Here is a 127,546-nt window from a genome sequence, read left to right as displayed (position 1 = left end):
CTGAGGTCTGAGATTATCTTCTCAGGTCCTGGCTAAGTTACTCTTCTGAGAACATGCACTGACCAAAATACCCCCTCCCTATTGTACAGGATGACATTCATCTTTAAAAAAATGAACGTTATAATTTTTTTCCTGAGACTGCTGTGCTTCTTTAAGGGAAGTCTCTTTTAACTGGAAATGGCTTTGTTGCATCATATGAAAGCTGTTAAAATTAATATTTTTTTTAAAAAAAGAGATACTCTCCAAACAGTTCTGGGCTTTTCCAGTGGTAACTGCCAAGTTCAAAGAAATGCTGTAAAAGAGTCTTTGGCTATGTCCAGTTAATCACTCGTGCAGGGGCAGACTGACTTGGGAGCTTTTTTTTACAGGAACTCAAAGTTGAAAAGCTGTTGCCCTACAATGGAAAAAATATCTCAACAGCTGCAAAACTAGTGCTATAATATAATTCTGCAATGTGATCCTTTAGCTGAGAACTGTGGTGTTTTCATGGTGCCATTTGGTATGTGCCAGACTGCTCAAATAATTGCCTTCTAAACAGAGCCAGGGCTTGTTTAGTGTTTAATTTACACTGTCCATGTTTGCCTCAATTCCACAGTCACTGTTTGCTAGGTTAAATCAATATCCAGTTTTCAGATATATCCAGATTTCTAGAAATCCAATTTTGTCTATAATTGAGAGTTCTGGTAACTGTCTAGTACCAGACCAGATTACCACCCAACACGGACTGGTATTTTCCTTAGGAAGTTTAGAATGTTGTCTGTCATCTCAAGCTTTACTTTCTCACTTGCTAAAATCTTCATGGCTGAAAACATTTTCTTTAAAAATATAAAATGTGGTATGGTGTTCATTATTTATTGCTCTTGTCAGTAAAATGCATTACCCTCCAGGGTTAATGGCTCTGCAAGTGTGTGCTATCAGAACAGCACCATTTCTGGACTGTGTAAAAGTTACATTTTGAAAAATTAAGCACAATCCTTTAAAGACCTGTGTGCACATATTGTAAAGCACCCGTGGAATTTCCCAGACATGTCTGTTCTAGGGAGGGAAATACTGTCCCCCTAAAACATTCTGAGGAAAAGCCAAACCACCCTGCAGCTTTTCCCTCTCTGCCTGCCTGTTTTCTCTCATTGTGAGATTTTTCTGCCTGTGTTATCTACCTCTAATGTTAATCAAAACTGCCTCCCATTCTTCCTACCAAAGGGCTGAATCTCCCTCCAGTGTTTAGGTTTCTTTATCCTGTTATTGGGCTGCAGTTTGTTCACACCCACAAAAACAGCATACATGGGTGTTGGATTTGGTTACCTGCTTTGCAAATCCAGTGTGTGCTGTTTCGTGAACATGAAGAAGGGGAAGAGTATTGTTGTTTCAGCTGGTTCCACTTGCTGTGTAGCCATGGAAGTAGATTAGCTGATATCAGTGTTAAGGACAGAGTAATTAAAACAATAACTTAATGAACATATCCTTTTTTATGAGAGTTTTTCCTTGCAAAAGCTACTGAATTCTGACTCATTTTTCTGACTCATACTGAATTGCTGGCTCCTGTTGTAGAATATCCCCTTAGGAAAGTCCCTGAGCATAGCACTGTGTCAAAGGGACACAGCTTTCTAAGTGCTGCGTACAAAACTGAGAAGGGGACCTGAAAAAGGCTGAAAATGACAGGGTGAAGTACAAAAATAGAAAATAAAGAATTGAGAGGAAAAGAGAGACTGAGTAACAATAGAGGGTAAGCAGTAAATCCGGTTTGCCTTTCTAGCTCAGGAAGGTGTCTTGGAATCTGTATTTCAGGGCACCCACTGGGTGGTCACCAGAGCTCTTTGAGTGTGTGAAATGAAATGGAAAACAATAGCTCAGCAGCAATTGCTTTTTTCCCTCTGATGAGGTGTTCCTTGAATTGCCAGCACGACTCCTGCTTGATTTAGCAGTGAATACAGCCAGGCATTTCCTGAAACGACAGCACTACATGGTGCTATTAGAAATGCTAAGTGAAAGGTTCTGCTGTGAATAACGAGGGAAAGGGAATAGGATACGGGAGTGTGTCCCACTAAACTGTCTGTGCAACAAAAGGGAGAATGAAATGTAGCACAGCTGCACAGGGGTCATCTACCCAGTCTGAAAACCCTCATCTCATTCCACAAATAGGTGATAGGAACCAACAAGACTCTTTGAAAGAGATACCTTTTTGGAATGGTTAGGAGCTAAAGCCAGCTTTGTTGTCTTACTAACTTGTCTTTTTATTTTAACTCATATTATCTAATAAACTCTCAACTATATCAATTCTCATGGGGAATTTTTGCCAGTAAATGTAGATATTGTTTGTGTTCTGGGCCAATATCCCATTCTGACAAGTCTCTGTGTATGTATATATCTGCTTACTCATCTGTTCCATTATCTGCAAATAACCAATTAATGATTCCTTTCAGAAATGCTATCTTCTCTGAGCCGTTCAAAGATACAAATACAGTGTATGGCTCCAAGAGTACTGCACTGACTTGGCAGAAACTATTCAAGAATCACTGCCTCCTCCTCTCTGATTGCAACCCTTAGGAAAGAAATGTGATGACCCCTCATTTTTTTGTTATTAAGCACATTTTTCTTTTGTCTTCTCTTTCATTAAACTTTGTATTTCTTCTTTTTCTTATCTTCTTTCATAATGATGGATGTTGGAGACCATCTCATGCAAATGGAGTTTATGCAAAAGGACATTACTGTGACAGATTAATTAGTTATTAGCTAAGCAGCATCTAGTCTCATCTCATGCCTTTATATTTAGTCACTTGTGCTGGTTTTTATCCAGTGTCCAATCACTCATATTAGTTCTCTCCTTTTGTTTTTAGAACAAATAAACTTGTACATTGCTGAGATCAGTTTTAAAACCTCCCACTGTCGAGGGCATTCACCACCTTACCTACACACATGCTATATGTACTATTTTCTAGTCTGTTAAAAAAAAACCTTTCCTATTGTACTTTCAGCTGGGGTACAATCTGAAACAAAGTTAATTGTAGTTCTACATTTACATTTTAAGTTAATTGAGCTCTTTAGTTTTTGCTCCTGCCCTGGATATGTTCATTTCCGTTTCCAGGCTCTCATTGCTGTTAACTGTTTCTCAGTGTTCAGTGTCTGTGCTTTCACTGTCACTTCAGATACTCAGTTTGGTGCCTACAGCAGTGTGGGGTCTTACCCCACTTTGCTTATTATAAAGCACTAACATTATGTCTTTCCTTCTTCTTCCTGAGTTATGACCCTTCTGTTTGATTCAAACTTCCTTGCAAGGTCACAAAGTGAAGTTTCACAGCAGTTTAAGAGCTCCTGCATCCTGCCTGCCTGTGTTATGAGGCCAGGACAAACCTAAGACATTCTGGTTCAGGAGAAGGATTGCAGTTTGACTTTTTCTTCACAATCTGAATTCCTGTGTAGCAACAAGTGCTAAAACTGAAATTCTCAATTTATTATTGTGATGTGATTCAGATTTCAGTACCTCTATTAAGGGGAAAAAAACTTGATCTTACAATTTAGCACCCCCTCCCACCCTGTCTTTGAAGTGGGCTTGTTTTCTACACACCAGTGGAGTTCAATACTTGCACTGCAATCTGCCAGAGGCCATTTCTGCAAGGCTGTGAATACATTTTGCAGACAGAAAGCAAAAAAAGATCTCCAGTGTTGTGAGAGAAGCAGGAGAAAAAGGGGTTGCTCTTCCTACCACCAGTGATCAGCCTTTAGGACAGATGTCAATAGTGGCTTCAGAGTGTGAAATGAGCACATATAGCTTCCAGGTATGAAGTCAGGATTGCTGCACTGAACTAAAAGTGCAGGTTCTAAAGAATGTAATCAGCTCTGCAGGAATCTGGGCAGGATGCCAGGGATAATAGCTTTCCTTTTAGGAGGGACACTATAATGATGATATGGATGTCTTAAATAGTTGTGGTCGTTAATAACCCCAGGTAGACGAGAAGTCTCTTTTAATATTATCCGAACAACAGCATTTTACCCCTAGAGTCTCAGTATGATATGGACTTCTGGGAATATCCACTATCTATAGCTGCAGAATAACTGTTTTAATGATGTCTTTGTTTAGTTTCTTCCTAATGGAATTCCCACCCAATGGAACTCTCTCCAAACTGCTGCCCAATCCACATTGTTACAGTAGACAAAAATTATATTAGTGGGGAAACTAGTTCCATGTGCCTGAAAAAGGATATTACTCTGTCTTACACCTTTCTGAAAAACTGAAGCTCCTCTTCCATGGCACAAGTTAAGATTTTACAAAATTGACAGGTATTTGGGTGCATAGATATTCTCAACTTGTCAAGATAAAATCAGGAGAAAACGGGACGACCTAAAAATAATTTAAGGGTTCAAGAACATAATGGAATTCAAGTCGATGTTAAATTTTTGAAACTTGCCTTGCATGTCAGCATTTGGAAATGTCAACAGTATAACAAAAATAAAGTAGATGTAAACAGTGAAATGTATTATGTTGCTTGGGTCTTGGCAGTCACTTCCAATGAAATAATAGCAGGAAATTATAGAGGAAAAAAATGGTGAAATCATTCTGTAGTCATTGGGTATTCATGTGAGTCTTCTGTGTCGAGATAACACTTGGGTTTATTTGTATTATAGAATGAAAGATTGCTGTTATAATTGGAAACTGTTAAAGGTTTTGTAGCTCAGGCTAAAGGTTATCCAGGCTGCTGCAGGAGATATCCTAATTCTAACAAAAGATATACAGTAAGGACAGAACATTATAACTGGAAGAGTAATCTAAAAATATACATAGTACAAGAATTCTGCCGTGCTAGGCACTTGTTAGAGCTGATAAGAATTGGTGATTGTTGCTTTTTGTCCCAATCCTTAAAATCTGTGAAGGTATATTGAAACTGAATCCTACCATTTTGAGATTTCACATATGTTCTTGTCAAACAGTGCCTATTTTTCTTTCCTGAGTGATCCTTTTGTGCCCAAGCCTAAATTTCCTTAAGGTTTAACCTTCTGTGGAAGTGTTCTGATAACAAACACAGTTAATGCTAATGAGTTATGTATGAGTGTAACAGGGGAATCAATTCAGCTCAGAATATGTTTGAGAGTGGGAACAGAGCCCAGAAGTACCCACATATGGTTAGATTAATTGTCAGAGTACCTGGCATGGGATCAAGAGGAATATCACTCAGAGCTCTGTCAGCTAACCTGCTTCATTGAAACTTTAGGAACATACACAGCTGAAACCCAACATGCATTTAACATTACAATTTTTGCTACCAGATTAAAATTATTGTTGTGGGATCTGGTTTCATGCATCTCCTAGCTTTTAGTGCATTTGTTCAAGTCATAAAAATCTTTTGCTTATCTTAAAAAACCCAAGTATGTTCCACAGCTGGCACAGCTGGTGCTAAACACCTAAAATGTGCATATGTGTAGCTTACCTCCTTGCAGGATGTAGCCAGCAATGAGAGATGCACAGGATGTTACAACTGGCACAGAGTTCACAGCTTGCTCACTGGATCAGAGTCATTTTGAGAGGGTTATCTGTTGTTTGCCTGGAAAAATCAGCTATTTTAAACATTTACTTTTGTTCTCCACTGTAAATAAACATGAACAGACTTCATCTCATGTGTTTTGTTTATGTACACCAGAGCACCTCCCTAGGCCATGCAAACTCTCTGCCTGGCTGGTGCAGGCTGGAGGATCCACCAGAAGGGAACATCCCTCGATTTGGAGCTGAGGTGCAGTAAGAAATGGATCCACTGCTATTGCTGTACATAATAGCACTGAAGCACTTCATCATGACTGAACTAAGGCTATTTTTTTCAAAAGAAGGAGTAATGTGTGGTTGAAATATCACCTGGGCTTCAGGAACACCTTGTGCCTGCTATGAATAAATACCAGCCCTGCTGCCAGGGCTTTAGTCAATATGTGTGGTTTTTGCCATTCAAGATGGTCTAAGGGGGATCAGAGTAAAAGATACAACTTATTTTATTTTCTGCCTGGTTTTTGAGATGGTCAAAGTTCTTCTGTACCAGGTATTGGAGGTGGTCTTGTAATTTACTCTCCATTATTTAATATAATGAGATTTGTGTGCCTTGTTGAAAAGGCTGTGGCTTGTGGAGTGAGGTGTGTTTCCCCATTTTTTTCCTTTTGTAGTTTGAAACCAAAACAGCTGGATAGTAGTCTCAAGGCTCATTATTCTTTTGCTTTAATCAGTGCTGTATGTACAGTACCCCATGCTCTATGATTCTATTGTTCTCAAATCAAAAAGCTAGAGCCAGTAGTTCAGTTAATGCACTAGTTAATTCTTGTCAGGATGGCTGACATCCAGTCTCATTCATATATTCATTTTCCTGTATCACTTTTAAAACAGTCTCTGATGCTGATGAGTATTTTCACATTTTATGTGGTAAAGTTTGTGTGATTTGATCCCCCTGAGTTTATTTGGGTATGGCTACCAGCAACCCAAACCATAGGTGCCAGTTTCAGAGAGGCTTCTTCCTCAGGGCAGCAGATGAGTGGCCAGGGTGCAGCTGGGCTCAAGCATGATGAGAAGACTGGCATGAGCCCTGGGCAGATGCCTTCAGCACAGTGCTTGTGTTTCCATGCTCAGTCCTACTACTCCTTACCTTTCTCTGTCCGATTTTGGGTTGAATCCACTGGTGAGTTTTGGAAGGAGGGGGAAGCTCAGTGTTGTAAAAAAAATCCCCAAATGCTACAAAGGACAGTGATACATTAATTCATGATGTCTCAGTCTGTGTTAAAGAAAAAGGTGAAGCAAGTCTTGTGTATCCATGAAAATGTAAAGCCTTCACTGTTGCTGTGGGATGTTTTATCAGTGATGCTGTGGTTGAAATTCTCTTTCTAACAGAGGGTTATAGTAGATAGAAGAAGGTTTCTAGACAGAGGGCTTATTGCTGCAGAGTCAGCAAGGAACAGTCTGGAGAAGTCACACAGACACAAATAAAGGTCTGATCAAAATAAAAATGATAGAAGTTAATCATGTCTGAAATATAAATATAAGAACCTCTTGAGGCTTTGCTTTTGGAATGATTTGTCTTATCACAATCAGGCTAAAAGTAAAACAAATGCAGTATTTGACCTGAAAAGAGAATTCACCTGCCCTCACCCAATTAATCTAACACAGCAGGAATATTTGTTATATCTTACCAAGCAGACTTATAAAAGCAAATCCTCAAACACGTGTATTTAATTAATGATTTTCTTCTTCAGTGCACACACAAAAAGAGATGCATTGTGGGTACCATCTGATGCTGAGTACTGCATTAATATATTGTTCAACATATGCATGAATATGCCACTTACATATGGCATATGGCTCCTGACAGGCAGGACTTTCTTTTAGCATTACAGATACATGGATGAGTTGGAGGAGACCTGCATTTGGGGTTTGAAAGTTGGTCAAGGAAAAAGAACAAATTCCTTGCATATTTCATCAGAGAATAGATTTTAAATAAAAATCTGAAGTTACACTGCTTTCTCACTTCAAGAATAAAATGTTTTGTATGTTTCAAAGAGCAGATGCCCAACAAACATCTTTGTACAGGAAAAGGAAATATTTCCTTAAACATCCTGCAGCAAACGTGACTGATTGAGCTTCCTTTTCCCTCTGCCTGGTGCACTTCCCTTCTTTGCACAGACAGGATCTAACCAGATTTGCAGGGTATGAACTGCAGGTTACTTTCAAATTCATAACTATGAAATGGTTCGTTTAGCAGGACAAAGGCCAAGCCGACAGACACCCTTTTTCCAGCTCAGCATGTGCATAGCAATGGGAGGGTGGCAAGGAGCTTTTGTTAATCTCAACCGAGCTGGCAAGTATGCTGCAAAATGAAGGCTTTGAAGATGTTTTTTCTTCATTTTTAAAGCAACAGTTTGTTAGAACAAAGCTTGAAAATCTTGCAAAAATAAAATCTGTGAAATATTGAATGTTCTCCCTGGCAGTCACATAACGGGCAAATTTCTCCACTAGCAATTAGTATGTATAATTTACCAGTCTTTATTGGTTTCAGAGGTTTTTTTTTTAGGTTCTGTTGTGCTGCATCTTTGAAAATGTTTTTCCCCAGCTTGAATGCACTTTTGAAAAAAAAAAAGAAATGGTTGGCAGAAAGAATTAGGGTATCAGGTCAGGTTGGGGCTGATCCAAGGAGCAGGATTTTTTTCCTTTTAGTTTAAACGTGTAGAAATTGAAAGCTTTAAAAGCTTCATGCTTAGAGCTGTTCCCAAAATAGCTGGGACTCACTCTCCACTTCCTAATGTGCTCACATCACAAGACCAACTGCTGCTACTTGCTCTCTTTTGTCTGAGGCTTCAGTGGAGAGCTGAGATGCTGCCTGCTCTGTTCTGCTCGGGAGCAGTTCTTCCTTTTTCCCAGAGGTGACCCAGCTGTGCTCCCCAAAAATAGCCCAGGTAATTTCCCTCTGGGCACCAATATCACACCCCACCTTCCTGAGCCCAAACAGTCCAGTGGCTTTCACAAAACACATTGACCCTGTTCAGTGATTGGTTTACATGTTTTTATTTTTATGCGAAATCATAAATACAAAATAAAAATAGTAAACAAGTGCTATAGATTTATCTTTTCATTGGGATGAAGTTCAGGCCTGATCCTGAGCACTTCCAAGGTTTTAAGTTCAGGACTAGATCTTTGTTCTTAGAAAACAAATCATAGCAAAAACCAGCTTAGACTTTAACCCTGAAGCCAGTGACATGAGTAAACGGCATTCTCTCAGGTTATCTTTTAAAGCAAAGCGACAACTAAGGATACTGAAGGATAGATTAAATATAAAATTATTTTTAAAAATGGGCCCCATTTCCTGCAAGTATTGTTTGGTGCTGCCCCACTGATCTCAACCACAAGTTATGGTTTTGGTAGGATGATGCTGTGTTTAGTAGCACATTCAGGTTAGCACAGGCTTCTTCCAAGAGGTCTTTCTGTGTAATTTTTTCAGATTTTGGTTATAAGAAGATCCAGCCCTGCCTTGATACAAGAAATTTGGCTTGTTAAAATTCCCTTCTAAGGCATGGATTTCCCTCCCTCTCCCAGATACACCAGTTTTGATTTGAAATGCTAGTGATGTATTGTCCGGAAAGATTTCATCTTTTGTTCAGACCCCAGATTCTGCAGCACTTCTGAGGGCTCTACTGTTCAGAGACATGCAGATGTTTTTGTCAGTGGGGTTTAGTTCTTTAACTTGAGACATAAGAGAGTAAGGTCCAGGATTTGGGCTAGTATCTGTGGACTCTTTGCTAGACACCAGAGAGCTGAGTGAGGGTGAGTGACAAATACAGCTGGATGTTACAATTTAAAATAGTCATGAAACAAATAAAGGCACCAAACCATATAACAAGACAACTTTGGTAGATTTCTTGCAAAATATATGCAAATACATTTACAGTTTACAAAGTTACACTGTTTTAAAAAAGTTGCAATGATGAAACACAGAATATTTCACTCTTGTACCAAAACTACATATCACATCATAAAAACAATATTACAGCTTTTATTTAAATGGAGACAGTATTAGAGCTGCACCTCTTTATAGAACAAAAGTAGTTGTAGACATATTGCTCTGCTTTTGTATTCTCTGATGAGCTCAGACCCTGCTATTTATGTGTTTAAAAAACAAAAGCAGTTATCTTCAAAAGGGCAAATCATGTGCTCGATATTAAACATCAAAATTTGCAGGGCCAAGGCTTTAGGCTCCTATTCCAGTTTATGAATTGCTGATACCTCCAGGGTTTAAAGTTTGCTAAGCAAGGCAAGAACAGAGTCAATATAAATGTCAGACCCACAGTTATGGTTTGTCCCTAAGTTTGGTGTTATCAGAAAGCTGTAAGGATTAATGCTCAGGTCAGGTGTGCGCTGTACTGCTATGTGATTGTGAGGACTTATGCAGTCATAGCGTTGTTGTCTGAGGAGTATAAACAGCACATTCCCTCCCTAACTCTTGGCAGAAATCTCTTTATGGCAATGCAGATGCTGCCCCACAGTCCGTAGCATAATCCTGTGTGGATTTACAAGTAATTAGATTGGAGGAGTATTACACCATCCCCTTAAGCCCCTCCCTTAACAAAGTTTGTCTCTGCAGTGTAAAATGAAAAAGTGTAAGCTACTATTTCAGGCTGTGGTGAAGTTCAGGAGGTGTTGACCTCAGGAAAATTAGAGTTATGTTGCCCAAACCATCTTCCTTCCACTCTGCAGTGTGTTACCAGAGCAATGCAGAGGAGCTGAGAGCTGTGGGAGTCATGACTTCACAACTGATCACCTGGCATAAAGTCTCCATCAAGATATTTTTGGTAAAATTCTTCTAGCAATTTTTTGCTTGATTTGGTAAATGAAGGAAAGCATGTGTTAACAAAACCATGGTGGAGAGCCAACCAAGCACATGTCCAACTGAACACACATTTCAAAACTGGCAGCAAGCAGAGCTTGGCAAGAAGGCCACAAAGACATTATTCCCCCCTCAACCATCAGTATCTGGGGCAATTTTTATGTTTCCAGTCTCCTTTAGTGCAGATGAGAGGAGAGGCCCCGCTGGAGCCAGGACATACTGTGATCTCCTAGATTTCTTAATCTAGTCCTCGAGTAATTCTGGCACTGAGTTCATATTCAAGTAAAAACAGAGCGTAAGCTGAAGAAGAGATGAAGAACCTCGACAACCTAGCGTTATCTGATTTGTACTCCACTAAAGGATAATAACTACCTGAAATCTCTTTCAAGGTTTCAAATACACACAGACCAATACACTTCACCGAGGGACTGGAACAACTGAAGTAACTTTTTCCAAACAGTTACTGCTTGTGGGATTAAGTTAACCAAGGTTAGTGTCATGCTTTGGACAGGATCCCTGTTTTAATTGCCCATATAGATCAACCCCCCCCTTATCAGTCCGAGCAGGAACCGCCAGATGCAGCCTTTTGGGAGAGATGGCGAAGATGGGAAGCTGCTCCTCGGCTACGGTGCGCACCGACGGCCGGTCCCAGCAGCCAGGAGATGCCCCGAAGCACCGGCGGCGACAGCGGGCGGTAAAGTACTCACAAGTGTCACGGTAACGCCGGGAAAGGGCCGGGGCCTGCGGCAGGAGCCGGGGGGGCAGGCGGCGGCGGCGAAGCTCGGACGGGGCGTCCCGGTAAACTCCACCGTGACTCGCCCGGGCTCCTCGGTTCCCCCGGCCGCCCCCGGCCGCGGAGACGCTGGTTCGCCTGTTCTGGACGGCCGCGGAGGGCTTTGCTCGGCCGGCAGCGCGGTCGGTCAGTACCGGGAGCCGGCGGCGCCGAGCGCGGCGCTGCCCGCAGCGGAGCGGCCGGACCCGCCGGGGAGCCGGGCTGGAGGGCAGCGGGGCGCTGCCCTGCCTAGGGCCGCCGCTTCACAGGGGTCCCCGTTAAGAAAAGCCTCCAGGCAGGGGAGCGCTGGAGCTCCCCGCAGACGCTCCCGGCCCGCAGCCGTCTGTCCGTGCCCCGCGGGGCGGAGCGGACCGGCTCCGCTCAGACGTAATTCTTCTTGTCGTACTCGCCGTTGGACGTGGGCCGCCGCGGCGCCGAGTACTTGACGGGGAAGGAGGTGTCGTCGCGCTGGGAGCAGGAGCAGCAGCAGATGAGGCAGCCCCCGAAGAGCAGCAGGGCCGTGGCCGCCCAGCCGATGTAGAGCGCGGCCCCCATCTCCCGCTTCTTGGACGACGGCACGGTGGGGTCGTAGAAGTCGCTGATGACGATGTTGGCGAACCAGCAGAGCGGGATGAGGACCAGGACCCCGCAGAGGATGTAGATGGCCCCGCCGGCGATCACGATGCGGGATTTCATCTTGCCGGGCCGGATGCAGTTGGTGCACTGCGCGCCCACCACGGTCACCATCAGCGCCACCAGCCCCAGCAGTGCCACGATGACTGTGAGCGCCCGGCCCGCCTGCACCTCGGGCGGCAGCGCCAGGATGGAGTCGTACACCTTGCACTGCATCTGCCCCGTGCTCTGCACCACGCAGTTCATCCACAGCCCTTCCCAGATGGTCTGCGCCACCACGATGTTCACGTCGATGAAGGCCGACACCTGCCACATGGGCAACCCGCAGGCCAGGATCACCCCCACCCAGCCCAGGATGCCCAGTCCCAGCCCCAGAATTTCCACCGCCGCAGAAGTCATGCTGCTGCCACCGCTATCCCACGGGCTCCGCAGGAAGGAAGGCGTGGCGGGTGCGCTCCGCTGCCCCGGGCGGCTGCCGAGCCGGCTCTGAGCGCCGCGGCCGCGGGCAGTGCTATATGAGGAGCCGCGGGGCGCCCGCCCTCCGCCCCCGTCCGGCCTGGCCCGGCCCTGCCGGGCAGCAGCACCGCCCGCCGCGGGCCGGGGCCCGGTGTCCGACCCTCCCTCCTGCTCGGGGGGTCCCTTCGCTCTGCTCTCCCCAGCTCCCTGCTCCGGGACGAGCTCGCAGGCAGGGACGCTGCCCTTTCCCAGTTAAGCGTGGGGCGGGAGGCATCTCGTCTCGGATTTCGGCTGCTCGAATTCCTTTTAGTGCTGTTATCTGTGTATTTCCTATTTACTGATAAAGTCTGCAGCCAGACCTTCGGAGAGATCTTGCCAATACGGGCACCCAGCAATGTGGAAGTCCTGGTTATCAGAGTCTAATTGATCATTTTTCAGGAGACTAAACACTGATGGACAGGCACAGCTCTCTCCTGTACACTGTGTCAGGCAAATGTTAAAAAACCAGCATCAAATGCTACGGAACCACCTAGAAAATAGAAGAGCCTTGGATATGGGATCTGCGTGTCACCTGTCAGTACCAGTAGACAGATTCTTAGATTGGTCCAGGAAGAATAACTGCCCTTAGCTTACACCAGGCATGAAACTCTGTTTGCTGTGATCCTGGAGCCAAGAGCAAGGCATACAATTTAAACACGCTTTCACAAAGATTCCAAACGTGACTTTACTGTTTTAATTGTTCAAGTACATTTTGAATCTTTATGGTATATTAAGAAGTTAAATCCCCATGTCAAAACCACCGTACTTACAATTACTGTAGCACCGTAATTGCTACAGTCTCTTCATTGACCATTGATGTCCTGGATTGTTCTTGCAAAGTAGCCTTGGTTCAGCCCCTGCAGCCAGCAGCAAGTCTCAGCCCCCCAATGCTGGCAGATGCAGGGAGTGTCTGTGGTGTGGATGCTGCAGTTACAGCAGCTGGAGAAAGAGAACAGACCTCAGCAGCTGCCTCACAGCACTCACAAGGAGCTGTGCCCCAGTGGCTTTGCACTGGGTGTCCTGAGAAAGGCCTGATTTGATTGCAATAGGTTTAATGTTTTAGACAAAACTGAAAGTTACATTCACAGTGACTTCTGAATTGGTTTGACTAGATTTAGTTTCAGGTTGCCCAAAGTGTCCTTCCAGTGTTGAGGAGATCGCAGAGTTGAAAAGAACATGTTTCCTGCCCCTATACAAGCGTTTTTCTCTGTTGTGCAATAAAACGCAGCACATATTGTGGCATGCAGAGGTTTGTGATCCAAATCTTAAGACTGATATGAATGCAGCATGAATGGAAAAGTGCACATGTGGAGCAGAAGCAGTAGAATAAAGAATAAGCAAAAGTTAAAGGAATTCCATGGATTGACAGCTGAGGATGTAACTGCTGAGGTAACAAGAAGCAATGCGCACATCCTGACAGGTGATTTCAGCAGAGGACCCCAGTGTAGTAATAGGAGGATGACAACAAGGTCACAGCACACTAAATATGGCCTTTCACTTCCTTTTTTTAACAACCAGAAGATGAATTTTAGCCACAAGACACCCAAAAAAAGAAATATGAGAACATCAGGAGCTTGTGGAACATCATGGAGTTGGACATGCTGACACATGATGACTGCAGCCTTTTGGTTATCTGTGCCTGAGGAGCTGTAAACAATTCTAGCATGGAAAATGTCTTCCTAACAAAGACTGCCTGGTAAACAGAGTTCAGAGGATTTATCTTCTCTTCCAGTTGTATATAAAATACACACAGTTTACTTCAATTATTCAAAACTGCAAATTCCAGCGTGCAAGTCCACAAGGAATGTGTGATTGGGGCTGTGCAGTTTGTCAAACTGGGGCTGCTTACAATCACTCAGAAGAGTCCCTGGTGTGAGGGAGAGGAGAATGTGCAAAAAAACCGTCCACAGAGACACAGATATCTCAGAGGTGAACAGGAAAAAACCCAGAATACAGGCTGAAACTGAATAACGTCTGTATTTATGATGATAATAATGATTATATAGAAAACAGCACAGAAGAACAATTAAGAAAGGGGGGAGAAATGCCAGTTATCTTAGCCCATAAGCACAGGAAAGCCCCACCCTTGCCACTTGCCCGGGAGCACGGAACTCCGAGTTTCCTCTGATACATGGCTTGTGTGTGCTCCTGTGCCGGCTGGGAGGCACTCATGGGGTCGGTACAGCTGCCTGGGTCTTTGGGCTGAGATGGGAAACCAGCCCATGGCTTGTTTTACCTCTGCAACCCTCACCCCACCTTCTCTTGGTACCTGTAACCCAGCAACAGATTCCTACAAATCACTTAATCCAAGGCAATTATTTCTCTTGGGAAATACATGCTTAATAATCACAGGGCAACTGAACCTTTCTGCTTAGAGGCGTTTCCATTCCTGGTATTTCACTTTTGTCTGGTTTTTTTTCACTACCCCAGATATTAGCTTTTATCCTGGTTACTGGCAACAACCTCCATTTTTAATTAAACTATTCCCTGATCTTAAAAGTTTGTTACACAGACTACTTTTAATGAGACCACTGGTGGAAGGTGCTCACAGGTTTTCTTACTTGATTTACTGCTACATTGACTGACTCAGATGGGGGGTCTGAGGATAACATCAGCTTCAGCACATTGTGGTTTCTAATGGTGTTAAAGTCAAAACACTGGAAATTAAACTCCCAGAAATGAAAAAGTTCTACTTTCTAAAAAAGGAAATTCAAATCAGCATGATGTTTTATTTGGGGTGTTAAGTAAAGAAAATCCGTCCTTGTAAGTTAAACCCTTGCTGGAAAAGTCTGGATTCCTTTAAACTCAAAGGCACAATGTTCTTAGAGCAAAGTAGCTCTGTAACAAATGACCATTCCTGTCATTACATCTATTTCTGCTTCAGCTATGAATTAATTAAATTATTCTAAGGGGATACATAGGGGGGCTTTGCAGCCTGTGAAAATGGGCGGAAGTGGTATTTAAGCTGAGAACAATTGCACAGGAGCCATACTATAGCAAGAGGGGCTCTGGGATTAGAGGTGATTGTGTTTTTGCTCCTTTCCTGACAATCAGGACAAACACCAGGCACAGCTACTGGGAGGCTGCTAATGGGGGGTCCAGGCTCTCACCAGCATTGCTTGTCCTGCTGTATGTACCCTGTTCCATGGCACAGACCTGCTGTGCCCAGCCCTCCAGCCTTGCCAGGACTTTGCTCAGCCCCAAGGCCTCCCACCAGCAATGTTTGGGTAGATTCACCTTTGGGGATGTGAAATGTAGTGTGCAGAGCACTTGGTTTATAATATGTGGAGAGTCCCTTACCTAAGTGCTTCTGATCTTTCTAATCCCTAAAATATTATGCATCTGGGAGACAGAGGGGAAAATTACATTTGGGATCAATCTTATGCACAAACCTCATATTGTTTGTGTGAATAAGATGGAGTATGAGTCAAAAGATTAATTAAAAGCCCAATGATCTTGAGACAGCTTACCATAACTTTTGGATCAGACATAAGCAAAGGTGAAGAATTAGGAATCCTATTAGAGATAGATTTTGTGCCATATTTTGTATTCTAATTAGTGCTGAAATAAAGGCAGGGAGATTTACAAACACAGAGGGGTTAGGCAAAGGCTGTTCTTTATTTAGAAAGCCTGAGGTTTCTCAGTGAAGATTACTTCTTTCTGAATTTTCCTTTAAAATGCAATTATTTTCCCAACAGAAAAGATTCCATACTAGGATTGGACTCTTGTGTCCTCAGTGTGACACATCAGAAGACTGGCACATAGGAAGTGAGTTCTTGTCAAATGAGCAGGTTACTACGAAATGAAATTACTCAATTTCACCATAGGATTTATTTCACCATCATTTATTTTGGAAACAAGCTGAAGTGGTTAACACTAAATTGTCACTTCTTCTCTTAGATCATCTTTTGAGCAAAAACCAGAACAGAATTTTGCAAGAACAAGTAGTGTTCTCAGTTACTGGTGCTAATGATATAGAATCCAACACTTTTTTTAGTACAAGTGTTTCTGCTGCCCCTCAGGATTGAGAAATGGATGTTCCCTCTTAGTGGTGATGTGACTAGACTTAGGTAAAAGAAGGGAAGGAAATGGATATATGTAGGTGGAAAAATACTGAAAGAAGATATAAATGTGCTTCCAGACTTTATATATTTGCTGCTGTAGGTCCCTTTCCAGACACAGTGGCCCAGCCCTGTATCAGTCTCTGCTCTTTATACACACCTTCTGCTTGGGTGCAGCCAGGACTACACAGGATGGTAATGCTGAGACAGTGTTACAGATGCGTTCCACACTGAATGAGGAAAACAATAGTGGTAAACCATCATCCCCCCTCTTGAATTTCTTTGCACACAAACTTCTGGAGCAGTACTTGAAACTTCCCAGTGTTGGAATGGATCTTCATGTCTCTATTAAAGCACACCCTGTTGAGAACATTTCCAGTCGCCACAGTCAGGACCTGATGGGCTGCACTGGTGAGCTGCTGTGCACCCAACCCTTCAGCACCTTGTTTCTGGATTTAGCTTTGCAGACAACACTGTGGTGTCACTGGACAGCCATAACCCCATGTTAATAGTGTTCCAAGGAAGTTAATATGGGCAATGAAGGCCCTTTCCCAAAATTTAGAATGTCATGTAGATGAGTTTGATCATCCCACTCATCAGAAGATCACACTGAATATATGCTTAAGCCATGCCAGTTCAAATACTCTTTAATGCTATGGATGTATCTGGAGAACATAACATATTAAAGCTTGGATAGGCAGGATGAGGGGGAAGCTATAGGAAATACACATTGTTTCATGCCTAATGGTCCATTCTACATCACATTTCCTTCAGGACAACTATAGTTTAATTGTCCTCTTCCAGAGTTAGCCTCCTTCCACAGATTGTGGTGTACCAGGATCCTGGTAGATATCTTTCCCATGTCATTCTTGGGAAATCATATGAGACGTCAGATTGTAAAGAGTAGCGTCAGCAAGGACAAATGCCATTGTTTCAAATAGATATTGCAGATGTTGAAAGTAATTAGTAAAGACATCACCATGAAGTTACTGAAAACTATTCAGGGTTAGTGATGGGAAATATACTACATTTATCTCATGTCTCAAGAAACGTGCATTACTGAGAAGATGTGGGAGGTTTGGGACATCTCTTCTCGGCAGTGCAGCCCCTACATGTCTCAGACAAGCTTTGCTTTTGGAAATAACATGTCTCTTTGGTCAATCCTGATTTCATTTGTAAGAGGTAACTTTGCTTCTAGTGAGAGGAAAGGAGGCTGTTATTGGTGAAAAGATGCAAAATGTCTCTTATACCAGAGAATGTTTGTAGGGTTTTCTTACTGGTTCTTCATTGTCATAAGTACATCTCGAAAAGGAGGGCTTGTATGCACTTGTAAATGCAAAAGAAACACTTCTGTTCCTCTGAGACTACTATAAATCAAATATAATCTTAATTTCCTGTAGTTTGTCACTGAAAATGAGGCTTGGGCGTTTTTTGCAGCAAGGGTAAATAATTATCTGCTGCAGATTTTCTTGTAAAGTAGCTTGTGTCAGTAAATCATGGTGCATACACAGATAGTGGCTTCCTGTTCATACCCTGCCCAGGCTCCAGCTCTGATCTGCAGGTCTCTCATCAGTGAGACCAGCTTTCCATGGACCTGACATCTCTGATTCCTGGTGCAGCATGTCTGAAAAAATGAGGAAATTTTGATGTTAGAACAGTTCTCCCCACTGGTGATTCCATAGATAAAGCCCTGCACAAAAGAGTATCAAATCAATGGGAACTTCACCATTAAATTTCTGTCTTTCACCACACCCACACAAGTCTTACAAATTTACCCAGGGAATTCTAAATTACTTCATCTGACATTCCCACTAGCTACATTCAAAGTAGTTTTTTCTCTGGTAATCTTTTAAAAGAGTATGTCACCCACAGTGTGCAGCAGATTTATTTCTAAAAGGTTTGGACCTGGAGCCATGTACTGTAACTTGGCAAAGCATACACAGCTTCATATATGTTCAAAACACTTTGAATCAAACACAAACTGAAATCTTAAGGAAATGAAAAGGATTTATGTATATGATTAAGTTGTTTAATCAGCCCTTGGGCAATTTTATCTCCAGAGAGGATTGGGAGAATTCAAGATGCTCAGTGTCTTACACAAGTGAGTCAATATCTCCATGAATTGCTCTTATAGTGCAGCCATTACAGCAACCACACAGAATTTTAGGCTCAAACCCAAACATTTATCTATGTGAGGAAAAGATTGCACTGAAAGAAAATTGAGTTAAAAGGGATCTCACAACTTAACAAAAAAAAAAAAGACAAAAAGACAAAAAAAGACAGTTTTAAGAAGCATATCTTAAGGAAAGCAATGCCAAGGAATGTGGAGTACGTTTATCTATTAAAACTCAATTTAGGTTTCAGTTTATGTTGTATTTATTTCTTTATAATCAGTATCACCATTTTCTCTGGTAAGAACTGGAACAAAAGACACATAATGTCTTTTGGTAAATGTATGAGGTATTTCTCACTTACTAAGATGTGCCTCTACACGAAGCTGAGATTTGAATTCAAGGAAGGACTTCTGTGCTTTTGATAACGTAAACCCTGATATATCAGGAACTTTAAGAAAAAGCATTGGAACTTCCAAAGGAAAAACAAAACAAACTTCTGTCAAAAATATTAATTCTGGGAATGAGTGATTCACAGTCAGATTGCTGTTCACAGCATGAACAATTCTAAAGTACTTCAGCAGTGTTCTTCAGCAGAAGCACTTCTTCTGTTTGCACCTCTGCTAATATTGGTGTGAGAAGTAACAAACATGCAGCATGTGTTGGCAGAGTGGCTGCATTTGCTGTCTGCAGTGCAGCATTTCTCAGTCACACACCCCAAACAGTTCCAGTTCTGCTGCCTGGCACTGCTGTGAACTGCAGTTTCATAACAAGTCTCATAACAGGTTTCAAAAGTACATTTTCATCAAGTGAGTTATGCACTGCAACACTCATTGTCACAGGATGCTCTTTAATGCCAGAAGTTGGGATGGGTTCAAAAAGCAAGAAGAAAAATTCATGGAAGAGAGAACTATCAAGATAAAACTTCTGGCTCAGGAAGCTGCTGAGCTCCAGCTTGCCGGAAGCTGGGAGGATACACAGGCACCGTGTTACTTTTATCTTTTCCTAAGCATCTGCTCCTGGGCACTGCGGAGGCAAGGCACGGACTAGGACTGACCTCTGCTCTTACCCCAAGTGCCCTTCCTTACATCACTTTCTAGCCTAATGGGACTTCTTTGGAAGGACTGGCTTCCCTGAACACTTTGTGTGACAATTGGTCAGCGATCTGATTCAGCCCTGACTTGGGAAAATTGCCTCAGTATGAGTATGCCTCAGTAGTGAAGGATTTGAAATTTCTGGAAACTCTTTCACCCTTTGCACTAAATCCTGCCAAAGGAAAGGAGTGGCAGTCATGGGAAAGCACTAACTTCCACCTATCTCTGTGTTGATGACAGTCTGTAGTTTGGCATTGTCTATGCCAATTTCTTATCATTTCTTCAAATACTAAGCAGTTCTTTGTAATAGCAGTTCATCTGTGCAAAATCTTGTGTCCATCACAGTGTTCTAATTTAGTAACAGAAAAACTGCCACAGTTGTTCCTCTGGTGACAGTACAGAACACCTATATGGAAATCCATGGGCTAATTTAAAATAAAACATTTTTTCTAAGGAAGACTGAAATGCCATCTTTTAACTCCTCCAGGAAGGAAGTGTGTATCAGAACTTTGAGTTATAATATTACATTTTGTCCTAGGAAATGGAACTTGCTTGTTCTTTCACTGGCTTTTATCTTGTTCTTATTCAGATCCCATCAATGCTCAGTTGATAATATGAACACAATGTGAATTGCAAATAATGCCAGTCTGCCTTCAGCAGCATTTGTTTCACTTCCACATTTTCCTGTTGTGAGCTGCAAACCTGCTTGCTTGATGGATGGGAATACAGACATAACAGAAATGTTTCTTGGTATTCAATATTTTAAGCCAAAAGATTTGCTGCTGACAATAGGTCACACATACAAGCTGCCCTTTCAAAATGTGTGGATGTAGGTCCAGGAACTCTCCTGAACACGGTTCTTGCAGCTGGAAGGTTGGAAAAAAGCCTTTCCGGTACTTGTGCTAATGTGTTTTAGTTTTGACAGTGTTGCATTTAGAGTTTGGGCTATATAACACTTTCCCTATGAGAAAGGGATCTGTTTCTGTAATCTAACTGTATTTACACTCCAGGTTTGCCTGCTGGAGTCCCTGATGCCTCAGAGAACTTGCAGGCGAGAACTTCGCCCTTCAGCGGTGACAGCAACCAAGGCTCTCACAGAACCAGAGGGAAAGCTGTGTGAGGAGGGAACAGCGTAGGTAAAACAAGTACCTTGGGGTTTTTGTACAATATTCGGGAGAGGAATTTGCTTCATGTGTGAATGAACATCTCCAAACCAACCAGGCTCGTGTTACATACTGCATTACAGCCAAACAGCACTAAGTTTAAGCTCGATTTTCACACTTATCACACCAGCCAAGTTTTTCACTGAGCAGTATGGCTAAAACTCGCTGTAAGTGGAGCAATCACAAAACTCAAGGATGTTTGGGTAGAAAACAGTAACTAAACCATTCCGTGAAGATGTGGCACTTCGGAACATGGTTTGGCAGCAGCCCTGCCCCGCGGGCCGCCATGGCCGCGCCCGGCGGGGCGGGGGGGGGGACGCTCTTGCCCTCCTCTCGCTGCTCCCGGAGCCGCCTCGCTGCTGGCTCCGGCAGGGCCCGGACCATAGAGTGGCGCGGGGTAGGCGGGCGCTCTGCCGCGGTGGCTGGTGGGATGCGGGAGGGCTTTGGGGCGGAGCGGCGGATCGCGGCCTGGCGGCGGGAGCGGCCGCGGCCTCAGGTGAGCGCCGGGAAGGGGCCGCGTTCCCCGCGGTGGCGGCGGCGCCTTCGCCCCCACAGCGCTCCAGAGGCTCTCCTGTGCAGGGCACGGCCTCGGCCCTGCCTCCCGCCGCCGGTTGCGGAGAGGTTTGCGCGGCCGGTGTGTGGGGACGGGAGAAGTGCACCTGGGGCAAGAACCCCGGGACGCCGCAGTCGGGCCGTTTCGCGCACACCTTGATTTGTTTCTAAAGCAAGGCAAGGATTAATTTGAGATGCGGACGAGGCCGCGGTGCTGGGGTAGTCGGAGATGCGAGGAGAGGATGGAGCAGGAAGTGCTGTCTCCACTAGGCATTCCTCGAATGCTTTTAGAATTGCAGCACCCACCGTGGGATTGCGGCTGCCGGGAGCCGGGGATGCGGCGGGAGGATGCACAGAGCGACCTGTACCTGCTTTGGCAACAGGCCGGAGCCGTGCTTTACTTTTTTTGGTCTTTAATTGTTCACGTGTAGGTCAGAGACGTCATGGTATCCTGAGTCTTAAGCATGACTCTAGAAGTTATTTAAATACAAACTTACCAGTTTGCTGTGCGTTGGCAGTACATACACTATTATACTTGAGCTCTGTGGGTGAGAGGCAGAGCTGCCTATTTCCTGATGAATGATCATGGCTTATGTGTTTATCCTTTTAATTAAAAAGAACCCACCTGTTTTTCACAATTATAGGTCAGTTTAACAGTGCTTTTTGACTCAGTAACTCGGCCAAAATACTGTCAAAAGCTGCTTGCAGAGAAACAACACCATCCCTAAAACTGATCTTCTACAAGAACAGTATCATTGCCTCCTTTGTGCGTTCCAAGTGACTGTATTAATTGGAAAAAAGAGTACAAAATGAAGTTGTTTAGTCATATGTTAGCGTTGAAATGGAACTTTAAATAAAACGTTTAGGATTAGAGCTTTAGGTTTGTGTGTTGCTTTTTCTTGACCTTTTAAGAATAGTGCTTATACAGGTTGTTGAACTCTTGTTTGTCTTTGTTCCTTTTACTGTGCATATGTGTGCTGTTGAGTCACAGGCATGTTCCAAATTTCGATGCATTCCCAGCAGTAATCACTGTAAATTTCCTTGGTTCAAATACAATACCAGAAATCTGTAGAATTTAGGAGCTCTGAACATCAGTTCCAAGCCAGACCACTGGCTCACACGTAGCGTGGTCTGTTTGTAAAAGTCACAGCTGGGTTCTTGCATTTTTTTTAAATTCCATGCTTGGTGGAAGTGATACAGTCATTTTCCTGAATAAAGCAGAATTGTTAGTGTGCAAAGGAGCATTCCTTCAATTGATAATATCTATTTCTAATGAAGAAAAATGAAATCACCTGGGCTTTTTGATCTAGAGGGAGTGAGGGGAGGGGGTTTCCCACAGTGGAAGTGATGACATGCCAGGAATAAAGCATTTCACACAGAACAGGCTGTGCTAGACACACTTGTTTGAGCTCAGTGAGTCACAGAATCATGCATTTTTTTCTTTTATTATTGATGTGACTCAGTATTAGACATTTCTTCCTTGGTTTTTGTAGTTCTTTTAGTAAGAAATAACAAATACTGCTGTTTTACTGACATATATTGATGTTTCTGTCTACTTTAAGTCTGGAAAGTGACTTCAGAATGCCGATATTGTTGAGACCATTTCCAGCACTGGGAAACCTGTTTAAATCTGTCTGTGGCTATTAAATACTGTCAAAAATGTATCTGAGTTATATAGTCTCCAATGGAAAGAAAGAAGCCTCATTTGAGAAATCAGGAGGGCTGTTCTGCTTTTCGAGATGGTTGTGAGGTCACTCTGAAGTGATTATTTGAAAATGTTGTTTGATGTCCTTATATGGACACACTCTTTGTACATGTTTGGTAGTGCTTTCTTTGTGCTGGTTCCTATTAAGAAGCTCCCAGTCTGCCTGTTCCTCACAGTTTATTTCTTGCATCCTGACAGGAACAAAGGAAATGACCCATTTTCCTTCCCCTCTCTTTCTCTCTTACCAGCATACTGCTCTAAGCAGAGGATGGAGTGATGGCACGTTCCAGCTGCAGCTGAACTTGGTGGCACTTTGCTCCTTTACATTGCCAACATCATATTGTTCAGGATAGAAATTTGTTTGAATCCAAAATCAAACTTTATGTTATGCACTGTTCAAAAACAAGATTTGGACATTCCTATGCTGTAGTGTGTTGTTCCCTTTTTTTCTGCTCGGCCTGCTAAGTAAGGCACAGCATTATTTACAGATAAATTTTCACTGCTTTTTGCAAGTTGTTGCAAATGTATCTTATCTATGCCTTTCTCCTTGAACTGTTTTGTATGTGCTGTTTTGCTTATCTCATACTGATTGAAAGAGTACTTTGAAAATCTAAAGAAAACAGAACAGATACAGCTCTTGCTCTGATTTGCCTTAGTTGTGGGGTTTTTATTACATTTTCTTCTGGACAATTGATGAGAATTTAGATGTTAAAATTTCCAGGTGTGGGAGCTACCCAGAGTGTTGTCAGAGACTTCACATTGTTTTGATGTTTCAATCAGCTGTGTGCAGACAGAGCTGTGGCTTTCTGTGGTCACTGATGCACAACGGGGACTGGTCCAGCGCCAAGCTCTCACTTGTGAGTAGTGCTGAGAGTGCTGTGATTGTGTGGTGCTGTAGGAAGATTTAACATTTTGTTAATTCTGAGGTTTTGATTTGTACTGTATGGTAGAGCTTTGGGAAGGCAGCACATGGTCATCCGGGGAAGTTGTTTGGTGGAATGATTTTCGAGAAAACCTCATGAGGGCAGTATTAGGAATTGCAAAATGTCAAGGCTGAGCAACTGAGCTCCCAAATGAACCCTGGCACCTTAAGTGTTGAAGAACAGCAGGTGTTTCTGTGGGGTTTTTTGTTGTTGTTGAGGTAACTTGTATCTAGCACATTTCTGTTCTAACAAAAGACATTGGGAAATTACTAACTGGAAGTGTGAGCTGCAGTCATGGTGTGATCAGAGCAGCTGGGCTGCTGTTGGCTACAGCAACTTTTCAGTCAGAGTAAGACACAAGGTGATGTGGTTTGCCTTGTAGGAGACAGGTTTTGTAAGCTGTATTTGTGGAACATTACTTTATGTAAAAATATTCTTTATGAGATGACAGACTAATTTTGAAGCTAAATGTGTCATAATCAGTTGACAATAATTTTGACTCTTCTGCTTTTTAATCAAGTAACTTGAGTAATGCTACAATGGCTGTGACTATACTGTCATTTCAAAATAGAAGTAGGGAATTTGCCATACATACTGAGACCTGAATCATTCTCCCGTCTCTCCTTTATCTATGGGCCTGGGTGACTTCTCTGGCATTACTGTGAGAAATGGGTCAGGTATATCTACCTTGGTGCTCAGTAACTATGAGCTTTTCTAAATTTCTTGAACTATGTAACATTTTATTGATAAGGTGACAGCAGAGGTTTCCAAACTTAGAAACAAGATGTCAACAGAGCAATGAGTTACTTCTGTCAGTGTCTTTAAGGATCTGTGACAATGGTTGGCTGGAGGCTGGAATGAACCTCTAGCATACTGGTCAAAGGAAAATAAGCTCTGGTTTTCAAAAACATTCTTAAGGGATGTTTTGAGGAATACACAATTAGAGGATGACAGAAGATGATTAGAATCAGGACCTCCCTATTTTCCAGGCAGTGGATGCATTGGGCTTTCATCAGTAAGCAAATAAGCTGGGTATGGGGGAAAAGTAGTTGGAGGAGGAAAAAAACAACTTTCCTTGCTTATAGGGTAGCTGGTACCTGCACAGCTGCCAGGATTTTAGATGCCTGCTGCAAGGTAATGGAAATATCATGGGAGCTGAAGATCGGTTTTCTTTAAAATTCCAAGTGGCAATTACGCTAATTTCTATGTTTCCTTCAGTCCAGAGCTTGGTGTATCTCAGCCAGGATTTGACTGTCAAACTGCCAGTGTCAGAAACTGCACTGTATCCTGCTAAAATGATTCCTGCTACCCAACAGGAAAGTCTGAACACACAGGTGCCTGCATAGGTCACTTCCCTGCTTTCCCAGGCCAAGAGCTGCATTGTCAACAAAGCAAGCTGTGAAGTGCTCCTGCCGCTTCTGCGTTTCCTGTCCCTACTCTGGGGCTCTGCTCTAAATGAAAGGGCCTTGCTATTGCCCTGATAACTAATCTATAGCACAGCTAACATCCTTGAGTAAAGAGATAAGGGCTTGCCAAAGTCCAGCTGTTCTGGGTGTCTGGAACTAAAGAACAAATCTCTTTTGATAGTCCTTCACACTGGCATGATTTTTTGTGTCCTGCATGGGTTAGCCAAGTGTAGTGTCCTATTCAGCAACAGCACTTTGTAGTCACTGAAAATAATGTTATGTTCTGACCCTTACCTGGGAATCATGTAGGTGTCCTGTTCTCATGAGAATTTTTGGATGTGGTAGTAATTCCCAAATGTAATGTTTGGACAACCTTTGCATTACATTTGCCTATCTGTGAGCTCTCCTTCTGTAAAGACAGGATGGGTGAAAGTTTGTTATGATACTAAATTTTAATATTTTGCATTTTAAAGGAATATTTCTGTTTTGAAATTTGTAAGTATTTAAATTAAGTACTCCTGTGATTTATTTCAGAAGGAAGACATTATGATTATGGCTTGTTTGTTCTAGTAGTCCTTAAGTATGTGACATTCATTCTGGTAGAATAAAATGTAATTGTTCCATGCAATTCATCAGTTCAAAATTAATGTAATCTTCAAGTCAGCTAACATGCACTATGGCTTTTTTTCTTCCAGTGTCCGAAACTTGAAGTGAAGAAACATGTCTCAGTCAGGTGAAAAAGTAAAGGTAAAGAGATGACTGCATAGCCAAAATTTTGTCTAGAATCTGTTCAACTTCTGAAAACATTTGTAGTTTTACTGAAGTGATAAAATTGTGAATGAACCTATTGCTTCAGATGTGTTTCTTAAAAGGAACTGCTTAGTAGAAACAGAGGTTGTATGTCATCCTAGCGATAGACTTTCTGGTATTCACCTGACATTCAGTCACTGCTTACAAAGTTAAAATGGTATCTTCACCTGAGGAAATTGTGTATGACAAACATTCATTTCTAGTGTTTTTGCCCACCTGGATGGGCTTTAAAAGGATTCTTAGCAAATAAATAATTACCTTTTGATTTCCCTTGTATCCCTCTACACCTGGAAGTGTATGGCATTGTAAAAAAGCTGTTTTCATCATAAACTCATCAGTGAAGAAGACATTTGGTTCCAGGTAGTCCATAGGTCCCTATATCAGGTGGCTGCAGTTCTTATTTAGGCTCCTGCTAGGTTTTCAGTCAATGGGTAACAGATGGTGGAGCAGACTGCCCTGTTTATAGCCCAAATCTCTTTGATAAGTTTTTCAGGCATGTTTCTTTTCCTGCTTTTGTGTTAGAAGTTAAAGATTGTGAAGATAGGTGAACAACTTAACAAGCAAAAGATACATCTCTGTGTGATTTTATCTCAGTAATCCCCCCCTTAGTACAATGTTCTTGTTTTTTACCTGTGAGCATATGCATTATTTTTATAGAGGATGGTAGCAGCAGACACCAAATTTGAACAGAATTTTTTATTTTGAGCTGTATTAGTTCTTAAGATTCATAAGAGTGTGTTTTTGCAAGCTTGCAGACTTTTATTCAAGGGGAGATTTATTTTTTTTTTGTGTAGCTCAAGGCACCTATCTTGACTTCTATTTATATCAGCCCACTTGGTAAATGAGCCTTTTCAAGGTTGCTATTGCAGTAAAAAATGTTCCATTCTCTATTCTTCCTTGTGCTTTATATACCCCTGCATTTTATTGTGTAGAATCAAGTAAACTCTTTTCCAGTTTTTTAGGGGAAAAGGGATCTCATTTTTATTCAACCTTTGTTTTCTTGTCAGTTTTCCGACTCGGCAGGCTATGTGGGATTTGCTAATCTGCCCAACCAGGTTCACAGGAAATCTGTGAAGAAGGGCTTTGAATTCACACTCATGGTGGTTGGTAAGTGAGTTCCTTAAGTATTCTTGACTGTTACACAACATTTCTTTCACATAGATGTATGCATCTTCCTACTTAGCAATTGACTGTTACACAGTAGAAAAAGCTTTGAACCTCTATACACTTTCTAATTACATCTGTTACTATTTTGTCATGTTTAGTAGGAGGGAGTATTTATAGTGATTAAAGATGATGAGTGGAAGAAAGGACACTTCTGCATTCCTGATTCATCATCAGATGACAGGGGTAGTTGTTTAATCTTTCTTTTGCTCTTGTTTCCCCATTGAAGACAGGAATGCACACGAGTATCTTGCTGTTGAAATGGTGATGCTGCTGTTGTATTTTGTGCTCTTCTGTACTGACTCACTCTGGTGTCAGAGATAAACCTGTAATTTGCCTTTTCTGTCAATGAGCACCTCTGAGACTCTGATGGAGAGTGCTTTAAGCACAAAGCTCTCCCAAGTGATGTGTTGAATTGTGTATGTGCAAAGGGAGTCCACAGTACTGTCACCCTTTTGTAGCACTTAGTGAAAAATGAAAATGTATTCTGTAGTACCATTTGGGATTACTTGGTGACAGTATTCAGCAGTGTTTGTGAGATATATAGGTTATTTGTGATAATTGTAGAGTTCTTGCGTCGTGTAGTTTGTGATGAGAAATACAGATAACTTCTTCATCTCTAAGATCAGGTTAATAGCATCTAAAATAATATGGCCAGTTGGTCTAAATATTGACTCCTTTGATTCCTTGAGTTAGGAAATAAGTGATTTTTTGAAACTCAGATTTAGTAGTTAAATGTACATGTTTAACTTTGTTACTTAGATGTGGGACAAAGTTTTTATCATTTGAAGTTACAGAATTATGAAACTTCTCAGGTGAATTTTGAATAATTTGTTTTATCATTTTCAGTTTCATAGAACCTATATGGGCTTAACTGTAAGGGTGCAAACTTGACTATTATTTTAGGATTGCTTTATTCATTTGTCTTCTCAGCAGTATTCCAGATTCAATTTCTAGCTTAGGAAAACCTTCAAGCTCTCAGAATTTTTCAGCAGGAGAGTTACAGCTCCTGATTTTGTAAGTTTAAATGAAAAAACCTGTAATTTCCCTTAAGTAACTGAACTATCTCTAGATCTATAGTCCAAATGCTGTGTGACCTTTCAGCATTTATTGTGACATCTGTTACAGCAAACTTACAATTTTCACGTAACATTTATGAAAACACTGGAGGCTATTTTCCGGTGTTTTCAAAGTGCTTAGCTGAACCTTTGATGTTTCTATATCAAAAGCTAGGGTGGATCCTGATGAACAAATTATTTTTCCCCATAATGTGGACTTGGAGGAAGACAAGGTGCTTTAAAAATCTTTGAGTAAAAAGTGTATATGCTTAATAACCTGAATTATTTTGTTTGTAGGTGAGTCTGGCTTAGGAAAATCCACTTTAATTAACAGTCTGTTCCTGACTGATCTTTATCCAGAACGTTATATTCCTGGAGCTGCAGGTAAATGTGGTTTTGCAGTTCCTCCAGCACATTCCACCCTATAAAATTTCATGGTCTTTCAATTAATATTGCTTCATTCTTCACACATTATGCCACTTTGTCATGCTGTATTTAAATTTTCTAAATTATGTTTTGTCCAGCTGTCATTTTCTTATTTAGATTTCCTTTCAAAGACAGCTTTTGTTTCTTTATCAGCTGCTATTAAAAAAACCACCTCCCAGACCTTTTAGGTATCAATATACCTAAATGTGGTTTTGCTCTAATTGCCATTTCTTCTTACTGCTTTTTGTCTGTAGTGCTTTAAATCCTGGTTGGAGGTGTAAATAACATTTTGACAAAGACTCTAATGTGCTTTTGAGTATTATGATTTTATTTTTGCATATTGTCATAAGTAAACCCATGTTTTAGTTCATTGTTCCTTGTTTACTTACAAAAACGTGGTGTTAAAATCTGCTTACTGCTTTGCGTACTTTGATAAAATAGTTTATGTCATGCAGGTTACAACACACTTGAGCTTGCAGTTTCTCCTCTATTGCTCTCTCCTGTGGGGTCTCTGCAGGAACTGATAGGCAAATAACAATCCAAATATTCCTTTATTTTAGAGAAAATAGAGAGAACAGTTCAAATCGAAGCTTCTACAGTAGAGATAGAGGAGCGAGGGGTGAAGCTGCGTTTAACTGTAGTTGACACACCAGGATATGGAGATGCCATTAACAGCCAGGACTGGTATGTGTGTAAATACTGCTTTGTTAATAAAGTGTGTGTCTCACACAAACACTATTCTAGTGTGTCTGGTACTTTCTTCAACTTCCAGTTTCAATTTTCTAAACACTTTTGATGTTTTTAGAAGTTTTGTAGGCTGTGTCTATGGGTCTGCTGCAAAATTAACAGCCTGTCCTTCAAAAAGTTTCTCTGAGCACTGCAGTCAGCTTTCTGTCTCTGTGGTCATTCCAATAGGACAAAATTCTGGTGAGGGGAAACTTTTTGTCTTTTACTTTCTGTGTCTCTGGTCCATCCAGTTTCCATGTTTTTGAGACAATTAATTTCATTCCCTGTCCTCTATATTCATTACCAGCAATTTGGGTGGAACTGGTGTTATTTTATGAAGTTACCACTTGGCTCTCTCTGGTCTAAATATTACCAATGATCTTTAATGGATGAAATAATTATCAGCAGATACAGTGGAAAATACATGTAATTTCTTTGGCATAATGATTACAAAGAAGCAAATTTATAAAGCAGTGAGAAAGGAAGGGGACAATTTGTAACAAATTGCTAAGTTCATCAATGTAATTTCCAAATGACCCCGTTCAGGCAATTCTCTTTAACTGTGGAAAGCTGATGAATTTTTTCAAATGAAGATGAGATATCCTTCCTGGGATGCTTCTAGTTTCAGTGGATTAAAACTTTGAATTTTCACATGGTTGTCTTTTAAGAAGTACTAACAATATTTATTTTACTTAGTTGTTAATTTTGTTGAAACTTTATTTGTGGTGATGGTGGTAATCCCAAGGCAAACAAGGAGCACTGTGCAGAGAAATGGAGCATAAAGCTAATGCAGGTTGACTTGAGTACTTCACTATAAGTTAAAGACCAGGAAAGAGAAAGTAGCAGATAAAATAAACATATATAATGCTAATAGAATGTTTTGCAATCTTTCATTGACAGATAGATGTATCTGCAGTGTTCTTATTATCAGACAGTTTTTCTCTTCTTTCTATGGTGTGGATGTAGGAGCACACAGCAAGAATGAAGGCAGTGAAGTTCTGTAATACACTAAATGAAAGTCTGAAAGTGAAGCTCTAGTGAGATTTTTATTTTCCTTCCACTTTTCCTACTTTAGTAAGTTGAAAAAAGTTGAACTCTTGGAACAACACAAAGATATCTTTTTGGGCTGCATCATGGTCTTGCTTATTTTGTGCACTGTTGACTAGAGCTTCCTTCCGCTGGAGCTGAGAGCTCTGCAGCCTGTGCATTGTGTTATAGAGAGCTCTTCCTGTTGATTGTGTTCTAATGCCCTTTGTTTATTCTGCTCAGATGTTTCTTAGAGACCTACGTGTTTCGATTTTCCCCTTTCTTTTGGAGGTTTTCTGAATAGAATCATTCTGCGGTGATTCAGACCCGACTAGAACAATTTATATGTAATTTTCTGTGATGAATCTGGAACATCAAATATGCTACAGGAGGAAATAGCACTTACATCCTACATAATAAAAAGATGCAGTTAATGATATCTCTTCAGTCTGCTTATGTCACTTGAAAAGCCTTTCAGCCATGGCAAGTGTCATTTTGACAAAGTATGTTAATCTTTACAGGATGTCTCAGGGACTTGGATGGACAGACCCTTTGTTTTGAACTGTAGTGAAGACAAACCCATTGCAACCACCTTCCTTCCTTGGTAGTTCAGAGGAAGGAGCAAGTTCATGTTCTTGAACTTATGTTTATGTTCCAGCAGCATTTGCTGCAGTTGTGGTTCACTGGTAGATAGTGCTGATCATAATCCAAGTTTTATAAAGCTCTTTTTTTTAGGAAGGCTGCAATTTGTGCAGACTATTTTGAGGTGACAAATTTTACTAAGGCTAATTTTGAACACAGGTAAATCAAACTGACACAATGTCTCTAGGAGACAGCAATCACTGGGAGTGTTTCAAATATTGTTCTTCTGAGTAGGTTCCTAGTGGCTTTTAGTCACTGTGCATTGATGAAAGGGCTAAATTTTAGAGTTTGACTTTCATGGATGGGAGCTGAGGTAGATTTTTATGTATTTTGTGTCAAAGAAAAATCCTGATGAGGATTTCGTGCTACTAGGAGTGTGCCCAGGAGGTCCACTGGGTTTGAAAAACAATGGTGTTGGACTGGGAAATGATTTGTTACAGATTTAGTACAACACATTTTCTGAAGCAGAGTAATTCTTGTTTTCTGGATGCTGCTGTACTTGAAACAAGATGATAAGAAAGGTGGAAGTGAACCACGGTTAACTGTGGTGATTTTTTTTAAGATTCTGTGCGAAGCTTTAGTGCTGGCTGGAGTTATGTACTTTAGAATCAGACCCACACCTAGGATTGCTCATGGCATCAGTTTAGGGGTGTGTTTGGAGAACAGCAAAATTCCTTATGGTGGGAGGTTTGATGCATTCAGCATCTTTCAATGTGTAAGTACATTGGGATCAAGAGAGAAGCATGTCCTTAAAATAATATCTTTCATGAGGAGATAGGGGATCTAATCAGGAGAGGAAAAAAAATGCTTGATGCTTAGATTTGCTTTGATATCTGTCCTCAAAAAAGTGGTTGACAAAACCAGACTACAGGTGAACTTGTTAGGTATTGCTGATCACACTCTTTATTTCATCTTGCTTGTGGTGTCACAGGTCATTCTTTGATAGCTGCTCTCTGCTCTTTGGCTGCTACTAAATTCTTCTTGTTTAGTTTTTTTTAACTGACTAAGGTTATATTTTGTGGGTTTTGGCAGCTTGGTAATATTGTTCATTTTCTCCCAGTGGGCTTAAATGCAGTGTTTGCGTTGTTTGCTGTTACAATACAGGATGTGCTATCTCCTAAGCAATGACAGCACTGTGGTATAAGCCAGGTGTTTCCCGGAAGTCAGGAGGTACAGGACACCAACACCATATTTCTATGGAAAAATTATAGCTGTTAGACCTAGAAAACTGCACGTAAACTAATCACATTGCCAGAGAAATGTGTGATAGTTCTTTCCTATTGTTAGTGTTTGGTTTCTGTCCTAGTATTTGTATGTCTTTAGTCTTGTGGCCTTTTACCAGCTAAGAGAAGTAGTGAAGATTAACAGGAACAAAAACCATATTGATGTGTCTCAGCATGTTTAGGTATTAAGTTGCTGTTTCCTAATGAGTAGCACTAAGGTCAAAACCCAATAAATTCCATCTTTTGCTTTGTTCTGTATATTCTGTAATATGACTAAGAACAGCCAAATCTTGCAGTGATGTAAACATGTGTATATATATTCTACTGTGGATTTATTCCTTCTCAATCTAAAAGCCAAAAGAGAATCAAATTCCCTCCAGGATCTCTTCCATCATTCTTGTTACTTTCTTTTGTTATCTCCTTTGCAGCTATGCAGCCCTGGGTCAAACATTGCTGCCTATTGCAGTGTTTGCCAGTATTCTGTGTTCATTTTCCAGATTATTAATTTGTTTGTCTGTTATCTGCTCTGTTTCCTCCATAAATGTCTCTCATCAAGTTTGTGCTATCTCAGCAACAGAAGTATGGATGTTCCTGTTTCTCAAGTTAAGCTTTCTGTTTCATTTTTTCTCAAGTAGTTTAAGACATGTTCATGATAGACAATCATCTGCCTAACCTTATCTACATCAGCTGTTCATTTCCCTTCCCTGCAGTACCCAATATAAAGTGTCCTTTTATATTAACAGTGTTTGCAGATGTCTGCATGCTCTGGAATAGCTTAAAATGATCTTCTTAGTTATGCATTGTGTTTTCTCTCTAATCACTGCTCTCTGTGTCTGATTAATCTATGTGATCAGATTTTGTGCTCATTTACTTCTTTGTAGGAAATGTTTTAAGTTGCCTTGAACTAAGGAATTATTTTTCTTTGCTGACAGAAAAGAATTCTGTAAGGTAACAAAAATAGCTTAATAAATCATGTGATGCTTGAGTGCATGACTTGCAAATGTATTTGTACTTAATTCAAACAGACTAGAATACCAGAATTTTCATAGGTAACTATAGAAACCTGGCTCTAGGGTCAGGATTGTAAATCAAGAGGATATCCGGGATATGTCATTTGTCAACTGGTTTAGAAACAAATCTACAGCCCCTACCCCCAGAAAAAAAGGCAGAAAATCCTCAGTCTTCTGTTCCTGTGTTGTCTCAGCACAGAGTGGTTTTTTCTGAGCTTGCTCTTGAACTTTTTATCCAGTGAACAGAGTAACACTTGAAACTGGCTCCAGGCATAAGTTGACACTTGGTGGTTGTTATGATAACACCCTTTTGCATTATCAAAATATTTTTCCTCAGTACTAGATAAAATGCTAGGAAGTTGAATTTTTTGTAACAGTAGTGTTTTTAATAAAAGTGTGTTTCTCCTTCTGTTCTTATCTTTTTATGATTCTTTCCTTGCTATTTAAAGCTGATGTAAGATGCCTCTCTTTCTCTCCCCCTCCCATACCACAGCTTCAAAACAATTATTCACTACATTGACAACCAGTTTGAGCGATACCTGCATGATGAGAGTGGTCTGAACAGGCGCCACATCATAGACAACAGAGTCCACTGCTGCTTCTACTTCATCTCTCCTTTTGGGCATGGGTAAGAAAAAGCTTGAGCTTTGGTATTTTAAGGTGTTGTACCTTCATAACAGTTTATAAATCTATTCATTACTTGAACTGGTAACTTAGCAGTAATGTTAATTGAGTTACCAACCTGTCCATTAGCCAGTGCAATTAAAACAGTCTTTGGAGATTAGTGCTCTCCTTTACTTTGTCCCCTTTGGCATTTAATATTGTCTCAAGGCAGTCACTACTGCATTGTTCATCACCCAGCAACATAAATGTTTTTAATATCCTCTTCATTGTATAGTGACAATTTTAATTACAATTTCAACTTTGCACAACCAAGTTGATAAGCAAGGGCATTAAGCTTAATGGCTTAATTTATTATGAAAATATTTTTTTATGTGGACATTTGAAATAAATCGTTTTTAATACATTTGATCTGTTATAAAACAAACAACACAAGACCCCATGCCTATTTTAAATCTTTTTTTTTTTCCCTGCTTGTTGGCAGACTGAAGCCATTAGATGTAGAGTTCATGAAGGCTCTTCATGGAAAAGTCAACATTGTCCCTGTGATTGCCAAGGCTGACACCCTGACGCTGAAGGAGAGGGAGAGGCTGAAGAGAAGAGTAGGTCTAACACTTGATCATGAGAACAGAGCAACCCATACAATATTAAAGCCAAATATAAAGTAACTTCAAACTGAAGAGAGGTGAATGATATTGGCCAAGGACTTAATCTTCCGAAAGTGTGAAGTGGGAAATCTTCACTGAGGTCTGATGTGCTTTCCCAGTTACACTTGCTGAGAATGTGGCTGTTCTTGGCTCCATGTATCTTTGCAAAGCAGTGCACCCAGCAGGGCAGGTTTTAAGCAACACAGCTTGTAACAAGGGTTCAGACAGTCCTGAAAGGAGAAGTGGAGATGTTTCAGACTGATTCTCTGAGAGCTGTGGCCTTGAGTGCCCCTTCGTGCTGGGAGTGCATTATGTGTGTTCTGAGGGCATATCTTTAGTTTCATCCAGAAGGGTTGTGTGCTCTGCTGTGTGGTTTGTAGCAAAATGTGGTTGGAAACTATTTAAATAAGTGCACCCATGGTACAAACTAAAACATTAATACAGAGACAGGACAGTTGGGTTAATATATGAGCAGGATGCTCTTGTGGCTCTGTTGTTATAGGAAAATGCATGTCATTGTGTGAAGATTTTTTCTGCAGGGTTTTCTGTTCATCTGAAACACTAGGACATACTCAGGGCTGCAGTGGAGACCATCTATCTTTCCAGACAGTGGTTCTAAAATCATTCTTTGCTTTGCAAGGTTTATTTGGTATCTTGAAATTTTGTTTATCGGCAAACCTTTCCAAGACAGCCCAGCTTTTGCCAGATATGACATTGTAGTGAATTAAATAGAATTATGTCAATATTTGTGGTTGTACAAGTCTTTAACCTTAAATTGAATTTCCATTTTATCTCATCATCTGAGCAATGAATGTAAATATTAAATCTGTTCTGGTTTATTCTCTTTGATTGAGAATGACTTAATGCACCTTGTTAAAGGAATGGGTAGGTGGTGTGTTTATATTATGTGTGCTTAGAGGTGGCCCAGTAAAATTTATTGAGATCACAAGCTTTTCAGGTTCAATTGACTCAAAACCAATACAATAATTTGTAAAGTCTACCTGGTTTGAACCCTACAAAGCCTATGAATTTTTACAAATTTAATGACTTAATAATGTAGAGATAATTTTGACTTCTAAATTGCAGTCTATATTTTACACCAGAGTAAACCTTTTTATGGTAGGATATCTTTAATATTACATTTTCATGCAGGGCATAATAATTGTTTTGATTGTCACCCTGTGACTTCCTTTAGGTCTTTAGAATGTTTATTGGATCTTTATTCCAAGGGGGTTTGTGTTGGGAGTATTCTTCTGTTTTCTTTAGGAGGGACTGCAGTTTTATTTAACTGGGAAAATAGTATAGATAAAATCATGCTTGCAAAGCAGCACATTAGCTGAACTTCACCTAGATTCAGAGGATTTGTTTGGAACTTTTTTGACTGAACCAGTGCCACAGTAGCAGATGCAGCCATGGTTTGTGTGGGTGTGTAAAGAACTACAATTTGACAAGGTGAGGTACTTCTGGCATTGCTGCTGTGTTTTATAAAGCTCAGTGATGTAAGAAAACTTGTCCAAGAAAAGGAATGAATCCTTCACAGCTGAGAAAATTAAAAGTGGGGACAGTTGTGACTGTATAAACCTTGTCTGCAATGCAGGCAAACATCCACTGAGGAGGGGAGGAGATACTTGTACAGAAATGAGCAGCTTGCTGGTGAACCAGCTGAAAGGAGGGAGGAAATTTTTAGAAGTTCATTCATTGAGACAAGAAGGACCTTTACATCTTGCTGGGAGAAATTCTGTCCAGGAATTCTGAGTTTTTAATTTTGTATTATAACAAATACTATAAAGTAATGGCTGGTGCACTGCATTAAAACTGAAAGAACTCATAGGGAAATGCTAAAACAAAAATATGGCTGATTGTGCAGGTTTTATTGCTTTTCCTTTTCTGTTACTCTGCTGACTTTGTGAAAGATTTTAATCTCACATAGTTTGTGGAGCCACTACTTTTTATAAAACCCCCTGTATTCACTCTTTCAGCAGTGTACTTCAGGCACAGTGTTCATAGTTGCTTATTTTTTGGTTCAGCATTTGGGAGCAGAATGATTTTGAGGGATTTGAAGAAGGCATTTAAGTGGAACATGAATTATTTTAAAATAGAATTCACGGGGAATTTAACTTTTAACTAACTAATCTTTAAACCAGTCTGGACTTAGACATATGGACACCACATTTATGCACTGGCTAAGTACAAGAAGATGAAGGGCATCTGTAGTCTGAGGGAGTGGTTAGGGAGCAGGTAAACAAGTTTTCATTATTTTTATACTGCTGGCAAAGGTCACTCTGCAAACTGAGTTTATATTAAGTCAAATGTATAATGTGCTTCCAAAGCTTTGAAAATCAAAGCTACTGTATATTGTTCTAACTCAAAGCATCTTGGCCAACACAGTCTCTAATCAAGAATAGGAATCAAAGTCCTGCTTTGCTGACGCAGCTTGAAGTCTTACTTTTTTTAGATGTTTCTGCCATTTGGCCGTCAATCTGAAGTAAAATGTTTTTGTTTTGCCGCTATGGACTAAGCAGCAAGATTAGCTTGTGGTGCTTGCAAAGGAAACCCAGCTTGGAGTAATTCCTGTTTGGGCTTTCTGGAATTCAAAGTTATTTTTTAAAACTCTTGAGTGGGAAGAAATGCACGACAGTTTCACAAGCTGTGCCATGCGAGGCTGCTAAGGAAACATGCTCAAAAGAATGACTTCATGCGAGGGGAACTAATATTTTGACTTTTTTTTTTATTTCCCATGGGAAGGCTAATCTTTAGGAACACAGAATCCTCTGAGGCCAATAAAATTCAGATTTGAAGAAGCAAAATGCTGTTTCATTGTTAGGAGCATAAAATACGGTTTGTTTTTATTGCAATTCTTTTTTCCTTTCAGGAAAGCACTAGGTTTAACAGCTGTAATATATTATTCTAGCACCCCTTGCTGTCGGCTTTCCCGTTATTGTTCCACTTGCATTTTATCTCAGAGATCTCAGCCAGGTTAAATGTGCTTTCTTGTCTTATGCAACTACTTAAAGGCATGGAACTGCAGTGCTGCCCCACCCATCCCAGCTGTGCATCTTTTATTGTCATTTGGTGACAGTTCAGATCTCTTTCACTTGGAAAAACAGCAACAGCATCCAGTGATTTAAAGGTCATTACGTGAATGCCACAACTGCTTATTGGCAACACACCCAAATTTCTTTTCTCTCTATAAAATACTGCTCTCTGTGTAGGTGGGGGCTCGTAGCACTTTACTCAGTGCGCGCGTGTGTGAGTGCGGGGGATGTTTTTATACCTGGCAGGAAAACATTGTCAGGGAACAGCTGTGGCTCATACATGGGCTTTCCTTTGCTAATGGTCTGGAGAATTGTTTTCTTTTAAACACCTGTTTAGTAACCAAGTTCTGGTTGGACAATTTTCATTTATACTGTAGCTGTTGGTTGCTGTCATGACAGACGATGGAGGAACCCAGCAATACTCAGAGAGGGCTCATTAAGACCTCTCTAGTTGAGGTCTGCTGGTTTGCTGCTACAAAGTTAATCTCCAGTTGTATACACAGTAATGGCATCACAAGTCTTTACATAGTCTCTTCTGATTATTTTTACCACTTTTAATGCTCTTCCTGAACTTGCCCAAACTTTGTCTATGCTGAGAGTTCATTCAGCAGGGCAGCTGTGTGGTTCAGTGCTCTTGGTGGGGTTACAGTTGCTGCTCTAGGAAGTTTGCACAGTTCCCCTTTTCTGCTGAAACGTCCAAGATCCCTTTGGAAAGAGTCATTGTGGAATCTCATCATTCTTCATGCTCTCTCTCCTTTTACCATCACACTTCCTTTACTGAAAGTGACTTCTGTCAGTGCATTTGATGCAGTGACAACAGCTGACTTAAGTATATTCAGTAGTGTGGCAGCAGAAACATTCTCTTTGGTTTTGAGAAAGGAATTGACTTGTGCCACCTTTTGAAACTGGCAGAGGCGTGCATTTATGCTGGCTGCTCACCCCTGCAGTGATTTCATTAGGAAAAGAATGTGCCCAGGAATAGAGATACTGTATTTTTTATGTTAACCTCAGATATTAATGCCAAAGAAAACTGTTTAAGAACAGGGTCTTTTTCTTAGTCATTTCTAAATTACTTTCTCCAGTTTAAGTAGATAATGAACTTTTATCTTTTTTTATTCAAGAGGCAATAGGCATCTTCTACATTTTTGAACATATCAAATGCACAAAAACATAATTAGACATGGGGTGAATGGTTTTGATTCTGCAACTAATGAATTCCTTCTTGTTACTTTTACTCTCTTTTTGTATTAACCTCACTTTGCTTCTGTATTTGCTTCATAAATCTTCTTGCATTTTTTAATGATTTACTTGCTTTGTTTTCCAAAAATACATATATCTTTTGTGCCTTTTGAAAAAATCTTCAAGCCTGTGTTATTTTGCAGTTTGGACACTGAGTCAGGTGAATATTTGTAATATATTAGTTAATCAATTTCATATATTTTTAACTGAATGCCTGTTCAATGAAGTAAGAGTATTATTCTTTATTTTTTGCAAACTTTCAGGTTCTGGATGAGATTTCTGAACATGGCATTAGGATTTATCAGCTCCCTGATGCAGATTCTGATGAAGATGAGGAGTTTAAAGAGCAAACTAGAGTTTTAAAGGCAAGTTTCACTCCTAGTTTATCATTTTGCTGCTGTAGTTCTTCAATCTACAACATGCCTAAAGGTATTTTATTCCTTCTACGTGGTCAAAAATTTCAGTTTCCTTTGTATGTTGATTCTGAATTATAATCCCTTTTATTCCAGTCTCTGCTTCATCAGAATTCCAAGTGTAGTGTGTCATGACTTTCTCTTCTTTTTTCTTTTAAGTGTAAACCACTGTTCACAATGAACTATTATATGCAGTCTGTTCTCTGACTCAAACGTTTTAACATGTGAGCAAGGAAAGAAATTGTGTGTGTTATAGTTGCTGTACTAATTAACAACTTGCCTCGTGTTAAAGCAGATAATCAAGGTTTTACTGAAGTAATTTCCTCTTTGTGCTTGCAAAGGTGTTTGAAGAATGTGTCTGAAATTCTCTTTCTAGCTACTTCACTCTGCATCTGAAGTATGTTTCTGTTGGCTGTTCTCCATGCATGATGTTATGTCAGATGACACATTATGCCCAAACTGTACTTGAACAACAGTCAAGTGTTCCTAAAGCGAAGCGGCATTTCCTTCTGGGCCTCTGTTCAAACAAATTGATCTGAACAAAGCTACAGGTGCTCATAAGGAGAGGTTGCATAGCTTAGAATGGGATTTGTTGGTTTTCTGATGTGAGAGGGTTTTAGTAGAGAGTGTTTGTCAACATTTCTTTCCCCCCCTCTCTTGCCTGTTACTTGAATCTTTGTGCTTTCTTTAAAAGAAAGACAAAAGCAAAATACAAAATCTAACCAGCCAAAAATCACAATAGTAACTTGTTTTTTCTGTCTCAACTAGGCTAGCATTCCCTTCGCTGTTATTGGATCCAATCAACTTATTGAGGTGAAGGGGAAAAAAATCAGAGGCCGCCTGTATCCCTGGGGAGTTGTTGAAGTTGAAAATCCAGAGCACAATGATTTCCTCAAGCTGCGCACAATGCTGGTGTGAGTAATGGTAAAATGATCCCATCTCCTGTGGTGATGTAACTGCCACAATGACTTAAAACCTATAGCAACATTAATTCCTTAATTTAAAACTAGCCCTGATGGCAACGCAGTTACATTTTAGTCCCCTGCAGCTTATTTTGCTGCTGTACCCTCTGATTTCTGAATTCAGACAGTATTTTCTATATTTTATGTTGCCAGATATATGTGATGGTTTTATGCCTTATGTGAACTGATCTGATGGCTGTACATACCCACTGAAGTTTTGTTGTAGTGCAGTTGGTGGGGCAGGGAGGCTTTTAAAATACTCTTCAAAGTGAAGAATATTCCAAAAGCAAAGTGCAATTTTCTTGGCAGTATGGAAATCCTTTGTTAAATATGATACCCCACCCCGTTATGATTTTAGCCAATACGGATATTCTGCCTGCGTAAATGGTTTTAAGCGATTTTTTTAAAAAACGATGTTTTGCTATTGTTGGAAATGAATTCCGTTGTCATTCCAAATTCAGTCTGCACTGGGTAGGGATTGCCCTCTGCTGGGCATTGGGAGTAAGCAGATTTTCCTTTTTTTTCTTGGCAATTGGAAATTGTTAAGCAATGTCAGCTGTTGCGTGAACCAAGCAGCTCCACCTAGTTCCCAGTTACAAATTATATTCAAAGCACTTTAGAGTAATAAAATACTTTTGGAATACTTTTGGAATTCAAGTATCTTTCTGAACAACTGTCTTTGCAAGGTTCTTAATACTGCAAAAACTGGTATAAACAACTCATCTGAAATAATTAATGACCAAGAGAAGGACAGCATATTTTGGGTCTTTGAATAATATTGGTAGGACACTTAGGAATTAATTAAAGATCAGTGAATTTGAAAGCAGAGTTCTGGCTGGCTTGGTCTGTGAGGATTTACTTTTCTGGTAAATACATCCATTAGATAAAACAGAAACAGGACATAAAAGGGTGTTTTTTCCTGAGAATGACAGTGTTCAATAGCCCTTTACATGTTGTAGGACGCACATGCAGGACCTGCAGGAGGTGACCCAAGACTTGCACTATGAGAACTTCCGTTCCGAGAGGCTAAAACGCACTGGCAAGTAAGTGTGTGCTGCCCCTGGGCTCTGCTGCTCCTCACTGCCCACTGACAGAGGACTTCCTCTTCCTCCTCATCCCACCTGTAAACAATTATTTCTGATGAGATTTCAGTCTGGAATTCTGAAATTTGTATGAAATGTGCTTCTTGAAGAGGAATATGTAGCAAAGTGCTGTGCTTATAAACAGCTTCAATTCCCTCTTCTCTAGGCTTTTGATTGGAATGTGCAGGAAGAAGGTGCCTGCAAGCAAGATAGATTTTATGCAATGATGTCTGCTTGAAGAAAATGAACACTAGCGGGCAAATTTAATTAGGCTCCAGTTTATCTGCTTAGGGAAGTATTGCCTCTCTTGCTGCTTCATATGTTGCTAAAGAGAGAAGTTTAGACCAATCAATCTCTTCTGATTATTTGTGTGTTTTTATAGAGTTTATTATCTCTTTTTTAATTCTTGGCAAGTCCTTGGCAACTTAATGCAAAAAATCCACATCTACCTTTGCTGCATCTTTTTGGATAGCAGATAGCTTGAAGTATTCAGCAAAGCATTTTGATGTTAAAGAAGAAAGGAAATAGCCTACTTACCTTTTTAGTGGTTGATTTTTGTACCATGGATAGATCGTGAAGGAAATGTCTTCATTAAAGTAAAAAATCCATATGGCAGAAAAGAAATCAAATTTTAAGAAATGGAGAGTGAATGGCAGGAGTCTGTGAGGTAAAGATTGTCTTTTACAAAAGGGAAGCATGATTTTAAAAATGTCCTAATTTCCCCTGTATGGAAGAATGTAGACTTTGATGATGTTATATTAATTGGAGTATGAGTCTTGAATCTGTTCTTCGAGATTTTTCCTTCTGTATTTTATGCTGTTAATGTACTCTTTTCTTCAATAGGCCTGTTGAAGAGGAAGTGGTAGACAAGGATAGAATCCTCCAGCAGAAAGAGGCTGAGGTAAGAGGAACTTTCTAAAACTTATTCTTTAATATAACATGCTATGTTCCAATTTCAGTCTTCTGCATCAGCTACTGCCTGTGGCAGGTAGGATGGGAGTTGTGGAAAATGACAGACCTAACCTGACCATACTAGTTGCTCTTACAGTGTTTTATTTATAGTCACTTGCATTGTGGATAGGAGGTAGTGTGTGCACTCTTGGTTGTGGGCAAAATATTTATCACTTCTTGTTTGGGTGCTAATTTTCCATAAGGATATTTGCAATTTTAAGTACTGAAATCAATTTATGTTTGTCAGCTACCCAGGCTATGTGCTGTGGTGGGATAGACTGCCAGTCTCATGTCATTTCAGATGTGCATGTTCTTACTGCAAGCACATTACCAGTACATTTATTCTTATGTCTTGTGGCTATGGAGTAGAAATAGGCTGAGTCTTAAAAATCCTGTAATTTAATTAATACATGTATTTTTTCATCTTAACCTTGACTTAAATCTTAATATTTTTATTGCGCTTGTCAGTTTATGATGTGGTGTTTTCAAACTCTGATTTCTCACTCTGGTTCCAAGTTATTGCTAGGCCTTTTAATTTAGTATTTTTATGTTGAAGTTGTAAAGATTCAGGAATTTTTAGCCTGGTATTTAAATTCTAGCAGTACACTGCCAGTGCTTATACTACTTGTGTGAAAACTGAAGACTTGCTGCCAGTTGTAAGATAGTGGGTTTTTTTTTCTCTTTATCCTTCTTTTATCCAGTTCAGCTTGGATCCACGTCCATAACTGCAGGAAAGCATGAAAGATCATTTCACATGTGCAGTGATTTGGAATTAAAAAAAAGAACAAACTAAAAGCACTTCTGTGTATTTCTGAGGTGGAAGATTGACTCCCATACATGGAAATTTTTGAAATTTACTTCGGTCTATGCATTTCCTTTTTCCCTTATAGCATCCATATTTAAAAATAGCTAACCCTGGTTAGCTATTGGCTAGCCCTGGCATGTTGATATAAATAGCAAAAAACTTTCCTAAAAGGAAATGCAGAAGCAGCTGATTATCACCATAATTACCAGTTAATAATATGAATTACTGGAGATTGAGAGAACTATATATTTATCACTATGTAATTGCATTTCAGCAGAATAAGCACACTTGATGGCTGTGCACATACAAGAGTGGAACTTCTGCAAGTGTTCTGTACACAAATTAGCTGCCTTCCATTTACTGGGGTATGTGCAAAGCAGCAGGAGCCCATCAGCTGATAGCCAGCAATACTGAATGCTTTGGAAAAGTCAAGAGCATTTTTTAAAAACGTTTTTTGTTTTTCCTTAATAATTCCAGGCAGACAAGTAGACTTAAATTATTTAAGTCATAACTGTTTCTCATGTTATTTGAACTATATAAATTGTACATGCCTAGTAGTTCAGTAGAATCTTGGATATCCTTGTAGAACTGTTTGTTTTATGACTTATGTCTGAAAGAAGTTTTCTATAAATATTTTCCCTGGAACTTTTGATACGACAGGCACTATATATATATATATATATATATATTATTATTATTATTATTATTTAATATATTTTTTTATATTTATGCATTGGCACAGAGTGGTCAAAATAGCCCAGTATATAAATATGCAATGTGTCTTTTATATAACATTGCTAAAGAGATGAAATTTTTAACTTCTCGGGGGACAGTCTTTGAAAGTTTCCTCTGGGGCTAATCATCTCTGAATAATTGCTGCTGAAGTTGCAGAGGATTAGGTTAGAACTTGAAAAAACAAATACATTTTTAACTTCTGCATTCTATTGTTCCAAAGAGATCAAGAGGCTTTGCTGAATCTTCTGTAGATAAGCTGGTATGAAGTCCCTTCATCTCCAAATCATCCCTAAGGTTCAGACTGGGAAAAATCTGTGGAGGAAAGACACAAAGGAAATGGGCTTGCATTCCATGGCCTTCACAGAGAAAACAAATATCCATTTCCCCTCCTGTTCTGCATTCCCATCAGTAACGGTGCTTGATGTTCTATTTACAGTTTTGTGAGGTTTATATAACCTTGGAAGGAATGAATGCTTGAACTAGTGCCAGGATCATCTTTATCAAGGCATCACTTTTGCTAAATGGTCTTTTATTATGCCAAAGGACGTGGTCCCCAGTTCAGCCAATTTGAAATTGCTAATCTGTCATTTTGGATTTATTGCTTAGTCTGGTTGTGCTTCTGCTCATTTGCAAATGATGACCTGTTTTTTAGAGCTGGAAAATGAAAATAGGCATAAAGATATTCTTGTTCCTTACTGTAAATATGATGCAGAACAGATTATTTTGATATTGTAGTGTAAGTGGACACAAACTTAAAGTTTGTAGTTTTGTGCCATATTTTTCCTGCTGTGAAAACGTCTTGTTAATAAAAACTTTTAAAGGTTTTGAGAGGTAGTACTTCTAGAAAAGTGTTAGGATTGTGATTACATTGAAACAGCAAGGAATAAACACCTCTGGGTTTCTCTAGTGAGCTATGCTGAGACTTTGGGCAAATCTCTCCATGCTTCTGTTTTCAGTGGAGTTGGTCAGCACTGGGCTGTATATAGCAGAATGAACACAATGTTGAAATTGTTTTCTCTGTCCTTCCACTTTCTGAATGTGTGTAACCCTTTGGCAGATGAGATTAAGAGCCCTGGACTGTGTGGGGGTCAGGAGGGGGAAGAGCAGTGGGGCTGCCAGGCTGGGGGCCAGCAGTGGCCCTGTGGGGGGAGTAAGGATGGGAGTGAAGTGTGCAGGTAGCTGCCTGCTGCTGCTGAGGTTTGGGAATGCATTGTCTTGAAAGAAAAGGGGCAAATTTTTATGGGAAGAGACAGCATGACTGCTGATGAAGACCTGCAATGTACTGCAATGGCTGTGGCCAGAGTGACTTCTGCTCTTTGTCAACATGTCCTGTGGAAGACATTTATTTTAATAGTAGCCCCATTTCCAAATTATCAGAAATATTTTTCATCAGTTAACAAAATTACTTGTGTTCTTTGGTATTTGAAGTATTTTTAATCAAAAGAACTTTTACAGGGACATTCACTAGAAAATTCACTGTCTGCAGTTTTCCATCTTCCCCTATTCTTGCAGCCTGTGGATCACTCATGCCTGTCTGATGTAAAGGCATGGGCAGAAATAATCAGACTTGGTCAAGGGGAAACATATCAGTGGGAAGTAAATGCTATTTGTTTCTTAATATTTCTCCTCCTGTGATACCTCCATGTTGCTCACTGAGAAGCTGTTTATGTTGTTTAAACAGGAATAGTGTCTGTTGGTATTGTGATAAAATCCTGTAGGTATTTTTCAGAGCTGTGAATCTGTGGTTTCTGTTAAGGGCGTGGAAGCTATTAACAAGATGTATGGTTCACTTTTAACTCTGTAACCTTAGCTCTCATTTAAATGTTTGTTTCCTTTCTGGTTTGCTGCAGTAGTTTCATGACTGTTTGAACTAAATTGTAGACCTGACATAAGTAAACTAAGGGGCATTTATACCAAAGTTACATTTATTCTTTTGCCTTTTATTATCTGAGAATTCACAGCAATTATTTGTTTTAACAGATTTCCAAACATTGTTTCCTAGCTTCCTTTTCATGATGTGCATGGGCCCTATGCTGTCATGTTGTAGCATCCGTTCTTCAGGGGATGAACACAAATATATCAACGCTGCTCTTACAAGTGAGAGGACTCACTGCTGAGCAAGATCAAAGTCATTTTCTGCCCTTGATGCTCGCAGTACCCAACAGCAAAGGGAATGCAGATGTTAACATGACATCAATTTCAGTCTTTGGTGTGATTCTTTTACATTTTCCTTTATTAAGAGCAGAGGTTTTTTCTGTCTATTCAGTAGGTCCAGTAAGGTGAACATGAGCTGGTTTTGGTTTGTAGTGTAAAGTGGAGGAATAGCTCTTCTGTCCCATCCTCTACTCAAAGAGGAATTGTTGAAGAGACTGGCATAGTTATCACTTGAGCACAATACAGCTTGATTCTCTTTTTTTCATTTTACAACAGTGTGCCTTGTTTTTTTCACAGGCCTTATGCCTGAAAGTTTTTCTACTGAATTATTCTAAAATAGCTTTAGAAACTTGCCATTCCTTGCCCAGTGGAACAGACTGAGACTTCACCAGTAGGTCTCAAAAACACCACATGAGAATGGAAAAGGAAATTCTTTTACAATCTTAACTTTAGAGATGAGTAGGTTTTCTGGCTTTTGTACTACCTTGTGTCATATGCAGCATCTGATTTATTTTGTGTTATGGACATATTTTTATCAATTAAAGTTAAGAAAATGCAATTCTCAGTGCTGTATTTAAGTCTTAAAATATGATGTTGGCTATTAGCAGAATTCTCCATTTGAGCAATCACCATAATATGTGTGCAGCAGTATCTCCCCCTGTGATTACTGAATGGTTTCTATTTTGGGAATGCTTCATGGCTCAGCTTGGAGTGCTCTTGGGAAAGCTCAAGTAGGAGAGCTTCCAAAAAGCTAGTTTTATTCTGATGGTGAATCTGCAGAGAGGCAGTTCAAAAGACCAGGTGTCTTACATTTTCACAAGTTGATCTTTGAAGCTTTTCTTTTTTCTTGTATCATTAAATGAATGCAGTGCTCATTTTGGGAACTTTCTGCTTTTTTTTTACCTCCTTCCTGCAATGTTATGCTATCTTCTTGATCAGAAGCTTTTTGCTTTAAGTACTTAGCAGAAAGATGTAGATGGGTTTATAATAATCCTCACAGACTTAGCTGTATGTCATGCTGTTCCTGTGTGAATCTCCTTTTGTCAGAGGGCATCTCTGCAGCAGTCACAGGAACCTGAATTAGCCTCTCCTGAGCCCTGTGCTGCTGCAACAAGAGGGTGAGAACATAAACCAGCAAGTTTTAGGCAAGCTCTGGTACTGCTGGCTGTGCTGCAATCTTTTTTCCTCTTTAGTTAATCTTCTGTTTCTTACTTATTCCTAAATCTGTATTTGAGAGCAGGCAAGGAAAAAGTGGTGTAGGCACCTGCAGTTAGTTTTTCTTGTTCTGTGATGTTTCTTTCAGTTTGCTGGGTTTTTTAAAACAAAACAACAGCTCAACACCACGTGCATGTATTCAAGCATTTGTCTCAGGTTCTTTTGTATTAAACCTGGTGGAGTAATGAGTATCACAATAGTTAATGTGGTTGACTGGATGAAAATAGTGTGTTTAGACAGAGTGTTTTCCCCCCTGAAAATAAATGAAAGCAGTTCTCTACATAATTAAAAAAAAAAGGAGAACTTGCTATACAAGCCTCAGTTTTTTACATGATCTCTGGTTTGAAGTGGACTCATAGGTTATACAATGTGCATGGAAATAGCAGCCCATTTCCTTCCCACTTTGTAGAATGGGACTCTTGTAGTTCTGTATGTGGAGCTTCCCCACCTGCATTTGGAAGGAAGTACCCAATCATTTGTAAAGCAAATCAGATGTATTTGCATATATACTTTGAAAATTCGTTTTAGTGTTCTTTCTTCTGTCTTAGGAACGTTTTTTCCAATTAATATTATTTTTTTTTGAAAAAACAATCAGCAACAAGGCATTATATAAGTGGCCTTTTATGGGATGGAAACTAACTTTTAAGTGTTACAAGAAAATGCCTTAAGAAAACAGTTATTTCCAGGAAAAGTAATTGTTTAGATGTAAAAAATATTGGTGCTTAATATGTTTAGTCTAGCTTTCCAAATTTCATAAACATATTTCGATTTCTCCTTTAAAATAGTTTTTAAATCTTGTTTTCATATTTGGCTGTTACTGCTGCTAAAAATTTGCTGAGTTCTCTGATAGTCACAGGATGAGTGTTCCTACATGATTAAATGCTTTGAGCACCTGGATCAGAACAAAGCTGCTTCAGCTCACTCAGGTGTAGCTCTGTGCACACCTAAAGGATATGCTTTCCTCATTATGGGTTAAATGTTTATTCACAGGTCTGCAAGCATAGCTGGCTTCAAAAGTTTTGGATTTTATTGCTTAATTTTCATTCTAAGTATTCTTACAAATCTTTTGTGAAAGTTAGATGTACTGAACTGAAGAATATGAGATGGAAAAAACCAAAGTATTCGGTTATGTGAATTATTGAACATTTCCAGTTTGTGAAGAGATCTGTGTTCTACCATGGGAAAAAAAGTTTTAAGGTTTCCTGGATTTTTGGACTTCTCATGAAATTGTTGTAAACACTTGGGTGTCTTTCTGTTCCAGCTGCGCCGCATGCAGGAGATGATTGCCCAGATGCAAGCCCAGATGAGAATGAAACCTGGTGATGACTAAGGTGCTTAACATCTGGATGAATCAGGTATTGCTTTTTTTGACTTGTTTTCACCTATTACATAAGATTTTAGCAATGATTATTGTTAATTTTGCACTTTGTGCTCGCTTTTACTGTACTTGGTGGGGAAAAAAAAGTGGTGTCATGAGAAGACTAGAAAAGATAAATGCCAGTGTTACCTTCCAGCTGTCCTTCTCTTTAGTGCCTTACTTTTGGATCATCAGGCTTTGCTTCTGTTAGCACAAGCTGCTCAGTAAATTAATTTGATATATAAACAAAAGTTAGAATGTTTTGGGGTATGTAGGCTGCTGAGTTTTTAACAGTTTTCTCAAAGAGACAGACAGAATTTTGGTCAGGTGTACCTTGATGATATCAGGCTCCCTTGATGATATGTATGATGTATTAGGGGAGACCAGAGTGAGTGTAGAAAAAAAATTCCTGTAGCACATACTCATTCTTTCTTCTGGTAGAATTTTACTTCTAAATGCAAGAACAAAAAATGGAAGGATATGAGAAGTCTTGTTGCTTAATACTTCAGTTTAATACTCTAGTTGTGATTGTTGGTCTTGTGGAATGTAAAGCTTGAATAAAATGGATTATATTATCCCTTATGACCTTGTGTCAGCTGCCAACATTCCAAGCCTAAAATAAGAAGATTTTCTGTTGCCTTTATTTGAACCTTCAGTCTTCCTGTTTACATAAAAAGAAGAAAAAAATAATTAAGAAATAAACTTATTCACTGGATTCTCACTTGAGCAGAAGTTGATGGTTTTACTGATATGTGCACTGTTATCTTTGAGGGAAGTACTTTAGGGCAAATAAGTAATTCAGTCTCAGGTTTCTTACTGTCACAGTTTCAACTGTTGCATATAGAGGAGTCTTCACATCGTGTCTTCCAACTTCCATACTAAGATATGTTTTCCTAGAGTTGGAAATCTAAACACTGAGGATAATTTTGTGGCTGACCACACGGTGTATGTGATAGCAGTGTCTGACAGAAAGCTCTCATTCCCTGGCCAGGAGCTGGTCATTTTGCAGCCTGTTCAATATTGTTAAATACTATAGTCAGAATTGAAGGTTACAAGTTTTCACTGTGACTTTGTTGTCATGTGGCCAAGTTCTTACCACTTGTGGAAATGGTTATTTGGTGTAGGAAAGCTTTTTTAGTGTAAATGACTGTTACTGTTTTTTGCTAAGGAGCTCAGTTCTTTGTAGGAGTTAGAAATCATGTTTAATCACATGACACCTTCAAACTGATACTCAATAAGAAAAAAACACCATAAATCTACCCTTGTCCACAGTTGTTAGCAGAGCAGAGGATTGCAAGGGGTACAAATATCTATTCAGAGTTCTTTCCTCAGTTCCTAGATGCTGGCTTTGCTGTGAAATCAGCATCTGAGGGCTGATGGGATGTAGTATTCCCACTAATGGTTAGCCAGAAATGGCCCCAGGTCCCCTGTGCTTCACAGCTTCTGGCAATACTGGATATGGCCTTTATAAAAAGGAACTGGAGCATGGTTTGTCCCAGGCTGAATTTGCAGCCATGGCTACATAAGTAAACAGAATTCTGAGCATGCTCATGTTTGTCCAAGGGAAATGTTCTTCTGTAGATACCTCACACTGCTAATCTGAGTGCAGCTTGGACCACTCTATGTTAAGCAGGAGACTTTGCAGATTTAACTGTTCCCATGATCTTGTTGTGATTTGAACTAAATCTTGAGGTCAAATTAATTGGACTGAAATACTGAGTATGGATAATTCTGAGAAGGATTTGAATGAGATCCTCATATATGGAGGTCCTGCTGTTTCTTTGGAATTTGCTAAGCTACATTTCTGCAGCTGCTGTGGAATCTGTTTGACAGATTGCTTTCAGGAAAGACTTTTGAACTTCTGGTTTTGTTACCCTTGAGAGAGAGAGAGTGAGAGATTGATTTTTAGTGTAATTTGTTGGCCAGTATGCAGTCAGAACTGCAGATGCAGTCCTAAACCAGGGCGTTGCTGTATGATCCTGGCAGCATGTGGAAGGGAATCCTCATCCAGAGCTTAGCCTTAGGGAAGTTTTTCTCATGATGTTAACTGACTTTGCAGCTTAGGAGGAATGATGACTTCAACTTCCACCATTCCCATCAGATTTATTTGCTGTATTTGATTGAAATCACTATTTCTAGAGAAACCAGGAAATTTGTAACAGTGGTTAACAGAACCAAACTGCCAACAAATTTAAATGTAGTTCGTATTAATCCTTTTGTTCTAAAACAGTTTATCTTGAACATCTCTCAGGTTCTAGTTTTACAAGAACTTTAAAGGATCACCTGTGCTACTGAAAGCAGTCTCTCCTCCCATTCTTTTTTGCACCTTTACTTTGTGCTGAGAAAAATATGTGACTTTGTAAACAGAGAATTTATGTAAAAAATAATATTTTCACTCTTTTTGTTTTGGATATGTACCTAATTTTTGTGTTTTCTTCAAAAGTCACTTAAAACATTTTCCCCTACATAAAGCACAGATATACAGATGTTTTCAGGTATTTTAGGAAAAGTGGGGTGTGGTGTGGTATGAAGACCTTCATAGGTAAGAGCTGGAGAATAAACAGTACGGTAATGAAATGTGTTAATATCCAAATGTCTAAAATATCCACTTCTGATTTCAGATGTATTTTGGGGTGGGGAGGAGATTGTTGAATGCTTTGAATTCTAGGAGGAGCATTGCATAATGATTAAAAAGTGCTAAACTCAAATCCTTGCCAAAAAGACTGACAAATCTGTGTTACCAGAAAGTGCTACACAGATGGGATGACTGGAAAATCTGGTTTTCCTGATCCCTTTTGAATAGGGCCATCTTTAAAGGTTTTATGGAAAGAGCAAAGGGAGAATTCACTTCAAGCAGTTTCCTTTACTTTCAAGGCTGGAGTAAGAGAAGAATAAAGGGAGTGACAAAAGCAAAGATTAGATGCAGGGAATACATTCAGAGTTTCCAAAGAGTTCAGACAGATTTCTTGCAGTGGAGAAGTAGAATCCTGAAAGGGAATGAATGAAGATGAGTGCTGGTGGAGACTGTGTTAGAGGTAGGAAAGGAAGATGGTTTGCCACACTGGTCATTCCTGTTTCCAATTGCAGTTTCTGACAAAAGCCTGTGAAAACAGATTTTGTGATTAAGGTCTTTTTAGTGCAGCCCTGACAAAGGTGTGTTGACCTACACTTTTGTCTCTTTCCTCTAAACATTTAATAGCTTCTGTGTGCAATTAGTACAGGTGGAGCAGGCAATGAGAGCACAGCTAGACACCAGAATATTCTCAGAATAAGAAGTAACAAATTTTTTACCCTGACTTTTGATACCTTACTAATCTTTCTCAGATTTTTTTTCTTGTAAAACACAAGACTTTGCTATAAAGTGTAGGAGCCTATTAGTTCTTATATTTGACAAGTCACATGAAGGATTGAGGAGAAAAATGGAAGGGTGAAATAAGGTAGCAAAACCTAAAACAGGTTTATTTTTATTTGGGTGCTCAAATATCAAATGCATTTGAAACAAGCCTGCGGTAACTCCAGTAGCACATTTACTAGTTTCTGAACTTCATCTTAGATGAGCAATTATTATGAAAAGCAAGAATAATTTTACCAAGTGAAATGGTTATTGGTGGATGTTTCTTCCCTTTCATTCTCTGTTTCTCCAAGTGTATCTCTTTGCAATCTGTTTTCCTTTTGTTATTCCTACAAATCTGGTTTGTCTGTGTTCAGCCAGTTTCAAGATCATACTGGGACAAATCAGTAACAGAAGCCAGGCTGTGGAACGCTAATACAGCCATCTGGAAATGTAGTTATAGTTAGGGAAATGTGTTCAGACAAAAAAGAAACCCAAGCATCTTACACTTAAAATATCTGTAGGATGTTGAAAATTCTAGTATAGCTTGTGATTTCCACAAGTATTTTAAAGCCTCCTGAGCACATTAACACTGATTTGGTTCTTGATAAGAACACTGCTAAAGACACCAAACAGCTCCTTCTTTCTGCCAATGGATTGACATCATTTAACAGAACAACACAAAGCACTGTCATAGCAACCAGCCTTCTAAAACGATGCTGCTGAATGCTGAATTGATCTGATGAGAAATGTCATTTGAGGAAGTAGAGATGATGTTGTAGTTTTTTGGCAGCTGAAATTGAGAGCCTAGAGAATGTGAAGCTTGGGCAAATTTGTAGTATTTGGAACAACTGCCTGGCACTGCCAGTGGATGTTTCTCCACTAGAGAAAACTGGAAACTAGACCAGGAGAGTGCTGTCAGTGTCCAGCTCTCCTCAGCTCTTCTGACTGTGGAGTTGTTCAGTAAACACTGCATTGATGGGCTGGGAAAAGTTTTTTCACCTTTAGAGAACAGATTTCTGTTGGAAATTGTATGGTAACATGGGGAATCTGAAAATGCGTCAGGGCCACTTTTTCCTAAAGAAATAGGGGAACATTTCTGATAGTTTTGAAGCTTGGATCCTGGTATGGAGATGTGACTCTGTGGTTATTACCCCATTAACATATTTAATTGATGAGCATTGGTAATCAGTTCAAAGGCCAGTTCTGTGACTTACTGTGAGCTCGGCTGATGATGTTTGCTGTGGGGAAGTATGGTCTCGCTACACAGTAGTGAAGGAAAGGAAACAAACTTGAAGCAGTGAAGTCAACAGAGGGTGACTGAAACACCAGAAAACCAGAATGTTTGGGGTGCGGTGACAAAATGACTCAAAACCTATAGCAGAACATTGGTGTCAACCAGTACTCCTCTGCCTTTTGGAAAGATGCCATTTCACAAAGTTCTTGCTGACTATGGGACACTCAAAGGGCTGTAGTCATAAAATGGGTGCTATTTCAAGAAAAACGAGGTGAGTGAGAAAATGTAGCTGCTTATCAAGTAAATTTCTCTGATTTGGAGTTCAGAAATGAACACAGGTGTCAGGTCACCCTTTGTTGTAGTGGTGTTCTTGGAAGAGCTGAGGGCCAGACAAACCCATTTCCTTTACAAGGTGTTCAGAATCTTCACAAATGTAGGATTCTGAGCTATGTGACCACAGGATCAGGGTGCAGGTGTATGTAGTACTTGCTAGTTATGCTACTTACTGAGAGAGTTCTGTTTTAATGGCACACTGGAGAAACATCCTCTTTGTTCAAGGATGGTATGAACTCCCCTTGCAGAAGGAGGTATTTGTTAGCTCTGTGTGTTGGTGAAATGAGCATGAGAGACTGTAAGGTTGGTCTAGTAAAGCTGGAGGTCAAACTTGGCAAGAATAGTATCAATGTAATTGTATCACAAAATACTGCCTTACAAGGAGATGAGGAAGAAAGAGCAGTGAACTGAATCCATATTAAAAGTACACATACTTTGCCCAAGTGTGTTCTGTGAGCTTATAAAATGTGGGTATGGTGTAGCTAATGCTGCTAGCATCAATGCACAGCTGTGCTTAGAACCCAAGCCTTCATGTTTATTGGAAATTCCAGTCTTTTTGTGAGTCTGAAGCATGAGTTACAGTTTCTCCTTGAGTATCTTCTGTAACAGATTAGAGTAGGGCAGGCAGCTGCAGAAACCAAGTTTCTCTTTCAAACTCGAAGTAGGGGTGTAGCACAGCAGGTTGACTTTGAATACTGAATTTACTTTGCATTTTAGGAACTCTGGCTTTAAAGCCTTATTGCTGGCTTGCTTTTTAAAGTTATTAGAAGTGATGGGCTCCTTAAAATGAGATGGAATTGTGTATTGAACAGAACTCCCACAATGAGAATAGCAAAGAGCAAAGCACATTGCTCCTTATCCCCACTGTAGTCTGGATGAATGTTACAGTGTTTTCTAGGATAGTTCTATTTTTTCCATCCAGATGAGCACATAGATTAAGCTAACCTTTTCTGTAAGGAGTGAGTTTTTGGTTTTGGGACTGGAGAATTGGAGGTGTTTCCCCCGAGTTCCAAATCTGACACAACTTCTTAAGCAGGATCCAACTTTCAGGGAGAGCCAGAATTCTGCTTTCTTTGCAGCAGCCTTTTTGATTGGCAAGTAACTGTAGAAATATCCAAAACTGATAGTTATTTTTGAAATTACAGACCAGTATTTCCTTTGGTTTTTTTTCAGCCATGGGAACACTGCTGTATGAATGCTTGAAAAAAGTCTGCTTCCCTGCTTTACCTTAGCACTGTTGGTGCATGGTGTTGAGCTTGCTGCCTACTGCTGGCCCTGTTTAGCTGAGTAGTTTGTTTCCCTCAGCAGCAATAATGCTTCACAGAATAGGCCAAGGTCGATGTGCTGTGTGCAGGACTGTTGAGAGGAGCTGTAGTGCTCCCCTTGTGTTCCTGCACACTGAGGGGGGTATGTGTGCCTAAGAAACTATGTAGCTAAAAATACATTCTCATTTATAAGCTCTTATTAGACATTTGTGATAAATATTTGGGACCTGCTTAGCTGATCTAGTTGGAATGCAGGTCCCTGTGCTGCAGGAACTGAAACTCCCTATTCCCTGGATTATGCTGCTTTGCTTGGAGGGGCTCTGACAGTGCCAAGAGTTTGTCCTTTCTAATGCTCTGTTTTCCACTTTTGTTCCCAGCAGCGTACGGTTCTCTAAGTGGATGGGTGCTCTCTTTTCTTTGCCTGAGTGGTAACGTTCAAATGCAAAAGCTGGATGCCACAGACCAAGACCTGCGTTAAAACAAACACAAAGTCCGAAGATCGTGTTGTAAAACTGCTTGTTTTATATACTCAATGTTATTCAACTTATAGTGTATCTTTTTTGATTCTTTTGGTAACACTGTCTTCATACTTACCAATGTGGTTTTATTATCCTACCTATACCTTTTTATTCAGACACTGCCAAGAGTACACTGTTTGGACTAGCCATTGTGGTGGATTTAAGGAATTAATCATTTATCTGCTAGGTTGTTCTGAATGGTTTTGTGGTTAATACTAAGACTTTGTGGCCTGTTTACGGTAAATGTATGTGTGTTTGCACAGTATTATAACTTTCACCTGCCATTTTAGGTTATTATGTATTGTATCAGTTTTTCAGAACTTTCTCTGTGCTTTTGTTGCTTTTGAAGCTTCATCTCTGGTGATTTGTATTTGTGTGATGTATGAGAAAATGTACAAAATGCCGATGATTCACCAGTGATTGGAAAAAGCTGACTTTTCTAAATCGCCGTGCCTTAACACACCATAAAAACTCCACACACCAACAACTTGTGTGGATGCCTCTGGAGGTTTGGCTTCAGGTCTCAACTATTGATGGCAAAAATTTGTTACAGGCATTTCTATCTGTCAGCTGAGCGATGGCATGTACTGATTTTTTATATATACCATAGCACTACTTTTCATTGCAGTTTTGTAATAAATTGTATGAATGTGAAAAACACTGATTTTCTTTTTGGGGTGGTTTTTTTTTTGTTTTATTTTATTTTGCATTTTCAAGTAATGTGTGAACTGTTGTAATGGTGTTGTGCAAGGTGCATATTCAAAGGAATTGTGATGTTTGCCATGGGGTATGAAAGTGTTTTCTAAAATTTGTCTACCTGCGAACTGCTTTGATTTCATTTCAAAACAACTTTAAAAGGGTTTACCTATAAGTTAGGTAGTGAAGCATCACATCTGCTTTTTTTCCAAAGTTAATTAGGCACCTACTGATGTCTTTAGGTGGGTGAATATCCTGGAAAATCTGATCACACACCTTACTTTATAAGTTCATGAATGTTGTTATTTCCTTTATGTCATTGCTGAGTTACAGCTCTCTTCTGCATGCTTTTGTAGTCTTGTGTGTTTCATATATGCACAAGTTACCTTCCAAATATGGGATTGAGACACTTTGTCTTCTGTACAAATTGGGGTGTCTTTCATGTAATGATTACCCCTAATTTTGCTGTCTAGCAATGGGTGTTTAACCAGGGTAGGATTCACAAATGATTGGCATCACAGAGATGCATATTTGACTTTCTTGGAGTTGAACTGCATAAAATGGACATTACATTGTTGCTTCAGTGGCTGCTATAACAAAGTTGAAAGAAGAAATGGAGTGATGGATTTGCATTCATACAAATTACCTACTATTTTTATGAAGATTCGAATTTAACCTTTCTGTCCAGGGATCCAAGGTGAGAGATTTAATGGCAAACTTTTTCTCATCATTTGTTTGCTGTTATTTGCACCTTTCTTGTTGTTTTTCTTCCAGGATTTTGCATCATATTTTGCAACCCTCTTAATCATGTGCTGTCCGTTTGTGCTTGTGAAAGTCAGGACAGCCACACCCCTCCTGAGAAACCCAGACTTCAGTTGGAGACGTTAGTTACCAGCTAGATTAGCTGTCTGAGCAAAGGTGGCATGAAAGCTTTGCCTTTCAAAGCCAGCTAGAACAATGGGGAAGCAAACTATCCAAAGCATCTAGTCTTGAGTTTTATTAAAAACAGAGGAGTTTTTTCTCTCTCTTTAACGCAAGGCACCTAAAGTCACTGTCACTGTTCTTGTGTGGGAAGCCTCAGTGAAAAGACTTTTACTTGGGGATACTGAGTACCGTTTGATAGTCTGTACTTTTCTTTGGGTTTGTGGATTCCAGATGGAGCGTTCTGTTCCAAAATTTGAGATCTATTTTAATAATTGCCCAAGAAGGGCTTGTAGAGCTGCTGATTCCATATGTGAGTATTTTCCTTTCAATGTAGTCTTATTTTTTTTATACTTTCTACCACTTCTTTGATGTTGACTGATGTTAGTTTTCAGTTACATTTGAACTTGGTTTTGTTAAAATACTTAACAGCTTACTGGGGGAATATATAGTTGTTAAGCCAAATCTTTGTAGTGTGGAGCTCTCTGGATAGAGGACACTGGCTAGAGCCTGCTTTCTGACTTTGCATTTCAACTCCCATAGGTGTTGGCAGTGCCAGGGCCTTGGAAGACAAGTTGCTTTCTCTGAATTTCATCCTGATTTCTCCAGACTGACATTTTCTAGCACTGGGACAAAGTGCCCACATGTAACTTTTTTAATGACTGTTCAGCAGGATCAAAGAGCATTTGACTGCAGTCCTTTCAGTCTTCATTAGTTTTAAAACACTGTGGCAGACTATAAAACAACTCATGAAAGGCTGATGGGCTCGTTTGTGCCTTTAATTGTGGTGCGGAGTCTCTTATGGTCTGTGGCTTTGTAGCATTTGAAAACAAGGAAGTTTGCTGACAATTACCTGATTCATTTTTTTCTGATGCTTTGAATCAATGGCTAAAATTGAACTGAGGGTGAGCTAATGCAGTTTTAAAATGTCTGTGCCTCGGATTGCCAGGCCATGGAAGTGTCTCCTTGTTTTGCTATGAGGGGTATTTTGAGTGATAAAGTGGAAGAAATACCAAGACAAATGCTGTGATGACTACAAGGATTTGAAAAGTTGATTTTGTGGCATTGGTGCCAGATTTCTTGCCAGGCAGGGCAGTTCCCTTCAGTTATGCAGCCATCGCCCTGCCAAGCTTATCCTGTCCTGTATTTGGAAGAGTTTCAGGTCTGATAATTTCCCTGTCATTGAAATGGGGAAGACATGACCCATCCCTGCAGCCATGGAAGTCAGGGGAAGGATCTGGGCATCCTTAGTCTTCACATCCCATTCTCCTTTCTTCTCTACTTTTGAGTTTTCTGTGAGTTGTTCTCATGTCATGTGCAACTGCTGCTTTTCATTTAAATTCTGTCTTGCTTTGTCTTAAAAGAGTTACACTGACAGCTTTTACCTAAAATAACTTCCCATATAACCTCTTTAAAAATTTTTAATGGAAACAGAGCACACACATTCCCTACTTCACACAGCATGGTTGCAGTATGATTCAGGACTTCCCACTGTATTTTGAGATGCTAAATCTGGAAGCACATTTCCTATTTATTCCATTTGTGTTTGGGTTTTGTTTTTCGGTTGTGTTTTGTTTTGTTTTGTTTTAAAATACTGTATTCCTCCTTCTCGGCGCCGTGTTGCTGATGGAGAGCAGGGAGTGCTGCCTTTTATAGTGTTTAAACCTTCAGGGAGGTGTAGGCTGCCCGGGTCCGGGTGGCTGCGGGTATTCCTGCCCGGGCCCGGGGCTGCGTTCGCCAGCCGCTGGCACGGACCGGGGCTGGAGCGGGGGGATCGCTCCGGTGCTCCTGCTGGCGGGTCCCGCTGCCCTGCCCGGCTCCGGCAGCCCCCGGCCCGGCTGTCACCCGGCGGGGGCGGGCCCGGGGCGGGCTCGGCTCCCGGGATTGGCGGCCCCGGGCGGCCCCGGCCCCTCGGCGGCAGCGCGGGGCGGCCCCGGCTCTCTCACTCCCTCAGTCCCCCACCCACCCTCGCACACACGGGCACGGCTGTCGCTCCGGGGAGGCACCATGAGCACGGGCATGCGGTACAAGAGCAAGCTGGTCAACCCAGGTGAGGCGGCGGGGACGCGCGGCCGCTCCGCCCCGCGGCCCGGCGCGTCCCCCTCGCCTCACCGTCTCTCCTTTTCTCTCCCCGCTGCCGGTGTCCCCCGCGGGCATCCCGCCCTGGCCGCGCCGCCCCGCAGAGGAGAAGCAGGTAGGTGGGCTCCCGCCGGGCACGGTTCTCCCCGGGGATGCGGCAGCTACCTGGGCACAGCAGCGGCTTGGCTGCATTCATCCGGGAAATAGGCGCTTTGCCTGCCGCATCCCCCCGGATTTTGGGTTGGGTTTCTTTTTTGTCGCTGCCTTTGGGTGTGTCGAGCGGGTTCGGATGGAGAAAGGCAGCGCGGGGCTGGCAGAGGCGTTTGGGTATTGGGAGCACGTTTCGCATCCCTCTCCCTCCGCAGCACAGATGCGCAGACACAGCCCCGGTCCTGCCGCTCCTTGGTGCTGCAGCCGATCGGCACCTCGCAGGCGGCCAGGATTTGGGTGTTAGGAAACAGCTGTTTTGCTTTGCAAAGCTAATAGCTATTTGGAGACGTGCCTTTGAGTCCTGGAGAGAGAGGAGGGGTGATGCAATCAGATGACATCGACAGGTTTTTTTGTTGTCTTTTTGGTATTTGGAGCGATTTAGGATATTTAAAAAGAAGAGGAATCCTCTGCAGAGCTTGAATGCTTTGCTAAGGGCTGTGTTGCTCAGCACCCATCATCATGATATAGAGAAGTCTGCTGTAAATGGAAGAGCCTTTCTGTCCCACAAGGGTGGGGACGGAGGTGATGGTTAACACAGCAGGGCAGTGCATAGGAAGAATCTCGCCCATTCCCAGCCTGGTTTACACTTGCCTTTGGGTCCTCTCTTTCTGGGGCTCCAATTCTGTATGAAGCAAACACCTTGCCTGCTAAGACCCTAGTACTGCACAGCCTTTTCAGGCCACAGAAAAGCATCTTTGTAGCAGCTTGGGTATTCACCTGGCCATGGGAAGAGTTGGTGTTTCCCTATATAATGCAGACTTGGCACTGTGCATTTTTGTGAGCTGCTGATTGCAGTGATGAGAAGAACAAAGTAAATCTAGGGGTAATAGGATAATGGGATCACCAGATGCATTTTTCCCAAGGTACTTGAACTTTTGCTAGTATTTTGTAGTGATTTGTGAATACTGCAGTTAATTCTTGCTTTATTTCTGGATGAAAGCAATCCAGAATGTGTTCTGACACTGTGGAATATCTAGTGTAAGTTGTGAAGTGGGGAGAAGCTTTGTGACACCCCCCCTTAAACCATGCTGTTCTTCAGTTCATGTTTTTAAATTAAGAGGGAAGCGGGTTATGTATAAGGCTCCTTTCTGTGCATTCCCTAGGGGAAGAAGCGAGGTAGAGATCAGAGGAGTCTGTTGTAGATATTATCATAACTCCTGAAGGCTCTTGTCACACTGCATAGGCAGAAGTGGGCTGGAGTCTGTACCCCAGAGAGCCCGTGTGTGCAGGACAGTGCAGTTCCTGCTGGGGCAGAGGTCTTTCCTTCAGCGTGGAGGGAGTGTGTGTATCCACATCTTGTGCTGAGTGTAGCATGGGCCTTGCATGACAGAGCACAGGCCATTATGGATTTGGGCCAGCCCTGTTACTTGTGTATGGAAAGGGGAAACCAAGCTGTGAATACAAAGTAATTGTTAAAATTAAAGTGAACACGCAAAAGCATAAGTTATTTTTATTTAGCATTTTTTTAAGAGCAGAATTTTTTTTCCTGTGCTGGCTTTTCCAATCTTCTTGCATCTGACAGCAGATAACAATTCAAAGGATTTACTAAAGCTACGGTTCTTGTCTGAATTAATTTTTAAAAAAATATTATAAAAGCTATTTTTAATGAATATTTGAAAAATGAAGTGAGATTCTGAGAGGGCAGTACAATAAATTGCATGTAAGTAGGGTTGTCTTTGGTAAAGTCTTAATAATATTCATGACTTAGCAAGTCCATAGAATGGAACAATGTGGTGGCAGAGAAGGTGTGTTCATCCTCCCTCACAGCATGATCAGGGGCTGATGCATTGTCTGGGTTCAGGGTACTCTGTTTTGCAGGTTGGGCTCCTAATTGCTACCATTCATAGGAAAAAATAACGGTAGATTCTCCACCTCTCTGATTTCCAAGGAATGACCTCTTAATTGTTGAAGTCAGTGGAGATTTCATACTGGTCTCTGTGTGCAGAGCATCCAGCATTCCCAGGGGAAGGGTTGTGGAGCTCTGGCAAGTTGCCTGGTGACACCAAGCTCCTCAGTTTTATTATACTTCAGTTCAGCACCTCTTGGAGAGGGATGGTTTCTCTCCTAGCAATTTATTTACCACTGGTTCAGTAAGAGGGATTCTCATGGTGAAACTGGGTAGGAAATGAAGCAATGACTGACATCCCATGTGCAGAGGAGTAGGCCCTGTGTAGGGAAACCCAGGAATTTGTCAGGAGTTGACAGGGCAAGTACAGCAGATGGACGCTCTGCCAAAGCCATAGGTGTTGCTGTGGGAGGAGTAAAGGTGAAACCTCCCAAGTACCTGGTTAAACTGGAGTCTCCTGGCACACTCCTCCAGAACATGCCTCCCAGCTCCTGTTGTTGGCGTGTGTGTGCTTGGGGTGTTACCTTGCTGTGTCTCTGAAGCTGACTCCTGCTCATTCAGGCTCATGTCTCTCATGTTCTTTGAAGTCATTGTTTCTTTTTAAATCAGGAGGATGGGAACCTCTCCTTCCCAAGTTGATCTCTCCCCACCCCATCAACTTGCAAAGTTGTTTGGGTGTGGGAGCAAAGACTATCTGGTGGATCCAGTTCTTTCAGTGGGTTTGAAATTACAGGGCTGTGACTTTTGCATTCAGCTTAGTCCTTTTTTTCTACTTGAACTTATTTTGAAGTGGTCTGCTTGTCAGTAAAAATATTTATGGGGGGCTGTGTATAGAGAAGATGCTGTGCAAAAGGTAGTTTGATTGGAGGAGTGGTTTCAGTGTGAGTCATTGAGAACTGAATTCATTGCCTTTGTGTTTCAGTTTTTGAGAATCTGGGTTTTATATGTTAAAAACTTACATTCAGACTCCTTTGGGTTTTTTCTTGTAAAAAATGGAGCAGAGATTTCTATTGTTCCTGGAACAGCAGATATTGCAACAGCAGAGATGTCTTCTGTCTAAAATAGCAACTGTGCCAACACAGAGCATCATTTTTAAGGTCAACTTTCAACCCCGGCCTTGCCTAGCAGAGAACACTGGCTGGTGGAAATCCCCAAGTTCTCTGTTAATGTGTGCTGAACTGCCTTCTCCTTTTCTCTACTGTGGTTATAGAGAAATAAACCCAGTTGGGCTACAGGAAAGTACATCCTCTGAAGGGCTGCACTCTGCATAGAGCTGAGGCACCTGGGCTGGTTGTAGATACTGCCTGTCACACTGAGGACAAATCCAGTGCAGGCAGCTGCTGATTACCAAGAACAGATTAAGAAGGGGGAAAAGTGGTGATTCCTTGTGCCTTGAGCTGGTTGAACATGATCTAATGTGACCCTCAGTTTCTATGTAGATGCCTATGTAGGAAAAATTGATGAGCTGACTTTTATGAAACCTGTGATGAGAAGTATCATTGGAGCGGTAGGTTCTCTTGTACAGCAACTATACAACAAGGACCATAAGCAAAGCTTAGTCTTTACAGAGCCTCTCCAAAGTCTCTGCTGGAGTAGCTTGGAGGATTTGTACCTGCACTGTTCCTTTGTGGCATTGCCACCTTTCACCTAAATGTTTTTCTTACAATAACAGTTCCTGTAGTCTTGTGACTAGAGGAACATTCTTGCTTGCACAGAAAAGTATGGAACCTGGAAGGAGAACAGACTACCACTGACTCTTTAATTTTCTCAGAATTAAAGCAATTATTTTATAATTGTGATTCTTTGAGTCATTGGGAGCAGCAGTATGGATCTGTGTTCCTGCACTGTGTCAATTCAGGATGGTTGTGGTGAGGTGGCTTTTTTTTCCCCCCCTCAGAGAAAGCAAAATTATGTTTGCAGCTGTCTAATGGGATATTTCACCACAGCTGGATAGTCTCACTGTGTCATAGCTTGCCCTGGGTGAGGCTGTTTCTCTTTGACTCCCCACATTAATGTCTCTTCCAACCTCTGTTTTCCAACCGTGGTCATGCATCCTGGCTACCAAGATGTGCCTGCCAGAAAGGGAGTAGCAAATTAGTCACAGAATCTGGAGGTAGATACTGGAAACACTCTTAAAGCAGCATATCCCTGCTTGTTTTTCTGATGTCCCAGTGTATCTTGGCCAGACGTAGCATAGGAGTGGAAGCTTTTACTTCTCTGTGAAAAGCCTTGTGTGTTTCATTGATTTTTTTTGGCCCATTTCAAAAGACAACGTTGGTCCCTTGCCCTCCGAGCTGGGCAGAGGCTCAGTGCTCAGAACAGTGTGTTGGGAGTGGGTGGGACTGCAGCAGGTCAGGAGGTTCAGCCCTGCCTGTCTTTCTGCTGTGCATCTGTCTAAACAGCCTGGCTGCAGGAGGCCCTGTGTCACACAAGGGCTGTTCTAGGCTGGGAAGGGAAGTTCATCCTGGGCACTTGGACTTACGTTTTTTCCATTCTTTGTCTGCTTGGCCACTTGGAAAAAGGCAGTAAAAAGAGGTCAATGCATGGACTTTGTGGTGAAACAGAACCGCTGGAGAGCTGGGCACAGATTCTGTCTCCTTCTGCTGCTGCTGCTGTCTCTCTTCAATTATTTATGCTCCAAATGGATGAAACAGTTGAGTGCAGGGCAGGGGAGAGGTTCAGCCCTCTTGGTGCAAGTACCAATCTGCAGTTTATGGAAAGGAGAAGTAAGTGTTTCCTGCACAGGATTTTTGTCACTTTAATTTCCCTGCCCAGCTACTTGTGCACAACTCCAAAATTCTGCTGCACTTATGAGAGTTGTACAGAGCTGTTCCAGTGCTCCAGGCACCTTAACCAAATGTGTAAGTTCAACTGATCTTTGCTGATGTTAAGGAAGTAGGAACAACCTTCATTTAACCCCAAGAGATGCTGGGGCTTTGCAAAAGGCAGCTTGCAGTTGGAGAGGGGAAAGTGTTGCTGCTATTTGAACAAAGGAGAAACAATGTCCCTGGGTGCTTTTAGTCTCCAAAGTCAAGGAGTCTCTTAAAATCATTTATGGTCTCAAAAATATTACTGTCTTCATGCTGATGCTGTTCTTCATTTAATGGTTCTATGGCAGTTCCCTGGAAAAGCTGAGGCGAGGCAAGTCAAGAGAGAGAAACAACTGGTGGAGTTCAGTGTCTTCTAGAACCATATTGCCCACTTTCAGTCTAAGGTGCTGTTCATTAAATACTCAATGAAATGGACATTTTGGAAATCCAGAGGAGAGTCCATCTCAGCAAGCTGGTTGGTCTCTGTGCCAGGCCAGGCTGGGTGCCTGCTGTGTATCTCTAGAACTTTGCCAAATTAGTTTTAAACAATCAGTCCAAGGGGTTTCCCCAGCTGTTTTGAGACACCCCACAGTGGTAGCTCCTATAACCACACTGCAGTTACTCTTCATATATGTTCAAACCAAGCCTGGGGAGCTCGGCTCCATCCTTAATACTTCAGGTACTTCTTGCTGAATATACCTCTTGGCTAAGTCAAGAGGGTTCCTCTCCCATTCCCATTTCTCTTCCAGTTCAAGTGACCTCTGTGTTACGTTTTTTCTTGTATGGCAGAGCATGAACTGGAGGGTGCATTCTTTGCTTACCTGTAGAGTTTTCTTTCCTGACCAACAGTGTTTGTTCCCTTCTTGCCCAAGGCAGAGGTTTCCCTGTGACAGTGAAATCACACAGGATAATGCTCTACTTGTAAAGGAAATGTGGGGCACCTCCAATATTTGTGTGACTTCAGATGTTTGCGAAGTGTATGCAAGTTGTTTCATAGAATACTGGAATAATTCCCATAAGGGCTGGATTTTGTGTGTGTGTGTGCATGTCTACAGTGTGGTTAGCCTTGAAGCACAGGAAAGAATGTTTGTCTGCTGTTACACATTCCTTTTCTCCCAGAGATTTGTCCCTGGAGCTGTGAAGAGGTTTGCAGTCATCTTGTTCCCACAAAAGTGTTCAGGAGCTGGATTTGTGTGTGGTGCTGGGATCAGATGCCAGAACATATGCTCCTCATCAGTATGTATATGTGCTGCTGTTCATCCATGACTTGGCTTTCCAGAAACACTGTTCTGCATGAACAGTGGAAGGCAGCACTGCATGCTGAGTGGGAAGATTTGGATGCACAGTGCTGACCATAGGGGCTGGGCTGCAGGAAGTGGAACAGATCTGTTGCTTCTGACTTAAGTAAGAGCTGTCTTTGTCTTAGGACTGAACGGGGTGATATTCTTCAGTCCTTCTCTTCTGTATTTCCAGTGCATTAATGGAAATCTGTTATGACCTGCTAACATTCAGCTCTAGACTGCTCTCCCTTCCCTCTGTCCTTATTCCCTGCCTGCAAGGCTGGTACCCAGCAACATCACAGCAGCCAAGTGCCAGGGGTTGCTGGAAGGGAGAGTGCTGAGAAGACGCAGAGATTTTTTTTGCTAACAAGCAAAGCTTGGCTAAGTGTTGGCCAAGAGCTGAAGAGGAAGTGAAACCCTGCACAAACATCTGCAAGGATATAGTGCCAAGAGGGGGAGGAGAATTGTTTAGTTTCTGGCTTGACTATAACTGTCCACTCCTGAAGTCAAAAGAAATAGGAGAAGCTGAGGCTGATGATGATTCTGGAAGAGGGATGTAGCTGTGCTGGGCAGGGCAAGACAGTGCAGGGATGCTCAGGATGGCTGAGACCTCTCTGGATCAGCTGTGGAGCCCTTGGCCTGCCCCAGCCTGGTGCCGTGGCAGCCAGGGCCAAGGAGGGCTTGGGGTTTACGCTTGGAAATGTAGGTGGGAAGCCCTTACTAGAAGTTAACTCCAGTTCTTCACTCAGCTCTTAAATCCGAGCTGTTTGTGTGCACAGTGGCTGATGGCTGTAGCAGCGGTGCTCGCCCTGCCCTGACTCCTGCTGGGGACAGAGGGGCAGCGGCTGCCTGACCCTGCCTGTGCTCTGAGCACTCGGTGCCAAGGACGGGAGGACCTGAGCTTTGGGCTCAGGCCTTTGCTCTTCGGGGGATCTTTGGGAGTGCCCTGTTTGTTTTGCAGCTTGTTATCCAGTGTGTCCGGGGTGTGTGTGTGGAGCAGGGATGGCCCATCTCTGCCTGGCCCCACCCGAGGCAGTCGGTACCGTTCTCCCAGAATGACTCCTGGCAGAGAAACTGGGAGCTGAGAGCGCAGGCTGAGCAAATAAACCACGGGATCATGAGTGCTAGCTCCTGGAGACTGGCCATGAGGAGTGAGCCCGTCCCACTGACCTCTGGATGTTCTCAGTGCAGAAGCAAGGGAGGGGAAAGAGATCCACTCAACTTGTGGGAAAAGAGGCTCCAAGGGTTTAACATCTTTCTTCTGCTTTCTGTGAGGCAAAGCCCGTGGCAGTACAGATGTGGCTCCAGTGATTGCGTTTCATTTTTCCTTGCAGACCTGTGGTGCATGAAGCTGTGTGAACACACATGAGAGCACAAGCCAGGCCTTTTACTGATATAGTTTGTATTGCAATTATTTTTGAGGTTATTCCCAGGCAAGTCACTTTGCTCTCAGCTTTTTGTAATGTCTCCTCACTGTTTCCTCAGTGTGGGAACTATTTTAATCCTTCCTGACGCACTGAGCTCATTCTTGTGTGATATGTACACACATGAAGTCTCTTTAGATCCTGCAGTCTTACATCCACTTTTATTTTCAAATAAATTACATACTACATTAATTATATATTCAGGTGAAATGTGAGTCACAAAGGCATCTGCCTGCCCTACACAGTCACTTTGGCTGTGCTTTCTGTTTGCTTTAAAGCTCTCCTGAGTCTCTGTAAGTGATATGAAGCCCTGGAAATGTGGGTAGGGAGTACTGGAAGTGCACATCTAGACCAATAGTAATTTCTTTCTGCCCAAGGCCTGCTGTAAAAAATGTCAGGCAGATTTATGGCTTTCAAGATCCTATAGATTCTCAGAGGTTCCTGCTGCTTAGAGAGTCTGCTGCCAGCTGGGATTAGACAGTAATGGAAGAAGCATCAGAGCCTTCAGAAGCTGGTATTTGCCCTGTTTTTTTAGGCAGTGGGCTGAATGAAGGCAGCAGGAGTTAATTCAAGAAATGCAGCTGGGCTGCAGCAAAGCCATGCCATGATTGTACAGAGCCAAGATGAGCAGGAATGTGTCATTGGGACAGTGAGAGATGCTGTCAGGGATGATCTCTTGTCTCCCGGCAGTTGTTCTTGCAGTCCTGGCTCTCAGAGATGGTTTCTGTGATGCAGCTGGAACAGTGCTCTGGAGCTGTAGCAAGCAGAAGAGAAACTGCTTGTGTCTCATCCCAAGGTTTATACCTGTGCTGTTCAGCTGCTTTAAAGAGCTCCCCTCTCCTTGAAAGGAGCCCTTGGCAGCACGTGCATTTATGAGGGAAGTGGGTATTGGAGAGGACAATCATTTAGCAGAACTTGGTGCTTTTACTGAGCAGTTAATTCAGGCGCATGCTTGGGAAGCACTCCAGGTTCACTGAGGAGCTGGACCCTCTGGATCAGCTCTAGTGTGCCAGCAGCCCTGGGACTGACACTTCAGAGGCTCAGAACAGGCCCACAGAGGTCAGTGAGAGGCCTGTTTGCTGCATACACCCCAGTAGTGCCACATGGACCTGCTTGGAACCCTGATGACCATCACTGTGCAGCAGGAGTGTGTCCTCTTGTCACCTGGATAAGCCTCATCTGCCCTGCCCCACCACGCTTGGCTCACATCAGGTTCACAGCACTGGATCTTACAGCAATTTGAGTAAACCAGAAGCAACTGGATGGAGCCCAGCGTTCGTGTTCCTCAGTGCTTGCTCTGTTCAGCTGCCAGTCCCTGAGTGGACTTGCATGCCATCTCAGAGCTGTGGGATGGCATTATTTGCAGCAGCTCTCATTAATGTCAGTGAAAGCCTTTCTGTTTGAGATGGTAGGGCGGGTCCTCAGCAGCTGCTCAGATGTTCCAGCCAGTGCCAGGCGTTTTGCTGCCTCGTTTGAATGCCCAGTGTCATCTGAACATCTCCCTGCTCCTCCCGTGGTTGTACTGTCATGGGCAAGTGTCAGGCAATAGGAGAATTGTTCTCTTGATAAACAAGTGACGGTGTTATTGGAGCTGCCCCTCATGTGGCAGCAGTGTAGTTTGTGCATGGGGTTGCTAATGAGGGGTATCATGGGGCTTGTTAGTCTGAAAGCTTAATGAGCCATCTTCTGGTTCTTCTCGAAGTATGTGGATGCCTCTTCCTGTCAGCTGTTCCTGTGCTGCATCTTGCACTTGGTTGTGTTTGGTACTGAAGTGTGTCCCTGTGAGTTAGATCTCACAGCATATATTGGGCATTTTGGAGGACTCAGATCCCATTTGTCATGACATTAATGGCAGTGGACATCCAGGAAATGGCTGGATGAGACTTCTGCTCTCGTTTCATCAGACACCCTGCATATGCTTGAGTGCTGAGCTTCCTTGTGGCTCCAGTGAATCCATGTGTACTGGGTACCTAGAGTTTGTCCTTAGCTGATTAGGGATTTTCCTTCATGACAAATAGCTATTTTTCTTCATTATTTTTCAAAAAACAAAGTAATTAGGGTATCCACCCACCTCTTGGCTGGCATCCTGCAGTAATAGGCCAGCATGTGTTTTCTTCAGAAGAGGAAGAAGGTCTTGCTTTGTATTTTCAAGGCAATGGTTTATAGATGAGCCTAAAGAGCCTGTGAGGCGCAGTGGGATGAGAACCCACTACACAGAGAATAAATCTGAGAAAATAAATCTCAGAAAAAACATCCCAAGAGATTGCTGTTTGGCCTAGCAAGTCAAAGCCCAGGCTAGAAGCCCAAGGGAACCCTTCCTCATTTTGCATGTGACGGTGGTTCCAGGCTTTCCTTGAAGATATTTATCTTTGGATTCCTAAAACATATAAAGGTTTTATTTCACGCTGTGCTGCACATCCTAAGAGCTATTTGTGGGTATCTAATTTGATTTTGCACCCAGTTCTTGTTAAAGAACTTGCTGCAAGTGATAAATGATTCTTGGCCTGTTGTGCTGTCACTTGAGCTGGCATTGCATGGGGGTGCTGGCTCTCTGCTTAACCCATCCACTGGTTGGAGCATTCCCCACACTGCCTCTCTCCCCTGTCTTACCTACATGGCTGTTTCCATTTCCTGTGGGTTGCCTCTCAGGAAAACACAGTCTAGCAAATGCAATTTTTTCCACTCCATTGCTTCCAAGTTCTTTCTAACATCGTGTGTTGCTGCCCCTTGTGTGTCCAACAGCCACAGCGTTTACAGTCAAATGACTTTCTGTCTTCTCTAATATCTTTTTAATCTGGTTTCATTCTGACTTGGAGAAATCCAATGTAATCATCTCAAAGGTGACATCTTCGTGAACTCTGCTACTCCAGTGTCTGCTATGTTAGCATCTCTCATGTTACATCTCATATACTTTACCATTTTTTGTTATTTTCAGATGAGCCCAGAAAGAAATTTATGAAATCAGCAATACCACAGAAGGATTCTCTGGAGGGAGGATTCCACAATTATCTGTTCCTTACAATCAGGACTGTATTAGTGAGTTGCTGATAACGGTTTTTCTACAGGGCAAGTAGAGAGTGTATTGCTGACTCTGACTGGATAAACTTTACTGTGGAAATCAGGACTGAAATAGCAGCAAACACCAGTGTCACAGTGATATTATCAGCTAAGAACAGATGTTATGGACGACCCTGTTTGTTCAGTGACTGGGCTGTGGTCCTGATGCAAGGACAGTATAGGGGCACTAACCTTTTGTGATTGCTTTCTCTCTGTTTTTCAGGGAAGAAATTGTTATCTTAAGGTAGAAAGGATTTTAGGAGGTGTAGAGAATGCACTTTTTAATGTCTGTCTTTTAATAGCCCTCTGCAGGATGTACAGGATGCCTTAGTGTCTGTCTCCTGCAGTCTAGGTGGGTGATAAGGTTTGTTCCTAAGGCTGTTATTTTTAATGAGGAGAGAGGCAAAATGGCAGTCTTGAATTCAGTAGGAAATACCATCCCTGAGACCTTGTCAGGACAATACTCATTCCACATCTGTCCTGGTCAAGTTGGGTTGCCTGGTCTGGCTACAGTATTTTATACTGAATTATAAGTGGTGAGATTTGCCAGAACTGCAGAGCTGGGTAGTAAATCCAGTGCCTTTTTTTTTGTAAGATCAGCTCCAATCTTCTTGTTCCAGTGTGGAGCTCAGTGGGGCCTTGTGACACAGTGGCAGTTACTGAGTGTTTGTTTGCATGACAATGGTGTCTGTGGAGCCTCTCCTGGGCCACAGCCTTGCAGTTTCCCACTGTGCCAGTCCAGGACTGTGGGCTGTTCCTGCCACAAATGAAGTGATCCTGCTTGCAGTACCTCTGAAATTGTCAGCACATTCTGGATTAACCAAGGAACTGACACATTCCTCTGGTCTGGGTCGGTGGTGTGGAGATGAAAGGCAATAGGCTGAAACATGAGCTTTTCTACAAGGGCCATTGTACAATGTAGTTATTTAAAAGGCAAAATTTTTAGGCAATTTGCAATAATAGGAACCAAAGGCCAGCCATCTTTTAATACAGATGAAAGTGCCTACCTCCTTTGAAACTGAGGAGCTAGATACCTCCTGTATTTTTATAAATTTGGCTCTGGTGAGCAGCTTGTCACTGCTCTCCCCCCACCATCCCTCTCTGATCTAAACTGCTGTGTAGCAAGAGCTCTCGCCATCTCCCATGAGGAGGCTACTGCTGCCTCGGCATTTACACACCTGGTGCCAGGCTTACAGTTGCCTTTCATGTGCTGTGGTCCATGGATTAGGTCCAGGAAAGGGGTTGCTGAAGGAAAATAACTGAAAATACTGCAAGAGGTATGTTCCAGGCTGCTCTGAATGACTCTTTCATCTTTGCCTCAAAAAATCAGTGAGAGCTGTAGCTCTGTGAAAGGATCATGGCTGTGCTCAGGAGTGACAGACCCATTTAACATTTTGCTTTCTGTATTGGAACTGAAACTTTTACAGTGTTGCTTCTATTTTTGGAATTTATTCAGCAGAGATGTTCCATTGCGGATTAATCTCATCCCACCTTCTTTTGAAAATTGTCCTCTTTCTTTTCCTTCAGATTTCTCCCTAAACCCCTCCTGTGTCTCCCTGGCAGGAGCTGGCTAGTGGGTTTGCTAGTCACTCTTTATTGCAGTGGCTGTGCTGCCTTCTGACTGCTCTGTGTGCCTGGAAGTTGTTCTGTGTGCTGAGCCCAGGCCCTCTGCGGCTGGGATCGCCTCTGTGCTCCAGCACGCCACTCTTACACAGGGATGTGCTCCCTGGGAGCGTGGAGCTGACTGCAGTCCGCTCTCTGGAGGACAAATCCAGGGCTGAGGAGCTAGGCAGTGCCTTGCCCTGGGGCTTTATGCTCCCATGTGCCTGTCTTTGCTTCACCCAGACTCATCACAGCATGGGAAACTCACACAGGCTTTGCTCTTGCAGATCTTTTCCCTTTTGCAGCGTTGATAGCTTTTGCAGGAGACAGAGAACATGGTGCGGAACTCTCCAGGGTGTCTGGGTACAGGGTGAAGAGCATGACCCTTCATGACTCTCCAGAACTGTATCCTTAAGGGCTCAGCAGACAGCACTGGCCCAGCCAGGGCAGGTGTGGGTGTTTGCAGTGAAGTTCTCTATGCTCAGAGGTGGTGAAGCCACTGAAGCCCAGGATATAACAGCTCTGTCTAGAGGTATTTCTGCCTGGAGGCCATGATTTTTAGGGATACACAGCATACTTTGATGAAGGAATGGCTCTGCTCCCCTGTGAGTCAATCATACCACAACTAAAGCTTTACCAGAGGCACTTGAGCCTCAGGATTCCCCTTAGCCCAAATGTTCAACTTCAGACCTGTTCCTTCTATGTAGTGGTTGGTGTTTCTCAGGGCAGTGGGTGTGAAGCATGCCCTGCTCCACTCATTGCTGTTGGAGCTCTCCCACTGGGAGCTGTCAGAAACTGATCTGTAGAAGCTCTGTGGTTCCTCATCTCCCCAGCAAGGCAGCCTGTCTGTTGGACAGTCACTTCCCCACCAGGTCCTCACTGTGTTGATGACTTCTGCTGGCATCTTACTGAGTTACAGGTGTGAAGCCAGAACTAGCAGAAAGAAGCTGGTGGGAATGCAGCCAGGTGGAACAGCCTGCTGCTTCATCTGCTGAAACCTGTTTGACCTGCAGTGTATTTATTCCTGGTCTGCAGAAGAAGGAGCTACCTGAACAGGCCAGGTCCATGCCTGGTGCCGAGAGAGATTCCTTTCTCTGGTGCCCACTGCTTCTAGAAGGGCTGAAGCCCGCAAGGGGAAGAAAGATCTCACTTTCATTGCAGTTTTAACTGGTTGTTGTCCAGGGCTAGCCTCTGGAAAGAGGCTGAGGAGAAAAGTGCGGTCTGGGAGATGCAGTCATGCTGTACTTCTCCTGCTGTTCAGCCCCAAGGTTGTTGTGTGATCCAAAGAATCTATCACAGGATTGGCAGCACATGCAACCCAGTCTTCCATCTGCTTGAAGGAAGTTTAAAATTATGCAGTATGTGATCTATAGCTGCACTTGAGCATGCTGTGCCCCTTGTTCCTCTAGCCACTGCATTTGCAATAGCTCCTGTTAACCTGTGGGGTTGTGCCCAGTGGCTGCTGTGTCACCAGTGAGGCCAGGGCCATGTGCATGTGTGAGCTGGATTGGATTCCAAACAGGGTATGGATCACAGCAGCTGTATTTGCTGACGAAATGGCCCTATCCAGTGTCTGCCACTGCAGTGCGACTGGAAATTCTGGAAGAGACCCACAAAACCTGGGTGCCTTCCTGTGTTGAGCAAAGTCTGGGGTGAGGGGAAAAACCCATGGCTGTGTAGGAGTATGTGCATATGACAGTGATGTGTGGTGGCTGTTACTGCCTGAGGCACTGCTGGGTACTGTGGTCGGGTTAGAGCTTCCAACAATGAGACACTGATTCATCTGTGGTCAATGTGTTTTTAAAGGAATGCCACTGAACTGTCAGTCTGGTTTCTTCTGGCCAAGTGTGGCCACTGCAAGGCTCCTTTCCTTAGGACTCCTCCATGCTGGTAACCTTAATTTTCATTATCCTTTCTCAGTCTGGTTCCTCAGGCATTTGTGCTGTCTGATCTAGGTGGGAGAATCCTGCTGCCACCTTGGCTGGTGTGGCCACTTGTACAGTGGAGAATGGGGCTGATGGGGCTGTGCTGGAGAAACTGCAGGGTTGTGGTGCTGGTGCTCAGTGCTGCATTGCCAGTACAAACCATTTCCAACCTTGTGTGTGTGGTGAGATAGACTTGGGCTGCTGCAGCTGAAGGTCAGCAGTTGGAGCTGGCACAGGCAGAGCAGAGTAGCTGAGCTCATCTGACAACACCAAGCTGTGATTCTTCCCCAGTGCTCTGCTTGGGTTTGGATTTGTGGATTTGGGGGATGAGTGTAGGCCCATGCAGCTTGTGCCATACCCTGCTGTTAATTCAAAACAGTTTCTGCCAGGTTTGTTCTTGCAGGGGAAGGAGGGAGGGTGGAGGGTTCAGATGGCAGTCGCCTGGGAGGCAGAGATAAATTAAGTGTTGAGCTCTTAATGGAGAACATGCTCCATTGGTTTGGGTTTCCCTCCCCACCCATCCCACTCTTTTAAATCTGTGGCACAGTCTTGGGAGCAGTTTGAGAAGGGAAGTGATTTCAGACTGGAGGAGGTGACCTCATCCGTCTCCAGCTCTGAGGTGGAGCACTGTTTGGAGGCCCAGCCAGAGCTTATGATGCTCTTTGAATGATGCAGGTGAGGGGCTGAGGCTCCAGGAGAGCCCTGTGCCTCCTGCCCAGTGATGTACAGCTGTGTGAGGAGGTGGGAAGTGGGTGATGGCTGTGGGGGTTTTTATCTTTCTACATGCTAGAGTGGGGGGAAGTAGGAAGGAGAAGCAGAGTCTGAAAAACACAGCTGGACGTGTCACACATCAGAGCAGTAAGTTCCTGATGAAAGGTCCAGCCCTGTCCTGCAGGGTGCTGAGCTGTGCCCAGCTGGAAAACACACTAAGTGTGATCATGTGCTGTGTGGAAAGGTGCTGAAGGTATGTGCATGGATGGAAGAGCATCTGCTGGGTTCTTTGAATCTGAGGACCCTGTGGATCAGCAGAAAAGGGGATCAGAGCCCTCCTGGAGGCTTTTCTTTTTGGGACCCAAGATGTCAGTGAGAAATCTGGGAGATCTGGGGATCTGGAGCATGGGGTGAGAGGCAGCTGGAGTGTCAGCTGTAGGTCCAGATAGTGATGAGGAGCACATGAGACCACAGATGCTACTTGCAGAAACTACCAGGTAATTCTGCTTCCTGACATGGCAAAGGGCCCTTCCTCCTGCTTTGATGTCTGCTACTTTGAGGTGGCCGAGATTTTCTGTTGCACAGCTAAAGCCTTGAGTCCTTGGACTCTGCTGTTGTCCAGCAAGCCCAGTTCCATCCTGGATGCTGGAGCTGGTCTGCCAGGTGCAGTTCTGGACTTCAGTAAATGTCCATGTTTTTCAGTCAGGATAGCTTCCAAGTGCTGTCTCACAAGCTGTGTGGGGGTGTCCAGCCACTTCCCCTTAAGCTTAGTTGTCTTCTGGCTCCAGCTCAAGCTGAAGAGATGCTGGGCTGTGGTAAGCTATGGCTGAAAAAATAAAAGCAGTCTTTTCTCATGTCTCTGTGGCTGTGTGGCTGCAGAAACTCCCTGTAGCTGGGTAGGCAGTATTGGAGTGGGATAAATTGACTGGAAGAATTTGCTTTTCTCTTGGCTTTGTCCCAGGTGGCATCAAAACTCTTGGTTGGATAAAAATTCCCTTCTCATCACTGCTAAATAGGGAGAGTTTTAACTGTGGGATCTAGCAAGAGACTTTCTCCAGCCCTCCTGCCCCTGTTGCCTGTTGCAGTGGGAGCAGGGACTGAAAATGAATCCTGTTGTGACCATGTCACAGTGAGGACAAGAGTTTGCAGACTTTCTTCCTTCCTGCCTCAGAATTGTCTCCAGGGAACAATCTCAAAGTGCATGGACAAACAGGTATTTTGTGTTAAAAGCACCTCTTTTTTCCCCTTTGCTCAGCATCCCACAGCTATGCCCATGACACTGATGTGCAGTGACAGGTGACAGGTGCTGGCTGGGTTACAGAGGAGCTCTGCCATGGCTTTGAGAAGGAGTTTGGGTCAGGGGAGCCCCAGGAGAGGTTTGTGCTGCTGTCAGTGGTGATGGGTGCATGGTGCCAGCGCTGGCTGCCTGGCAGGGCTCAGGACATTGGCAGCCCCCTCCATCAGCAGCCTCTGTGTGTGAGCCCCAGCAGCATCCCAGAAAGGGACTATTATCCCCAAGCCTTGCCTGTTGCTGAAGTCAGGAGGGCACAATAAAGATGTGTCCCAGCGGCAGCCTGGAGGGAGCTCGTGTGTCGGGAACAAAAGAGGCTTTGTACCAGGCACTGCCTCTGGTGGGAGGTTTGTCAGCTCTGGAGCTGGGATGGTAACTCAGGGCTCTGTGCCCAGCCCTGCTGTGCTGCTCAGGGCCTTCCCTGATTCAGGGCAGGGTCACTGCTTCTTCCTTCACTGGGGGAGGTCTTGGCAGCAGATCCTGCTTGCCTGAGCACAGCTTTGCCCGGTGGGCTGGGAACTGCAGGAGGCAGGGCTCCCCTGGTCTCTCAGTTTAGCAGCCCTGTGCACTGTGGCCTGAAGCTGTGTGTGCTCTCTGCAATGTGTTAACTTGTGGGAGCAGCCTCAGGATGACTGGGACAGGGCTGTAATGGACAAGGATGGCTGTGTCACTCAATCTGGAGCTTTGAGGAGAAATGTCTCCTGGGAAGATTTCAGCAGAGCAGGGCTGAGTGGGACAGCTTGACAATATGTGATAGCAAAGCAAAGGCAGATTGGAGAAGCAAGAGAAGCTCCTGTTCTTGGGCTGTTACACCAGACACATGAGCTACAGGAGGATACACTTTAGAGAAAGCTCTTTTCCTGCTATTGAGAATGGACCTGAGGTCATGTGCCGTGTTGTAGGGCTGAGCATGGTGGTGCCTGCCAAGTGATCCAGAATTGCCCTCTCCAGAGGGGTGCGGCTGGAGGTGAGATAATCAAAACCACAATGGGGCAGAGAAGCTGGTGATGGGTTTTGGACAGTAAGACAAGATCATGTTGGGAAGGATCCCTCCATGAAGCTGTGTAGGATGCTTTAGGATTTTGGTTTTGTGACAGTTTTGTCCAGTCAATTGCTGCTACTGCAGTATCACAGGGTGTTACTGTTAGTGTGTTTTATTCTTGCTATGTCCTGATACTCCATTCTTTCTCACCTAAGAGCAATGTTCTCCAGGAACACTCAGTTCTGCTCTCCCCAGTCAAGACTAGGAAGATTTTGTTGTGAAAGAATGGAGAACTTAGTATATGTTGTACTGCTCTCTACTGTTTTTCTGAGTCCACCACAGGCACCAGATCTTCCAAATGGAAGGAATCTCTGAAGGGAATTGCAGGGCCCATGGGCAGGCTGAGAGAAACAATGTCTCTTCTAGCTCCAAAAAAATGTGTGCTCAGAGAGGAAGCAGCAAACACAGGAAAAGGGTAGTTGCTGAACACAAACTGCCAAGAATTAAGCAATCTGTTTCGTAGTATGAAATCTCCTGTTGAGCAAGAAGACTATTTTCCCTCCCAAGCAGGTGTGACTGGTAAAGCAAGGTGGCAAAGTTGTCCCAGAGTTCAGCTGCCAAACAGGACCTGTACTTCCATAGCCCTCCCCACACAGGGTGTCCCCAGTTTTTATACCTTTCTTCCTGCTACCTTTTTTGGAAGCTGCCTAGACTCTCCCATGGTGCCTGCTGCCATTTTCATCTCCACTCTGTGCTTTTGTGCTGCACAGGCACCACTAGCACATTTGGCTCTTTGTTGAGGCAGCTGGCTACATGGTTGGCCTGAGAAGCATGTACACAGAAATGAATGTGTAGAAAAGGTGTCTGGATAAAGATTTCTTAAACATGATTTCTGCAGGGCCCTGATACAGAAAAAAACAGGGCCTGGTAGCTGTTAATTTAGGGATCCTGGCTTATCAGTGGTAGATTCCTTTTGGCTTTGAGAGGGCAGGCCAAGAGATGTGGGGTCAGCTTTATCAACCCCTCCTCTGCTGTGGTGCCATGTAGAGCAGTAATTTGGTGTAGTTGCTCTTGGGAGCAAATCCTCTGTTCCTTCAGGGAAGTGGCCTGTAGGTGGCTAAAGATGGAGCTTGGTCTCAAAATTAAAGAGGGAGGGCTACAATGCCTCCCAGGTGTTCATTTGCAGAAGGTAGGTGTTAGGTCACTGAGGAGGGTGAATTTGGTCTCTGTCCCAACTGGCTGGCTGTTCACTCCCTGTGTACTCAGGAGAGCAAACCCTCTCTAGAGTCCTTTGCTGTGTAGCTGCTCCTGTGAGCCAGCACATAAATGGAAACAGATGGCTCCATCTCAGCGGTTAGCAGGAATCTCTCACTGCTGCAAAACTGTTAATGAAGTCTGGGGCTGGACTGAAGCAGACAAGGCTGCTGTGCTGGTGGGCTGTGCTGGGGTGCCTATTACTGCCCCTCTGTCACAAGAGCACCAAGACTGCTGAGTAGACCCCCAGCCTGGCAAGCTGCTGTGTCCTGCAGCAGCCTCAGACTGGGTACTGCAGAGCCACTGGGACCTGTCAGTGTCCACCAGTCTTGGTAAATGATCTGTGTGGTCATCTTTACTGTGGGTTCCAGACCTTGCAATTTGCACCTGTGTTATGGAAGGGCATGGGGAGCCCTCTAGTATCTGACACAATCCCTATTGAGACTCTCAGCCAGATACTTCTTCATCTAAGCTTCTTTGCTCTGTTTCACTACAAACTCAGGATAACTAGTCTTATTTTTGCCATGCTGGTCAACATCCCCCTGATAAGGAGAAGCAACACTCAGCACTTACTGACTATTACTCCTAATCTTGGATGAAACTGTTTAAATTCCCTTTGACAGGACAGTTTGATTTAGATGTTCAGTGACTTGAAGTTTTCTCCCATCATCACATAAAATGTGAATCTCCAGTCGCACTGCAGAGCACAGGGAAGTGGTGAGTTGTGCAGCAAAGGTGTAACCAGGCTTGGTGTTTGCTGGAGCAAGCAGGTGATGAAGAAAGGGAGAGAAAGGTGTTGGAAAGCATTTCTTGATTCTGTTTCTGATTATTCTGACAGCTACACCCCAGGCACGGCCTTGGTGTCTGCGATGGCAGGGTACAAAGAGCCGATGTGAATGCTGGATGGCTGCACAACACAGGCAAGTGGGGAACAATCCTGGTTCCCAGCTGCCTTGCTGCCCTTACCTTTTCTTCTTCATTCATGCAGCAAACTGCCAGGCTCTGTATCTGCCTGGGTGGTCCCACAGCTGTTCCAGTGGCCCACAACACAGCTGTGCCAGGGACCTCCCCGGGCAGCCGGGGCTGTGGTGCCGTTTGGGGACACCGCGCCGTGCTGCCACCACGCTCCGGCGTGGGCAGCGGTGTGTGCCAGGCCCTGGGAAGCCTGGCCAGGCCACAAAAGGTGCAAGAAGCACTGACTGTTCAATGGCTGCAATGTCTCAGCCTCGTGGCCTGTGAGCCTGGCACAGCTGGGTAATGCTCCATCCAGCTCCTGGTGGGCAGCCAGCAGTGGGCTGGCATGGCTCACAGGGGAGTCAGCTGCAAGCTCCTGGAATCTTCTAAAAGGCATTTCAAAGCCCCTTGCATGGAGCAGGCAGCAGTTTGGTTTTTGCAGCCAGATGCAGAATAGAAGCTACCAAGCTCAGTCAGTGATGTGAAGCTGCTGGAAGTCTTGATGGTTTGCACTGGAGGGCTGTAAGCTCCGTGCTGTGCATGGATTCAGAACATTGCCTGTGGAGAACACAGGATGTCATAGGGTACAAGAGGACAGAATTGAAAGATTGTCTCTGAATTCTTCTGTGAGGGGGAAACTGTGAGAAAGTTGTGGATCCCAGCAGGATAAGTCCTCTCTGTCTTGTTTCACTTTCAGGTGAAACTGATGTGTCTGTGCATCTCTGCAGGTCCTGGGGATGCTTGTGCAACCACCAGGGCTTCAGTTATCAGTACTGCTTCCCAGAAAGCCACTTCTTAGTGGCAGGGGAGGACAGACAATCTTGTATGCTCAGTGAGGATCTCTTTGGACACTTCATTTGGGCACACAATCCTCTCGTGCTCTGGGAGCTCTGAGGTACAGCTGTTAAATTACCCCAATTTCATCATTGCTCCATCTCTTCCTCAGGTTTCCTGCAGGAGGGTGTTATGATCTTTTTCTGAGAGCATCTCACACCATGGCTGAGAATCAGGTATGCTTGTTTAGGTCCTGCCCAAAAGGAGTGTTTGGCACCACTACTCATAAATGAAAGTGTGCTGCAACCCCAGTCCAGCTGATTGCATACTCCTACTGATTAGCTAATTGCTTCCAATTGCTAATAGCATCGCACTCATTGAATTCATGCTGTGATTTCTGTGTCACCTGGGGAAAAGGGGCAGGGTGCAGCTGAGGAAGGAAAGCCTGTGTTTGCCAGGCTGAAAAGGACAAGTGCTACTGCAGTGAAGCACTCAGATCATCATGCAGTTCATTCTGCTGTTCATACTGAACCAAGAACAACATCCTGGGGAGGAAGGGAGCAGAATTTCCCTCTGACTAATGCTGCTGGATTGTGCAGGGCTGTGGGGGAACTGCCAGCCAGAGAAACCATCAGGAGGAGAAAGGAAAGGGAATTTAATTATCCATCTGCAAAGACAGATGCTAGTCCCGACAGAGGGCCCAGCCCTGGGCAGACTGATGTGGGCAGTGATGTTTGCACAGACTGTTTTTATGGCGGGGCTGGAAAATGGGCTCCTGGGGGTCCCCTCTGGGAGAGCAGATGGTCCAGCACACATCACAGTGAGCTGGGGAAGACTGCAAGGCACACAGCTGCTTTTGCCGGGAGCACTGGCCCGTGCTAGGCTGCGAGGGATGGCACTTTGCAGCCAGGTATGGCTGTGTTGTGTGGAGATGGAGGTGGAGCACAGGCAGAGCTGTGCTGGTGCAGAGGGAGGAAGATGAGTGCATGGCTCCTTCTCAGCAGGCTCATCTCAATCAAGTGGGCTGGGGCTGCAAGCCCAGGGGTGAGGGTGGGATGGAAGGGGAAGGTGCCTGTGTGTGTACCTCTGCTGTCTCAAGGTGCACAAGGACTCTGCTTGGTGTTATTGAGTGTGTAGAGGCAGCCGACAGCAGGGAGGGAGGATGTGTGGCCTGAGCCTGGGCGTCTGAGTCCTTGATGGAAGATCTGCAGGAGGCTCCCTATGAAGGAGAAGGTGCCTCTACCTCTGGGTTCTGCAGAGCTTTTCCAGGTTGTTGCTCACACAGTCTGAGGCCAGCTTTTCTCTCCTGGGGTGCCTCCCAGAACTGAAGGTTGCTTTAGAGACCTGCCTTTTCCTCCTTAATGAAATTTAAAATTATTTGGTGAGCTGAGTGGGCTTATTCTCTCTTGTGGGCATCAGCTACTCATAAAGTTATGTTAATTGTAGCTATAAGATAGAGGTTGAGAGTTCTCCCAAGACAGTTGGCTTTCATTCTCCCCCAAGTTTTCAGGAGCCTGCTGGGAGGACAGCGGGGTTAAGAAACATCTCCTTGCAGACCTGGGAGTATTCATGAGATGGCTGAACTGGGAATGAATCAGGAGAATTTCTGCTTTAGTGGAGCATATTTGTTGTCCACTGTCTTGCTCTCCATGGTCTGTGCCCAGTGTGCTGCTTGCAGGTGTGGTGCCCCAACCTGGACTGTCTTCCCCTGTGATACCCTTGGATTAGCTCCTGCTGGACCAGGTGTAGGTGTCTCACAATGCTCAGAGGCCATGATGTCCTCTCCGGTTCAGGATTCAGCCTCTTTGGTAGACAGGCCTGATCCTGCATCCCTTACTCACGTGAGCAGTCGTCTCTATGTCAAAGGGACTACTCGGTGAGTAAGGATCGCAGGATTGGGACCACTACCTGTAACATAAACTGCACCTTCTGTAGGATCCTGTCCCCAGCCTTTTCCTATTCATGTATGTTAACATGCATCAAGAACTTCCAAAACTGATGTTCTTGTCATTTGGATGGAGAACCTGAGAGCTGGAAGAAGCAGTGCCTTTCCTTTGCAGAGGATAAATCACCATTATTTTCCATCCTCTTCCACGCTATCAGCCCAGCCAGCTCCTCTGCCCCAGAGCAATGTGTACCTGTTTGTTCTCTCAAACACTGTTGTGCCTGGCTTCCCAGGGCTGGCAGGATTCTGCTCTGCCTCTCCCTGGTTTTCCCAGCTGTAGCTTTGACATGGGAGGCAAGGCATCTATTTAAGCCTGATTTGTGCTGCAAAGCTGGAGGATGGGTCGGAGGAAGACATGAGCAGCAGTAGTGTCAAGACTGCCTCAGACCTTCCTGCACCACCTGGTTTCTCCTTCTGTCTTAACAGGCTAAATTTGGAAACCTCTGTCCTGTGCTAAGGAATGTGTTTGCAGTCGGAGGAAGCAGTGAGGGTGGCAGGTTTGACCTGTACGTTAGATTTCCGTGTGCCCCTGGCCAGGGGAGCCGCCTGGGCGCTCCCCGCTCGGACACGGCCCTTGTGTGGGCTGGCTTCTTCCCTCCCGCGGAACGCTCCGGTACCGAACCGCGGCTCCTCCCGTGGAGAGGAGCGGGCAGCGACCGAGGGGCTGCTGGAAGAGATCCAGCCAGCTCCACGTCTGCCCACTTTGTTATATCGTGCAGATTATCCTAAATGAGGAGCTGGGTGTGAGAAGCTCTGTGAACTCGCTCCAGAGCAAGTCACGAGTTTAAACAAGGAGGAGGTAAATTACGGTCGTCGCTCTTTTTTAAGAGCTGGAAGTGGAGGCATGGCATGAGTCACACAGTGCTTCTTGGGAAGCACAAGGCGGTTCAAGTGGAAGCAGAGAGCATAAATATGTTTGAAATTGAATTGGATACATTTCTGGAGGGATTATGTGACAAAGCAGCCAGCAGTGATCCTTGAGCAGAAATTAGAAATTTAACCTGTGGCATAGGTAAAAGAAAAGATGAGATCTGGCTGCTGTGCAGATTGTGCTTGTGGCACTGAACATACAGGGGATTAATCCTGTGCTTTGGGATGTCTGCATTTCTTGCCTGGTATCTTGCTTTTTCCTGAGCATCACAGGATAAAGCCTGGCTAAAGCATCAGGGCTCTGGTGCTCCCTTGAAGCCACTTACATGAAGCCTTGCTTGCAAGCTTGAGGTTAAATTATTCATCAGAGTTTAGATCAGCAAGGCTTTTTCCCTTGGATCAGGTCAGCAGGAGCCTCAGGGTGAGTGTGCAGCTCTGCTGGTGATGGAGCAGCAGGGTTCAGACCTTGCGATACCTGTGAGATTCATCTGTCTGAAGTCAGCATTGATGTTCCTTATAGTGGGAGAGGAGGCCAACAGGAGAAGAAGGTGGTAACTGAGCCCTGGAGGTTCCCACCTATGCACCTGCATGGAAGATATCAGCTGTTCCTCAGCTTCCATTGCCCTGGTCCAAACTGGGAATGGGATTACTGCCTGCTGCTGCTTCTTTTCAGCTTGAGCAAACATCTTCTCTGGAACTGCCCTTCCCTTTGTCCTAGAAAACAGCCAGGAAGAAAATTTCCCTTCTGTGGGGAATTCTGAAAATAGCTTAGCTGCTTCAGAGGAAGAAACATAAATGCTGTTATTACTTGACTGTTCTGACCCTGCCAAGCCATGGATATGCAGTTTCACCACTCTTCTGTGCCGACCAGGCTGGCTGGGTGCATCCCTGGTGGGACCCTGTTGCCTGGCTCTGTGCTGCTCAAGAGCATCTCTCTGGATCAGGCTGAAGTTTTTTCCTTTCATGACATGCTCCTGGTTATTCACCCAAGGATGGAGCCTGAGCATCTCTGCTAGTAAAAACAGCTCCCCTGCAGGTGGAGAACTTCTCTGCTGTCACAGTTTGACAAAGAGCTGGTCTGTGAGGTGGGAAGGACTCGGTGCACCCCTTGCCTGTGTTGCCCTTGCTGACTTGTTTGGCAGGTTGGGGTTGTCTGCTCTGACACTCAGAAACCTGGATCCTGCAGCCAGTTTGACCCCTGAGCTGCTGCTGTGAGCACTTGCTTGGAGAGGAATTTAGACATGCCAGTGGAAAAAAACTCTCTGGACTTGCTCTACATCTTGGAAGTGCCAAGTTTTTTCCTGCTGAGCTCTGCTGCACACTGCACGAGATGTTTTTGTTCTTTTGAGGATGGTGTACATCAGATTTCTTGTTGGAGGAGCAGTGAGCATTTCTAAGGGCTGTGTGGAAAGAGGATTGTGATCAGAAAGGACAGGGGCAAAACAAAATTGGCTTGGCTGTCTTTGGGAAGTTTGGACACATTAGCCTGAGCCAACAGCTCTGGGTGTGTCATGTGGCACATCTGAGGGACAAAAACGAGTCTGTCATTTATGGTCTGGTGACTCTGAGGATGCCAGATGAGCATCTCTAGGAGGGACAGGAGAGGCTGAAACCAGTTGACTGTCCTTCAGCAAGTAATGCTATGGAAGCCATAGCATTGGCCACTCAGTCTTGAAATGATCTCTGTAGCCAAGACCTACTTTCCTGTTTCTTTCACTAATCTGCTTTCTGAGTTGTCAGACATCACCTTCTGACTGGAATTCCTCCCTGGCTGCCAGTCCTGACAGCATGTGCAGTGTGTGAGAGCTCAAGGCACTCGGGAGACAGTAGTTCCTTGTTCCTCTCTGTGCTGTCAGCACAGCTCCTGGGGCCATGAACAACACTGTGGTTTCGTTGCAACCAAATCATTGTTGACTTCATCTGTGATCCCAGCCCAAAAGAATGTTCTGTTTCGGTGCAGTGGGCTCGTGGGGACATTGCATATCTCCATGTGCCTTTGGAAGATGCTTGTGGTTGGTGGCCATGTGGCCTGTGGCCCTCACACAAGGGTTTTCCAAGCCATGAGAATTCATGGGGGTTGGAGAGGGTTTGCTTGCAGCTACTGTGGTTTATGGTGTGGAAGGACTGGTGAAACCTTCTGTTATCTTAAGAAGGTTTGGATGTACCTTGGGTGTGCCACAAGCCATTGCTCTTGCTGCCCAGTGCAGGCAGCGTGGTGCTGTCACTGCTCCTCAGTCATGTGCCAGTTGAAGACCTTGGTGGCAGAGTCCTGGAAAGCAAGGATTAGGTGAATCAAGGAGGAAGAAGAGGTATCATGAGCATGGCCTGACCTACTACTGAACAGGGAGACTAATCCAGGGCTGTCAGCTCCCTGGGAAATGGAGCAGTGCTGCAGAGTGAGGGAAGAGCCACCAAACAGGGATGTGTCCTGCCACATCTGGATCTCAGTCTAGGCCTTCTGCTTGACTGCTACACACAAACAACTGGGAACAAAACTCAGTGGGTGTAATTAAGGATGCTGCTGGTGGAGCAGGGTGATTTGGAGAAGGGTTTCATGTGTGTGGTATGACAGCTGTTGTATGGCAGGAGTCTTCCTGCTCTGGGGGTCCTTCCCAGTTCCTCCTTTTTTTTTTTTTTTTTTGAATAAAATAAGACCTTGTGCCTGTGACTTCTGACATCACCCTCCAGCAGCTTGCAGGATGGCAGCATAGGTAAAACATGGGGAGTTTTTTCCCCTCTTCTTTCCTTTGCACACTCAAAGACCACTGGACCTTATAGTGACTCAGTACCTTATAACAGAACCTGGTATCAGCCAGGCTTGGGGTACATGTTAGAGGCCTGGGTTGTAGCCCAAGGTGACCAGGGCAGGCCCTGCTGGTCTGGCACTCTGTGAAGTCACTGCGGGAGCCCTGCAGATCCCAGAGGAGCAGCAGGAGCTGTGGCTGAGAGCAAGGCAGGAGTATGGCTGCAGCCTCTGTCCTTCCCATTGGAGAGCAGAAAGCTGCTCAGGAGCCCGTGGGGCAAGGGACAGGTTCCTCCAGCACCACCAGTGCTGTCATCTCCTGTCATTTCATTATACATGCTGTGGTATTAACCCCCTGGTTTCCAGACTGCTGTGATTATATGAAATTAGGAGCTTTTGTCTGTTTTATATGAATTCCTGTTCAGTTTCTATGGCTGCACAGAAAAGCTGGAAGGCATATTTTATAGAAAGGTTCAGAACCCAGACTTGAGATTTGAGATTTTGACTTTTTTGATATGCTGAGCTGCTGTTGGGTTGGGTTCATCTTCTTAATGAACACACAGATACTTCCTTATTCTGAAACGTCTTCAGAGCTTGAATGGTTGCTGTAAGATCCAGAATGCATCTGCTGCTATTCCAGTTGAATTCAGAGATGAGGCTGCAATAGAACCTGGGCTAGACTAGAGATCAGCCTGCACCACGTGGGGACAGACCCGCATCAAACAGGATTGCGATCTGGGGGTTATATTTGAACCCTGCGTTTTCGAGGTTTTGTGAACCCTCGAGACCTTCACCCACACAGCCAGAAGCAGCCCAATTTTGCTGAGAGCAGGTTTCCTCCAGCAAACCTTTGTCTCGGCCGCGTCAGGCAGGGTGTGTAAGAAATCCTCCAGCTGAATAGGCCCATCTGTCACGCGGAGTCAGACTGATGGCAGGGCCAGCATCCGGTACGTGCTCAGCCTCTCCGCGGGACACTGGCGGGGCGAGAGCCATCGCCTCTGGCCTGCGGCCGCCGTGGCCTTTGTCCTGTCCTCGCTGGCAGGCTCCTCCCGCGGCACAGGCGGAGGCAGGAAATCCCGGGCAGCTGCCTGGGAGCCTCCTCGCCTTTCCTCGCCTCTCCTCGGCTCTCCTCCTCGGCACCGAGGCGAGCCGAGCCAGCCCTGCGTGTGTGTGCACGCGTAGGCGGGGGGGCTGCCGCATGGATTTAGCGAAGGCTGGGAGGGAACACATGGGTTGGGGTTTTTCCCTTGGCCCGCGGTGGCTGTCCGTCCGTCCTGCCAGCCGCAGTTATGGATTCGATCATTATTCAGGAGCGGTTAGTGGAGCGGCTGCTGTCTCCCCGGACGCAGGCACAGCGAAGCCACCCAGGCAAGCTGAAGGTACAGGGATGTATTTATAGCACTGCGCGAGCCGGGGAGCAGCGGGGACAGGAGGGGGGAGGATGGTGCCCGAGAAGACGCGCGCAGCACAAGATGAGACCTCTGAGGAGCAGAGGAGCGGAAAGACGCCGGTAAGGGAGGGACGGCGGGCACGGAAAGGAGGGGAGCAGCCCCCGCGGGCACGGTGGGCAGCGGGGAGATGCGCGACGCTTTTGTGCGGGTGTTCGATTCCCGGGCTGAATGGCGTGTGCGTGCATGGGGGGGCTCAGGGCAGGAGTCAGCGCTATGTATGCCCACACGCAGTCCGATTTGTGTTAATTAACACCGTGTTAATGCTGTGCTTTGCTGGCCGCGTTCCTTCTCTTCAGCAAATGCTGGTGGGTGAGTGGTTTTGCCGATACTCCTGTGCTCAGCCCCAGGCCCGAGGAGCAGATGTCCGTGGCAGATGCCTCGGGGGCTGTTTGTGTTGTGAATTTATGCAGCTTTCTGCAATGAAAGGAAGCAAAGGGTCTGCCTCTCGTCCAGGGCTGGGCTGTGCTGTTTCGTGCGGACGCGGATGTGGCGGCCGTGCCTGGCCGGAGGGGAAAGGCTGGAGGAAGGGCAGCCTGGGAGGGAGCTGGATGGCTTGTGCTGAAGGCTCTGACACCGAGGGCCCCTTCCCCCTGAAGTGGCAGAGCCAGAGGCGCCTAGCACAGCTCCATCATTTCTGGGGCTTGCTCCAGACCTTGACAGAGATTATTCTTCAGATTTGCTGTGGTCCCATGATGTTTAATTTTAGCCCTTTTGAATATACCCAGCAAGGCCCCTTTTATCCCTAGGCTGAGTGGTGAAGTCACGTGAGGTCTGGGTTGGTTTAAAAAACACATCCACCAGAGACGTGAGGAGGGAATTGGGAAGGACAGGAGCGATGGAGACTGTACTCTGCCTTAGAGATACAGACAGCCCTGTGAATACCTCAGTACCAGGACAGCTTCTTCTCTGTGCAACACATCCTGAATGTTTCTACACTCCCAACAGGAACAGGGCTTGAGCCCACCCAGGGCTTTGTTGCTTGGCTTGAACTCCCAGGGAGAGCACTGGCTGCCAGGGGAGCCCTGGCCACCTCGGCCAGATATTAGAGGATGTGAGGATGTGACATGTTGCTGTAATGTCTGGTGAGCCAGAAAGCGTGTGCCAAAGGAGAGTACGGGTGCGTTTTGCTTGGCCTGGGGTGCTTTGGTTTGTGACAGGGTCCCAAAGATTGGCCACAGCTCTTGGTGGCCTCTGTGGTGGTGTGTAGGGCACGTTCCCAGGCACATGGTAGCGGGATGCCAGTGGGAACAAAGGCAGCAGCATGGAGCAGGCGGTGGGAGAGGGGCTCCTTGTGCCAGAGTGCTGCTGGCTTGGCTGGCTGAGGCCTTTTCCCGACAGCTGGAGCTGGCAAGGGGAGTGTAGCACAGGAACCAGCTGTCCTGGCTTTTGTCAGCTTGATGGGACCTGGCTTGTGAGGGTCAAGAGCACGGGGAGGGGGCTGTGATGCATTTAGGAACTCCTTCTATCCAAGTCTCTCATGAAATTAATGGATTTTAACTTTTCATAACCCAGAAAGCCCCCTGTCTCTGTCAGTAGCCCTCCCAGGCCTCTCCACCCCATGCATGGTTGCTCTGCAGACAGTAACTGGAGGTGGTGAGTGGTGTAGAGCTTTGAGCAAGGCACACACCAGGCTCAGGAGGCTATGTGGGCTCCTTAAGTGCCATGTTAATCTTGCCATGCTGGCAGAGGTGAGGGTTTGTGCCTGTCATAGTGCCCAAATACGACTGGGACAGGAGCACATACTGAGTGTCTCAAAGCAAAGGTGAAGAACCACGACTCAAGGCTGGTGCAGAGACCACACTGCTGTTCCTGAGAGAGGGCTGTTACAAGAAGGGGATCCCTCCTAACAACTCACCTTGCATCTCTTGCCTTTACCCTTGACAGGGCTCTGCAGTGTGTCCATGGCTGATCAGAGGGAGACATGGTTGGGGACAGGGCTTTCCTCCTCACAGGTCTGGCTGCCTCCCATAGTGAGGGGAGCTCTTCTGTTCGTATTGCACTCAGCACTGACCTTCCTTTCTGCAAGGGAAATGACTGCATGAGTCATGGGTAAAGGGCAGTGTCCTGCACCAGCTGGGATTTGCTCATTTTGAATATCGTGATTCCATGGAGCTTTGGGGAGGTAACCAGAGGTACAGCAAGTCTCTTGGTTGGGCTAAACAGAAATGAGAGATCAGGTTCAGCCAGTTATACCTGGCAGAAGTAAGTGGAGTTGCTCCAGAGCGCAGCTCCCCAGTGTCTCCATTGTCAGCCCTTAGTCATCTAGGTTAAAAATCAAACAAAACAAGAGAAACACACCCCAAGTCTCAGCTGTGGTTTCATTAGCACATTACTAGTACTATTTCACACGTCAAGTCATGGAGAGAAGAGGTGATCCTTGTGTTTCCAAAGTCTGGTAAAGATCAGGGCAGGAGAAGCACAAAAGGGAAGTGTGTTGTATATTTGTGGCGCTTGCTGGGAAATGCTGGACCATTTACTGTGATGTGCTGGCTGTTACGTGTCCATTTTGGCTGTGCTCATGGATGTGTTTTACCAGGAAGTGAAGCAGCTGAGGCAGCTCTGGTACTGAGAGACAGAGGCTGGAAGCTGTCTTTTCATCCTTGTTTTTGTGACCTTGCCATTATCACGTTTCTCACTCTGCTTTGTGCACCTTGTTTGCCCTCTACTGAGCCCTTTGGGTGGCTTTTAGTAGGTTTGTGGTGTCCCCCAGGCAGGCATTGCTTTGCTGCATGCAGCTTGTCAGAACTGCCATCACTCATCACCCGGGGGTCTCGCTGCTGCACTGCTGCTCGGGATGTCACTGCCTTTTAGATCAGTCATTACAGCTGCCAGTGGAGCACTTAGAACACTCTCTAGTTCTCCCCTTTTCTCTAATTTCATTTTTTCTGTCCCTTCCTGCCTTTCTGGACAGTTATGAAACAACATTGCTTCAGCTATGGGAGGTGAGGGGAGATCAGAACCCACAATCACTCAGGACTAAAATGACCAAGTTTTAGACCCAAACCAAACCTCAATTGCCAGAAGGTAGTGACAGTGATAAAATAGAGTCCCTGGGCCACGATGGCCATCAGCCACATCTGTTCCATCTCAATGGGCAGTTTCAGAGCAGCCATGAAGTGGAAGGAGGAGACTGTCTTCCCTGCTCAGTGTCCCCAGCGTAGAACTTTGCAGTCTGTCAGACTGAGGATACCCAGGGATTCTCACACAGGTGGATATGCAGCTGTAGAGAGCTGCTTGGGAGCAACATTGCCCACCTGCAGTGTGGAAATAGGTGCAAGTCAGCATTGCCCTAAGCTCGGCACCCTGGATCATATTTTGTATTTCTTTGAGTGTGTCACCCAGGAATGGAGATAGTTGAACTTACAAACAAAAATACTCCCTGCTGTGCCTGGAGAATGGCTGAGGACAGCCATGTGCTTGAAGACATCCATGGAATAGGAGCTAGGGCCAGTTTTGAGGAACTCCTGGCTCCATGAATGTGTCTGTGGTGTGAATCCCAGTGGTACAATTATATTCATTGATGTTGAAATGCAGAGTCTATCATGTCTCTAGCTGAGGCATTTGTGAATGGCTTAGTGTGCTTGTACAGAGTATGTGCCATGGTTGTGGAATGCCTGTGGATTTTGTGCTGTGAGAGAGCACTCAGTGATAAGGGGTTGTGTCTGGGGGGTGGTTGGGGGATAGGTAACACTGCAGTAATACTAAATGTAATACCCTCACCAAAATCATCTTAGTTCTATTTATCAATATTTCCACATCCTTCCACTTCCCATGCTCCTTGAACTTTGGTCTCTTCAGAAATAACACAAGAGATTACTCAGGATTTCCTCTTATTCAGCCAGGAGTGGCTGTGACACAGCAAGAAATAATCCCCTCTCAGGTCAAGCAGAAGCTGAGCCACTGTGCCTTCCTCTACACGTGGCTCAGGACAGTGCAAGCCCTGGGGTGCTAATTGCAGACCTCTCCATCATGTAGCACACGTGTCTCTGGTGGGAAGGATGTGGAAATGACCTGGGGAGAAGATGGCATTTGGTGACCCTGCTGTGAAGGAAGCCTGTGACTGTGCAGATGAAGCAGAGTTAGGAAGGCTGTCTATCAGCAGCAGCCCTGGATGTGCTTTCTGGTGGAAATGGTGGGATGTGCCTTTTCCCTTTGTGCTGGGAAGCTGCTGGGAGAGTAGCCAAGCAGGACTGTGGCTGGGACATGTCTCTTTGTGCACACCTGTGGGAAGGGCCAAGTCCCTAAGCCCAGAGGAGGTGTGTGCCTTGCCCTGCACTGCTGCCAGGGCAGGGACCGGCCTCTTCTCCAGCACTTGGCTCTGCCCCAAGGGCTTTTTGAGTCCTACACCCTGTCACTGTGTGAGGCTTAAGCAGAAGGGGTGGCACACTCTGACCTGCTGCCGTCCACCTCTGCCCCGCAGGACCATGAGAAGCAGTACGTGGGCTTTGCCACTCTGCCGAACCAGGTCCACCGGAAATCCGTGAAGAAGGGTTTTGACTTCACCCTCATGGTTGCAGGTGAGACTGCCTGTGGACGGAGGTGGCTGGGTCACATGGTGGGTATGTGGAGGGAACCAGCTCTCCTCACTTCCCTTAGGTGCTCCCATAACATCTGGATCCTTCTCTCACTCTGTTCTGGTCCTTGTCTCAGGCCTTGCTTTGCTCCCCAGCCTGTGGCAGTTTCCCCAGGAGGAATGGGCCCCTCCTGACCCCTCATAACCCACTCGAGCAAGCTTTTCCTCCAACAGTGACTGCTCTGGGTGGTGAAGGCAGGGCCAAACAGGGACAGGGACCAAGGGAAAGGAAGGAGAGGGAGAATGGGGGAGCTGGAAGATCACATTTGTATAAGGATTGAGACATCTTGCAGCAAAAGTCTTTCCACTGCTGGAAAAGTGCAGTGCCAATAAACAGCCCCTGACAGCTCGTCTCTCTCACTTCCTCTGGCTCAGGATTCAAAGCCTTGTTCAAAGTTTCATTTGTAAGTCAATTAGCGGGTCATGTTGCTTGCTTTTTCCTCCTCCCCTTTGCGCTTTGTCAATTAGGAGAGTCGGGTCTGGGAAAATCCACGCTGGTGAATAGCCTGTTCCTGACAGACCTCTACAAAGACAGAAAGCTCCTCAATGCAGAGGGTAAGTTGGGAGCAAAGTGGGGTGAATGGGACTGTCCTAAGGACTATCACTTTGGTTCCTTGCTTCAGCAGCAGCTAGAAGCTTGGCTGGATCCCAGCCCATTTGTTTGTGGCTCTGCTCTCCTTTGTGTCTGCTAAGGCACTAGAAATGAGCAAAAAGAGTTTGGCTGTAGGGCTCTTCTGTCCTTTGAAGGGAAGATGAGGCTGCAGAGCATCCCTTTGGGATGAGATATTGAGATTTGTCTTTTGTTCTTGGATGTTGGAGTATGGTAAGGAAGGCTTCCTCTTCCCCAGTGACTGGAAAAACTGTTCATAACAGCTGGGCTACAGGCACTTCAGAGGTTTGTATATCTTCTTGGAGTCTGCCTGCCTGCTGCTGGTCTCCTGCAGTAGCACCCACCTGAGGCTCCTTAGAGTATGATCTGGGGTTTTTGAAACCTGTGTTACTCCCTGTGTTCAGTGATAAGGGGGACCTGGCTTCTCATGGGTGCAGTGGGGATCCCCAGCATTACTGCCTGGCTTTAACTCACATGCTCCTGTTCAAAGAGAGGATCAACCAGACAGTGGAGATCATCAAGCACACAGTGGACATTGAGGAGAAGGGTGTCAAGCTGAAGCTGACCATAGTGGACACACCAGGCTTTGGAGATGCTGTTAACAACACTGAGTGGTGAGCAGGGCACTGCTGCCTTCCTTTTTGTCCTTGACCTCACAATCATTAGGAGACAGGAGACACTACTGATGATTTTGTTTTGATTGAATTGCCCTTCTCAGCTGGAAGCCCATCACTGACTACATTGACCAGCAGTTTGAACAGTATTTCCGTGATGAGAGTGGCCTGAACCGGAAGAACATCCAGGACAACCGAGTGCATTGCTGCCTCTACTTCATCTCTCCCTTTGGGCATGGGTGAGAGCCCACACTCCAGGCCTGGGGGGTGACTCAGTCCAGAGGGAAGACCATTGTGCCCCAGGATTGCCCTGTAGCAGCTTGTACACTGCCAGGGCTGTTGGCACAGGAGAGAAGCTGTCTGGATGTTCTCTGCTAAGCATCACAGCACTCCTTTCCCCTCACTGGCAGGACAGACTGCCTGTGGACAAGCAGAGCAGATCTCCCTCAGGCTTACAGCCTGATTTGAAAATCAGGAGAAATAATGCCATGCAGACTTTTATGTTCCTGTCTAGCTAAGCTGGACTGATGTGTAGGAAAGGGATTTTTAAGCTGCCTTCAGTCCTGCCCCTTGCTGGCTCATGTGTCAGCCTAGGCTGGAGCAGCTGAAGGGGCTGTGTTGGCTGCCTGTGGTACAGGAGGGGGAGACCCCAGGCTGTGGTCTGGGCAGTATTTGGCCTTCAAGGGAGCAAATACTCAGCCAGTGTCTGTATGAGACACTCAGCAGCTAAAATTTGAGACAGCTTTCCTGAAGGTACAGCCCTAGCTGAGGGCTGTCCCAGTGCTGCTGCAGGCTCTTGTGACAGTTCTGTCCTTCTCCGTTTGTGCTGGGTGGGTGAGAGAGGCTGGAGGGGGAGGTGCCCAGTGTGTCTTTGCTAACAGCATCCTTCATCCCTGCTGCAGACTGAGGCCTGTGGATGTTGAGTTCATGAAGGCTCTGCATGAGAAGGTCAACATTGTGCCCCTGATTGCCAAAGCCGACTGCCTGATCCCCTCCGAGATCCGGAAGCTAAAAGAGAGGGTGAGGTGCTCTTTCTGTACAGAGTTATACCTGAAGTAGTGGCAGGGATGAGCTGAGGAGGGAGGGGAGATAGACATATATGTACTTATGTGTCTGTACAGCATGTTTGTGTTTATATATACACACACACACAGTATCTGCACATACCGCTGCAGCCGTGCTTTGCTATGAGAAGGGAAGACAGCAGAGAGGCTGACTTTAGAAGAAAGCTCAAATCCTTTTGCCATCTGTAGCTATAGCAAACCATGGTAGCACAAACAGAATAAACCCAGTATTTGTGTATTGTTCAGTTTTACATCCTTTTGGTTTTGTCTTGCATGAACACAGATCCGGGAAGAGATCGACAAATTTGGCATTAAAGTGTACCAGTTTCCTGAGTGTGACTCTGATGAAGATGAGGAGTTCAAGCAGCAAGACAGAGAGCTGAAGGTAAGGAATCTGCTCAGCAGGGTCTGGGGAATCAGGCTCATGGGTATGTGGGTCAGTCCAGAAGGAGCCAGAGCTGTCCTGCATGTGCTGAAGGCCTGTGCTACTGCTACCCAGGGAACAGCTCACGTGGTAGATGGCCTGGAGAAAGTGCTGATGTCCTTGCTGGTGCCACGAAGTCAAGTGTGGCATAAACTTCTGGCCCCTCTGCTCTCCCTCCAGGCAGTGTGAGTCTTTCCTCCATCTGCCCCAGCCTGTGTGGGGTTGTACAGCAATTCCGAGCACCTATTTCTGGGTGATGCCATCAGCAAGGAGGAGAGATTTGTGAGTGATTAGGCACTACTGTGACACATTAGTTGCATTGGGGGACACAGCATGATCATACAGGCATATCTAGAGGCCCCAGCAGCCCAGTCCCTACTGCCTCCCAAGCCTGTGTGTGCAGTATTTCTCCTGTCAGAGTGGGCAGTTGACTTTTTGACAAAGCCCCCAAAGAAGGGCTTTGACTCCCTCCTGAGCAGAGAGAAGCACAGCCTGTACGTTCCTGCTCTTGGTGTATATTGTCCCACTTGCTTGGTGTCCCAGCCTCTTTGCTCTGGCTTCCTTGTAAAGCTTCCCCTTAATGAAGAGATGCAGGCACCTGCAGAGACAGAACTCTCAGGACAGCTGAGATCAGGCCAGGAACAAGGCCACCTGTAGATCCCAGTGCTTTGGGCTTTTCTCTGCAGCTGGGTTGTGGTGCCTTGCTCTGTGGCACGTGTGGATGTCCCCGTGCCTTTCCTACCAGCACCTTCCTCCTGCTATTCTGCTGTGCCTGAGCTTGGCCCTGGAGAAAGGATCCATGGGCAGCTGGGGGCAGAGCTGTGCTCAGCGGTGCCTCTCGTTCCAGGAGAGCGCTCCCTTTGCCGTCATTGGCAGTAACACTGTGGTGGAGGCGAAAGGCCAGCGGGTCCGTGGACGGCTCTACCCCTGGGGCATTGTGGAAGGTAAGCATGGAGCCTGGGAGTGCTGGGAGGAGGGGCAGGCAGGGATGGGGCAAGGACAGACAGGTGTTTCCAGGGATGGCAGGAGTGAGCTGGGACTGTGTGCCACCTTTGGTATATGGCAGGGGACAAGGTAGGGTAGAGACAAAGGCACCAGGACTGGCTCAGGAGATCTGTGTTACTGGGAGTGTATCAATAATCCTCCCATTGCAGACTGAGGAAGAGAGGCTTCACTGTGAATGGATGAATGCCTAAGCTTTAATGTGCCCTAGGACAGTGCTTCTTATTAAGCAGTGGAGGCTGGACATTGTCTCCATTGTTGATTTTCTGGGAGAAGCTCTTGCCCTCAACCAAGCAATCATAAACTCTGATGCATTCCCTCCTCTGCTGCTGCTCCTGTAAGTGCTGGAATTGCTGGGCTGGAGGCTGTGCTGATGCACAATGTTTGTTTCCAACTTTTTTCCTTTCAAAAGGGTGAAATTTCATAAAGCCCTTAGGCCGAATAACCCTGAAATGGATTTTGCTGCTGTTGCTGATTTGCCCTTGCTGGTTTGTTGCTTTAAGACCTTGCAGCTTTAAATCCCAAAAGCTTGTGTTTGCATTCATGGGCTGCTGCTGGCTGCTTGGGCTGCCCAGCTGTTGGCTCTGCTCCCTCAATGGCTCCAGAGGGGGCTGTGCCTATTGGGATGCTAGCATTTGGCAGTAGGATCGACTTTGTGAACCCCTGTGCCTGATACAGCTGATTTTCCCCAGCCTGTGAAGAGGCAAATAGAGAGCATCACAGCAGCACAGTGCTTCCCACAGCACTGTCTGGAGCCAGGCTCCCCGTGGCAACAGCAGCTCTTTCAGCTCTCTGTTGCCTGCTCTTGGCTTTGCCCCTCAGGGACTGATGTTGTCTACAGGGGCCTTTTGATAAGTCCTAAATTGTGATGAGACAAGCAATTTACCTCCTGCACCAGCTGTGCTCACTATGGTTATAGCAGTGACATCCCATGTACATGGGATCCTCTCTCAGAGCTCTGCTAGATGTGCTTCTTGAATCCTTTTACACAGAAAAAGTCCTGTGAGCACAGTGCCTTCAGCAGCCTGGCCTCAGTGTTGAGAAGTGCACAGCACCACTGAGGGCTGTGCCAGGGCAGTGGTGGGGGACAATGTGGAAGGAGCCTTGGGGTGGGGTTTTAGTCCAGCCTGTGTGTCCAGGAGCTCATAAGGGGCTCCCTGGGGAGGCCTGGTGGGGTGTGATATCCAAGCACTCTCCTGTTGGTGCTTCCACAGTGGAAAACCAGGCACACTGCGACTTCGTGAAGCTGCGGAACATGCTGATCCGGACACACATGCACGACCTGAAGGACGTCACTTGTGATGTCCACTACGAGAACTACCGAGCTCAGTGCATCCAGCAAATGACCAGGTGGGTCCCCACCTCTGGTGGGAGGGGTTGTCACCCTCTGTGGAGCTGGAATTACTCTCACAACAGCTGTGAGGCTGTGGATCTGCTGGGGATTTGCTGGGCTGCAGCCTCCAGGAATGGCACTGTGAACTAAAATAGCAAATCCAAGCATGTTTCCCACAGTCTGAACCCAAGGCAGGAATGCTTCTGAGAATCCACATTCCTGTCTGAGGATTCCCCATGCAGATATAGAGAAATAGGCCTAGAGATTCTTTTGAAGAGCTGATTCTAGCAGGGGATGAAATACATCCAGCCTAATAAAATGGGATAAACCGTCTCTCTGGTGAGAGATAGCTTTGTGCAGTGCTGAACAGGAATGCATCCTGTGGTCTGCAGCTATGTCTAAATAATAGCATGACCCTTGGGATGCTGCTGCTTCTCAGAGAACAGGGTCCAGGCAATTAGTGAGACATCTCCAAAGATTTCTCTGCATTGTCTTCCCTTTGCATTTGATTCTCTGTGGTTTTAGTCAGAATGATCAGAAAACAGAAGAGAGAACACTCACAGGCTTCTCGTTTGAGACCTCTATTTTTCCTTCTCCCTTTCATGACTGATATACTGGTGAAAAAATTTGGGTTTAAGTAGGTCTTGGCTCCTCTGTTGTGAACCATTCCCTTCACTTCCTGCCAGCCCTGGCTGGGCAGCTCTGTGCTGCCACGTTGCAGAGCAGAATGGCTGTACTTTAGCAAGGAGCAGTCCTGCATGTGTGCCAACGTGCAGGCTGGCACATTCTCCTGACACAGTGTATCCCAGTACTTTTGCATAGCAGACAAGCCTGTTTTTTTCAGCTGCAAGTATATGGAGTCCTAAAATAACTACGTTAAATGCTACAGCTGGGTGAGCAGTGTCACAGCTGCTATTTAGGTAGGCTGTGTGTCTATTAAAAGAAGAGCACAGTGAAAAAGTGGTTGCTATGCCTAGAGAAAGCTTCAGTTTGATACAGTTTCTCACGCCATGATTAGTTCCTTGCCAGTGAACAAGTTTCATAAAACCAGCACAGGGCCATTTCTAGAGAGTCATTTTGGTAAGAGATCCTAAGCTCTGAGGCTGGGTTCATCTCAATAATGAGCCAATGGTGACTCCAAGTGGTGAACATGTGTAAGTGGCTTCTCCAAGTTGCAATTTCAGCCCAGACTCCTTTGGCTACTACCATTCCCTCCTCATGTGCTGAAAGCTCCTGTCTTTTGAAAGAAAATCACCTCCTTCCTGTGTCCCCTACCTACAGTCATGGGCACCCCAGCCCTCAGAGCAATGCTGCTGTTGCTCTGCCTGTCTCATGCCTCCCATGTCCTGAACAGGAGGTCTCATTCTCCATCCATGTGCATGCCACAGCTCTGGACTAGATTGCCCTATGGCCCCTCCACTTTGTTGGGTATGTGATGCTGTATTGCTGGTGGCTCTGCCATGGGGAGTGACAATCATTGTGTTGTGGTAACAAAGCCAACCATCCTGAACCATGAGTGACTGCTCTTCCCCTCTCTCTCCATCTCTCTAGCAAGCTGACTCAGGACAACAGGATAGAAAGCCCCATTCCTATCCTGCCTCTCCCAACACCAGACACTGAGACAGAGAAGCTGATTAAGATGAAGGATGAGGAGGTGAGTACCGTTTCTGCCTGTGCCTCCTGGGTGTTGGAACTGGGATCCCAGGAGTTTCTCCAGGGTTACCCCGTAGAGGTGGTCCTGAGGCTTCCCACTCCTGTGGGCTCCTGGGGTGCAGGACAGGGTGTGAAAGGCTTCCTCTGTCAGAGAAACATAACTCCATTCCACCCAGACACAGGTGCCTCTGTGCTCAGACAGGAGTTAATACTCTCTGAGGAATCCCCTTGCCTGCTCCAAGGGACTGACACAGTGTGGATCCACCGGTCCCTTTCTGACTCTCTCTTCTGTGTCTCCTGCAGTTACGGCGGATGCAAGAGATGCTGCAGAAGATGCAGCAGCAGATGCAGGATCAGTGAGAGGCAGGTACCCGGAGGGCAGAGGGGATCCCCCAGTGACCATCTGAGACCTGGCAAGAGCTGTGAACATTTAGAAAAGGTTTCCTATTGTATAGAGACTTGTGGGCAAGAGCTGCACCCACACCCTCTAATTTATTAGCAGCAGTGCTGGCTTTTTGACCAGCTGGATTGTGGAGGAGGCTGTTCACTTAACAGTTTACTGATGTGTATTTCTTTTTAAATAATATTCTTTAATTTCTTTTTTTTTTCCTCTTTTTTTTTAATTTTTTAAAGAAACTAGCCTGGGATGTCTCTAAAAAAATAAGAAAAGAAAGAGATCCCCCTTTCCTATGTACTAATCTCTAGTTTGGGAATGCTCTGGTATTTAAAGTCCTGGTTTCTCTGGTGTACAAACTTAGAGTATCTGTGTCAATGCACGTAAGTGTTTACTCCCAACTGAGGTGCTGTGCCCCTGTCCCTGTTCCCCTTGTCTGGGGCCAGCACAAGCATTGTAAAGGCAGCCATACCCTTCTGTGAGTTTGACCTGTGCTGCTTGGGCTTCTCAGCCTTGGGACAGTGCTGGCCCAGAGAACTGGGGCTGGGAGTTTCTCTGTGCACTGACCTGCTCAGGAGTCCTGATGATTGCCTGGTACCCTGTCCAGGTTTTTATAGGTTTTTTGTTTAGTTGGTTGGGTTTGTTCTTCTTATCAAGAAAACTCCAGGATGTTTGCACTGAGCAACAAGAGACTGAGTGCCTTGAGGCTGGTTAGAAGAAAACTGTTCTCAGTTACATCTTTCTGGCAGAGAGGCTATGTTGTTGACTATTGCCTGCAAGGAGGTGATGAGAATGAGCACCTTTCCTGCCATGGTTTCCTCCCACAGCAGGCTGGAGGCATTGGTAGAGGAACCCTGAGGCCCTGCAGTAGCAGGGTGAGGGTGTTTCGTTTAGCTCTCCTCAGCTGCAGTGTGTCTTCAGTGTCTGCTCTGAAAAGCACTGTGGCATTCCAGAGCACTTGGCCAAGACTGCTTTGAAGGGGGTAGAAACTCTAGGGCTGAAATTCAACCCCAAATGCAGACCTGTCCCCTATCCCCAGGCTTTGCAGTCCCACGAGCACATTGCTGGCTCTGAGTTTCTCCTGAGGGAAGGGGCAGTTTTTGTAGGCTTGTATCAGAAATCTGCAGGCAGTCTGTGTGGGCAGGTGTTGTGTCAGCCTGGCAGGTGAAGGACTGCCATTGAGTGGGGCTGAGCAAGCCCAGCAGGCTTGGCTCTTGCTCCCCTGCCCTTCCCCCAGGCACTCGACCCTTCTTCCCCTCCTTATTCCTTGGCTCTTCCTGCCCTAGTGCTGGGAAGGCTGGTGGGTCTGCTGGGCAGAGATAAAAGCACTCTTTGGGCAGCAGCTCTTGTCCTGTTCTTGCTTCCTGCAGTATTTTTAACTTGAGTCCAGCCAGAGCAGAGCCCTGGAGTGTGATGTGCCTGGCAGGGCAGGGCTCACCAGCAGCACTGCCACACTCACAGGAGTCAGGGCTGTTGGAGGGAGAGACACTTGGCTCTTCCCTCTGACTCCAGGGAATGCAGCCATGGGCTGGGCCCTTCTGCTCCTTGGCTGACTCCTCTGTCCCCTTTCCCTTTTTGTATCTGCTCCTCCATCTCTGGCTCTCCCCAGTAGATCTCCCTGGGTAGGAAGCACAGTGTTGGCCAGAAATAGGCAGGCCCTAGATTCTGCTACTGGGCACTGCATTTGTCTGATTCCTCCCTGGTGCTTTAGAGTCCCAGTCAGGGTTTATCCAGATGGTGAGTAGGTTGGCTGGTTCCAGTTATTCACTGTACAGAGCCTCTGCTCAGCCAGAGCATGGGCTGTAGGGGCAGGGGAGAGACCCTAGCACCATGTGGAAGGACAAAGTAAGGATGGAAGCCCTTTGACAGAACTGTGCAAGCTGGGAAATAGCAGTGTTCAACAATGTTTGGGTTTTTTTTTTTCATGTTCTCCTATTTTGGGCTCATAAGTGGCAGTGCCATCCTAGGAGAGCAGAAGGATTCAGCTTGACTTCAGTAACATGAAGGACCAAGGCACCTGAAAGGAAGTATAATCTTTCTTTGCATGATGTGCTTAATTGAGCAGTGGAGTAACCTGAAACAGGAGCTTCCTCCAGGTTTTCCAAAAAGATGGAATTAAAGATGAGTTCTTGGCTTTATCTGTGCTAACATAAAAGGGAACATCTTGAAGTACCTGTCCCCCTTTTTTGACACTAATCTTGGTGAGGATGATGTTCTGTTGCAAATGAGCCCTGTCCACCTGGACATTTTCCTCTTTCAAACAGATTAATTCATAGAAAATAAAGGAGACCTTTTCCCTTTAGCATGGACATAGAGCAGCTGACATCTTTCATGCTGGGCTGTGCACTGAGATGCCATGTGCTGGTGAAAGCACAGGGTAGACTGGTCACAGGCAGGCAGGGCTGCTGAGGCTGGATCTGCCCATCCCTCCATGTGGGGAAATCTCCATCGGCTCAGTGCATGTGCCTCCTACAGAAAGTCAAGGGTCACAAGCCTGTCCTCTATAGAGAGCTGAAGACTTTGGCTACCAGCTGGCAAAGATAGTTCAAGTTGCATTTAGGAAAAACACACAGGAGTGAGGCAGCAGAGATAGCAGAGGGGTGGTGGTACCACTGAAATCATGTCTCTGTGTAGGAGATTCCCTGCCCTGAGTGCTGGGATTTAGGGACTGCTTGGAAAGGGATTAGAGAATGATTTTGGGGGACATCAGGGATTCAGATTCTGGCCTGGAAGGTGGAATCTATTTGTTTAAGGAGTGTGTTGTACTGTGGCATCAATTCTCACAGTAAGTGGAGAAGAGACTCCTGAAAGCAGGGAGTTTGGCCATGTGCCTCTGGCAGTGAAAAATGTGGATAGGAAAGTAATTTACTGCCTTCCCTCTCACACAACCTCCACAGTCTCACATGTGATCCCTGCACCCCCTGGCACATTCCCATGCCTCTGCCAAGCTTTGCCCTGCTGAGTGAGTGGCTGCAGGGATGGTGTCCCACTCTACAACTATCCCAGGCTGCAGCTGGGGCTATTGGTATATCTTGGCCCCTGTGCCTGACAGGATGGATCCATGGCATGAACTCCTTGTGTGCCACTGCTGTGCTGGTCCTGCCTGTGCAGTCCTTTGCTGCCTCCTTGCATGCCTCCCCTCAAAGGAGGGGCCTCCTACTCCTCATGCTCTGCAATGGCATTCCGTGCTCTTCCTCACAAACCCTGCTGTGCTTTAATGCTGGCTTGCTCCTGCCATGCACCTTCCTCACCCCCTGCTCCATTCCTAGGCTCTATGTTTCCTGTCCATCTGTTGGGTTATTATATTTTTTTGTAAATTTCTGTTTGAACATTTTGTCATTGTGAACAAAGAAAATGAAACCTTTTAAACATATCCATTTTATTAAATGATTATTGTTATTATTATTAATGTTTACTACCTGAATTGATCAGTGAAATAAATACATTCAAAAATCCAACCTTTTTCTGTTTAATTTTCAGCCCCCTTCAGCAGCATTGGTGATACATTATAGGCAGGAGAGAACAAAACTGACCCTGTTTCTCCTTTTATCTAATTCAGTTAGAGCAAGTTTCAAGCAGGCTTCCTGCATGGGATTTCTGGCCTATTTATTACAGAAGCTAGCAAGATGATCTTGAAGGTTCTTCTGTATTCAAGTTTCCTCTAGGAGTGGTGTCTAAATCATCAGTGGTCAGCTGGGCAAGATCCAGTCCCAGGAAATCCAGTTTGTAAGTAGCCAGGAGAGCATTGCCAAGTCCATGCAGAGCCACAGTGGGTCTGGCTCTAGATCAGCTCCACACCACACCTGGCCTGAACACCTGCCTGTGAATAAACATAGCACCAAACACATCAGATGAGGTAAGTTTGCTGAACAAACTTACCCTGTGGTAGTCGAGCTGCTCCCAAGTGGAAAGCAGGCCCTGCAGGAAAAACTGGGTTAGTTTGTTAGCCTAAGAGCTCTTTTCCACTCTGCCTGGCCACCACAGTGAAACAACTGGAATTATCTGCTCCAATTTTGTAGAAGTTTAAAGTTTAATTGTTTTATTTAGAGCATATAAAAATTTCCCTTGGTTAGGGCCACATTCTAGCATTTTTTGCACCCTCAGTTCTCTTAATATGAGCACATTCAGGGCATTCATCATAGAACGTCCATGGAACAATGTAACAGTTGAGTTCAATGGGGCAACAGTTTCACCTTGTGATTCTGGTGGCATTAGGCTAATAAGTGTAGTGTTTGCCTCGTCAGGCTGATGGCAGAGAAATGCCTGTGAAGATGCCATGGCCATGAGAAGATGTGAGTCTGCCTGAATGTTGTTTTGACCCTTGGACTTACCTGTTCAAGTATTTGTGTAATGCAGCTTCTGAATAAAGCATGTGGTCAGTCTCAGTAACTGCACTTGTTACTTGGGCTGTGGGCTCACTTGGCTGCCTGAAGAGTAATTCCTCAGAGCACTGTCTTTCTGACTCTGTTGGCCTTCCTGTGAACCCAACTAGTTTTATTTTGATGTAGACAATGAAATGCCAAGAGTAATATTTTACCTGTATAATGATCGTGAGAGGATGCAAGCGTCTGAAGAATCTTTCTCTGGAAAGATGGATGGACTTGGAAGACCATGTCTATCAGCAGATCTTTCACTAATAAGTAGTAGATTTGTGTCACTGCTTCAAGGGAAACCTGAGGGTCAGCACCCAGAAAGTGCTAGGTGTCACCACTCTGCCAAGCTTTCCTGATGTGATGGCAAACCAAAGGTCACAGTGCTCAGGGAGTATGGTACAAACCAGTAACATCACCTTCCAGTCTGAAGTGCATTTTGAGTTATTATGCCATTGAGATTAGTAACATTTCTATTGGGCTAAACCTGTTGGCCCAGAATCACAGTTACCAGTACTGGCAGCGTATCTCCCACCAAATGTGTTCTTGTGAGCAATGTCAGTTCCCATTTCTTGGAAGACTTAATGAAGCCTCAGCTTCCGGTGACATGCAGCAGACTTGCAGGAAGGCCTCATGTGGGCGGTGTCCCTGGGATGAGCCTGACCCTTATCTTGCCAGCCAGCTGCAAGGGGATTATCCGGGAACACAGCTATGCACACACTCTTGCACTGGCTGGACTGCCTCAAGCCCTTTCTCTTGTGTTGTAAAGCCAGCAAGAAAGCAAGGATTGAACTACTCTGGTAAGTCAACAATGCCACCTTCTACCCTTTTTTATTTTTAATTGATTGACAATTACAATGTACAGTATGAAAAACAGAAAAATGCTGCCTTGTTGCAGGTATGTGTAGTTGCTCTCTTGGAGAAGTTACAGCAGCTCCTGTTCAGCAGTGGCATGAGACTGTAACATAAAAAAAGCTCATTGACTCATGTCTCCCAGCACAGGTGATTATTCACCTGCTGGAGCAGTGTCCAACATTCCATTGGCCTCCATCCTCAGAGATCAGCACCCTCTCTGCAGCCAAAGACTGTTTTATCACTTCTTTTCAAGGCTGGAAAGGCTATTTTTAGTAAATGTGTTTCTGAATCTCCTGTTACAGTTGGCATGAGAGAAGCTTTGCTTACAGATGTAATCCAGAGCTATGATAAGGCATGAGAAATTTCATATTCTAGTTTTTGATTCCTTGACAGAAATTTTCTTGGCTACCATGATAATGTATTGCCAGTAATGCTGAAGACACAAGCAGCTTTTACACACTTCCAAGGACTAGTGAAAATGTTGTATTTGATGGCTTGCAGCTAAGCCTTCCAGTAGCCATATGTTCGTATTTCTCAAATCCAGGGTTGGAAGACCATGAAAATTCCTTCTCCTATAGTGAGAGACCAAGAATTTGCTCTCTTTTAACTCTGTTCTTTTCAGAGCTCTCACGTCTCTGGTAGAGGACACCAAATTCACCCAACTTTAGAAACATCTTCAGAACAAAACAACAAACGACCTTGTCTGTGGTGTCAGTCCTGGAGTGCATGGTGTTTGGTCTCTGCCTCATCCAGTCTCACCAGGGAAGTGTTTGTAGATGAAAATGAACAGTGGAGTTCTCTTGTCCCTTCTTGGCTTCCTCCCACTTGTGACACCCATATGTCCTGCTCCATGCAAGTGCACCACCAACATTACTGACTGCTCATTGAAAAACCTGACTGTAGAAAACCTGCCCATTGCTTTCCGTCCTTCAGCTGAAATCATCCACCTCGGTTCCAACAGGCTCACCTCTATTCCCAATGGGCTCTTTGACAACCTGAGGAGCCTCCAGGTGGTCTACCTGCAGGGCAACCCTTGGGAATGCACCTGTGACATCCTCTACTTGCGCTCCTGGCTCCAGTGGCAGCAGAACCGGAGCCAGTACAGGGATGTGAGATGCAGCTCCCCGGAGCACCTGCAGGGCCGGATCATCGCCTACCTGACAGAAGATGAGATCATCTCCACATGCCAGCACTGGTACTGCAGCCTGGCTCTCCTCTCTCAGATCTCTCTCTTCATCCTCCTTTTTCTCCAGGGTATCTTGGTTATCTTCATCATTGTCTACCTGCAGAAATTTCGGAGAATGACCGCTGAAGCCCGGAGCACCACCCGAGAACTAGACCAGTGGGTAGACCCTTGGGCATCTTCTTCAATAAACCCCTCCAACAATGATTAACATCACACGACAGAGGACCCTCCTCCCTTTGGAGGACACTGTGTCAAAGTCCTGTAGTTTGTGATACCCAGAGGGGACAATTCAGTACAGCATCTAATCCTGACTGCAGTCTGAAGCAGGATTTGAACTGATCAGATACTTGCTGTGTTCCTAAAGAATCAATCTTCTGTTTTTTCAATGCTTTTAATTCTTCAGCATGATCTTGACTGCTTGTCTGAGCTGGAAGTGGTTTGATATACTAAGGAAGTCATAAACTACAGCAACCAGAACTGACTCAAATAGCACATAAGCTCATAGGGGCTCCAGTGCTTGATCCCTCCCCTCCTACTGTATTCCAGCCGTATTTCCCAGGATGCTTCTGGTTGTGCTGGGTCAGGTGAGGACAGAGGTGGGCAGTGAACTGTTTGAGTACTGAGCTAGGACAATACACTGAGCTAGGAGAAATAGAGTTTCCTTCTATTGCCACAGACAGCATTAAGAGCTTTCGGCTAGAGATTTAGTCTTCTCCTGCCTTGGTTTCCCAAGTAAATGGGAAAGGAAATACCTTCTTGCTTGATGCATCTTTTCCAATGTTCTTCTGGGGGAGGGAGGGCATGTCTAGAAGCCCACTTGTTTTACCTTACTAAATTCCTTTTAATCTACTTGAGTTTTAATACTGACTTGAGTGAGACTGGGGCCCTGAATCTTTACAACAAATTCATCCTGAAGACGAGAATTGACTGTGCCTGTATGGCACCTGGCTTGAGAGATCTGGTCTTGAGAGACTCAAACTGCAAACTCCACTGATGTGCCTACTGCTGTTTATAGTGTCCCTTAATTGTTTTTGAAATAAAGCAAAATCGAAATAAAATGATGCATGATGATGTAAATGGCTTATTTTTCTATTCTGCACTGGGTGTATTGCATGCTGTTGTGCTTGCTGGAGTTCCTCACCCTCAGACTTAGAGCCAAGCAAAACAAATCCAGAGGGCAGGTTACAGAGTGCACTGTAGGTTTAAGCTTTGGCAGCTGCTGGCTTCTACCATGGGCCAGGATAAACAGGGAGTTTCTTCTAAAGGCACTGCTGGCTGCTTATTTTGTGATGCAGCTAGAATGAGCATTTGGTGGGGCCAGCAGGCTGTGGGGTGAGCAGCGGGTGAACAACCTGTGCCCTCCAGCCCCAAACCCACATCACGGGGTGTTCATTCCCCACTCGGCTCACACACAAATTGAGCTCGGCCACGAGAAGAGCCCTTTGCCCAGGGGCTGCGGGCAGAGGTGGTGGCAGGGGATGGGGCAGGATGGGGCAGTGGCCAAACAGATGGGGGAAGGTGATGGGACATGGGACAGGTAAGGGCAGTAGCAGAGCAGTGACAGGATATGGGACACGTGAGGGCAGTGACTGAACAGGTGGGGACAGTGGTGGGACCCGGGACAGGAGGGGACAGTGGTGGGAGCCGGGACAGGAGAGGACAGTGGCGGGAGCCGGGATAGGAGGGGACAGTGGCGGGATCCGGGACAGGAGAGGACAGTGGGGGGACCCGGGACAGGAGAGGACAGTGGTGGGCGCCGGGATAGGAGAGGACAGTGGTGGGAGCCGGGGCAGTGACAGAGCACCGCCAGGCGGCGCTGCCCCGCGGCCGCCGAGCGCCCCCTTGCGGCCCGCCGGCCATTGCTCCAGGCCGCTGAGGGACCCGTGATGAGGGAAGGAGCTGAAGCAGCCGGTCCGGGCACTCCGGGGCTGCCTGAGGGGAAAAAGGGAATCCTGGGGTTCCTCTGCCTCAGGCAGCTTCATCTCGGCTCAGCTCAGGCCAGGGAGCCGCGCTAGCCCCGAACGCAGCAGGTGTCGCAGTGAAAAGCCCCAGGTGCTCGGGGCGGCGGTGCCGATGGAGCTGAGGCGGGAAGATGGAGGCCTGTGGGTCCCCTCACGGGCAGCGCGCGTGGGGTCGATGGCTGAGAAGGACGTTCCCCACACTGTGTGTGCCAGCCTGCTCAGGTGAGTGACATGGGACTCTGCCTTGGAGGTCTCCTCCTGCCATTTCCTTGCTGTGCCCCGTGTCCCTCCAGCACTAATCCCTGTGGCATTGGCCTGACTGGATGTGGCAGTAAGGCACCTAAGGAAATGGGGTCCAACTCAGATATTTTTTTTTCTTCTGGTGATTGCACTGTGCAGGACTTTACCCAATGCACCTCTAGCACCAGTATCCCCTGCAATGTCACCATGACCATGACTTCCAAAGAAGGCCACAGGTCCACCAAGGAGCCTCCTCTGTGGAGAGGTCCAAATTGGTGCTCCATGAGGCCCCCAGTGCTCTCAAATCTGATTTTTAAGTACTGTTGTATTTTTTATGTTATTTTTTATCCCTGAGGTACTAACTTTCCACAGGAATAGTAAGCCCTTTTTCTGACTTGCTCCTCTTTGTCCTTTCCCTAGAATCAAGATGCAGTTGTGTAAGGAAGTAGCACAAGCCACTGTCATCCTGTCACCCATTCATTCTCATTCCTATTGGTCAATTATGCTGCTATTTTAATATTTTATGCCTATGGTTGGAGTCCTTTTCCTTTACTAATATATGCAAGAGATGTGGAAGACCATTTGTTTGCCCAAGACTTTGCAGAGTGTACTGGTGTGACAGAATGAATCCCCAGGTTTGCCTGCAGATTTTTAGCTGAATTTACCTGGGTTAGAGGATGTTGTTGGTGCATGTGGGCAGTACTGACAGGCACAGGTTCAATTGCCGGGAGAGGCTGGATTGGGAGCAGGCACAATCCCTGCCCTGTGACTGCTTAGTCTGTAAACACTGCCATGGGGCGCTGGAAAACCTTCAGGGCTCAGTGTATCCAGAGAGAACAACTGCTGACTTCAGTTTTGCTTCCCTGAGCAGGCAGGAGGGCTCCTGACTCTGCATCATTAAGTCTTGGCACATGGAAGTTTAAAAGCCTTTTTGGCATTATTTGCAGCTGTGTGACCAGCCATGGCACTGTGATAATGAATTGCACTGAGTGCAGAGTGATTTGTGTGCCATGGCAGCATGTCTAATCCATAAATCTAGAGCCTGCATATCTTGCCTTCTCCTGGCTCAGGAATCTGCATGTCACAGATGCTTTCTTGTTCTCCTACCCAGTGGAGGATCTGCTGGGATGTCACTGAAAGGAGAACTGGCTTTCGTTCTGAAGGGAGACACAGTCCAAGAAGGCACAGATGCTTTGAAGGGAAGTAGCAGTGAAATATGGCAAACATAAACACAAGCTATTAAGCTGCTCTGCAAATAATTTTCTAGTATCAAGGCCAATACAAACCCATGGCATGCAAGGTTGGGCTGCCAGGCTTGCTGAACAATCTACTGCTTTGCCAAAGGTTCAGATGCTTCAAAGAAGCTCCTTTCTCTGAAAGTTACCAGGTTAAAGATGCCTGGGAGACCAGACCAAGGTATTTGCAGTCTCCATGATGCAGAGCTCCAAACCTGAGGTGTCTAAAAAGCAGGTCAGCACTTCCTAAGTGGAGAACCAGATGGTTGGTAGATGACATTGGGGAAGGCACACTGCTTTTTTTCTTCTTCCAAATGCCTTTCTTTTCAGTTATCTTCAAGGTGACTTCTCTGCATGTTTTGCAGAGGAAAAGAAGACTTGAAAGCATAGCAAGCTGATTTTGGAGCCTAGAGAATTTTAACCCATAATCCTGCAATCCGTGTACCATATGGTGATAGTGGTTCTGTCTTGCTTCAAGATTGCTGCAGGCCTTTGTTTACAGATTGCCTGGGTCCGTGTGACCCTTGGGAACCTGCCCCTGTTCTTCTACTTACACTCTCATGGGTTCTGCACTCTCAGGCGTGTGATGAAAATATCACATCTGTACACACAGGGAACAACTCATTATCACCAAGCAGGACTGGGACAGGCCAATTCCATGCAGTACTTGGAGATAGTATGGAGGAAAGAGCTGGAGAAGTGTAGCACATCCCTCTCATACTGTCAGAGCTGTGTGCTGTGTGTGTGCCCAAGTGAGAACTTTCCATGGATGCCTTAGTGGCAGCCTGATCTGGGATTTGTTGCATTTTTTACAAGTCATAAAAGGCCTTTTTCTTGGTTATGAATATGAGGCTACCTGGCCTTCTCTAAACCCCTCATTTCCCTTCAGGACTGAAGCATGAAGGGCATCCCAGAGAGAGTGCCAAGAAAACAGTGTTGATTCCATATCATGGGATGGACATCTTAACTGTCCTAGGGTACATGGGAAAAGAAGTATTTTATAAATATTTAGAAGTAGCTTTTATGTTTTTTTTATCTATATATATTTGCATATGAAAACCAAGGCTGCCTCAGGTTCATTTGCCTTATTTTGGAGGGCTTTAATGGGGAGCACAATTTAATCTAACAGGTTTTTGCAAAAGATTAGTTATCTTGGGGAAGTGCATTGAAAGCAGCAGGTTGCAGTGTTAAGGTTTGTTCTGAAGAAAGTGTGTGTGTACTTATTGTATGTCTAGTTAAAATTACATCTTGGAAAGACAGGATAGAGCACTACTGGAGGACATAAAAGATTTAAGTGGGTTTAGTTAAAAAAAAAACAACTCCTCAAATTACCCTACAAATTAAATCTACAAGTAATTTTTTTTTTCCCTATTTCTTTATATATCTCATGGTCTGCTTCTTCTCTGAAATATTTGTGACTTTTGAGAACAGAATATGCTGGGAGGTATTTCCACAGAGGAAGATTAACCTGAGAGCTACAAAACAAAAATGCCAGGAATGCCCTCTGTGGATACCAAATGGTTCAGGCTGTGTAGCTGACCTGCCCTCCTGGTCTGTCACAGCTGATGATCACTTCTAACCTGGCCTGTCACATCTGTTTGCTACCACATCAGTGCCATTCCTTTTGCATGGGAGCAGCTGTGCTCACTGAAGGAAAGTCTGTCTCCACAGCCACTACAGTACTGACAGTCACTGCGGCTCGCTCAGGAGAGGGCAGCAAATCACTTTTAAACTCATGTTTGCTTTGACTAGTAAAATACACATGAGATTTGGGCCTGGGGGAGGGTGAAGGCAAGTGTGATGTGTGTCTGCCCAGATGGTGACAGGGATACTCTAGACTTAGTTGCCCAAGAAGCAGACATTGCTTCTTGAACCAGTAACTACTAGGCAAAAAGCTCCTTGTTGTTTCAAAGCATCAGACTGAAACAGAGAGGGGGGAGGAGGTTGTCATTATGATGGTGTGGCCATGATATAGAAATAGAGTTAGTTCTCTGTGGATGTTTACTCTGATAAGCTTTGGAGGATGGAAATCCATCTTTTGGCAGGTGGTAGAAAAGCCCTTGCCGTCATGACTGAGTGGTGAGAGCAGTGAATTTTCACTGACATGCCTGTTGGAGATGAGAAGGTGCCTGGAGGATGGGTGGGAGGTAAGTGCTCTCAGAATATCCCAGGGCCATGTAGGACAGAGGGCTCAAAATTATTTGGGTTGGCTCTGTGCATCCGTGAAACAGAAAATGCAGAGGCTGAACAGGCAGCTGTGTAAGCACCCATGGAATTTAAATGCCCCTACACCAGGAGGAGCTGTGGGGAGCTGAAATCTTGATCAAAGAACTGTGAAATACCAACTACTCCTGTTAGGACTCCTAACCTTTGACTTGGCTGTCTCTCATAGGGTATGATAAGGGATGTGCCTCTGTTTGGGGAACTTTTGTCACCAGAAGCTTTTACTTCCAGCATTCTCGAGCTCACCAAAGGATTATGGGAGTGCCCACACTTCCTCTGCATCTCCATTACCTGATCTTTCAACACAGTGTTAGCAAGATGTTTTGTTTTTTTTTCCCCAGGATGAGACTTGAATTCCCTCCCATTGATCATGGCCAAAGAAGAAAGCTCAAATGGAGATTTTATTCCAGAAACAATGGCCCCCTTATGTGCTGTGTCGTGATCTCTCTGAATGAACCTGCTGGTGAAATGAAGGCTTTTCCCTGGGCAGGTTTGTACCTTTCACAGGTGAATCTGCATATTAAGTCAGCTGCCTTGATTCCTGCAGGGAGAGAGAAGGGAAGTAAAACATGAAATCTTTTTTCTGTGGGGACTGAGACAAAATGACAGTCAGTGGGACTTGGACTTTATATTTAGTTTCCATAAATCCCCGTGTGCTGCAGGGAATTTGTCCCCATTAACACCTAAAAAGTGAAGGGCAATTTTCCTGTGCGGTTTTCTGCCTTAAGACACTTCTCTCCAGGTCCAGCCCAAAGCCTCCTGCCTGGGATGGCTGCTCACTTCCAATCAAACTGCTGTTGTCCTTCTTGCCTCGTCCCCACTCTGCTGTGTGCTGCTACCTGTTCTGTCAGTACCTGCTCTTCCACACCCTTTCCACTGCTGTTGGCATTTCCCAAGTTGTACATAAAATACAGGTTGCTGCTTTCCCATGTTTGGCTCTCTGATGGCTGAGCTGCAGCAAACCCAACAAACTTATTCATTTGATCATCCAGTGCAGGAGGCTTTGAAAGCAAGACCTTGGTGTTCTTGATTACTTCCTCTCCTGTTGTCCCCTCTTGCCACTATCCATCAAGAACGGCATTTTAATGATCCCTTTGCTTCTTTTCCTTTTTTCCTGAGACTTCAAAGAGCACAAGAAGCAGCATTGTCATTTCTGGGCTGCCTAAATGAAGGGAAACTCTCTCCAAGTGCTGCGTGTGAATTTCAGTGTCCAAATTCCCATGCAGTTTCCTACAGTACATCAGGTAGTGTTTTGTATCCCATCCATTGCTGGATTTGAGAAAAAAAAAATACTGTATTGGTTTCTGTTTCTGTGTTGAGAGGAATAAAGAGATATGCTCACAGCAGGTGGAGATTTAGAGAGGGCATTGTATTGTCTGTCATTTGAAAATATGAGATGTATTTTCCTGTGTGTATACCTGAAAGGAAGCTCAGTAACTGCAGAACTCTGTGGTGGTGTTCATGCTCTGGAAGAAGTCAGCTGTAGGTAAGTTGTTCTGTGTTGCAATAATCCAGTGTCCTACTTTTTGTACCAGATGTGCAGGAAAAAAGTAATTTGGAGATGCAACTGCTGAAAACATGTGAAATCTGAAGGCAGTGGAGTGAAATCCTAGCCTGCTCCATTGTGCCATTGACTTCAGTAAAGCCAGGGTTCAGCTTTTGGAGAGTGTGCTGGGCCGTGCACACAAACTGCCGAGAGGAATCTCTTTAAGAAGATCCAATGAAGGGAGGCCCAGCTGTGGGGCAAGGGCACTGGATTATGCATGTCTTGGTAGTGTAACATTAGTTATGTACAGTAAGGCAAGTATTTCTGAAACTACAGAAAACACTTGAGTCCTGTCAAAATAAAATAAAATTGGGGTGAAGGCTGGGCACTGTATTCCCCAAACTTGTTCCAGTAATTAATTCGCTGTGGAAAAATTAGCATGTAATTTCAATCCCTGATTGTCTTCAAGTTTCCAGCATTCCTACCTTGCCTTGCCTTTATCTGTAGATGTCTGTAGGGCCCCATGTACTAGGCACTCTGTGTTCCCAGGGATGGGAAATTGTGAAATCCATGTGGGATGGGAAATTATCTCGGATATTTCCCATCTTAGAGGAAAAAAAAATCTATTTTGGATGCGATTCAGCTAAAACTCAGAGCATACAACTGGTGCATTTATCTTCATGCTCACTCGCCTGCCTACTAGCAACACACTTGACTTTCTAAGTGAAAAGTAACTTTAATTCAAAAATTGGACTTTCAGTATTTGTTAACTGGAAAAAAGACATCTAAATAAGTCCGCTGATTTATATTTTTTAATCCGTGTCTTAAAAATAGATGCATATACCAACTGTTCCTCGGTTGTGCCAAGCTGAGGGCTTTATATTAAAAAATAGTTCACAGAATGGTTTCCACCAGCTTTGTATCTTACACAGCCTGGAGGCTCTGCCTGCTGAAGTGTCTTTGATTGCGTGTGGTGAGAGAGTTAACAGAAAGAGGAGGATGGGATAAAAGGTCTTTGGTACTGCAACTACCAGTGACCTCATGGCCTGCTGCTGAGGGGAGATGGCTTATGCCATAGGGCACTGTCTTCTTGAGAGCAATTCCCCAGAGTGCTTGGGCCATCAGCAGATTCCCCCATCATCTTCATATGGGATGAAATGGGCTTCTCTCCACCTGGTAGTTTCCTCTTGGCTTTCCTGAGCCAGGAAGGTCTGACCTGAGCTCTACAAAGATGAAGAGGTTCCTGGCAGGTCTATGGAAGTATTCCCTGCTGGCTGTTCATTTGCTGTGAGTTGCCTGGAAGAGGTTTCCTTGCTCAGCTAAGGAAGAATGTCATGCAGAACTGACACCAAACAGCCCTCAGGGTGAAGTCTGTGCACACAATCAGGAAAAGACCAGGAGTGAGCAGAATAAAGGAGTAGACCTGATGGGCAGTTTCCCAGCAACAGGAGTTTGATCTGGGCCGATTACTGAGTATTTACAAATGCTGAGTCAGTGCCTACTGAGCTGGCCTAGTTGTCTCTTCAGCAATTCCTACAGATGGAGAATGAATGGCAAAAATAAAGGAGGAGGAAGGATCTGGTTACAGGCTCAGAGAGGAATGCCAGAATTCCCTTGCCCATCTAGGCACTCGCTTTCTCTCCTCTTGCCCTGCCCTCCTACCTTTCTGGCCAATCCAGCCCTATTTCAAAACACAGGGAGGAAGGCTCTTCTGTTGGAGTCACTGTACCCAAGTCAGTCTATGTCAAGTTGCATATAAAACATAAAATATATTTGACCTGCTGCACTTGCAGTGGAGAAGAAAGCAGTAGAACTTGGGGGCTGCTATGAATACTTCATAGCAAAGCAGCTTTTGCAGGACCTTTGTAAGCAGAAGGAAAAAGCTGAAGTCTATTTTATTGAGTAGAGTTATCAAGAAACTTAATCTAGAAAGTTAATCTCGGAAGTATGCTAAGTTTGAACATCTGCAAGTGCTTTGAAATTAGTGAGTGAAAAATTCTGGGCAGAAGGAGGATATGTCTGGTTCAAAGCAGGGGCAACAGAATACCTCCTGCCTACAGCTGGGCTATGCAGTAACTTCGGAAAAACTATTTCTTTGCTTTTGAAATACATTTGACTGCACTAAGTGGCATGGTGTTCTCAAAATGTTTTCCTTGGCCTGTCTAATACCTCCTGGCCTGTGTTCCTTCTCTTTTTCTTCCCTATTCTTTGCAAACAATTCCATTTGAACCTTACTTTCCTTTGTTTAGCATTAGTATTTCCCTTAACTATTTAAGGCTGTGATACTCATCTTGAGTAGCAAGCCAAGGAATCACAGAAAATCTATATTAATTTCTCACCCTCCTTTTGCTACACAGCGGCTTTCCCAGGCAGAAAGGTAAGCTCCCAACTTGCTCCTTGTTCTATCCTGACACAGAATAAAGGATTTGGTCTCTTATCTTTTAGATGGTGGGATACTTTAAAATAGCTCCAGGCACTGTTCCTCCTTTTCTCTATCTTGTGATGGACCTGCTGTTTTAGGAAGTGTGAGGAACATAAGTAGTAAAATAATACCAGCTGTCTTATAGGTCCTTCTCATCAGTGGATCTTGGAGGGTTTTGCCAAGCTGGATACCAATTGTTACACCTATTGCAAAGATGGAGAAACTGAAGCAGGGGAAGAGAGCCTGCTCTCCCAGAACACATCAGCAGCAAGGCTGGGACTGAACACCCCTGCATTTTGCACCACCTTCCTCGGAAATGAGAGGGAAGGATCTTTAGCCCAAGGTGTATTTTTTGCAGGTAGCTCTTCCTTGCTTCCTTCTCAATAACTGGCACACTGGAGAAGAGATATCATGTTTTCCTGTTCTTCATGGTGAAGCTAATTGCCAAGCTCCCTCTAGGTTTCAGTAAGTCAGAGGAAGGAAGAGTTGGTGTTACAGGTTGACACCAGGGCCTAGGAAGCAGTATCTGTCTCCAGACCCTGGGCTTACATAAGCGGCCACCTCACAGAAGTCTTGTGAAATGCTGCCAGGAGTCTTCTCAAAGTACTCAGATCCTAGGTGCTAGAGGAGTAACAGGGAAAAGGGCATTTTTTCAAGTGTGATGCATCAGGGAGCTGCTACACTGGGAAAAGATCTCTCTGACTTTGCTCTTGTTGACCATGAAATATATCTTGCAGTTTGGCAGTATGCAAAACCAGCAATGGGAACAGAGGTCTCCTGTCTTGAACACACTTCACTCAAGCGTGCACAGAGATATGGGACAGTGTCCTCTTTCAGTGTGCAAGGGAAGCCAAATCCTGCTTTCATCGGGTCTGCATGGCTTTGGAGTAACTTCATTTCTTTGTTATGCCGCAATGATGCACTTGGCTTCCCTACTTGTGAACCCCAACACCCACTGAGGAATGTGTCTCTAAACTCCATCAAGCCCTCAGCCATTTTTTCTGGAGGCTGAAGTACAAAGACACTTGTGATGCCCAGAGAAGGGGGGGCAGAGTGCACGCCTGCCTCATATGATATTGCATCTCCACCTACGCCTGGCATGGCTGTGTTTTTCTAGCTCTTTTTGTGGTTTTGTTATTCCCCCCTTGCACCCACAAGACCCTGCACTGGCTATAGAATTTGGCTAAATCTTTCTTGTGTTCCTCCCACAGGACCCAGGCACAAGCCCAGCCAAGCTTTTTATACGTGTCTGCAGATGGACCTTTGCCCCTATGGTTTGCCTGGCCCTCTCTTCACCCGTGGCCAGGCACTCCAGTGCATGAAGTGGACGTTTTCCAGCCCTGAGCTGCCAGAGTTAATTAACCCTCTGCTAAGGCCAGGCCAGTCTTTCTGGGAAACTAGATCCATTGGGCTGTGCATTCCACAAGCCTCTCTTTGCCTGGCGTCTTGTGTATCTGTACAGGAAAAATCTGTTTCTTCCTCCATATATTTGTTTTTTGGGATTGGAGGGGGCAAAAGCCTGAGGAAGACAGAAAGGATCAGGTTCCCTAAATTTCCTTGCTGTCATCAGCTGCCAGGAACTTGCCATGGGAGAAAACCAACTCAAAGTTGCTGGAGATGCCTTGCTTTTTCCTGGGCAGAAAATGCATGCATACAGTTTGCCCCATCTCCTCTTCCTTGTGGCAAAGTTGTCTTTGTATAAGGCATCTGCTATAGTTTCCCACAAACTGCTTGACATGACTGATCATATTGTTGCTGCCAGCTTAGTCCTTGCTCTCTGTCTTCCAAGAGGCTTGTCCCACTTTCAGAGGAAAGCACAAGGTTTTCTTCTGGGAACTGTTTAATTACTGTTTAATTTTTGTGGTTCTACTGGCTGAGCCCCTACAGAATAATGTTCTTAATGCCATCACCCTTTGGGGTCATGGGCCCCAATTCTCTTCTGTGCCTTGAGATTTCAGAGGTCCTTGAGGTACCTCCAGGAGGTAGAAGTCAAGGAGATAGAAGTCAAGGATGGACTGGACTCTGTCTGAGACATGTAGAGCTTCAGTGGCTGTGTTCTTGAGGCAAACTCATGAGAACTGAGAATTGAATTCTTTCCTAGCTGTTCTCTGTCTTAAAATAAAGTACCCCTTTTGCACTGTGCCCAGTGCATTTTCAGGTTCGTGCCACCTGTGTCCCTGTGCTTCGTCTCCTGATGAGTTAATGCTGGTGCCAGAGGGAACAAACACGGGGTTGTTCAGGCTCCCAACATGTACACGTCTGACTCCCGTCCGTGTTGTGCTGTTAAGGTCATTTATCTCTTCCCCAAAAGGCCCTGCAGAATGCTGGCCAGACCTGTTCCCGTTAACTGTGCCTGTCTTTCCTTGTAAGAAAAAGGAGTGTAATTGTGCGGTCTTCCAAAAATAATAATTAAAAAGTATAAGCTTGCATGAAAGCGCGTTATGCTCTGGAGAAAGAAAGATAGGGACCTTTTTGACTGGTGCTGAGGGCAGGATACAGAGAGTTGTTTGCTTAAAGTGAAAAAAGCCAGAATTTACCTGCATGGTCCAGTCCTGTTTGGATAGAGGTTGAAAATACCCCCTTTCCCACCTAGTTCTGTGAGTGAGTTGCAGTAAATCAGGACAAGCTGAGGGGTTTTTTTGTTGGGTGGTTGGTTGGTTGGTTGTTTTTTTTTTTTGAAAGGGCCTTGATTGTCCAGCTATTTTTCTCCCTTGGTGCTGCTTCACGCCACTTCTGACTTTGATTAATAGGTCTCTGAATAAAATGTTAATCTAACTAGGGGTCCTTGGCTCAGCCCCTCGCCCTCCATGCCTTGCTCCAGAAATATCAGAGAAAACACACGGAGGTTTTGTCTCCCTGCAGAGCACTTGTAGCTTTTGATTAATGGGTGGAAGGGCCCAGCTCCAGGTTTGTGGCATCTCTCCCGACGGCAGAAAAATAAGCAAAAAGTCACCGAACATGACACAGAGAAGGCAAGTCCCAGGAGCTGCAACAAGGAGAAAGAAAGAGACCAGCCTATAATTCAAGATGTACCAAGTTCAGACTCTCATCTCCATTTTAATCCTTCTTTACGATGAGCTCAGACCACATTGCTGAATTCAGCAGTTTTCAAGCTCTGGGATGTCTTAACTTCTAATATGTGCATCATGAACTACTCTGCACGTTGCCCTGGGCTGACACTTCACGTGCATGTGCTAAGAGTGGCTAAGATGTCTTAATAAAAAAATGAGACCTTACACTTCAAACAGGACATGTGTTTCCCTCTTCCCTTTCAAACTCTTGCCCATTTTCTGAACCAGACTTCTTTTGGAGCTTCTGAAATTATCAGAAACACGTGTTTCATTCTTTTCTTCTGGCCAGTACTGAACTCAGAAAGACTCTTCTTGTATCACTTTCACAGGAAACCAGACCTGCTGGAAATTTGCTTGCTCCCTCAATGTGGATGAATTGATGAAACTACAGGTACACCAAGCTACTTGTGCAAGGGCTTGCCTACCTGGGGTCATTAGGCATGAGCTGGGAAGTCAAACTGAGCTACTTTGTTAGTTGGAAATAAGAGTAATCATTGAAAGGGCTCATCAGATAAACTGTTCCTCAGGCAAGCCCTAAGTAATAGTGTGGGATATGCATGAAGCGTGAAGGAGATGTATATGCCACCTTACAGCTCCCTTCCCTTTAAACCCCTCTGTGAAGCCATCAGTGCTCTCCAATGTTCCTCTATTTTGAGATGAGGTAACTGAAGCAAACATGTATCAGAGCTGTAGGCAGGTGGGAATTCTTGTATGGGTACTCAGAGACTATAGGGAAAGGTTCACACCATTCAGAAAAAAAGGAAAAAAATCCATTACTATTTTGAGCCTGGATTTTTTGTTCATAAAATATGAAGGGCCTTAATTTTTGCAGTTACAGTACTTCCTTGTGCCAAGGAAAAGTGCTGCATCCTCAACTACTGGAGAAATACTTCAGTTAAGAAAAATCAAATCTGATACCAAGAGATTTATGCTCTCTTCACCTGGAAGGAATCTGTGAAGCAGTGTGTCCTTTCCTGGCACTGGTGCAGAGTAGCAACAATCACTGCATGGTCTTTCTTCTCCTCCTGGCATCTCCCCAAGGCCTCCTCAGTTCTTGATGTGCCTGTCATCCAACGCACTCGACAACTGACATGCCTGGAGGATGCAGCCGCCCCTGTTGACAACAGCTTTGTTTCCCAGGTGATGGATGGCTTTGTGGCCCAAGCCCTGCCATTGTCCGCTGCCTGTGGCCTTACTTCAGTGATTCTTATCTTGGTCCTGGGCGTCCACTCCCTGCAGGAAAGGTGAGCAGTTGCCAGTGCTGCACCTTCTCCCTAGGTACCTCTCCTGGACAGGGTGGGGGGAAGGATAATGGGCATCCCATCCAGACTGAATGAAGCCAAAGTCTGTTGTTTACCTGGGCCTGTGAGGCATTCGGCTGTTATCATCAGGGGAAGGCAGATACGAGGGATTCTGTTCCTTAGTCAAACACTGTCATATAGGCAATGTGGAAGCACTCATGTAATTGCCATTCTCTGCTCTCAAACTCCTATCTTGTAAATCACCAATCCATCACAGCCCAGGTCCTTGTATTGTTCTGTAATTAACTGGACAAACTACGGGAGCATTGTCACAGTTCCCCATTTATAGAGGAGGGACAAAGACTTGAATGAAGATTTCAGTCCCCTTCAGCTTTTTCTTCTTCTCTTGAACTCTTTTTTCCTGTATCTTCTGATCCATCTCATGACTCTAAAGATGTCTCACCTGCTTCTCTGAATGAGTACTTCTTTTTGAACCAACAATAATACAGAAAGAGTGGCCACAAAAGGATAGACCTAAGGATTTTAACCCTTCTCATTCCACTGTGGGTGCATGCACATATGGTCACTCACTCCCTAATGCAAGGAGCAGCTCAGTTCTGAACAGGCTTTGGACATTCTGCTAATAAAAACAGGCTACAGTTGCCTCATCCATTTCTTAACAATAATATGCAGAGGATTTAGCTCCAAGCAAACAGTCTCCTTATGAGTTAGACACTCCCTGGGGCTGGATCATGAGCTACAAGGGAGATGGATGGTTTCCAAAGGGTGTGGTATTACAAAGATTTGGGGAGTTACTGTTACTTTGCTGGTTTTGACCCAGGAAGGTGGATAATGTATTTCAATGTTCCATATGGCTTTTAAGGCTGTAAAAATGTTTGATGCAGGCTCTGGGGCATGGAGGGAACTGGCAGTGATTTGGAGTAATAAAGCTGGTTTCTTTTCTGTAGACCAGATGAGTGAGGCTGCTGTGCTGCTGGACAGTGTGGAGAATTGTTTGAAAGGCAGAACTTTACCTCAATTGGGTCATCTTACTTGAAAAGACTATTCAGCCTTTGAAGGGGTTATCCTGCTCTGTTGCCCAGTGAGGGTATACAGGGCCTTGTGTGGATCAGGAGAACCAGGCCAAAGCTCTGTTCTTGCTTTATCTCTTACCGTCTCGTGCGTACAGGGATTCCACTACTTCAAAGTAGGGTGTTTCTCTCACTTTGTCTTACAGCACCTGGCATGCTGTGGTTCTTTTTTCAGCTGGAAGCTTTAGACACTGGAGCACTACAAATAACAATAGTTTATATATCCTCTGTTCTCTTCCTTTGCAAATTATTAGAAAAGGTCACAGTTCTCGTGGCTGCTGCTTTGACAGCAGAATTTAGTTCTTTGTGTTGACAGTGTCACACAGCCAATTTTACTGACCTCCTGGGCATCCCTTGGAGCAGATTTTGGCTCTGGTGCTGAAGATCTACTTTTCTTCCTTATTTGAGGTGTCAGGTAGGTCTGTTGGATGAAATGTATGCTTTTATGTTCTGGTAGGCCAGGCCTTTTAATAAAACTCAACAACATTGCCTCCCTCTCTAAAATATTTTTGAACTCTTGTGAGCTGTAAATTAGAACTGTCCACCCCATGGAAATTCTGAATAAGGCTGACCTGAGGCTGACCTCTAAACCATGGGGCACTTCCTAGCACTGCCTGCATCCCAGTGACCAGGTCACTTCTACTAATGTATGAGCACATTGGATTCCCTCTTGTGAGGCCAGTGAAGTACAGGGTGTCTAAGCTCTGCTTGGAAAAAGGCTTTGCCACTTCAGTACATTTGAATGGGAAGGGGAAGAACTGTTCGTGTTTATTTTACAGCCCCTTTTATTGACTTGATTTATAGCCTGGGGCTGTGAGTTAATTGAGGTCCAGTCCAGGAAAGGGCACCTGGGAAAGGGAGGTGTTGCCGTGCCACCAAAGGGAAAACATGTAGGAAAGTGCTTTTATAAAAAGAACAGTTTATTGCAAGTTCTGGCACTTACTCCGAGCCAAGCTTTTTGCCACCAGAACTGGTTGCTCTACCTCAGGGAACACCCTTAGCTCACTGTGGGTGGCAAGGACCAGGAGGGCAGGGCTTAGCCAAGAGAAGGTGCATTTCTTTGGTGTGCCCTTCATTAAAGCACCCCTGTGCCTGTCTCTTCTGGGTGAAACCTAGTCACCTGTATAAGTGCAACTGTCATCGCCTTCTCTAATGGAGGCCTGAGCGGGCTGTTCCCAGAGCCTGAAAGCAGGTGTTTTTCAGTGCATACCTCCTGGGTCTGCAGAGCAGATGCCAAGGCAAGTGCTCTTCCTCAGGCACCTAAAGTGTGGGATATAGTGAATGATGCATGCTTACATGCACTGAGGCAGGTGAGGAAGTAGGGCTCTTACTGAGGTTGGCTGGCTTCAAGACATGTCAGGGAAAAGGATCCTTCAGCACAGTGACACCCTAACAAAGTGGATATAAAATTGCTATGGGTGGCCAAGGGCTAAATGTGTTGTAAAGTGGAGGGTGGCAGATCAGTCTGGAAGGGCTGGTTCACCCTTTTCTGTGTGGCAAACAGTAATGTGCCTTTGGGGCTTTGCACAGCCCTCTAGTGTAGGTGCTCTGAGCCCACTCCAGCTGCCCCTGGGCTGTTTGGTACAGGGACAGGCTGGAGCTGCAGGGTTGCCAGCAAGTGCTTGTTCTTCAGAGCTGGTGAGGCATGAAACCCATGTGCTGCCCCTTCTGAAGCTGTGCTAAACAACAGTGTTCTGTCCTGTAAAAAACCCCTGATAGGCCAGGGGCAAAGTTTCAGGAACTCCTCCACAAGAGGCTGGTACACTTTAGCAAAGAGCTCCTCTTCCTCTCGCCTCAGCCTCTTCATCAGCCTTGGGAGGGAAGCTGTTCTGACAGCTGGGCAGGTGCAACGAGGCAGCCATGGGGTCCCTGCAGACCTGAACCTCCCAAATTCTCTGCCTGCTGATTGGCCTATGGGAGCTCTTTGTCAGGGTTCTTCTTCTCTTCCTGATTCATCACCAGTTGACACAAGCAGGAAATAAAAAGACCAGTTTACCTTCCATTTCTCCTCTGCAATGAGCCTTTTTCTTTAAGCCATCAGCCCCTTTATCTTTTGCCATCAGAGTGGCTGCAGTACAGCTTGTTTTCAGCTGTCTCTGGACATTGCTTGAATCTTCAGGGCACTTGTCTAGCACCACTCAGATAATCCCCTCTTTCACTCAGAACAAACAAAGTGCTCCCGGGCCACACTGTGCTTCCCCTGCCCCATTGTGGTGCAGGACTGCAGGGGTGGATGCACTTCAGTGTGTGCTGAGTGCGCTGTTCACTGTTTGAAGACAAACCTGCAGACACTGGTGATTTTTTAAAATACCTTTACTGGTTGGAGGGCTGAGGTTCATTCTGAACCTCAACCATCTCATGCACGTGATTTTACAGTGACCATGTGGTCCCTTTGCAGATGTGTTGCTGCGTGGGGTACCCAGTCAAACTGGGGAGAGGGGGGAGCTTCTTACGCCAAAGTATGTTCTGTACGTTGAGGCCTTTCCACGCAGCCTTTCCACTCAGCCTGGAGAAGGCCTGGGCTCCTTCTCCCCTCGCTATCCCATCAGGCTCTTCCTCCTCCCGCGGTCGGCAGAGGGCACCAGTAACCTGGAGATGGTCCTTGGGATGCGCTTGCTCTGCCTCTTCCACCGGCCAGCCGGCGAGAAAAAAGGGACGTCCTGCTCTGGGCAGATTTCTCTGACATTTGGATAGACGTGTCCCCAGCCGGAACATCCACCTGGTTGCTCATTCCAGCCAGCCAGACTAGGGGAATGGGTCACTTCAATGGCTGCTTCACAAAAGGATCCTCTGAATCTTATTTCCTGCCCATGGGGCTCTTACACACAGACAGAACTGTGCCCTGCTCATCTCTGCTGCAGTGACTGAAACAAATGTTGTCACGGTCAGTGGCTGGATCAGATCTTTCTGCCTTTCCTTGCTTCATGTTACAGGTGATCTTGGAGGTGTTTTCACAGGGGACACATCTCTGGATCAGGGTGCAGCATTTCCCAGTGTGAATTTCTATTAGATTAAGAGACAAGCTATTTAGGAGTTAGTACTAGCTCTGTGAGTACTCCCTACTTAGCTTGCACTTTGCTTTTTCTAACTCTATCCCAATCTGACCAAAATACAGTTCTGCTAGAATTGTTTTCTGCTCTTTTCTACTGACACAGATGAAAAAACATGTAGAGTCACAGGGGCAGCTTTGAAGCCAGACGTGCTGCAGTGGCTGGCACTAATGGCATTCCTTATAGGCTTCTTGCCCTGGTTTTGAAAACATGGGGTATCTAAAAAGGCATTCTTTTTTCCTTGTTTTTATTAGAACTCAAATTCTTTTTTCCCTCATGGCCTCCTGAACTCCTTGTAGTGTGGCCTTTTTAATGTAGCGTCTGGCTCCACACGGAACACAATTAAGTTGCTTCTTCAAAGACAGCCCTATTTGCCTGTTCCCTCCTTTACACTAGATTTCAGCCATGTGTAATTGCAGGGGAAGTTGATAGAAAGTGAAGAAGAAATATGTTTTCTTTTTTTCCTGGAAATTATTTTCCCAACAGATGAACAGTGGAGAGTGAAGCCAGAAGAAGCAGTTCAACCTTTGGAGTCCAGACCAGTTCTGACTGTCAGGCTTCAACCATTTATAGCATCTCCCTACCAGAGGCATGTGTTGCAGTACACCAGCTGCAGTGATACCAGTGATGATACTGCACATCTTCTGATTTATTGTCAGAACTAGCTCCTAATCTCTGTTTCATGCATGTAAGTCTGGAAAAATAGCACCGATTTTAGCAGACTTATTCCAGGTTCATGCTGTAACTGAGGTTGGGGTTTGACTGACTGATGTCTCAGCTTTTGTTCCTTCATGGTTTTCTGTCTCATTTTAATTGCTCCTGTTGTTTTCCTAACTGCAGTTGATCAGGGATGAACAAGGAGTCATACAGTAAAGTCTCACACATCTGCTTAGACACATCACTTAAATCCTAAACCAAGTATGTCAGGTGCTTGATTTCTTTTTCATGCATTTCTATGGACCGTGGCATTTTTTGAACTTGAACTAGAAAAGCAACAGAAGCTGGAGGACTGAAGTAGAGACATACTTTGGGGTTTCTTTTTCCATGTGGAAATGTGGGAAAGGATCTCTATTAGAAGCTATTTCTTTCCAGTCTTCTGGAGTGTTTTTCCTCAAACAGTACAAGCATAATGTTACTGACTTTGAGTTATGTTGCCTGTCTAAAACAAGGAAGATTTGTTTCATTGGTGGAAATGATAGATGATTTTGTAACTGTATTTAATTGCTATTGATAGTGGCACACTGTTTAGTTTAAGTAAAGAATCGAAGCCCGTACAGAAGTGTTTGTCTCAAATTTGTTGATTGCATGTAAATTCTAAGGAACCTCTAGATGTGTGGTTCCAGAATTGAATTCAAGATGCTTTATAAACTGCAGAAGACAACAGTGCTTCTGGAAATATATATAGCCAGTGGGTTGGGAATAGTGAGCTTTGCAGTGTGGTCTCTCTAGATCTACTGGAAATGATCAAACCCCATTTGCAGATGGAGGGCTGGGGCATAGAGTACTAATTACAGGGGATTTAGGTTAAGATAAGTTTATCTGGCCATGATTTAATGTCATAAGGGTTCCTCAGAACAGCTTTATTTGATCAGTAGAGGAGGTCTTAGATGTTCATATCTCCAGTACATCACCAACAAAGTCTCTCTACATATCTCTTAAATTCTTAGCCCCATGCTTTTGCTTCTGGAGTTGATTGTCCCAGAAGAGTGTAGTTCTTCACTAGTGCCCTGATTTCTCTCATCCTCACACCACTGTTACTGACTAGATCACATTTACTGTGGGAAGTGAAATAGTAACCTGCATGTTTTGGACTTGGCTGGTGAAGAGCACGTGAGCTCAGAGCTGATATTCACCTGCTCATCATCAACATCTGGCTATTGCTAAAACTCTGACACAGGAAAATAGTTTCAGTCTTCTAGGCTGCAGTCAGTGTTTAGATTGTACTGTTTGTTCTTCATGGAAAATCTTGGTACAGGAAGATATTTCTAGGAAACTGTATTATTTCTAGTGCAACCTGGAAAGAAACACAAATAAATCACCTTTGAAAGGGTGAAATGAAAATGTTCTTTTGATGTTCTTATGCCATTGTATTTGCACATACCATGGCTGTGCCAGGGGTTGGATTTGTTAACCAAGAATGAGAGCAAGGGCTAAGATATTACAAGTTCTGCAGAAACAAGAAAGCAAATAGGATGAATTCTCATCTCCCTTGCATTTGATAGTGCTTCATAGGAGTAATCCCAGTTTTTGTATGTAGTCCATTCTTAGAGTGGTTATTGCAAAATAGGAGTCAAAACCATGTAAAGATTATGCTTTTTCTCCTGGCTTCATGACTCCTTGTAGCTGTCATCTGCCATGTATCTCACACCCTGGGTTTAGAGAGGTTTTGAATAAAATGCTATGAACCCTGTGACTTTTGGGAGAAATGTCTTCTCTGGTGGCCTGGGGTTGATGAGTTTTGGGATTGTTTAATGTCCAAGACAATCCCATGTTCAGCTTTGCCCAGTTTCAAGTAAGCCATGTTTTTGTAAAATGGTGCTGCTGATATAAGATAGGGTAGGGAATACAGAATCCTGGTACAAAGAGAAACCCTGCAATGAGGGCACTACCCCAGAGGGACTTTGGGGAGAAAGAGCAGGAGAGGGAAGGGGCCCACACAGCGCTAATTGAAAGTGCATCTTCCCGTCAGTCATGGTGCTTGCCCATCAATCATTCTGGCACCAACAGGATCTGACATCAGTAGGGAATTAAATAAACTCCTCTCTCTTTAGGGATCTGCTGATGGAAACCCGTAGGGGGGAAGCGAGCAGAGAAGAGCCGGAAGCGTGTTTGTGGGAGAGAAACAGTCTCAGTGGTCCCCTGGGATGGTGCAAGTCTGTGTCCTCCCTCTTTCTCACACCAGCATGTACAGCTGAAGGGATTTTTCAGTGAGTCCCCAAAAAGGTGAATTTAAAGCTGGTAACAGGCCAAGCTCACCTCAGTTTAAATAAACAAACTGCAATAACAGTATCCTATGGTGAGTGCCATGAAAGCTGAGTGATGCACTGTGCAGCTGAAAAGTAGTTTTCACCCTTGGGTGAACTTAATGTTATTGGACTGCAGTAACTGAGGTGAATCTTGACCAAAGTGTCAGAGCAAAACACTGGGAAGAGAAAGTGGGTTAGAGCAGAGGGTTAGAAAATGAGCCCCTGTTTCCTATCCTGCTGTGAAACTGTCTCCACGGTGAATTAAGATGTGATGTGAATTAGGATGTGATGTGAATTAGGATATTACAGATTGGACCTGCCTGAAATCAGGGGTTCAGTGCAGATAAAGGGACTGGTATCTCCTTTGTCAGGGCTATCAGCAGTCCCTCGGGGGTAAGTGGCAGGGTGTGTGCACCGTGCTCCTGAGGAGAGCCACAGAGCAGCTGGAAACCATTCGGTCACTGACAAGTCCCCTGATGGACCTCTACTGACATGGAGAGGCTTTGGTTTCAGGAAAGCCAAAGGGAACCTGTCACTAATTAGACACACAGCTAATTAACGAGAAGCAAACAAAGAGCAGCAGCTTGTGTTTTGGGAAAGCTCAGCTTTAGTAGCCAAGGACGTCTGCTCCTCCCTTTCAAACCGTTTCAAAAACAAACAAAGCGGGGAGACTTGCATTTCAAAGCAGTGCAAACACTACCAACCTCAGAAAGCCTTCCAGAAGGGATGCCCGAGTGGGATTTAGCAGTGAAAGGAAAAAGGCCTCTCCAGGTGTAATGAGACCTTCTCTGTTCCTAGATCAGGGCCCTCTGAATCCCCAGTGTACATCTCTTACCTATTAGCTTTTAATTTTTCTTTCTTCAAATAAGCACTTCTGATAAAATTTTGGGTGAATGGATGGGAAAGAAAGGCAGGTGTGGAAACAAGAGCTGTCATTTTGTGCTTTGTTACTTCCCAGATCTTACAGAGGTGTGTGGTATTTCAATTCAAAAACCTTTTTTGTGTATTGTGTATACTGCTTTATTACTGTGGGGTTGGCTAGAGGCATATGTCAGTAACAAACTAAGCAAAAATTACCTAGACTGTGTAAACAGATGCTCAGGAGGGGATGAGGCTCTGTTTGAGTGCTAAAATCTTTAATAAGAGAAGTGTGCTTTTGGGACAGGAGGAATCCAAAACTCCAATCCCAGTTATGAGTCCTCCAATGACCCTGAGAAATCTTGCTTAGGGCCTGATCCTCCAAAGAGCCTTGTCAGGGTCCCAAGTCCTGCTCAGAGCAATAGTTTTGCACTAATTCCAAATACAGCAGTGCTAGCAGGACCCATTAATTGAATTTTGCTAAGTGCTTTGAACATGAAACATGGTAAAAGTGCCAGGTTATGTTATATTTGGTGTATTTCCTAGAGCCATGCATGTAATTAGTGGAATGTCAGCCTTCGAAAACCAAGGCAGTTTCTATCCTCTTTGTCATAGGAAAAAGTAGTAGCTGGAAAACAAGACTGAAGGCTCAGAAATAGGAGGAAAATTTAAAAGAAACAACACAACAAGGTCTGATATCTTAATATTAATGTCATGGGTTTGGAGATAAAATCATAAAATTGAGTGCTCAAGTATGAGACTATGTGTCTGTGCTTTAAATATTTACTAAAAGAAATGCATTATTAATCTTATTTTGTGCATTCAATAGAGAAATTATTAAGTCCTTATTATCACTGTCTAATGTGGAAATCCAGCACAGCATATGTCTTCAGATTAGCTTATAAACCTAACTTTGTCTATTTTCTTCCTTCATCTTGGAGGAAGGACTGTGTTCCTGGTTAGGGAAAAGACTGGGATTTACAGGCTTAGCCCCAGTGCTGTCAATTCCTAGATGAGCATCGTGTGGTCCTGCTGGGATCAGAGTCCCCAAGCCCACAGGGCTGGGAACAGACATCAGCTCTCTACCAGATTGCAGAGTGAAGGATACCTCCCTGTTTCCATGGAATATTGCAGTGTTTAGCTTGTGAAAATTTTTAAAGCACTGCAGCCTCCTTGACAAGAAGGAGTTACCAGAGCACCTGGGGTTACACTGCAGTAGTAGACCACCACATGCACTCACATTAGGAATTTTTTTTCAGCAGTCATCTGTTTTTCCTGCTTTATGGCCTCATTTGAAATTGTCTTATACTCTGCCATCAGCACGGGTGTTTATTGCCATCAAAGGACCTGTTCAAGTAATCAGCAAAGCCACAGCAGGATTCCTTCTTATATCATTTTGGCCCAGGTCTCAAAAATGTACCAGTAATTAAAAAAAAAAAGAAAAAAATGTAGCGAGAGAAAAAATAAGGCAATGGCTTCAGGTTACAACAAGTAAGGAGCATATCAATTTTTCCAGACAGGGATTGGTTTTGCTATGCCTCTCCCCATGAATATCCTTAGCT

The 127,546-nt window shown here is 44.6% G+C and overlaps 4 protein-coding genes and 1 long non-coding RNA gene across 12 annotated transcripts; 3 read left to right on the top strand and 2 right to left on the bottom strand.

Moving 5' to 3' along the window:
* Window positions 1-8,502: 8,502 nt before the first annotated feature.
* Window positions 8,503-12,240, bottom strand: CLDN5 (claudin 5). The gene has a single exon (XM_015644463.3). The coding sequence runs from the start codon at window positions 12,139-12,141 to the stop codon at window positions 11,491-11,493; it is 651 nt and encodes a 216-aa protein (XP_015499949.1). The 5' UTR covers window positions 12,142-12,240; the 3' UTR covers window positions 8,503-11,490.
* Window positions 12,241-21,093: 8,853 nt separating this feature from the next.
* Window positions 21,094-55,898, top strand: LOC107211752 (septin-2). 5 transcript variants are annotated; one of them, XM_015644172.2, is made up of 13 exons: window positions 21,094-21,162; window positions 25,948-25,999; window positions 27,070-27,169; window positions 28,582-28,668; window positions 29,271-29,394; window positions 33,831-33,965; window positions 34,443-34,560; window positions 39,143-39,244; window positions 40,061-40,206; window positions 41,214-41,297; window positions 42,180-42,237; window positions 48,458-48,551; window positions 55,100-55,898. In XM_015644172.2, the coding sequence occupies exons 2-12, from the start codon at window positions 25,973-25,975 to the stop codon at window positions 48,524-48,526; spliced, it is 1,050 nt and encodes a 349-aa protein (XP_015499658.1). In that variant the 5' UTR covers window positions 21,094-21,162; window positions 25,948-25,972; the 3' UTR covers window positions 48,527-48,551; window positions 55,100-55,898. The 5 variants fall into 5 exon arrangements, with proteins under 5 accessions (XP_015499658.1, XP_015499654.1, XP_015499657.1 ...); XM_015644168.2 differs by having other exon boundaries at window positions 55,097-55,898; XM_015644171.3 differs by lacking the exon at window positions 21,094-21,162 and adding an exon at window positions 21,375-21,395 and having other exon boundaries at window positions 55,097-55,898.
* Window positions 55,899-58,799: 2,901 nt separating this feature from the next.
* Window positions 58,800-101,187, top strand: SEPTIN5 (septin 5). Of its 4 annotated transcripts, XM_015644238.1 has the most exons (13): window positions 58,800-58,904; window positions 59,038-59,048; window positions 79,226-79,289; window positions 90,483-90,579; window positions 91,104-91,190; window positions 91,736-91,859; window positions 91,964-92,098; window positions 92,762-92,879; window positions 93,207-93,308; window positions 94,195-94,291; window positions 95,564-95,699; window positions 97,234-97,336; window positions 97,639-101,187. In XM_015644238.1, exons 3-13 carry the CDS (start codon window positions 79,275-79,277, stop codon window positions 97,693-97,695), a joined length of 1,071 nt encoding a protein of 356 aa, XP_015499724.1. In that variant the 5' UTR covers window positions 58,800-58,904; window positions 59,038-59,048; window positions 79,226-79,274; the 3' UTR covers window positions 97,696-101,187. The 4 variants fall into 4 exon arrangements, with proteins under 4 accessions (XP_015499724.1, XP_015499723.1, XP_015499720.1 ...); XM_015644237.2 differs by lacking the exon at window positions 79,226-79,289 and having other exon boundaries at window positions 58,803-58,904; XM_015644234.2 differs by lacking the exons at window positions 58,800-58,904; window positions 59,038-59,048; window positions 79,226-79,289 and adding an exon at window positions 85,685-85,990.
* Window positions 99,642-102,363, bottom strand: LOC117245178. Its single transcript, XR_004499529.1, has 2 exons — window positions 102,267-102,363; window positions 99,642-101,549 (listed from the first exon to the last, which is right to left on the bottom strand). It is a non-coding gene; the product is annotated as an uncharacterized LOC117245178 (long non-coding RNA).
* Window positions 102,364-102,689: 326 nt separating this feature from the next.
* GP1BB (glycoprotein Ib platelet subunit beta) lies at window positions 102,690-105,217 on the top strand. The gene is made up of 2 exons (XM_015644239.3): window positions 102,690-102,899; window positions 103,577-105,217. The coding sequence occupies exon 2, from the start codon at window positions 103,731-103,733 to the stop codon at window positions 104,346-104,348; it is 618 nt and encodes a 205-aa protein (XP_015499725.1). The 5' UTR covers window positions 102,690-102,899; window positions 103,577-103,730; the 3' UTR covers window positions 104,349-105,217.
* The last annotated feature ends 22,329 nt before the right edge of the window (window positions 105,218-127,546 follow it).

The sequence above is a fragment of the Parus major genome, chromosome 15 (genome assembly GCF_001522545.3).
Source record: "Parus major isolate Abel chromosome 15, Parus_major1.1, whole genome shotgun sequence".
Classification (NCBI taxonomy): Eukaryota; Metazoa; Chordata; class Aves; order Passeriformes; family Paridae; genus Parus; species Parus major.
The sequence above is the reverse complement of the archived record's forward strand: the minus strand, read 5'-3'. Positions and strand labels throughout refer to the sequence as shown.

What these genes read in the sequence shown, in the direction of transcription:
- CLDN5 (XM_015644463.3), bottom strand. Translation starts at nt 12,141, where the DNA reads ATGACTTCTGCGGCGGTGGAAATTCTGGGGCTGGGACTGGGCATCCTG.
- LOC107211752 (XM_015644172.2), top strand. Translation starts at nt 25,973, where the DNA reads ATGTCTCAGTCAGGTGAAAAAGTAAAG. An exon ending in TTATATTCCTGGAGCTGCAG is followed by an intron (nt 28,669 to 29,270) that starts GTAAATGTGGTT and finishes CCTTTATTTTAG; the next exon opens with AGAAAATAGAGAGAACAGTT. An exon ending in TCCAGCAGAAAGAGGCTGAG is followed by an intron (nt 42,238 to 48,457) that starts GTAAGAGGAACT and finishes TTTCTGTTCCAG; the next exon opens with CTGCGCCGCATGCAGGAGAT.
- SEPTIN5 (XM_015644234.2), top strand. Translation starts at nt 85,901, where the DNA reads ATGGATTCGATCATTATTCAGGAGCGGTTAGTGGAGCGGCTGCTGTCT. An exon ending in CTTCACCCTCATGGTTGCAG is followed by an intron (nt 90,580 to 91,103) that starts GTGAGACTGCCT and finishes TTTGTCAATTAG; the next exon opens with GAGAGTCGGGTCTGGGAAAA. An exon ending in TCCGGAAGCTAAAAGAGAGG is followed by an intron (nt 92,880 to 93,206) that starts GTGAGGTGCTCT and finishes GCATGAACACAG; the next exon opens with ATCCGGGAAGAGATCGACAA.
- GP1BB (XM_015644239.3), top strand. Translation starts at nt 103,731, where the DNA reads ATGAAAATGAACAGTGGAGTTCTCTTGTCCCTTCTTGGCTTCCTCCCA.